The 144,179-nt window shown below is 42.2% G+C and overlaps 3 protein-coding genes and 3 long non-coding RNA genes across 9 annotated transcripts in view; 3 read left to right on the top strand and 3 right to left on the bottom strand.

Annotated features, from left to right (window-relative positions):
* KCNAB1 (potassium voltage-gated channel subfamily A regulatory beta subunit 1) overlaps positions 1 to 5,631 on the top strand; it is a 363,447-nt gene extending 357,816 nt beyond the window's left edge. For 2 of the 4 annotated variants that reach the window (XM_046659146.1, XM_046659147.1), the window contains exon 14: positions 2,807 to 5,631. In XM_046659146.1, the coding sequence (XP_046515102.1) occupies positions 2,807 to 2,896 (90 nt within the window). In that variant the 3' untranslated portion in view covers positions 2,897 to 5,631. The other 2 variants (XM_046659143.1, XM_046659145.1) reach the window with 1 other exon arrangement.
* An 849-nt stretch (positions 5,632 to 6,480) lies between these two features.
* SSR3 (signal sequence receptor subunit 3) lies at positions 6,481 to 20,040 on the bottom strand. Its single transcript, XM_046658691.1, has 5 exons — positions 19,821 to 20,040; positions 18,520 to 18,646; positions 13,885 to 13,983; positions 10,089 to 10,220; positions 6,481 to 9,056 (listed from the first exon to the last, which is right to left on the bottom strand). Exons 1-5 carry the CDS (start codon positions 19,951 to 19,953, stop codon positions 8,990 to 8,992), a joined length of 558 nt encoding a protein of 185 aa, XP_046514647.1. The 5' UTR covers positions 19,954 to 20,040; the 3' UTR covers positions 6,481 to 8,989.
* A 190-nt stretch (positions 20,041 to 20,230) lies between these two features.
* LOC124238109 (uncharacterized) lies at positions 20,231 to 44,341 on the bottom strand. The gene is made up of 4 exons (XR_006888243.1): positions 44,242 to 44,341; positions 31,346 to 31,454; positions 24,993 to 25,100; positions 20,231 to 20,433 (listed from the first exon to the last, which is right to left on the bottom strand). It is a non-coding gene; the product is annotated as an uncharacterized LOC124238109 (long non-coding RNA).
* A 7,175-nt stretch (positions 44,342 to 51,516) lies between these two features.
* On the top strand, positions 51,517 to 53,911 carry LOC124237948 (uncharacterized). Its single transcript, XR_006888192.1, has 3 exons — positions 51,517 to 51,654; positions 51,870 to 52,010; positions 53,606 to 53,911. It is a non-coding gene; the product is annotated as an uncharacterized LOC124237948 (long non-coding RNA).
* A 25,035-nt stretch (positions 53,912 to 78,946) lies between these two features.
* LOC124238116 (uncharacterized) lies at positions 78,947 to 84,551 on the bottom strand. The gene is made up of 3 exons (XR_006888245.1): positions 84,450 to 84,551; positions 81,649 to 81,686; positions 78,947 to 79,053 (listed from the first exon to the last, which is right to left on the bottom strand). It is a non-coding gene; the product is annotated as an uncharacterized LOC124238116 (long non-coding RNA).
* A 27,190-nt stretch (positions 84,552 to 111,741) lies between these two features.
* On the top strand, positions 111,742 to 139,360 carry TIPARP (TCDD inducible poly(ADP-ribose) polymerase). The gene is made up of 6 exons (XM_046658703.1): positions 111,742 to 111,935; positions 114,437 to 115,394; positions 130,700 to 130,868; positions 132,230 to 132,390; positions 137,937 to 138,215; positions 138,909 to 139,360. The coding sequence occupies exons 2-6, from the start codon at positions 114,478 to 114,480 to the stop codon at positions 139,354 to 139,356; spliced, it is 1,974 nt and encodes a 657-aa protein (XP_046514659.1). The 5' UTR covers positions 111,742 to 111,935; positions 114,437 to 114,477; the 3' UTR covers positions 139,357 to 139,360.
* The last annotated feature ends 4,819 nt before the right edge of the window (positions 139,361 to 144,179 follow it).

Genomic DNA, 144,179 nt, shown 5'->3' with positions numbered 1-144,179 from the left:
TTCTAGCAAGTCTCAGGTGGTGGCAGGATGGGGCTTCCATGCTCAAAGGGTAAGGGAAGAGGGATGTGATGCATACAGGGAGGCTGCTACCACAGGGCTTACCATCCCCTCCCCTTTCTACTCCCACCTTGGTCAGCCCAATACCCAAGATTCCGCCCTAGGCAAGCTGGCATTGGGCCCCTGGATATGATGAAAGTAGACTAGGTGGCTGGGGGTTCCCAGTAGCAGTGGGATTGGCTGCAGGACAGAAAGCATGTAGTGCTAGCAGTTGAAGGAAAGGAAATTTCTAATGGGTACAGGAAGGCAGCTGCAACAAGGCGTGGAATGTGCCCAAGGTGCGCACACACTGGAGGAGCATGTATAAATCAAAGCCAAAAGAGATGGGGGACTAGAGAGGAGAAACCACAGCCGCAGGCAGCCCGCCATCGCCGGCACAGGGCCCCGTCCTCTCCACTTCCACCTAAACAGTGGGTAGAACTGCCTCCACCCCACCAGCTGTAAAACCCTCTGAGACTCTCCATCACCTCCTTAGTAAGATCCGGGCCCCTGAGCAGTCAGGCCCTCTACAGCCAGGGCACATCTCCGCTCCCCGCTCCTCCCCCGAATCCTAATCTCCAGCCGCAATGAACTACTCAGATCCCCAGAAGTAATAGTGGTCCTCTGCCTGCAAAGTGTCCCCCACCACAGTCTGACAAAATCCTGCTCCCTCCCCAAGATCCAGCTCAACAGTGACCCAAACCTGGGAGGACTTCCCTAATACCGCCCGCCCCTGCCCTGCTGGCCAGGCCTCCCCTCACCCACCAATTACTCTAGTCAGTATAACACCAAGGTTGCAAAACTGGTGGCCCATGGGATATTTGTGTCATGTCTAGTAGATAAAAATGTTTTAAAACAGTTGACAACATTAAAAAATTGGGCAATTTCACATAAAATTCTGGATGTATGGCTTCTCCTGAAAATTTAGGTCTTCCAACACTCTCCGTGTTTTTCATGTTTTATTCAAGTACTTATATGCTTTCATTTTTTTAATGTTTAAATCTCTTCTGAGATTTATTTTGGTGTAATGAATGAAGACATTTTTTCTTCACACGGCTAACCCACTATGTTTGAGACACAAATCTTCCAACAAATCTAGTTTCTAGCTTTGGGTCTCACTGTTGCAGTCTCACTTGAAATAATACATTAGTTCAGATCCTCTGAGACTCCACAGCTGGTGGGAACTCGAACTCTCCCTTTAGCTTCGGTTAGGAAAATGTTAACCGAAACCAGTTTCCCAGGCTGAGTAGCTCCACAGCTCTGCCAAGCCCTGAGGTTTCTGAGGACAGCACTTGAGTGAGACCAGGTCACCCTGGCCAAGGCGATTGCAGCAGGGGAAGGGGGAGGCAGAAACCGCAAATTGGGCGTCATAAGTGTATTTCACCACAGTCTCCACACAGGGTCAGGCTATTCCTGTGAAAAAGTCTGCATCCGGCCCTCGTCTTATGGTGTAATGTGTGCCCTTGGCCCACTTCTCCCCATAAACGCTAGCCCCTGCGCCGGCCTCCTTTCCCAGGGCTTCGATTAGCATGTCCATGCAAATGACTCGCAAACCCTGGACTCCAGCCCTCCTCCCACGCTCCTCAGCTGCACTTCCAGCGGCCAGGCTGCTTACGAGTCATTTCTACACGAACTCCCAGAGGCACCTTTCACTCAACACACCCTGCTCCAAAGTTTCTCCAAATGACTTCTCCTATGCTTTCCAGTCCTTAGAACCTACATCAATAACCTTCTGGTCACCCAGCCTTGAAATCTTCCTCTTTCAAAGTGCCTCAGATCCACTCCCCTTCTCTACTCCACCGCCCCATCCTAGTTAAGGCCCTTGGTGTCACTGGCTAACATCTGTGTCCCCTTTCAATCTCCTCCAACTCATCCTTCAGACTACCACCAGGTGTCTGATGGGGTCACTCCCCGCTGAGAAGCCCTGACAGTTTCCCCACTGCCTAAGGAATAGTCACAACTCCAAAAAATGGCATTCAAGGCCTTCCACACTTTTTACCCCAACTTCTCTTCCCCCTATTCCTACCACTTCCACACCTCCACCACTCACTCTATACTTATCACTCCATTTCATGGACTGTCCACTTTTTCATGCTATTCCATCTGCCTGGGATGCCTGTCAAGCCCTGGCCATCCTTTACCAGGGTTCTGACACCCAGTGGTAAAGAATCTCTCACCAGTCTCTAGACTTGTGCTGTCCACTACCGTAGCCTCTAGCCACAAGTGGCTACTGAGTGCATGCAAGGTAGCTAAGCCAAAAGGAGATGTGCTGTACGTGTAAAATGTACACTGGACTTGAAAGACTTAGTACTTAAAAAAAAGGTAAGGATCTTAATAATTTTCTAAAGGGACTACAAGTCAAAATATTTTAGATATAATAGAGTAAAACTACATATTAATTTCACCTGTCTCTTTCCACTTTCATAAATGTGGCCACTAGAAAATCTAAAATTACATATGCAGCTTGCATTATATATCCAGCAGCTCTGGATATATTTTTGTGAGCCCTCATTTATACCTTATGCCTTCATTTACTCAGTCAACTAATAATTACGAGCACCAAATATGGGCCAAGCACTTACAGGCACGGGAGGTACAGCGGTGAATGCAACAAGGTCCCTGACCTCACGGAGCCTACAGTCTGGTGGGGAGCGTACATTCTACTTGCAGTTTATAAAGGTATACAAGTCAAGATGACTTTGCTTAATATTGAGCACAAGAAACCAATTTCAAGCACTAACCACATCCTTTGTACTTCTCACGGTCTCAGGTTCTCCCAAAGATGACAACACATGTGGTAAATGAGATTGATAACATACTGCGCAACAAGCCCTACAGCAAAAAGGACTACAGATCGTAAGGCAGTGCAGGAGCCGCAGGAGCCGCATGGTTCCAACAGCGGTCTCCACCAGTACAGAATGGTGTTACTAGCCAGTCTTCTGAATCCCTTAGCAGCCTGCTGCTCAACCTCTAGTGTCCCCGGATCCTGAGGGGTCTGCTGTTGCTACCACTGTGCACCTGAATTATGAGCACATCTGAAATCTCACAACCAAGAAACTCCATTCTATTTTCTTCTTTGGACAGGAGTCGCCAGTCCTTGCGTTGCTCAGTACACCTCATGCTTATGCAGTGGGAAGTGTAGGAGGGGAAGACATGACCTTCAGGCATTTAGTAACTCAGAGAAGGCTGTAGAGATATATTTTTTCAAAGGAACAAAAGCCACAGATGCAATGTGGACTGCATTAGAAAGAATAGCCTTTGTTCACTCAGAAGTCTTGCTTGAGAGAATAAGGAGAAACTTTACTTTTTTTCTATTTTCACATTCATGTTAGCAAGTTTTTTCGTCATTCAAAAAAATGAAAATTCCTAGGTATTTGCTCTCACTACCTTTTAAATATTCACTGTTGCTTGCCCCCAAGAATGACCCCATAGAGCAATTTATCCAAGAAGTCTATTAGGATGCTAACAATGCCATGTCTATTTACATGTAGAGATGGTAAAAGGACGCACACCCCAATCTTTAGAGACATTGCGGTTAACTTATGAAAGGGAGGATTATACTGCTGTGGGAGCTTATCTTTGAATAAAGTATATCTGCAATGAAGTGTTCATTTTTGACATTTTATTAAAATCTGCTTTATACTTTTGACTGCTTGTGGGCACAGCTTCTGCAAGATTAAATATTTGAACTTTAAAAATAAATATACACATGCTCAGTTTTCTAAGTAAACCTGTAAAATACACAGAAAGCCCCATGTTTGCTGTTTAATTAGCACTGGGATTTTTACAATATAACATTTGCTGTTTTTGAGGAGTTATGAACGTAAAAGTGAATCAGGGGCCTTCTGAAAAATGCTATTCCTACTCAGCATATGCTGGGTGAATTGACTTGCCCAATGAAAAGCAAATGTTGAAGAACTTCCTGACTCTATAAACACATTACCTGCACTACACCACATGCATGAAAGCTCTCTGCATGGATGGGGGGGTCAGGGGGAGTCTGGCCTTGCTGCAACCAGAAGCTGAGGTCTAACGAGCCCTGCCTCTATTGGCTCCCTACCCTCATGAATATTCCACTTGAAAAAAACTATGAGAATGCATTGTGTGTACCTGTAACAAGGGAGAAAACACGGGGTTCGGGGGGGGGGGGGGGTCCTATATCTCTATTCGGACATCTGAGCATGTACAAAATTCTAATTTAATTTTCTGACCAGCAGGTCTCCCATACAGAAATCACTTTGAGACTTACAGAAGAAATATACTATCAGCTTTAAATGCTATTTTCTGCCATCATTTCCAGATACGTATTTCATAGTTAAGTTCTAAATCTTAAAATGTTAGTGTGAAATACCAACAAATTTCCTTTTTGATTACTACTATTCTAATAGGGAATTCTAATTCTAATAGGAAAATAGTATTCTAATAGGGAAATAGTTCGGGGTTTTTACCGAAGTGTATCAGATTAATGATGGAAATGGATCACTTTCAGTTGTTCATTGTGTATTCAACCAATCCAGTGAACCACTATATGTATAAATGAGCTAAAGTTGTCTAATTGGAACTGTCATTTAACTTATTAATTTGCTTAGAGTAATAAAAGCATTTGGCACATTTAATCTGTTTTTATCTGATCTTTCATTTAAGGCACTATATATATCCATCTCCATAAACAGGCAGGAAAAATCATTTAAATAAAAACTATGTTGGCAGGTAAGCTGCACTGAAAGATACCTAACAGAAAGCAGTTAGCAAGATTTAAATTGCAATGCAAACTTTTTTTCTTATTAATGGAGAAAATGATTACTACAGATACATTTCTCATTGGCTTTTAGAAATACACTGCACTAAGGTTATAGCTTCTCAAACTCATTTAAAAGAGCCTACAAATTAAAACCAAATACAAACAGTACTGCTTAGCCACGGAAACAGCTAGTTTTTTTAATATATGAATCATCTGCCATGGTAAATATACTAGATAAGAAATACATTTCAGTTACATCTCTAAGAAGAATTTCCATGCACTATCATTTTTTCTTTTCTTTTCTGGGAAGAATTCCTTGGCAGAGAATATACCATTCCTAAAGGTAAGCTGAGCAGCAGCCGTCCACATACTGAAATCTTGGTCAGAGGAAATGCAAACTAGAAAGCCTGTAACTGCCTTCCCACTTCAAGAACTGTCACTTCATCTTCATCAATAAAGTGCCAAAAGTCATCAGATAGATGTCAAAGATTCAAGGGACCTTAGCCACTTTCAAGGCCACCTCTCCTTGGCAAATGAAACCAGGCCTGGAGAGATGAAAGGACTCACTGAAACTCACACTGCTAGTTGATGGCAGAACCAGGTGTAGAACCCAAGTATTCTATGCTCCACTTCAGTGCTCTTTTAAGAATGACTTTCTTCCTTTAGCTTTAAACCTTTATGAAAAAGTAACCATGATGTTTTTACGTTAAAAAAGCTTGGGCATGATCCCAATACTGGGTATCTATCCTAAGAACCTGAAATCAGAAATCTCAAGAGTCCGTTGCACCCCTATGTTCATCGCAGCTTTATTTACAATAGCCAAGACCTGGAACCAACCTACATGCCCAGAAACTGATGATTGGATAAAGAAGATGTGGTATATATACACAATGGAATACTACTCAGCCATAAAAAAAGACAAAATTGGCCCATTCACAACAACGTGGATGGACCTCGAGGGTATTATGTTAAGCGAAATAAGCCAGTCAGAGAAAGACGAACTCTATATGACTCCACTCATAGGTGGAAGTTAGTATATTGATAAGGAGATCTGATCGGTGGTTTCCAGGGAAAAGGGGGGGGTGGGGGGAGGGCACAAAGGGGGAAGTGGTGTACCCACAACATGACTAACAAAAATGTAAAACTGAAATCTCACAAGGTTGTAATCTATCATAACATTAAAAAAAAAAAAAAAAAGCTTGGGCATGAATCCAAATTCAGGATCAGTTAAGAGGGAAAGATCAGAGATGCAATGAAAACTCATTAAGGCTAGTGACATCTCTATGAAAATCTAAACCAACCACTCAAAACGCCCTCCTCATCTTCAACTAACTGCCCTGCTTGGAAGTCCACGGGGGTGAGAGATGACCTCTTACAGCCCAAACACATCTGTCTGCAGACTGGTTCTCGCGGTGGTCTTGTCTGTCTCCCCTCCCTTCATGTCTCCAGAAGCAGCAGCGATGGGCACGACACTGAAAACAGACATGGGTGGGCAGGAGGGCACAGCAGGCACATACCGGCAGAGGCCCGATGGTCTGCTCTGTAGTATAACCACACGACCCCGTCACTGCCACACGGCACATCAGTAACCACAAAATGCACATCCATGTGTGTGGGAAATCAAAATCAGGTTAATGTGAAATAATGTAATAAAGATGATGTACTTATTCACGTGGTTCTTATAAAGAAGTCTAGGGAAAATATAAATTTAAAAAATCAAAGTTTAATGATACTTAATAAGACCTTCCACAAGAATTTTGGGTATGAATCCAACCTCCATCTTTCAGTTAACTTCAAACCTTGTTTCAAATTACTCTTTCCACGATAGAATAATACACCAAATAGGACTACCAGTAAATTTTTACTGGCTAATTTTAATCGGAGATTTTTATTAAGTTTTGTTCAGTTGTAAATGAGGAAACTAAAAATAGGGAAATGTAAATGTTCCAACCCTTTAAGCCTCCACTTATCACAGGAGTGTGAAAAAATAGGAATTTAACCACTTTGCACCTCAATTGTAGCAGAACCCCTTTACCGGACGGTGTTAGATAACAGGGTCTTTTTAGGATAAAAATTCTACCACAGCAGGTTTTTCTTCCCTGAACCAGATTCAGCACATCCTAATTCCACGTGCCACGCTGCCGTTCCGCTCTTCTGCATGTCCTGAGCCTAAGTCCCGGTGCAGTATATCTGTCATCGAGACTGTGGACTGTGAGAATACGCTTTAACACTTAACAGGGCACAGAAAGCCAAAAACCATTATCAGGATTAAAAACAAAAAGTGCTATAGGAAAAATTCAGGACCAAAACCCAATTTTGCTTACTTGCTTTTCTACAAATTATTCAATTTATTAAGTCAAAAGAAATTCTTTGAAGAGTATTAAGCTGATGCCCCATCTCACCACCCCGTCTCAGCTACACTGTATTAGAGAATGGCGGCAATTTCCCCCATCCATACAGGCACTGCCATCTAGCGACAATGTTTTTACCAGCTATTTAAAAAGGTACTTGGCCCAGCTCTGGTAACAAACAGTCCACACTGATGGTTTGTCAGAGTCATTTTGTCAAGTAAGCAAATGCATTTGGTACACAAACCCCATGCCACCATCAAACTACTGACCTCATTATTTATTGACAGGAAAAAAAAGTTAAAATAACTAAAAAGCTCTTACGTGTGAGACTACCCTTCAGCACATCTCTGCTGACTTCCCCGCTCACTCCGTGTCACCTAGTGACGGCAAATGGATAACGCACCAAAGGATGAACCGCAAACTTCTAGGAGCTATGAGAGATAGAACGCTCAACTGGAGACAATCCGGGTCGCTATGCAAATGTACTCCTGCCCCTCCTCTTCCTTCCAAGTTCGTGGATGTGGCCTTACAGAACATGCAACAGCATGCAAGTGGAAGATGAACTCTTGACGAATACCTTTCTATAAACTTTTAAGTAAAACAGCGAATATTATTTGCAACATCCATCTTAAATTTAGAAGGGGAAACCAAAGATTAAAGTTAAGATTAGGCATTAGTAACGTGCTATTTCCTTTGACGTACTGCTTGTAGGAAATTACTAGATGTGGTCAGAAGTTAACAGGAATGTGAAACCGACTGTCACCTGTGATTCCATAACCTTTTAAGTGGATACAGGTTCAAGAAGAGCCTTCCCAACTTTCTTAAATCATGGCACACACAGAAAACGATAGTATCTGCACATACATTCGTTAAAAAATGCAAGAGACCGCTCTTGGCTGGACCCTCAAGGGCTGAAGAGAGTCTCACAATCTATGAGGACCTGTGGACCAAAGGGTCAAATTTACTAAAAGTCCTAATGGAAAAATGCTAACAAGCACTAAAACCACTGTAACTCCTTAAAGTGTTCTTAGAATTCTGGAACAAAATTTACTTCGGTCTTTGACAGGTCGATATTCAGGAAAGTGGTTCTCTCTCTTACTCAACATTCCTCCACTGGTGTGAGACTCTGCTCAGGGAAAACAATGGCTCCAGCCTCTTAACAGGGCAAACCAACACAGCAGGGTCACGCTGACCTCCCTGGCTACCAGGTCAGAGCCCCACCGCTGAACACTGTGTGCTTTAACCCACAGGACAACTCTCGTGTGTGCACGCTATTTTTAGGTTATTACCCTGGCTGCCTTTCTTCTTTAAAAAAAAAGAACTTTTCCACAAGTTTTTCTTCCCCAAGTTGGAGAAACCGTGTTTTTAACTTGGATTCAGTTATTTCAAATCACAGTTCAGAGACTTGTAAACATGAGGCTTCTGTTCAATCCCAAGGGGAAAAAATTCATTCTGATATTTATGGTTCAAAAAAGTTGTAATATTGTGCTTGGAACATACAGAACCAGTTTTTAACTTCTTGCTACTATTATAAATAATAACAGCTCACTCCAGGTTACTGTGACCTCTGACAGATTAAAGAAACAAGTTATTTTCTCCTCTTGTGATTATAGTACATTGAGAGAGAATTTTTGTCTTTTAATAAATGTCCTGGTACTCTGAGTTTCCCTTTCATTTAATTTCAACAATCTGTCAAAATAGAGCCAATAAACAAATACTGAATTACATTTTGTTGGTTTTTCAAACCCTCAACCTCCAGACTATAAAACATCGTGTGTGTCCCCCACGCTGGCCACCTGCTACTTTTCCACGGCCCACAGGCCACCCAGAGACACAACACCGGGGGCAATGCTGACACGGTCTACTTGGAGCCAGTAGACAGGAGGGCGATGAGGCCTGATGAAGCACTTATGGATAAAATGTAGTTCCTGTAAGAATTTAATGTTAAGGAGAAATTAAGAACCCCAAATTCGTTTCTCAACAAAACAAATAGAGCCCATCACTTTGGACTGCAGTGCTTCCCTCCTGACACACTGCAGGACAGTGACGTGCAGTCTCATTGTCTGCAGACACAAGTGACAAGCCAGAAGACTACAAAGAAGGAAGAACATTCACCGGAAATGTGCTCCAATTCAAAAAAACCACTTGAGACAGAAACGTAGAACACATGACGACAAAGCAAACATCTGAACTCTATTTAACCTTCAGGAGTGGAGCTGATCAAAGAACACGGGGAAGAAGAAGAGACTTGTTTTCCCCCCAGGGGCAAAGGAGAACTAAGTCTCCCGCCCGACTGTCTCAGTGTTTTGGCTACAGCTGGCCTGGGGCAGTGGGGAGGGGCCGATAGCCCTCAGCTCCTCTCAGACCGTGGGGCCAACAGCATTCGCAGAAGACACAAGCCAAAGGGTGTCTGATATATAACTACAGCAGAACCTCCAACTGTTAAAAGTTTGCCTCCCATCCCTGGATAACACCTTGAATAAATTACCTTAACAAGAGAAGACTGATTCTTGCCCCAAAGCTCAACTAAGAGCAGCCTGACAGTGAGCACAGACATGACGAAATGTGCCTCTAACTACACCAGCTATCCACCCAACCCCAAAGTGCCAAGCATCAGCAGACACGTGGACTTGCGCCCGCAGCTACACAAGCAGACAAGTCTGCTTTCACTCCTTGCAACTCTTTTTACAGATGCAGGTATATATAATCATGTATGTAAGACTGCTTTGTAATACTTGCTATTTATCATGAAGTCATAATTTATAAACTTAAAAGAACTTTAAATTAAACTAAAAGCCCTTATTTTAAATGTCCAGAAACCTGCCTAAGGGTCACAGTGCTATTTAATCGACTGACTCCCCATGAAGTTTTTCTTTCCACTAAAATACTCAGACGAATCAAAACCAAATGAACTACTGTTTCCAGACTTCTAAAAAAGATACCAATCTTTCAAAGGATACACTGTGGGGTTGAAGTTCTTCAAGATAAAGAAGGAAGCAACAATGACCAAGACCAGGAAGAGGGTGTTGTTATAGAAGATGGAAAAGGTTGTAGCTTCATAATCAGCAACTTCATTCTTCTTCCACAGGATTCTGCAGACACAGAAACAAGTTAATCAGGTTCATAAATATGTAGTAAAAATTTTCAATACCACAATGGCTCTAGCTCATTATAAAATAAGTTTTTCCTTAAGTGCGCTGGGCAGAATGTGTGTGTTTTTTGTTGTTGCTGTTGAGGAAGATTGGCCCTAGGCTAACATCTGTTGCCAATCTTCCACTTTTTCTGCTCAAGGAAGACTCGCCCTGAGCTAACATCTGTGCCAATCCTCCTCTATTTTGTATGTGAGTCGCTGTCACGGCATAGCTGACGAGTGGGGTAGGTCCCCGCCCGGGAAACGAACCCAGGCTGCCGAACTGAAGCACCACACCACGGGGCCGGCCCCACACAATATGTTTTTAATATTCAACTTAATCAGAACGGTCCCCTTTTTCCTGCTGACAATGCTATTTCACTCTTTGATGCTGAGGAAAACAGTTTCTGGGTATGTTCCCTTTTCCCAGGCAGCCAGAGCTTTGGAGGAAGGACTGATTAACTGCAATTGGCTTCGTTTCGTCACCAGCTAAAACAGGCATCTTTCTCTACGTCCTCACCTAAAACAAACTCGATGATCAGCAGCCTGAGAGAGCTTCCCTGGGCTGCTGGCTTGAGACTCTAGAGCCTACAGACCCAGTCCTCAATCCTACACCTTAGACAAGCCCAAGGAGAAAAACCGAGTGTGGTCTCGCAGAAGCAGACCTGGCTGTAACTATCTCTAGCCATCTTAATTCAAACAAAGAATCTGCTTGATCATCAGGAGGATTTTCTAACTTCTGTAAAATCCATTTATTTATTTATCTCATTTATTTTTTTTAAGGAAGCTTAGCCCTGAACTAACTACTGCCAGTCCTCCGCTTTTTGCTGAGGAAGCCTGGCCCTGAGCGAACACCCGTGCCCATCTCCTCTACTTTATACGTGGGACGCCTACCACAGCATGGCGTGCCAAGCTACGCCATGTCCACACTCAGGATCCAAACGGCAAACCCCGGGCCGCCGAGAAGTGGAATGTGTGCACTTAACTGCTTGCTGCACCAACGGGCCGGCCCCAAGACTAGCATTTTTTTTAAGAAATTAAATAGGAAAGTATCAAGTGCATCACACAGTAGGGTAATTACTGTTTTGGGACACATTTGCACGTGTCTTATCTATGAGTATATTTGTTCAAAGGTAAAATTATTTTTTACTACATGTCATTATCAACAAGGCTGAAAGCCACTGCCATAGATGCTTTGTTCCCTCAAAAGGTACACTACTCTGGGGCCAGGTGATACCTTTCACCAATCCTAAAGACAGCACTAATCCTAAAGCTAATGTCATTTGTAAATGCCAGGTTTTATTCAACAAATATTCTAATCCAAAGTCAACAAACTTGGCTATCAAGGAGCTAAATGAAGGGTATCAGGACCTTATCTCCATCATAAGAACTTGTGGTCTTTAATACATATACCATATTTCCTTGATTCTATGGATACCATCAACTTAATCAATCTTCGATTTACTTTAAGTTTTGGAGAAATGAAGGATATTACATTAAATGCAACCAACAACTATAAAACAGCTTCTGATTTCAGAGAAGCTTAAAGGTAAATTTAAAAAACATACATGACTTTGAATCAGAGGAAATACATTATACTATTCCAACACTGGTGTCGATCAAAAGACAACAACAGCTCAGAAATAAGCATAGTCCCAACATAGTTTAATGCTGGAAAACACTCAGAACAATTCCAGAATCTCTGTTTTTAAGACTCTGGCACAAGACCCAGTCAAGACAGGTTCCTTAATAGGCTACTAGCATGCCTTTACTAAGGATGCTTAAATTACCCCACCCCCATCACAGTGCTTCTCCCTAACTCCCTGTCATGCCCTGAATCAGAGCCAACTTCAAAACAGTTTTGACGAAAGAAGCGGCTCAATCCTTTAGGTTACGCCAGCTTCCAATATGACCATGTGTTTGTGTCAGTGTATAAACAATCAAGACTGGCTAACAGCTTTTGGAACTTTTTCTAGTCCACCTATATCCTGGTGCATTTTGAAAACATTTAGGACCCCCAAATGCCCTCATCAGCAATGGTTCCACTGACACAGTACATAGTTGCATATTCTTCGTTGTAGGTCCTTCTGGTTGTGGCATGTGGGATGCCGCCTCAGCGTGGTTTGATGAGCAGTGCCATGTCCGCACACAGGATTCGAACCAACAAAACACTGGGCCGCCTGCAGCGGAGCGCACGAACTTAACCACTCGGCCACGGGGCCAGCACCTCAATATAAAATTTTTTTAAAAGTTTTCTAGATTCTCTAACCTCTATCCCTATGCAAATAGTTGCAATCAGAAAGCTATGCACCCAAACCACATTCTAGCTGTTCCCTGAAGAAGGGCCTTCATTGTCATGATCTTAATATTATGCCTTCAGTTTTATAAAGAATCCATAGGAGAAACCATTTCAAAAATGTTTTGGTGCCTTTCCAAAACCACGGTAGAAGACATTGTTCATTAAGTTACTCAGTGTCCCTTAATTAAGGATGCACGTGGTAAAGTCCTTCCAAGATTCAGTGCCGAGAAAGTTTCTTTTCAGGACTCGCATGTGGCCTCCCATCGGATCAGGAAAGCTGTAAGGCCTCAGACGCTTCCCCCGACACTAGCAGGCTCGAGCTAAGTTCAGTGCCCAACTGCTATAACTAACCCCGAGGTCCTTGTTCACCCACATTTTCTTACTTTTCAAACAGTTTCTGATCTTTTAAAATTGTACTGTTTTGTTTTATGTGCACTTGAATACTACAAGTCCCCACAAAGCCTTTATGGAGCAAAGTGGGGAAAAAATTTCATTTCACAAAGCACCCTGTAGATACTAAAACTTAAGATCCATGAAAACAACCTCGACACATGACTCTACTGAACCATCTGGCAACTCTTAAGCCCAAGCTGACTCCATCACTCAGAGGCTGCTGCTACTCAGACGTTATGCTCTTTATTAAGCCTTCTAAGAGCAGTTGGCAGGAAAAACTGGAGTGGGGACTAACAAATGTGGCACAGAATCAGGCGACAGGAGACAAACCCAGTTTTCTTCTTTTTCCCAACCAATGCAGATAACCAAAAACTGGATGTCCCTGGGGAAGCTCAGCAACAGAAATACCACCATCTAAGAACGCTAACACACAACACTAAACTCTTCAGACCCAGAGAGGTCAGGTGAGACATTCAAGGTCACACAGCTATCGAGCGGCAGAGGCAGCACTGGACGAGGCCCTGCAGGCCTCTCGATTCCAGCAAAGTGGTCACAAGCACAAGCTCTCCACCCGCCCGCCTGCCGGCCCGTTCTCACTGCGGGCTTTCCACCCACTAACCGCCGGCGGAGGGCAAGTCCCTGAGCCCTTGCACCTCAGTTCCCTCAGGTGTAAAACGGAGAACCAAGAGAACCTACCTCACAGAGCTCTTCAGAGGAATGAACGAACTGTGCTCAGCACAGAGAAGAGTATTTGATAGTAAGAAACACTCAAAAAGTCAGTGGTTATTGCTCCCATGACTACATTGTCTACAATTCTAACGTGTACCTCAGACAACTCCAACATCTACGTTCTCTGAGCAGAAATCTAAAGCTTATTTTATACACAGTATCCCCGTTTTTGGTTATCACAAACACTTCAAATAAGGAGTCAAACCTTTCGTCTTTTTCCTTCCGAGACATCTTCCGATTATCGGCTTCAGACAGCTTTCGAGTCACTTCCTTGGAAACAGCATCCTCCCTCTTCTGTGCTACTCTAGAAGGAAAAGAAAAAAGTTTCCACCCGCTCCAGGAGTGAACACCATGCTCTCTCTCTCCGAAACACTCTGTACTCATATTTTGTATTGGCAACTGTACAATACTTTATATTTCAAGAAAATAAGCTGGACAACAAGTTCCAAGTTTTACACTGTACTAGCCAAAAGAGAGGGAGTTCAAGAAACTTCCAAGACGTAGTCGATTAGTTATGTGTTTTGATTTCCAAAGTTTAGGTATTTAAAGTGAAAATAAAAGTCAAATGCTATTAGCACAATTTAGTTATGAATCATTATAACTCCACTGTTTTACCCTATAAATTTATTTATTGAACAGTTAAATTATAGGGTAAATAAATTTGATAAGGCACTAGCAAATGATATGAGTTCAATTCCAGTAAGTAACAGGAGAGAAAATGAGGCTTAAAAAAACAAAGGGAATTAACAGCTGTAACATCTTAAGGTAAAGCTTTTAACTCCACTCCAAAGGACGATTTCACTAAAAAGAAGTAATACCACATAGTCAGGGACTGACCACACCACTTTGGTTAAATGAACCACTGGTATGAGGGTTGCACCAAAAGATAATTACAGAATCAGTCACAAAAGGCTGGATGTGTTATTCAACAGATCAGATCGGAATCCTCAGTGATGAGTCAGATAAGAAAAAAATTAAATGTATACTCATCAAAAAACCTATAAGGTGAATTTTATCAGACGGGGTTATAAAAGTGAAAGAGGATAAAATCTCAACTATGATGAAATTCAGAAAGCCTCCCAAAGATTATGACATTTAAATTCAACATGGTCTATTTTTCATAATATAGGAGAAACTGACTAGCCATAAATACGTAACACATAAATACATAATACATAAATACAGAAGAAAAAGTAATAACTGATCTTCACAAGCAAAATACAACAATTACCTACACAGTCCCACTATGAAAACATTCAACACAAGACTGAGACGTATTAACAGCAACAAGATGTGGACCACAGAGACAGAAACACGTTCACTTGACATTCCATTCATTGATCCCCCATTACTATGCTACATCTACTTCCAGTCAGTGTCCCGAGGACTGTGGAGGAATCAGGAAGGATTCCTGAAAAGAAAGCCGAGGTCATCCAAGGTAACAGTTTTCAACCTTTCTTCAACCATGTGAGCTTCTGGCACACAAATTAAGCACAAACTCTGGCTAGTTTAGCTGTGTCTCCATCTCTCTCTCCCACTCAAGAACCAAGTTAGAATCAACATTGTTAAAAAGAAAACCCTTAGTCAGCTTCAACTAATGTATTTTTCCACAAATTGAAAACCAGAGGGAGTAAAATCAGTCCGTCTAAGAAAAATAGATGAAAGGAAGTAAGTTCTGAAACGTCACAAAAAGGCAGCTGAGGGGCAGACAGACACTCCAGGACACCAGAATGTACTTCTTCCTCCAGAGACCCAACTTCACCAGACTCACTTTACTATGTAAACGTACTGCTCAAGGGCAAGGACTCACCTCTGAACCTCTCTAGCAGACCAGGCACACAGTAAGTGTCTCTCGAACTTCACATGAGACCCCTTTTTTCTAAGAAAGGCCAATTGAAAAGAAACACACATGGTTTACAGCAGAAATCGTCCTAAGCTGAAGAGAGGAAAACACACACGCCGCCTCAACTGTCAGGATGCTGGGACACAGGAATTAACTATTTTCAAGAGTTGGTTATTTCTAAGCATCTTTGGAACAAACAGTTAATCATCTGTCTACGTGACAAATCTTCCTGAAGAGACTGAACCGGGCATCTAGCTAGTTTCTCTTCTAGGTCTAAAATTCTATATTCACCTCACCAGGTGTAACAACTCCACTATAGGTTTACTGCAGCTCAGGAAGCAGCAGCCCTACTGCCCTACCGCACGCCCCCCCCCCCCCCCCCCCGCCGTCTTAGGGCTCTTAGATATCTTAGATAACAAACCTCCCTCAGTGCCGAGTGCTCTAAAACAACACAGGGGTCACCACAGCGGCCCAGCACTCAGCCCTGAGATAACCCACAAAATCAACAGCATCTCTTCTATTATTTTTCACATCAGTATGTCACAATCTTTTCAGAATAAAAAAAAAAAATACTATTTAGTTTCTATTTAATATCTTTAAAAACATCTTTGCAAACATCTTGCAAGTTATGCAACCTTTAAAAAAAGTTCCTGGGGCCGGCTCCGTGGCCGAGTGGTTAAGTTCGCGCCCTCCAGTGTGGCGGCCCAGGGTTTGGATCCTGGGCGTGGACATGGCACCACTCGTCAGGCCACGTTGAGGTGGCGTCCCACCTGCCACAACTAGAAGGACCTGCAACTAAGACATACAACTATGTGGGGGGGGGGGGGGGGGGGCCGGAAGATAAAGCAGGAAAAAAAAAAAGATTGGCAACCGTTGTTAGCTCAGGTGCCAATCTTTAAAAAAAATAAAGTTCCTAAGGGCTCTTGCACTCCTGCCTCTCCAACACTGCTCGAAAGCATTTACTATGTGCCAGACTATGCTTAACAAGCCACACATACTACCATATTTAATCCTCACCACCCATGAGGTACCACTACTAGCCCCAATTTACAGCTCAGGACTCTGAAGTCTAGAGAGGTAAAATGTATGCCCAAGGCTATACACTTGAGAGCATCAGAGCCAGGACTGACACCCAGACTGTCCACTCTAAAGTCATCTTCCTCCACTACCAACACCCACCCAGACTCAGCATCTCCCTGGGTCTTTGAGCCTTAACCATCTTGCAAATCTGGAGGAGTTTCGATGTCAGTGGCAATATTTAATACTAAACCAAAGCTATAACTAAAAAGAATTCCACTCTGAGGGAGTCTCAAGTCAGTAAGTTCATTGAAATTTTACTGAACAAAATGTACCATTAACCGTTGTAAAGAATATAAAACAAAAGACATGACAGTTGCCCTCCAGAAGCCTAAAGTAGAAATGAGAAGGTAAAAAGAACATGATTTTTACTCCAACAAGGTGAATGAAAAATGATATGCAGAACAAGTGAAAAACACCAAGTCGCAAAGGGACTGAGTCCAAGGGGAATGACAGAGGATGGGTCACACAAGATGCCCACTTCTGAGGGCTTCACTACCCGGATGGCCATGCCTCACAAGACAGCCAGCCAAGAACAGCAGAGGTGGATATGGGCTGAATCCTGGAGTGGCAGTTGATGAAGAGGGGCTGCCAAACAGAAAGATGACAAAGACTACTCGATCACTCTGCTGGTCTAGCAGAACCGCAGCCACAAACAACCTAAGCTCCTATGGGTTCAGAATAGCAGGGGAGAAGCTGCTGAGGCCACTGTCAGGTGCTGAGGTCATTTCTGGCCTCCTTACTATAAATCCTTAACTGAGATCATCTCAGTGTGTTTCTATTCCTTGCCAGCAGAAAGAGCCTTAACATAGGGACAGCAAACTTAGGATTTCTCTGGAAAAGATCCCTAAGTCTTAACATAACAGACATGTCAGAATGGGAAAGGAAGGGAGCCGATCCTAAATGAGGGAGGGCACAAGTCAGGTACAAAGGCTGAGTCAGGAGAGCTAAGGCCCAGCTCTGAAGGATGAGGCCAGACTGGGAGGCAGCAGACGACTTGCACTCCAGAACCTTGGGAGAATTTGGCTTTAATACACTTAGAAAAGAAAAGGCCATGGTGAGTTGTGAAGTAAGCATGCTACTTTGAGTCTCAGTAAAATTCCAAGAGCCTTTAAGAACGTACTTCCAAAGAAGTATAGCACCGAGAAGGCTCCAGTGAGGACGGGGAGAAATATCCCGCTCTCCTGACTCAAGTGTGAAAGCAGCCCGGAAGGGCTCCCTCTCTGTGTCCAATTAAGCACCAGCTTACACCTGCTGCCCTCGAGGACCACAGCACTTGCAAATAACAAACGTCACCATCTTTCCCTAAGTCTAGATCATTCCCCCCAACATTTCAACCTTTATGAAACCAGAGCATATCAGTGCTTATAATTAATGTATAAATTTATCATTGTAAGGCTTGGCTTTTCTTCTCCAAAAGCTACCGCTAAAATAATGATATAATTTATAACATGTATGATCTTAAAAGAAATATGGTAATCTTTTACATTTTCATACATTTATAAGAAAAATGTAATTAGCATTAAAAATATCAGAGTTCAATAAAAAATAAAAACAGAACACATCTTTCCCATTCAAAAATGATACACGGCGACCCACAGAACAATTCTCTCCTGAAAGAATTGCATTTGGCTTCTGAAATGTTAGTCTCCTTGGTGGGTTTGTTTTCTGATAAAGCTTAGTGCTTAACCGCTCCAGTCCACCTTCAAAACCTATCTTCACAGCACTGTCAGAAGCACCGTCTCTGCTTCAGTGAGTTCATAATTTTCACAGCATCAATGTGCCTTCTCCCAAAAATACAGATACATCTCTCCCAAATTAATGCTTACTGAAATCAATACACACACAAACGGTCTTTAAGACATTGTACAATATAAAAATGCAACATGTAACATACTTTCACTTGAGAAATATACTTACTTGTGCTTAAGAACAAATTTCACATTTTTGTAGGCAAAGGCTACCAAGTAAGTGCTTACGAGGGTCATCACACTATACAGAACAGCAGACTGAACGAGATCCATGTGCCATATTCGCCAATATAACCCTGAATTAAGATAAAAGGGGCGAGGGGTACAAAAGGAACAAAATGTTACAACCCGGTTACAAAGGCCTGCTGAATTAATCATAGCTAAACCCGGCAAAATACGGCCCGAGCTAGGGAACCCAATGCAATGAATGAGGAGCTCCGCACGTGGGACAGCCAGGGAAGAGTTAGTGTCAGGTCTTCTCAGTAGAGAACCCTTGAAACACATGACCTTCCTATTACTAGTCCAGAAGAGATTTCTGCTTCTTCTAAAATTATAAACTCTGGCTCAACAAAGTCACGATGCAGACCAAATTTTGTGCATCGCGGTACTATCAGGCTCAACACAGGCCGTCCCACCCCGCGCGCAGCGCCGCCCGAGCCACGGGTCACCCGCTGACGTGGCGGCCACCCGACGGCGGGCAGCTCGGGCGGGCGGGCGGGCGGCCACGGGCTCCACGCCGCGGGGATAAGGCCGACGGGGATTAAAGCTGGACTCGGCCGCCCGACGCAGCGCGGGGGGAGACAGGAGACGCAAATTCGGGAACCCCCAGGTCTAAACACAACCTTGGCCAATTCTGCAGTGTTCCCACCCAAGTGAGAATTCGAGAATAACAGGAACATGAAAAGTTGAAAGAAGGGAGATCGCTGGCCCAACCCCTCTCATCAGATTAGGAAAAGGACGCTCAGCAGGGTGAAGCGGTCGCCCGACGCTCCACTCCTCATTCAGTGCGCGCGGCAATGCGAACCTTCTCTCGGCTAATTCGTTAGTTTCTCCGAAACGAGCCACGATAAAGCTCAAAATCTCGGAACTACAGTGGTGCCGACGGAGAGCAGCCTACAGGCTCCTCGCACGGTGCCGGCACGAGCTCTCATCCCGGGGCGTCTGAACCCAGGCTCGGGCCGCCTCCGGGCCCGGGGCTGCGCGCCGTCCAGAGGGCCTCGGGGACCCGCCGGGAGGCCGCGCCCTGCTCCCCAGCGCCCCCGCGCCCCGCCACCCTGCGCGCCCCGCCCCTACTCCCCGGCGCCCCGCCACCGGGCGCCCTGCCCCCCCCGCGCCCGCCACCCTGCGCCCCGCGCCCTGCCCCCCGACGAGAGCACGCAGCCTGCAGCGCCGCGCCGCCGAGCGCGGGGAGAGCGAGAACCGGCCCCGGCCTCAGGCCCTCCGAGGCCCGCCCGCCCGCCCGGCGCTCACAGATGGGGATGGCGGACACGATGAAGGCGTTCCCGAAGAAGAGCGCGGAGGACTTGGCCGAGAGGTTGCGGCTGAAATCCTGCAGGAGCAGGTCCTCCTCGGACTGCTGTTTCGAGCCGCCTTTGGGAGCCATCGTGGGTCGGAGCCCGGGCCAGAGAGGGAGCTGGAGGCCGCAGCGGGCGCGCAGCCGAGAGCAGGCCTCTGTCCCGCCCCACGGCCGCCCTGCCTCTAACGCCGCGTCAGCGTCCGCGCGGAGGCGGGCTCGGCGCCGCGCGGCGCGGGGCAGCTTCCCCGGGATTGGCCGGCCCGGCGCCGCGTCGTAGGCTTCCCGACGTGATTGGCAGAGCGGCCCGACTTCCGGATTCCCGGCAGCGGCTCAACTTGTCCGCTTTCAGAAGGCCGCAGGGATTTGTAGTTTAGAGGGTGTGCTTTTTTTTTTTTTAGTTAAGAAAAGCTTATTGACCATCCACTTTACGGGTGCTGGAGTTATGCGGTCCAATGTTGGAACTTGGAAATAAGTACCAAAATAAGAAGCTCTTTTAGTCCCGCGTCTTGCAGTCGTTCGTTGAACGAGGCCATGGGTCGTTCCCTCTGTATGCACCAGCCCTGGGCACTGGAGCAGGAAGGAGAGGAAGATAGGGTTAGCCAACACGTGTAAAGTCACTTCTTCTTTACGCACCTCCTATTTCATTGAATAGCCTCAGAAATCCTATGACCTGCACGTCATTGCCCCATTTTGCAGGTGAGGAAGCTGAGGGTGGGAGACTGGCAGTGCTGGTCTCCAGGGCGTGGGCTCCTTTCAACGAAATAACGGGCTACCTTTGTACGAAAAAGAAGACACTTTTGCTTTTAAGGAACTAATGACCTCATTGATGAAGATGTATTTAAGATGTGTCTAGTACATTTACAAATTACTGCTATTTTATTACTTTTGTTTCAACTAAATCTTTAGAGTGGTGCGCTCTCCAGAGCCACACTAAATCAAACATAATACTAAGTAAGGACAACATGTGGTCTGGACAGTCCTCTGAAGCTCAGAAAATTGTGTATGTCTATTAAGACAACTAGATACCATATTTAACTCATTAATCACTTTTCAAAAAACACGGCTCCACCGCTTCACACTCAGCAGGCTTCCTTGATCTACGTTACTGACGCCACACAAAACTTCCTCAACCACTAGCTTCCCTGTCAACATATTTGTAGATCCTTCTTCCTTACTTCATCCAGATTGTAGTCGACATCCACAGCTTCCATTCTAATGGAGCTTTCTGTCTTCAGCCTTTTTCAGTATCTTCCCTGTATGGGACCACAGTGAGCTTTCCCGAAATATAAAACTTTCCATTATCGACAGCAGGTATTCCCAAATGCCAGAAGTTTTCAGCAATCACAGCAAAATGAGAAAGAAAAAATAGACTATCTAGTGAATTTTTCAGAAAACTAAAAGTATCCATTTAAAAATATCTGCACTTATGTCTTTTTTTTTAGTGTTAAAATGCTCTCTCTTTTATTATGTGGTGGTGGTGATAGAGAAGAAACTCTTAAATTTTTCTCTTCCATCATATTCCTCTCTCAGTTTTTCCACCTTAGTAAATCACACCCTTTTTCACCCATTTGCTGGGGCTAAAATGCTGGGTTTCAACACTAATTCCTTTCTTTCCCTCTCCATCTGTGACCAATTCATCAGCAAAACTTTATGAATCTGTCTCCATTACTAGATTTCTTGTTTGCTATTTATAAACCAAGGATATAAAAAGAAGATAAAAGATAAAATTAGAAAACTATAATATCAAAGGGACAAAAATTATCAATATATTTAAAAGAAAAAGAGGAAGAAAATAAGACAAGAATGATAAGGTTAAAAAGAATTTTACCTGAGAAAAACATTTAAACAATTAAAACAGGAAAGATAAAAGTTTGAAACAAGTAAACATGTTGAAATGATCAAAAGGAGCTAGCTGAGAAAAATTAACACACTTTGTAAACCAAGAATTAAAACTAAAGATAATATAAACAGAAGAGAATCTAAAATAGTAGGAATTTAACATTTTTATGGGGTAAGCTAAGAAATATGATAAGCAACGATGCTTCTGACAAAGAAGGTGTTCTGGTGCTGGTCACAGCGAAGGTTAGGAAGGCAGCAGCCCTCAAGTGCTGTAGCAGTGTTTTCTTATGCCGAATTCCGTCTAGCTCCTTTTAAAGAACAGCGCGATCTAAGGATCATCTGTATATGGCATATTCCACCACGAAAACCCTGAGCAGCGGGGTTCAGAGAACCTCTGGGTTGGTGCTGGAAGGGGGAGTGCCCAGAGAGGGTGTGGTAGCTCTGTGCCCCTTCCCACATACTTTGCCCCTGTGCATCTTTTCCGCTTGGCTGCTCCTGAGTTGTAGCTTTTGTAATAAACCTGTAATTGTCAGTAAAGGACTTTCCTGAGTTTTGTGAGTTCACAAATTATCAAACCTGAGGAGGGGATCATGGGAACCTTCGATTTATAGCCAGCTGGTCAGAAGCACAGGTGACAACCTGGGGCTTGAGATGGGCTTCTGAAGTGAGTAGCATCTTGAGGGACTGAGGCCTTAACCTGTGGGGTCTGCACGGACTCCGAGGAGTTGGTGTCAGAACTGGGTTAAATTGTGGGACACGCAGCCCGTGTCTGCCAAAAATTAGAGAATAGCTTAGTTAGAGAAAGTTAGAGAAAAGCCTACACGTGTGGTGTCAGAAGTGTTGAGAGTACCGCAGGAGGAAATAGTTTTCTTCCTTTTATAACGGCAATGAGCGAATTGTGCCAGGTGTAGGACACGGGATAGTGCTGGGATCAGCCTAACTGGAAAGCTCATCTTGCCAACAGGCACTCAAACTGAGATCGATTCCGTAGGTAGACAGAATCAGTAGCGAGCATTGAGTAAGGCAAACACAACATGTTTGGGTTTTGTTTGCCCCATAAACGCCCAGATTTCCTAAGATTTAAATGTATACAATATAGAAAAAAACTTAAAAGTATTTGGATGTGTGGGTTTTTTCCACACCACCAAGAAATTAACTCACTTCTCTTCGGACACTGACCAGGTGTCCCATAAATTCTACTCGATTCTGACGCTACCTACCTGGAGCTAGAGTCAGACCCCGCAGGTGAAGTGCTCAGTCCCACCAGACTGTCCCCACTTCAGATGCCAATCTCTAGTCCAGGTTGCTACCCGTACTTCTGTATAAATCAGAGGTCCCCACAACCCCCTCCTCGGCTTAGATTAATTTGCTAGAGCAGCTCACAGAACTCAGGAAACCAGTTGACTTACCAGATTACCAGTTTGTTATAGAGGATATTAAAGGATATGAATGAACAGCCCAGTGAAGGGATACACAGGGCGAGGTCTCAAAGGAAGGAGCTTCTGTGCTCATAGACTTTGGGGCCCAGCACCTGGATGAGTTCTGGTTCATCAACCTGGAAGCTCTCCGAGCCACCTTTGGGTTTTTATGGTGGTTCCACAACATGGGCATGATTGATTAAATCATTCGCTATTGGCTGCTTCAACACCCCCCCCCCCCCCCCCCCCCACCGCCCGCAGAGGTCAGGGAGTGGGACACAAATCAAGATTGGTTCCCCTGGCAGCCAGCCCCCACCCTTAAGTGACCCAGAGGCTTTCCAAAGCTCGCCTCATTAACCTAACAAAAGACACCTTTATTGCTCTCAACACTTAGGAAATTCCAAGCGTTTTAGGAGCTTTGTGCAGGAAAAGTGAACGAAGACCAAATACATATTTCTTATTATAAATCACAATACCACAAGTGTAATGAAGGCTTACCACTCAGAACAGCTTGTGCCCTTTTGTAGAGGATGCTGGGGAGTGTTGGCCTTTAGACTTGGTCAGGCCCTTCTTCGACCAAACACGTACCCTGCCGCTGACGGGAGATGTTTGCCAGCTGGGTTATTTTTTTAATAAAGATAAGGTCTTGAGAATTATAAGTGCATACTTTACTGTGGAATTGATTTTTTTAAACCAAATGAGGCATTAAAATATTTGAGGGGCATGCATTTGTCTTTGAACCTGAAGCTTATACTTTCAAGATAAATGTTTTCTTTTTTAGGAAATAATGATGTGTCCCACAAAAATTGAAGACTGTGTCTGAAGCAGCCAGAAAAGCCTGTTTCTTTTATGCCGAAGAACATTTGTAAAGTCAGTTACTTCTTTAAGAAAATGATACACATCTACAGAAAATATGTTATCTTAATAACCAGTAATAGAGGCCATAATACCTTAACTCTCAGGACTGCCCCTGGAATCTTCTAAATGTGAGACTTATCACACACGCATCGTCCATGCAGCACTGCAGGGCACAATAAAAACTAATATTTGCACTGGAATTCAATTTTCTTTAGTTACACATTTAACCTAAGCACTATGGTAACAGAATATAAGATAAATTAGGTCATAAATTTCAACTGGAATGGCTTAGATGATACAAAAGCTCAGTTGTAATTTCTTGCTCATCTTTTACAAGTCTTTATGTTACTGCACAAAATTGGGGTTCTCTTGCTCAATGCACATTTTAAAAAGCCAACTAGGAGGCCGGCCTGGTGGCACAGCAGTTAAGTGCGCACGTTCTGCTTCAGCGGCCGGGGGTTCGCCAGTTCGGATCCCGGGTGCAGACATGGCACCGGTTGGCAAGCCATGCTGTGGTAGACGTCCCACATATAAAAAGTAGAGGAAGGTGGGCACAGATGTTAGCTCAGGGCCAGTCTTCCTCAGAAAAAAGAGGAGGATTGGCAGCAGTTAGCTCAGGGCTAGTCTTCCTCAAAAAAAAAAAAAAGCCAGTTATTATGGCATCAGCTTTTGGGAAAAGAAATCAGCTTTATTCTGCAAGATCCATCTGCAGGGAGACAGGGGATGGGTGTCCTCAGACCTGCCTCCCTGATTCAGGATTTGGCGCAAAATTTGAGAGATCAGGGAGAACAGACTGGCACTTGGAAATGCTGGCGGGACAGGTTTTGACTGGTGGGCGCCAAGCATTTATGGTAAGGGTCTAAACATTTATGGTAAAGTTCTAAACATTTACAATGAGGTTCCAAACATTTATGGTAAGGAGGGAAAGGAATGTGGACACCAGATCTTCCTGAAGGACAGACCCCTCTGATAAGAGCTTCTGATAAGAGTCCACCTTTAAGTTCCAGTGACCTTTCGCGCCCTTGGTTCCTTGGAGACGAGAAAGTTTGGTTCTGCAGTCATTTCAGGTCAAGATCTCTTCTTCTTCACATGCTCTGGCCATGTGACTTTGCAGATTTTCTGAAAGACAATTTCCGAATCACTCTGTTGATGAGAGATGGGGTCTATTGGAACTGGCTCTAAATGGGCTTCTGTTTCCCACACCCCACCAACGTTATCTAACAGCAACCTAGTAGGTAAAAATCATGAGACCAAATTCTTGAGCGGAATTTATTCAGTCTCAGTGTTTATTTCATTTGATTTGCTAGTTAACTAGTGGCGTCCATCTCCATACTCACAAAGACACAAGGAAGGGAATTCCAGGTAAAACGAATATCATATATGAGCGCACAGTCGTACAAGGGCACAGTAGAGGATTGAGATCATTTCACAAATGATCACAAACCAGACACAATGAGGGAATTAAAAAGAGGAGGATATGCTTCTGTCACTGTAAGCTCAATGGAATCATCAATGTTCTCCTAGCTGGACACCTACGCCAGCTACTTAGGCTACTTTTATCCAGGAAATGAAATGAAATTAAGTTCTAATCCCTTTCACAGCATTTTCTCATTCCATCTTCCTTTGCCTCTGGGCAGATAGGTCCCTCTCTCTATCTGACCCATGTTTTTATTCCAGCTCCGATCACCTCCTCTAGGACCTCTCTGTACCCAGCATCCTTTCCTCTTCCCCCTCCCTCCCATGCATAGTGCTCACGGGCCTTTAGAGTTAGAGATCTGATTAATCTGCCAGAGTGATAGCACTATGATCTGAGGCAAGTTACTCACCTTTTCTGAACCTCACTTTCCTCCTAAGGTTGGTGTGTGCATTAAATGAAACAAACAACATAAGGCCCTCGCCCAGGGCCTGGAACGGAGGAAGCTCTTAATGATGCTGGTTCTTCTTCTTCCCTCTTCGCTTCTCTCTTGATGTGTTGCCTCCTGCTCAATTTATAAACTTGCTCAGCTTTCTCATTTCCTACACACACACACACACACACACACTCACGTGTGTGCACATTTTCCCTCAACTCTGTTACATGCTTACACTTCCCAGCTATCCTTCACTACAAAAGACAGAATTCTGAGTCTGCTGAGACTCACTCACTTCCTCACTTCCCACTCATCATGTGGCAGCCTGAATTCCACTCCTGCCTCCCTCTGAATCTGCTTAAGAAATGGCCTATTAAATTGCCAAATCCAACCTTTTTTCTCAGTTTTTAACCCCTTACCCTGTCTCCAGCATTTAGTACCATCGCACAGCTCATCCTCTCAAGAGTTTCTCTTCTCTACCCGCAGTGTAACTGGGGGAGCCTCTGGCTCTCTGCCCACCTCTCTGACAGCTCCTTGTCTGGCCACGCACTGACCCCACTGCCCCTCCTTGCTTCTTGGAGTAGGTTTGCCCACTTATGTGGATATGAAAGAGTCAAGGGGTAAATCTGTGGTGGCTCCAATCAGAGGTCTCAGAAAGTAGTACCACACTGGCAACAATTTTGGCAAAATGGAGATAACTTTTTCAGCTAAGTCTTAAGCTCAATGTTGCTCCCTAGCCAACAGAAACTAGGGTGATCTTTGAACTGCTTTGTACCCCAGCAACACAGAACAAAGTGAGGGGAAGCTGGAAAATGTACCCAGGGATTTACAGAAAGCACGTTAGAGAATAGCCTTCCTTGTCTTCTCTTCCTACACAGGTCAATGCAATAGCTGGTAGGAGCAGGAACATCAACACTACACACATAACTGCTGAACACTGTGTATTTCAAGTCTGAGCTCTAATCAATTACAGGTAAGTTGAACATCAAGAAATGGTGCACAATCAGATAATGAACAAAGAAAAGGAACTGAAACTTTTCCCTTTCCACCCTTTGCAAAAGTTTCACAGATTCTCAACTAAGATGGCAATAGAGTCATAAAAATCACACGTGCATTACCAGTTTGTCATACATATATTGGTTAACAGCCCTAGAGTAAGATTGCCTTGATTCAAATTCCACTTCTACCACTTATTGGTTGTGTCAAATTGGGGAACTTATTTCATCTCTCTCTAAGACTCTGTTTGGTTTTTTTGAGAAAGATTAGCCCTGAGCTAACTGCTGCCAGTCCTCCTTTTCTTGCTGAGGAAGACTGGCCCTGAGCGAACATCCATCCCCATCTTCCTCTACTTTATATGTGGGATGCCTGCCACAGCATGGCTTGCCAAGCGGTGCCATATCTGCACCCGGGATCGGAACTGGCGAACCCGGGGCCGCCTAGAAGTGGAACGTGCGAACTTAACCGCTGCGCCACCGGGCCAGCCCTGTAAGACTCTGTTTTGCTAATCTATTAATCAGGGGAAATGACGATGCTTTTTTCGTAGGGATTTTGAAAAGATTAAATGAGAAAATGTATGTAAAGTACTTAGCACAGTGCAGGACTTGTGCTTCGCATTCAAAATGTGTCATGTAAATATTTCTTTTTCTTTTGCTATATTTCCAGATTTAGTTCCTCCCTGTCTGAGAAATCCTACTTTAATTATGTGTAAATAAACAAACGTGTGTGTGAGTGTGTGCGTGCATAGTTAAAGCTGGAGATAAAGCAGGGGAAGCTTGGCTGTAAGAAGACAGTCATGCCTGTGTAAGGTTTGCAAGGCCTCAGACTCTGCCCAGGATAGAAACCAACTGCCATCCACTGCATCCTCCAGTAAAGACAGAGGGCACATGGGCCCCCGCCCTGGGAAGGGCACAGAGCATCCTATAGCAGAAGGGCTGAGTGAGGAGGAGTTGCTTTTTCAAACCTCTTCTTCACCAGAGTACCATCTTACTGCTGTATTGTAATTATAAAAGAAGAATTCTGATTCTGAAAGTTGGAAAACATGAACACATATAAAGAAGAAAACCAAAATTAACTGTGATCTCACAACTCAGAGATAACTTCTATGAATATTTTTAAAAACTTTATTTAGTCATTTCCTATGTGTCTATGCATATAGATGCACATCTATAATGAACAATTGAGATCAGCGCTATATATAGTTTTGTCTACCTTCTCAATTGTTCTATGAGCATTTTTCAATGTCACTGAGATATCTTCAAAACATTCTTTTTTTTTCTTTTAAAGATTGGCACCTGAGCTTACAACGGTTGCCAATCTTCTTTTTTTTTTCTGCTTTTTCTCCCCAAATCCCCCCTGTACATAGTTGTATATTTTTTAGTTGTGGGTCGTTCTAGTTGTGGCATGTGGGATGCCGCCTCAGCGTGGTCTGATGAGCGGTCCCATGTGCGTGCCCAGGATCCAAACGGGTGAAACCCTGGGCCGCCAAGGCAGAGTGCGTGAACTTAACCACTCGCACATGGGGCCAGCCCCTGAAAATATTCTTTCTAATGACTACAGAATTGTCCTTTGGATGAATGTACTACAATTTATATATTTATTCAACAACTCATTATTTTCTAATCACAAAATAATTGCATGTCCATTTATAAAATTAGAAAATGTAATATATAAATCACCCATAATCTTATCGCTGATATGACCACTGTTAATATTTTGATATATTTCCTTCTAGTATTTTTCTATAATTAGCTATTACTTGCTTAAAATAATTAAGGTCATATATTACAAATATTTTCCCATGTCATTAAAAACACTTTCAAAACAAATTTTAGTGCCTGTAAAATATTAAATGATGTATGTCTGATCTCACTCTCTTACTGGTAGGAAGAAAAGAAATTTCTAGCCATAAGGACAGCAAATGTCCAGAAAGAGAGGGAAAAAGCCTGTATGAGGCCATGCTCTCTCAGTCAAGAGTATCTTTAGAAAGAGTCAGACTTGCTTGGCAGGCAAAAGTCAAGTGGTGGCTTCCAAGGCCAGGTTGCCAAATCCAAGAGAGGGGAACTGAGTCAGAACTCCTTCAGTTACAGGTGACAGAGCCCTTTCTCAAACAAGCGAGGAAAAAATCAACAGAAAAAAAATTTAAATAGAGATAAGAAGAACAAAAGAGAAAGAGGTAGGGAGGGAGAAAGGGGAGAAATTTATTAACCAAGGTGAGTAAAAAGAAGTTCCCTCATAGCTGAATCAAGAGGCTCCAACAATGTCCTTAGGACTTTCTTATTCGTCATCTCTTGTCTCCATTCATCTATGCTGGCATCGTTCTCTCCAACGTGGACAATATGGATATTTTCCTGAAGGAAAGCTGGTTATATTACTCTCTAGTTTATATCATCTTTATGGCTCTTGATCCCAGAAGAATAGATAGTAATTTTCCTGAGGAAAATTACCAGCAGAGACGCTGGTTGTCTACACTGAACCCACCTCCATGGTTGGGGGGGATCAAGCATCTGATTGGCAAAGCTGATGTCTGGGGACCACATCTAAGGCGTGCAGGAGGGCCAGCTCCACTTTCCTGCGTGGCAAGAGGAGTAGGGATCTCGAGACAAGGAAGAAATGCCTGCCAAGCAGGTAAGAGGTCAATAGTCACACTATCACAGGCGAAAGATCATGAGAGGGCAGAGAGGAGCAGGCTGGTGATTCCAGGCCGGAGTAACCAGGTGCGTTCCTACGCATTCAGGAGCCAAGAGCGGGAGGTGTGGTCCCCAGTGGGGATGGACATATGAAGGCACCCTCATTTGTTTAACCATTCCATACTGTTAACCATTTAGATTGTTCTAATTTCCTTTTTTAGCAGTTACTCTGCTAAGAACTACTTTCTTTTTTCATTTATTTTACAATAATATTTATTCACTTATGATTGTAAAATAAACATATGTCCACAATAAAATTGAAAGATAAATACCTACATTTCTACTACCCAAGGGCAACCAAATTGTATGTGTGTATGTGTGTGTGTGTGCATTGGGTCTATATATACATGCATAAAATTGATATATATTCTTCAAAAAGAATTTTCATTCATGATTGTTAAGACTAAATTAGAAACATTTATATCATTAGTCTTTGATATCAGAATTCTGAAAGACATAGAATATTTCATCATGTAACTTATCAAAAAAATGTCAGCCATTTCTTGATTTGGGGATGTTTAGGTTGTTCCCACTTTTTCGCTATTATAAGTAAATCTGTATTAATTATAAATATTTGTCTACATCTCTGATTATTTCTTTGGCATAGAGTCCTAGAAGTGGAGATACTGGGCCGAAGTGTGTGAACACCCTGTGAGTACAGCCACACAGACTGGCCCAGGGTCAACTAGGCCGAGGTGCAAGTGAGGGGGGGACGACACTCCGTAAGGCAGTCAGAGTGGGAATGGCAGGAAGCCAAGAAGACCTAACTTGAACGTGAAGTCCTAACACTGGCTTCATGGAGAAAAGACAGGATCTGTTTAGGTTGCCATTCAACAAGATCCCATCTTTTTTTTTTTTTTAAAGATTGGCACCTGAGCTAACAACTGTTGTCAATCTTTTTTTTTTTTTTCTGCTTTTTCTCCCCAAATCCCCCTAGTACATAGTTGTATATTTTAGTTGTGAGTCCTTCTAGTTGTGGCAAGATCAAATCTTAACATAGGTGAATTGGGGGTTTCACATTTTAATTGACACAGCTGTCCCTAGTGGACTGGCCCGGAGGGATACAGCCCCCTGCACCCCTCACCTCCACCTCACTTCTACTTTAAGTTGAGCTCCATCTGCCCCCGGCTACCCAAGCTGTCCCAGAGAGAATTGTCTCCACCCGGGAATGTGTGTAGAACAAAGAGGAGAATTTTCTTCACCAGAAATGTTCCACAGTCTTTTTTCACACAGCAGTCAGAGGGAGGGAACAACACTTTCCAGAGGTGTCTGCAGACTCTCTTCCATGAGGAGCAAGAGAAACAGGGGCTGCGGGGGGGAACAGAGTTCTCCAGCATCCTAGAGCGGCCTGGCAGAGCTGGCAGCTGGGGGGAGGCCTGAGAGGCAGCTACAGCTGGGAAAGGAGCGTGGGGGTGAAGAAGGAAGTGAGACGGACCACGGCAAGCACCAGAGTAAGAGTGCAGGAATAAAGAACTTCGGAGAAAAGAACTACGGCCAAGAAGCATAGCTGGGAAGCTTTCTGTGAGGTGCCATGTATCTGGTCCAGCTCTTTAAAAACGCCAGCAGCAAAGATCTGCATGAATTTTCAAGGCTTCCAGAGGCAGATTCCTGTTTGTTTTGAACGTGACTTTGACAGAGACTGCGCCACATGAAACCTGGAGGAAACTTTTCAAAGTAACCAAACTATGAGCCCCCGTATTCTCCTTAGAAAGAGACACTCACTCTGTTTTCCACAGGATCTGTAGAATGCATTCGTGCCACTTTTTTCCTCTCTGGTCCTCCACCCAAATGTTTAATAGCTTTCTGTTCTATGACCGGATGGACTTACTATGGGGTTATGCAAAAGGTATTCTGAAGTAGGTTCTTCTGGTCTTGTCCTGTGTCTGCCATGGCCTTGATCCAGAGCTTGACGCCCAGTGCTGCGGTATGCGTGCTTGCTAAATTATGGCGAAGGCAGAAAAAATAACAGTGACACAAGGAGAAACTTTTCATTATTACAGAAATCTGCTTTGTCTTCATTGATTCATCAAATCAACAAACATAGATTGAGGGTTTAATACAGATAAAGCTCACTTCTTCAGTCTGTTGTACAAACCGCTTTTCTGCTCTCCCTCAAGAATGTGACTTTTCTTTTTTTTTTTGATAATTTTTTTTATTTTAAGATTTTATTTTTCCTTTTTCTCCCCCAAAGCCCCCCATATACATAGTTGTATATTCTTCGTTGTGGGTCCTTCTAGTTGTGGCATGTGGGACGCTGCCTCAGCGTGGTTTGATGAGCAGTGCCATGTCCGTGCCCAGGATTCGAACCAACGAAACACTGGGCCGCCTGCAGCGGAGCGCACGAACCTAACCACTCGGCCATGGGGCCAGCCCCAAGAATGTGACTTTTCATCTGTTGATCATTTTAAAATTGGCTCTAAGAAAAACACATTGTGGAATGAAGAAGAAAGCAGTTTCTGGCTGATAAAGACCTGGCTTCTACTGTCGGAGGGCAGAAGAGGTCAGGCGGTGCTCTTCATTTCTAAACAGCAAAGCGTTCTTTCTGTATTGAGATGTTTAAAATTCTTTGATCAAGAAGTGCTTTGGCCCGATAATTAAGGAATGTACTTGATTTAGTTTATCTTATCTGAGGATGAAAGGAGAAAAGAAGTGTTGTTTGGGAAGGGAGGAGGCCTTCTTAGGACACCAGCCCCAAGAAAAAAGAAGATAGGCCAGAAGAGCCTCATCAGAGGAACGGTGGTGGCGAAGAGAAGCGGACAGAGGTTTTAGGAGTTAACGGAGTGCAGCGGCTCCGCTATGCTACGCTACAGGAAGAAGCCAGACGGGGCAGAGGGAGGAGAACAGGGGAGTCTGTGGGCTTCAAGTAAGTCTTGGTCTCTCCTTCTACCACGCTGGCTTCACGCCTGGAATCTGGTGCGCAGACCCCCTTCTCTGCTAGTCTCTCAGGTCGTCTGAGGGCAGGCGCTTGCCACAGGAAGGGAAGGAGGGGTTGTGGTGGGGGAGAGAGTGGTTGAGTGACCGACCCTCCTGCTTTTCCAGCACTCTCTAGGTTTTAGCACTGACAATCCTGCATTCCAGGAAGTCCCTCCGTTCCCTGCAAAACTAGACAGTTGGTTATCCTATTCACCAGCCTGGAGTGGTCTTAGGGAAAATTCAAGCATTCACGGATTCACTTAGACATACTTTTTCTCACAACTTCAAAATATTCAGATTGTCTACACAAACACCAAGTCACTCGGTTATAAACCAGAGAGGCATGAGTATGGGACTAGACAGAATGCGGGCAGTGGGGAGGGTGTCGGTCCTCGGAGCAGATTTGAAACGTCTCACCGCAAATCCAGGGCAGGGAGATTTTGCAACGTTTTTAGGAAGCAAGCAATGATAAACATACAGAGAATTTACTTTTTACTCATTTAAAATATGTAGAATGCTGTTGATATTCTCTTTATTATTAATGTTTTTATATCAGTACACATTTTTGCTTGTCCATTTGTTTGGGATTTAGAGAATGTAACTGTTTACAAGGGGTTTCACAGGTTAATTTGCAGCCACGCCCCCCCAACCGAGTGCTTCCCATGGTCTCAGCTGTTCAACGTTGAACCCTCCCAACATGGTATGAAGATGGAAACCTCGTGCCTAGGGAGGCACTGTCTCCACATCTCAGTGTTCGGCTGAGAACCATCCCTTTCACATACTGCTGACGCTACAAGTTCAGTGTCTCTAACCTAAACCAGTCGCTAGACATTTCAACATTGCCGAGTCCTCTCCACTCTCCTTGCCCTCCTCTCCTTGCACCCTCTCTTTCCTCTTACTGATGCACAGAGAACTCAGGCCGCTTTAGAAGGCTGCCTCCTTGCCATCCTGCCAGCAGAATCTCAGCCCTGACTCCAGCCACGCCCCTGACGTGCTACTTCTTATTTCTAAGTCATGTCCTCTGCCTTGCTGACTCCGTCCTCACCTCCATCCTCCGAGCCCCACGTCATCCACCATCACCTCTGCCTCCATGTATCTTCAGCTGCTCCTTCTCTGTGGCTCGGTTCTTCAGCATTTATACACGCTTAACTCACTCCCATCTGTAAAAGAAATTCTTCTTCTATGCCAGTTGTTCTCAGCTCTGGCTACTCATTAGAATCACCTGGGCAGTTTTAAAAATTGATGGTACCCAGGCTGTACCTCACGACCGTCAAGTCAGAATTGCCAGGGTGGGGCCTAGGCGTCAGAATTTTTTTTTAAGCTCTCCCGTTGACTCCAGTGTGCAGCCAGGATTAAGAAACATTGATCTAACCTATCTATCTCTCCAGCCACCCCATCTGTCCTCACTGTCAAACTTGACCTGCTGCCCCCTTCTCTGACCCCTCATTCTTGCCTCCACCAGCGTCCTCTGGCTCCTGCACCCTCCACTCCCTCTCTGCCCTCCAGCGCATCAAGGTCACAGAGAACCTCCCATTGTGAGGTCCCACTCTGCAGGCCTTACCTCGCTTGACTGGGCAGCGTGCCAGGCTGACCGGCCCTCCTTGCAGCGTCCCCTTCTCCGGTCCCTCACGCTGCCCTCTCCTGGCTGTCTCCTCACGCTGTGCCTTCCCCCTTTTCCCAGGCTTCATCCCCTCAGGTTCTGTCCTTGTCCTTCTCTGCCCACTCGTGTTTGGCAATCTCATCCACTCTCTTGGCTTTTATTGCCATCCAAACGCTGACTCTCAAAGAGCCTAACAGCTTCCCTGGACGCCCTGAAATCCCGCCGCCTCCTGCACAGCTCCACTCGGGCCTCTCAGAGCACCCTCAAATTCCGTGCCAAGACTGAACTCTATCTCACCGCACACCCCCAAACACGTCCTTGCTTCATTGTTTCCTATTTCAGTTGACATCCAGTTGCCCGAGTAACATGGGCATTTCCTTCTCATCCAGTCAACCAAGTCCAGTTGGTCCTATCTCCGACGTAATTTTAATTTGGTTTTCTTTTTAAGTATTACTCCTCTGGGAGGCTGTCTCTGATCCTAGGCTAGGTTTGGCCCCTGCTCTGTGCTTTGAGAGCGCGCAGTCCTTGCCCTAGCACAGCACTCATCAGAACCCATAGTAACTGCTCACCGTCTGACTCTCGAGGACAGCACGGAAGGTGTCAGGGACTCCAGAAGCACAGTCTCCACCCACCAGCCTCTCAGAGTCTAGCGAAGAGCACTGATCGTTGGAATAGACGCAGAAAATGCGTGTGTGAGGCTCTCATATTCTGTGGAAGGATTGCGTGAGTTGTGGCTGTGCACACTGGCTTGAGGGGACAGGGGAAGCACTCTTGTGGCTTCTCCCTGCTTCAGTCGAGAGCCTCACAACAAGTAGGTCTGCTGAGTTGATTCCAAATGAATTCTTTCGGGGAGAACAGAAAAAATTGCATGTATCTTCCTTTAGAAATCCTGACCCTAATAGTTAACAATACTGTATCGTGTATTTGAAAGTGGCTAAGTAGATCTTAAAAGTTCTCATCACAAGAAAAAAATCGTAACTATGTGTGGTGGTGGATGCTAACTAAACTTCTTGCGGAAATCATTTCACAATATATACATATATCAAATCATTATGTTGTACACCCAAAACTAATACAATGTTATATGTCAATTATATCTCAATTTAAAAAAAAAGAAAGGGGAGAAAAAGGAAAAAGAAATGCTGACCTTAATTCTGAAAGCCCTTAAACCTAAATATGGTCTGAAAATCTAAGCATTTTAATTCTATAAACTAGTCTGAAATAATGTTAATAAAAAGTCTTGGTATGCCTGTTGCAAGATCTATTGTGTATTTATAAATACCGTGTGCATATTAAATATTCGAACATGTATTATAATTTACTGTATAGTGCTTACTCCCAATTTTCTCTTCCTGAAAAGGATCATGCAGCTGTTAATTAAGTTAAGAAAGTCTGTTCCTCAGTTCTCTTCCACTATATTAGCTAAAACGATGTGGTCCATATACGGTGGGAGCCATGGAGAAAAGATCAAATCTGGTGATCGTGCTACTGGTTGAAATTCTGCGACCTTTCACATGTTTGTTTTCAAAGGGAACAATGAAAAAAAAGTTCTAAAAGCTGTTTCTTTACACTTTTATTAAAGTACAGTTTCTGAAATAAGTTCAAATTACCAGTTCCAACAAAGGCTGTTTTTCCTTAGCGCTCACACGTGGCTTTCAGGAGTTCCCGGCTTAATAATTTGTTGTAGCGCCAAACCCCTGGCTTCATTTCCTTTGCCCATCTGCACATTTTGCATGCATACGGGCTGTTGGTGTGCATATGTATCCAAGCCTTTGCATATGGAATGAGTATGGTTTCAAAAGCAGGCCCATAAAAGTTCCAAAGGAGGTGGTGAGTGCTTGGAGGGCGTCCAGCCGCCCGCTGCAGATGGCGCTGCTGGGATGGGGGCGTGGAGGGAGGGCGTTCCCAGCTCTGATCAGTCCGCCTTTGCTTGGCAGGAACCTGCGTGCTCTTGAATGGATGGCGCTGGCTCTGTGTGTTTACTAGTTATGAGGCGCTTTTACATGGCGCTAACTGTGAAATTCACGGAGGAAAACGCAAGGCTCTTTTTAATGAACGCAGAATAATGTCTGCTTTCTTTTGCAACTTGGTGCAAACAAAAAAAGGTCTGAAGGCTAAAATCAGCGTCAATATTTGATACTGATGAAGAATAATAATGAGCATCAAACTCTCTAACTTGCTGTGAAAGAGGAAACAAAGAACAATGGGTTAGTTATGATCTTAGGGGTGTCTCAATCTTTTTCACTTAGCGCCACAGAAAGCCAATTGTCTAGTGAAAGTAAAGGTTTATAGGGATTTCAGTCATTTTACCGCCCGAGGAGGCTGCTCAGTAGGAAAGGGGAGTGGAGGCAATATTTGATCTAAGGAAGAATTAGGTTGGGATGGGGGGACCTATGGAAGGTCTAATTTTGGAGTGTCTAAGTTTGAATTCAGCGATTTTTACACTCTATACTGATAAATTAAATTTGCAATATAGTTCTCGATAAAGGACAAAATAACCAATAACTGATTGGTTTAGACCCTGGGCTCCACCAACAAAGCAATTGTATTTGGGGATAGTGGCTGACAGCTCAGGTCAGACCTGAAAGCTAGAGAAAGGGGACAAAATTGTGATTTACTTTTGAAAATCCTTGTTCCATTTATCTTGCATTCCACAGTGTGTAGCGCAGCTCCTCGTACATAGTTGGCACTCAAAAATATTTGCTGAGATGAAATGACTGGCTACCAACTGGACAAGTACAATAAGGGCAGAGGGACGTGGCCATACGAACTGAGCTTGTGCTGTTGAGAGAGAATTGCCTCAAAGAGTTGAGTGACCTCTGAGGGAGGGAAAGGGGGAGGAGAAGTGGCTGATGTGCATTGTAACAAATCTCTTGATGAAATGAAAACACAAATGATCCCCAAACAAGGTGAAGCAATGAGAATCAAACATGATCTACATCATGTATAAGGGAAGGCGCAGTTTGCGTAGGAAGGACAACTTGAGGGTTATTATGTTATCCACGTATACACAAATTCATTCCAGTAGTGGATATCCTACTTAGTAGGTGTCACTCTGGTCCCTCACTGAGGCGTGGCCAGCTGGCAAGCCATGGAGTGGCCAGCTGTATCCCCTGGTACCTTCTTCAACATGTGGGTTTCTCAGATGAACTTTTTTTTTATTGGGTTCATAATAATTTGCATCAATGTGAGATTTCAGTTGTACATTATTTCTTGACTGTCACCACATAAGTGCTCCCCTTTACCCACTGTGCCCTCCCACCCCCTTCCCCTGGTAACCACTGAACTGTTTTCTTTGTCCATGTGTTTGTTCACATTCCACATATGAGTGAAATCATCTGGTGTTTGTCTTTCTCAGACTGGCTTATTTCGCTTAGCATAATTCCCTCTAGGTCCTTCCATGTTATTGCAAATGGGATGAATTTGTCTTTTTTTATGGTTGAGAAGCATTCATTGTTTGTATATACCACATCTTCTTTATCCAATCATTGGTCGATGGGCACTTGGGTTGCTTCCATGTCTTGGCTATTGTGAATAGAGCTGCGATGAACATAGGGGTGCATATGTTACTTTGGCTTGTTGATTTCAAGTTGTTTGAGTAGATACCCAGTAGTGGGAGAGCTGGGTCATATAGTAGTTCCATTTTTAGTTTTTTGAGGAATTTCCATACTGTTTTCCATAGTGGCTGCACCAGTTTGCATTCACACCAGCAGTGTGTGAGGGTTCCCTTCTCTCCACACCCTTTCCAACATTTGTTATTTTTAGTCTTAGTGATTATAGCCATTTTAACAGGCATGAGGTGGTATCTTAGTGTAGTTTTGATTTGCATTTCCCTGATGATTAGTGATGTTGAACATCTCTTCATGTGTTTATTGGCCATCTGTATATCTTCTTTGGAAAAATGTCTGTTCATCTCCTCTGCCCATTTTTTGATCGGGTTGTTTGCTTTTTTATTGTTCAGTTGTGTGAGTTCCTTATATATTATGGAGAGTAACCCCTTGTCAGATATATGATCTGCAAATATTTTCTCTCAATTGGTGGGTTGTCTCTTTGTTTTGATTCTAGTTTCTTTTGCCTTGCAGAAGCTCTTTAGTCTGATGAATTCCCACTTGTTTATTTTTTCTTTTGTTTCCCTTGTCTGAGAGGACATGGTATTTGAAAAGATCCTTTTTAGTTCGATGTCAAAGAGTGTACTACCAATATTATCTTCCCAGAGTTTTATAGTTTCAGGACCTATCTTCAAGTCTGATCCATTTTGAGTTTGTTTTTGTGTATGATGTGAGATAATGGTCTACCTACATTCTTTTACATGTGGCTGTCCAGTTTTCTCAACACCATTTATTGAAGAGACTATCTTTTCTCTATTGTATGTTCTTGGCACCTTTGTTGAAGATTAGCTGTCCATAGATGTGTGGTTTTATTTCTGGGCTTTCAGTTCTATTCCACTGATCTGTGTGCCTGTTTTTGTACCAGTACCATCCTGTTTTGGTCACTTTGGCTTTGTAGGACATTTCGAAGTCAGGGATTGTGATACCTCCAGCTTTGTTCTTTTTTCTCAGGATTGCCTCAGCAATTCGGGGTCTTTGATTGTCTCATACAACTTTTAAGATTCTTTATTCTATTTCCACAAGGAATAATGTCATTGGGATTCTGATAGGGATTGCATTGAATCTGTAGATTGCTTTGGATAGTGTGACATTTTAACTATGCTTATTCTTCCGATCCATGAGCAAGGAATCTCTTTCCATCTCTTTAAGTCATTACCAATTTCAGATGAACTTTTTGAAGGACTACATTGACTTGAAAATTACTAAGACTGTGGTGAAATAACTTTAGAGGAAGCACATTGAAAGCAAGAGACAATCCATTCATCCTAACACAAACCTCAGCAGTCAGGCGGGTTGGTGGGAAGGTAATCGAAGGATAACACATTGGTCTATGCTCTTGTTCCTGGATAACCATTTCTGAGAGTTATCTGTTCTTCAAAAATGAAGGCTAGTGAAAACTCTTTTCTTTTTTTTTAAAGATTGGCAGGGCTAACAACTGATGCCAATCATTTTTTTTTTTCTTCTGCTTTATCTTCCCAAACCCCCCTTGTACACAGTTGTATATCTTAGTTGCAGGTCCTTCTAGTTGTGGGATGTGGGACGCTTCCTCAACATAGCCTGACGAGCGGTGCCATGTCCGCGCCCAGGATCTGAACCCTGGGCCGCCACAGTGGAGAGCGCGCACTTAACCACTCGGCCGCGGAGCCAGCCCCTAGTGAAAACTTTTATATTGAACCTATTTCTAAGTTATTAGGTACCAGCTTTTAGGGGCTGTTGGAGGATGACTACTCTAGAGAAGGTAGCAGGAGCTAATCAAGTAGATGCGGTTGCCCAGGCCAGGGTGTAGAGAAGAGCAGAGGGCCTGGGACAGACAAGGTGAGTGTGTATATTTTGGAGAAGTGCGAAGTGGAGATCCTCAACGGGCACAGAAGGAACAACCTGAGACGACCAGAGAGAAACCAGGAGAGGTCACTGGGTGAGAGAGGCACCAAGAGAAGAGAGCGTTTCCAAAAAGAAGGAGGGAGTTTTAATAAATTATAATAGTGAGCTTTGCAGATTTACTCCATGATACTATTTTCTTTTGCTATTTAACTCCTTCAAGCTTCAGAGAGTTCTATACCTACCTGGGTGTTTCTGGGGTTAGTGATCCAGAAACACATGTAACATACCCAGATGCTTCATAAGTATGTAAGTTTTGAATAAGTCTAGCATGACAAGCTTCGTGAACCAAATATTAATCACATGAGGCCCAAAATAGAACTGTTCCAGAGGGGCCAATGTGATCAGGATTCGGGCCTTTCCCCTTGTGAAGACACGGCCCTGCTCCACCTCTCAGGACGAGCAGGTGTCTGAAGCACTTCCAGGTATCACATCCACACACAATCGTAAAACTAGAGCTGAATTTTCTTCTGCTCTGCCATTGGGAAAGAACTGTCTAATATAAAAAACGGTGGAAAAATAATGCATAAAAAGAGCAATACACTCAAATTCACAGACACTGTTAATTTCTTTAGGATATTGATTACCTTAGGTATTACTTGTTTGTTTTTGCAGTTCTCGGGGCAAATTAAAATCACAGTGAAATACCACTACACATCTACTAAAATGGCTAAAATACCCAAAAAATCGAAAACCAAAAAAACCCCCAAAACTTGGCAATACCAAGGGCCAGTGAAGATATGGAGCAACTGATGAAATTTTCACATATTCCTAGTAGGAATACAAAATGGTAGAATGAGAAAGGCAAGAAAGCTGTCTGTCTATAAGAGTGAAAAGTTAGTTCCCAAAAGTCCCCTAAATGATTTCTCCCTCTCATCTTATTAGCCAGAATTTGGCATGTGTCCAAACCTAACCCCTGGCAAGAGAAATGGGGCCTTCAGAAACTGAGACCATGCAGGACCCATCTTCTGGTTCTGAGGCAGGGACCAGGCTCCTCTGAGTACTCAGCGTTAAGGGGTGGGGAGCGGCTACCTGAAGGCAATCAAGGTGTGATTATGAACCTGGCTGGGTGGGGCTGGGAGGAAACAGATGTCTGATCGGCAAAAACAGCACGTGGCCCATTCGCAAGAGCAACTAGGCCAGACCCTTCCCACCTCCAACCCTCAGTTTCTTCCTGGACCAACTGGGGATGTCCCCGTAACTGAACGGTTCAAGGTATCCGGCACAGACCTGACCTGGGCTAGGTGCTCAGAAATTGTATCTCTGCTGCTTTCAGTTTATCTGCATGAGCATTTTATATAATAATATGTTATCTTTCATATTGATGCAAAAATTTTTCTAAGTGTATTGAGGATATATTAATTGGGAGAGTAAGACACCTATAGAAATTTGTACTGATTGTGTGGTCAATCTTTTCTTTTTTTAAATTTCTTTTAACACTTTTGAACTTAGAAAGTACTCCCAAACCCCTTTGCACTTCTCTTGACTGGTATCTAATACGAAGTTGTATTTTTCCTTCTAGTCTTTTTGAACGTGACTTGCTGCATTCTGCTCTCTTTAATCCATATTGGATTTGGAAGGGTATTAGCTGTAAAATGAAGATCTGCGTTGAGTTCTTTCCTAACCAATTGTTTCACTATCACTTTAATAAGTGATATTAAGTTATTTAATAATAACACTTTCCCACATTGATTATGATGCCTTTGTTACAACAGATTATATTCTTATAAAATTTGGAGCAAGAGACCGGGAAAATCTCTCCTCATGTAAACCACCCACCCCCTGCACACACTGCAACCACGTCTGTAAATTTAAGAACTGACAGCTGCATAAAATTCAGTCTTTCCACCGGGTCAACTGCCCTTCCCCTCCCATCTTCATTTAGTACCTTTGGCTGACTTTCTGTAGTTTCCCTCGTATCGAGTCCCCACAGTGCTGATTCAGATCATTGTAGGTACAGTAATTCTTCCTGACTCTTGTGATTTGTCACTGTTAGAACAGCATGCTGGAGTTTCCATGTGGCTGCCTTGTGATTTTCTTAGTGTCAACTTCCTTATTCTTTTTTTGGCGAGAAATCTAGCACAAATTTGTGCACCTCTTTTCATTTTAATCTACCCTCCAATTAGTACACTACTGGGCGGAGACTATTTTTACAGTTTTTATAGTTCCCATATTCTTCAGCTTTAGCCAAACTGGATAGTTAATCCTTCAACATGCTGTGTACTTTCTCACTTCCGTGCCTTTCTCATGCTATTCCCTGGAGCTGGCAAGCACATGCCACCACCTCCCTGCTCGTTTTGTCCTGTCCAAATGCTAAGCATCAATGTTTGACATGTTGGACAAACCTAACAGGTAAATAAACAAAGATATATAGATTCAATGGAATATTATGCAATAACCAAAAATGAACAAAAGCGAAGAAGAGGAAGAGGTGGAGGAGGAGGAAAACATTTACTAAAATAGGTATAAACAAGTTGTACAGACACCTCCTTTGTAAGTAGGTGTGTCGGTCAGTGCAGATTAGCATAACAGAAGGGCAGCAAGAATGAGGGCAGCCGGGGAGAGGTCAGAACCGGATCCTAAGATTTGTCTTTGCCAGAGAGAACTCTCTGTCTCTGTCTCTCTGTCTGTCTCTGTCTCTCCCTGTCTATCTTTCTTTCTCTCTCTCTCCCCTTTCATCTCTCATTGTTATTTTTTCTATTTGGCTTAATTCTCCTCCACCACAGAGAGCCTTTCTCCTTGGGGCAGGGGCGGGGGCAGATGGTGACCACCAGATTCTACAATTCTGTAAGCCAGTTCTGAAGTTTAAAAAGCGCTGGGAAGGACTCTGACAGGTATGGATTGACTGGCAATTGCTGTGATCATAGGAATGGCTACCTTGAGGGTCAGACCTGGAACAAGACTCCCCCTGTCATCAGAGAGAAGGGCTGGTGTGATTGGCAGTCTTGTCAAAACCACTTGATTGGAGTGGAGAAGAGGTAGCTCCCCAAAGGAGATGTGTGTTGATTGGGGTGGGAAGGAGGGGAAGATCTCAGGAGAAGCAGCCAAGGTGCTGAGTAGACAGAAAACCCACAATTGCAGACTACAAATTGGCATGCAAGGCCATTTATGATCACCCCTGACATGGCTCCAGCCTGCTTTCATCACTCTGTCCTTCTCGTAGTGTATTAGGAACAGTGAATTAGTTAGAGCTCTGCATCTCCTGAGCTCCACCTTTGCACGTGCTGTTCTTTCTTTATCTAAGCCCTCCTACTCCTCCTGCCTCCACCTGCTTAATTCCAACTCATTCTTCAATTCATATTGCAGCTGTCGCCTGTTCTAGGATGCCTGCAAGCATTCCACACTTCTCCCCAATCTGAGTTAGAATCCTGTAAGTGCTTATAGTACTTGGGGCTCACCTCTAGCACAGCACATATCACATCATATGGTGATGAGGTCCAGCTAGTCTAAGCAGAAGGAGACTTATTACAGGATACAAGGTAGCTTACAGAATTTCAGGGAAGCTAGGCAGCCCAGCCTGGATATTACCCAGCCTGTGAGCAATACAGCCAGGAGAAATGTCCAACTCCTGCAGAAGCCCCGCAGCCAGCCACTGCCTGCTGCTTGGCCCCTCCAACTCTAGAACCAGGATTCCAGAACCCCCACAACAACTGTCATTGAAGAACAAAGCACCTCCCCCATCCTTCCTGCCTGAAGGACCTGTGGCCACCACATTACGATGTTTGCCTTCACCTGCTAAACCTCTCCTCTACAGAAGCCTGTCACATAGAGAATCTAGCTGCAAGGGAAGCGAGAAGTGTCGTCTTTACTGCAATGGACAGAGGGTTGCAGGCATATTAAGTGAGCCAGTTTCTAGTGTCTTCCACAAAAGCTGTGTTAAGGGCATACAAATTTATGCTTTTCATACTGTATTGGTAAATAGTTTCACAGTCTGTATGAAATCTTTGTTCCCAGAAATATTTTTAATTTACCATCCATTTTATCTGACATTAGTGTTGCTAAGCCAGTTTTCTTTTGGATACTCATTTTCTGGTGTATCTTTTCCCCATGCATTTATTTGTAATCTGTCTATGTTATTTTGTTTGAGGTATCTAACTTGTAAGCGGTATGGATAACTGGAGTTTTGAGAAAACAATATAAGAGTCTTGTCTTTTAGTAGGTGAGTTTAAATATTTACTTTTCACTGTGATTAGGAATCTAACAACTTATCGCTGATAGTTTATAATTTCTAATTTATTAAGGTTGTTCTTTTTTCCCTCCTTTTCTCTCTTCTTTTGGATTATTAGGTTTTTCTAATTCCTTGTCTTTTTCTTCAATAATTTTGGTAGTTCCACATTCTATTTCTAATCATTTAGTGGTTCTAACAGACAAGTTTATATTTTCCTAACCAAGTGAATAGTTAAGTCATATCTCTAGCCTCCTCCTGGACAAGATATTTAGAACAACATTACCTCCCTCCTGACTCACCACTTTCCCCAAATGCCCATGTTATTATTACCTAGATTTTGGCCCAAAATGTTTTTATCTGTGCTTGGAAAAAAAAAGAAGTTTGTCTGTGTGCCTACTCTGGCATCTTGATCTAGAGGTTATGACAGCCGTTGATCTCTTCCTTTCTCAAATTCCTCCTGGCTGCATGGCCTTTCATCTCCATTCTCGACTCCCCATGCTGTGACCATTTCATGCACGTCTTATGAAGACCCGCGGCTCCCTCGCCCCTTGCCTTACCTGACACCGCCCTGCAGACCTTCAGCCTAGAGAGGAAGGGGACGCTCCCAGGCTGAAGAGCATGTGCCCCGGGCCCGGAGAACGTGAAAGCACTGCAGCTTCCGAGCTCCCTCGCCTCCTCCTGCCCTTCTCTTTTTCAGCACATGACCTCGCCTCCTGCTTCAGAGGAAATAGAAGCCATCAAGTAAGAGCTCTGAAAATTTTCCACTTCCTCACCAATAAATTCATGTCCCCACCCATATTTCCCTCTCAGACTCACGTGAAGCAGTGACTGTCTTCCACTCCCAGGCCAGCTTTAGGACATAGCTCCTGGATTCCTCCTCCTGTCTCCTGTCTTTCTAATTCTCCCTCTCTAATCCCTCATTGGCCACCAGACAATACTAGCTAAACAACTTGGCTTGTAGTGAACACTTAATAAATACTTATAAAGGATACAAATGGATACATGTATCATATAGCATGCTTATAAAATGGCCATAATAGCTGTCTTTCACCTGAGATTTTGCTAAGAATATCAAGATATTGTAAATACTCAGTTTAATAAATAAATAATAAATTCATGTTGTGAATTCATAGAAGAAATATCTGAGTCCTACAGTTGCCATGTTGTAGGCACTGGGGAGAGAGAGTGAACATAATAGACAAGAACTCCACCCTCAAGTTGCTGACATTCTAGAGGAGGAAAGCAGGACATAAATAAATCATCAAGTAAAATAATTTCTAGGGGCAGCAGGGGCTGGCTATAAAGAAAATTAAATGGAGTAATGGGTAGGAAGCGGCGTGTTTGAGGGAAAGTGAGAAGGCCGGTGTGGCAAAAGCAACAAGAACACAGGGAGTGAAGTACAAGGCAAGGCAAGGAGGGCAGGAGCCAGAGCATATTGTGTGTTGATTCTGCTGTAAGTGCATTTTGTGCCATTTACTTTTTAAAATATACATTGTAGGGGTTCGCCGGTTCAGATCCCGGGTGCAGACATGGCACCACTTGGCAAAAGCCATGCTGTGGTAGGCATCCCACATATAAAGTAGAGGAAGATAGGCATGATGTTAGCTCAGGGCTAGTCTTCCTCAGCAAAAGAGGAGGATTGGCAGCAGTTAGCTCAGGGCTAATCCTCTTCCTCCTCCTCCTCAAAAAAAAAATATATATATACATTGTAAAGCTGCACAGAAAGTGTACAGCTTGATGACAACCCACACATACCACACTCACACATGCACACAAACACACAACTCATGAAACAACCACCCAGTAAAAGGTAAGGAACATTTCCAAAGCCCAGAAGCTTCCCTTGTGAGACCAATCTACCCATCCTCGACCCCAGTCCCAGCAAAGATAAAGTGCCAGGAACCACTAGCTGGTTTTCTGTCACTGCAGATTGGTTTTCCCTGTTCTTGAACCTATAAACAGAATCATATGATACAAATTTTTGTCTACAATTGCTTAATCTGAGAGAGTCATCTATGTTGTTGTGTATGCCAGTAGTTCACTCTTTTTTTGTTACTTGTATTTTGTTATATAAACACAACATCATTTATCTCTTGTAGTATTTATGGACATTTAGATTGCTGCCAGCTTTTGTCTGTTACAGAGAAGGCTGGTATCAACAGTCTGGAGCATCTCTTAGTGGGCATGGGCGCTCAGTTATCCAGGGTCCGTACCTTGGAGGAGAATTGCTAGGTCACAGCGTCAGCCTATGTTTAGCTTCGTTAGATGTTGCCTAACGATTTTCCAAATTCATTAAATATTCCCTTCCACCAGCAGCATGAGAGTTCCAGTTCCTCTCCATCCTCAGCAATCCTTGGCATTATCAGTCTTTTTAGTTTTTAAAATTCTCCCCAGTCTGGCAGGTGTGCAGCGGGGTCCTTGTTGCTGTAACTTTAGTTTCCCTGCTGATTAATGATGTTGAACACCTGTTCATATTCCAACTGTATCTCTGGATTTTGACTTTGATGGGCTGTCAACAGGAGACTGGCCTGATTAGTGTTTTTAAAAGCTCTCACTGGTTGCTCCGTGGAGGACCGACTGTAGGGAGCGTGTAGGAGGCAGAGGGAGCATTTAGACGGTTATCATGGTAGTCTGGGCAGGAGAGGAAGATAGCTTAGATTAATAGAGGCAAAGGAGTCAGAGAGAAGAGAAAAGTTTCAAGATATATTTTGGAGGAAGCCTACAGAATGTACCCACAGATTGGACATGGGAGAGGAAAGGGGGAATCAAGGATGATCTGAACAACTGAAAGGATGGTGGTACGTTTCCCACAGCGTGGAAATCTAGGGGAGGAGCTGGTTCCTTGAGGGTTAGAAGTTATAGGACATGAAAGAAGAGACTGAACCACACCGTGGCAAGCTGTTCCATCCCCAAAATAAAAATAAATAAGTAAATTCTGGTCACAAATTGTGCTCAAAGAAACATTCCGGGCACTGAGAGGACTGTGGTGGACTCTGCTCTGCTTCCCTGACTTGCAAATGAGCTCTGTAGCACAGTGCAGTGTGGGTTTGCCAGCAAAACTTACATAACTTCATTTATCGCTAATGTTGTTGGGGCTTTTTCCTTCCAAGAATAAGTGTGTCTTTACAAGATGAAATAAAAATCCAGAAATTTAAAATTAGATTAGTTTGAAAATTACTGGCATCCTTCTTCTGTAAGGTCACCCTGCCCTTGCAGGCCAGTGCTGGGGAAGTCACACATTTCTTTCTCCGTCCCACACTTCTGCTTATTTTCATGCAATAAAAGCAAGTCCTTAACATTTCAAAAGCTTAGCGCATGTGGCAAATATTTTTATCCTCATTTAAACATTTAATTTTAAGTTATGTAAATGGTAGAATGCCAGACCACTAGTTTACCAGGCCCTTTCTATGTGGAAAACAAAATTCTGTACTTGCAGAAATAATAAGCTGACTCTTCAAGTCTCCACAGCGTTAGGCTGCCTGCTGATTCAATTTGTGTGTGCTTTTTAGTTCTTAAACCAGTGACAATGCTACATAAAGGAAGGACCTTGCCATCAGTAACAGCTTACTACAGATGGTCCCCATGCCGAATACAGGTCCTACAAGGCACGCCTTATTATTATCTCCAGTTAACACGAGAAAACTAACTGACTTCAGAACTTGCCCGGGATCACTTGGCGGGTAAGTGACAGGGCCAAGATCAGAAGCCAGGTTTATCTGAGTCTAAAACTGAAGCTTTTGGGGCTGGCCCCGTGGCCGAGTGGTTAAGTTCGTGTGCTCCGCTGCAGGCGGCCCAGTGTTTCTTTGGTTCCAATCCTGGGCGCGGACGTGGCACTGCTCATCAAACCACCACACTGAGACGGCGTCCCACATGCCACTACTAGGAGGCCCCACAACGAAGAATATACGAGTATGTACTGGGGGGCTTTGGGGAGAAAAAGGAAAAAATAAAATCTTTAAAAATAAAAACAAAACTGAAGCTTTTAATGGTCCCCAAGACAGGATGGTATAGAGTGGAAGTTAAGTGTGTACATGCCAGAGCCAGCCTCCCTGGGTTCACGTCACAGCCCTACCACTTACTGGCTGTGTGGCCCTGGGCAGTCTCCTCTGGGGACTGACATGGTGCCACTCTCATTGGGTACTGTAAGTATTAAAATAGTTTACACATATACAATGCTGAGAACTGTGCCTATGTTATGCTGTGAGAGTGTTAGTTACTACTTTAAAAAATAATAGCTTTATTAAGATATAATTCACATACCACACAATTCAAATATTTGAAGTGTACAATTCAATAGTTTTTACAACATTCAGAGAGTTGTACAACCATCACCACAATTTTAGAACATTTCATCACCCCTAAAAGAAACCCAGTACTCGTTAGCAATCACTTGCCACCCCACCTCCAGCCCTAGGCAACCACTAGTCTACTTTTGTCCTTATAAATTTATAGATTTATAGTTTCTGGCTTCTTTCACCTAGCATAATGTTTCAAAGTCCATGCATACTGTAGCATGTGTCAATACTTCGTTTCTTTTTATTGACAAATAATATTGCATTGTATAGATATACCACATTTTATTTATCCATTTATCGGTGGATGGACATTTGGGTTGTTTCTACTTTGGGACTATTATGAATGATGCTATGAATACTTGTGCACAAATTTTTGTGTGGACATGTTTTCATTTCTCTTGGATATATAATAGGAGTGGAAATGTAGCTATTACTTGGCCCTGCGTCTCTCTCTGTCTATCTCTGAATATGCAGACACGTAATTCTCCCAGATAAGCACATACCTTAGTGTTTTTGTTCTATGTGAGCTAATGAGGCAAGTATCCCTCCTATTTCACATCACAAATGACGAAGCTGAGACTCTGGGAGATTGCCTTACTGTTTCTTGCTCTGCAGCTTTGCCCACAATATATCCCCTTTTTAGTATGCCTTCCCCTTGGCCCCTTGCCAATCCTCTGGGTTTGAGCAAAGACTCCACTTCTGGCCAGGAAGCCTTGCTATCCCATGGCTAGGCCAGGTGCGCTGCTCTGTGCTTCCATGGTGTCCTGGGCACTGCTTTGCCATCACCCTTGTCACATTCTACTACACTTATCACAACCTAGGAAAGAGGACTGTCTTCCTTCATTTTGTCTCCCATGCCAAACGCAAGGCCTGGCACATGGTGGTTGCTGAACAGATGTTGATGGAAGTTAGGAAAGAAAGGAGGAAGGAATCTGGCCAGATACATGCTAGAAAGTAGTCTATCAGACTGGTAAAATCTTTTCTCATCATGAAGCCTCAGTTTGAATTGACAAAATAGAAAAACCAGAGAGTATTTACCCAGATTGGAAAAAGAGACTTCACTTCATTTATTTCTTTTTAAAAGAAAAGCTTTGTTTTTCCCCTCTTCAAAGCCCCAGTACATATTTGTGTATCCCAGTTGTAAGTCTGTCTAGTTTTTCTATGTGAGCCACCACCACAGCGTGGCTACTGACAGGTGAGTGGTGTGGTTCTGTGCCAGGGAACTGAACCCAAGCTGCCAAAGCAAAGTGCACCAAATTTTAACCACTAGGCCATCAGGGCCGACTGAGGAGTCTTCACTTTATTAAATCATTTGGTACAACCTTCTTTAAATGGTGAGTCCCCCCGGGAAAATGTTGCCCGAAAGATGATGTGTGGGCCCTGGGGCACCAGGATGCCTTCAGTGGCACATGGAGGACCTTTTTAACTTAATAGTTAACTATTTATTTCAAAATATATTAGAAATAAATGTAGCTGGGATATCAAACCCATTAATAGCTGTTTAGCAGGAGACTAAAGTCTTTTTTTTAAATTAAGACTATTCAAAATATGTGTTAAGTAAATAATGACACACATGGAACACAGATATAGCAAATATAGATGGTACAAAAGAATTCAACTTTCTGAATACCATTTAAGAACGCTTAAAATATGAAGACTTCTGGGGCTGGCCCCGTGGCTGAGTGGTTAAGTTCGCGCGCTCTGCTGCAGGCGGCCCAGTGTTTCGTTGGTTCGAATCCTGGGCGCGGACATGGCACTGCTCATCAGACCACGCTGAGGCAGCGTCCCACATGCCACAACTAGAAGAACCCACAACGAAGAATACACAGCTATGTACCGGGGGGCTTTGGGGAGAAAAAGGAAAAAAAAAAATATGAAGACTTCTAAGTACAGAGTTCCCTTTATAAAGCTGTGCTTTCTCCAGCTTGACTGGGCACACCAATCACCTGGGCGCTTGCTAAAATGCAGGTTTTGATTCAGATAGGTATTATATACTAAAAGTTTGCATCCCCTAAAACTCATATGTTGAACTCTAATCCCCAAAGTGATGGTATTTGGAGGGGAGGCCGTGGGGAAGCAATTAGGTCAGGAGAGTGGAGCCCTCATGAATGGGATTAGTTCCCTTGTAAGAAGAGGCCAGAGAGCTTGTTTGCTGTCTTTCTGCCCTGTGAGGACACAGCAAGAAGACAGCCCCCTATAAACCAGGAAGAGGGCCTCGACAAGAACCCCACCATGCCAGCACCCTGATCTTGGACTTCCAGCCTCCAGAACAGTGAGAAACAGATATTTGTTGTTTAAGCCCCCCTGTCTGTGGTAATTTGTTATAGCAGCCCCATGGGCGAGGCAGGTAGGTCTGGGGGGAGGTCTGACATCCTGCGTTCCCAACAAGCAGCCCGAGGGGGCTGGCACTGCCGATCCCAGACCACCCTTGGAGCAGCAGGGTTAGGAAGCGTACGTGAAGGTACGAAGTAACAGCAATAGCACTACCTACTACCTCTCCAGTTCTACCATGCACTGGGGACTCTGCTGGGTACTTCCTGATGTTAGACATCAACGCTCACAAAAATCCTACAAGGTAGTCGTTAATCTCTCCACTTTACAAACGAAAACTTAAAAATCAGAATTGGCTTGAATTTTAGTCACAATGTTTTTTCCCCACAAAGTAAGACACACAGGCAGAATGGAAGTGATAATATCATTGTCTTTATTTTCCTTATTACTACAAAATAAAGAAATGAAGCCAGAGGGGCCTAGCCCGTTGCTTGGCTTTGGCCCATGCAGGGTCTCAGCATTTGTCCTAGTCACGTGGCCTCTCTGTGGCCTCATTGTGAGTCAGAAAGCAATCTGGTCCAGGCATCAAAGCCTGAAAAGTTTTCCCATTTCCTTCCCCACATTCAAAACAAAACAGCTCTGGGCAAGGATGCATTTCCATCCCATGGTTATTTGACAGAAAAAGAAAAACCCAGTTTGGAATAAAAAAGCATTCTTAAAACAAATATCAATTACCTGTGGTAAAAAAAAAATACACACACACGTATGCCTGCTAATGTGCACTACAGTTCCAGCTGCCTGCAGAACGGTTATGTTGTCTTTAGTTAATATTACTGATTCATTTCCACATGAGTACTTTGTGAGTTAAATACATTTATGTGGTTCTTTTTTTGTAAAGATTCCAAACTGCGTCATTAAGAATAAACCAAGGAAAAAAATAAAACCCCGTTTCTTTTCAGGGGGTCCCAGGTCCCTGTGTAGCCGGGAGGGGATCCCTGCGTGGGCGGCTGTAGCCGAGCAGCGGCTGCCCCACGGCCCAGCGAGTTTCGCTCCTGTCCAGGGCCGGCCTGACCCCGTGGGCTGCTGAGTTTGGAAGCCCTGGTTAATAAGCAGGGTTTACAAACAGCCAGCATTGGCTCATCATCCTCCCGGCGAAAATCTGGCCGAGTACATTGGAACACTGAAAAACGGTTTCCTTTCAACAAAGTGAAAGCAGCTGCTTCACACAAGAAGCATTCACGGCGTTTGTGGAAGTCATCGTGCCCTCATTCGAACGCTGTAATGCTCAGATGTGCGAGCGACAGATGGCCCCTCCTCCCTGTCACGCAGCAGGCGGTCTGGCGGGAGACCCTTGGCGCCTCCGAGGAGGCCGGCGTGTGCTGGAAGGCGTCGAGGGGCAGCCCAGTAAGTTTCCCCTCTGGCTTGCTGGTGAACAGGAGAACTTCCTGAGGGTCACAAGGGTCAACAGGATGAATGGAAAGTTTCATGCGCGGTAGGGAGAGATGATACCCAGAGAACTGAATGACTCTTTTTTAAAAAGCAAATACGTTCTCATGCTCAATTTAGAGGGTGGAGAATATTACAGGGACCTTTTATTCATTCAATAAATCTTTATTAAGCCCCAGCTTTGTGCCAGACACGTGCTGAGGACACGATGAATGAGACTGCATGCCCTGCCCTGGAGAAGCTCAGCCTGGAAGGAGTTAGCCAAATATTCATACCCCGAGAGCTGCCTGAGAAGTGACTGCTGCGTCTTACAGGTGGGGCAAAAAATCCTGTCCATTAGGATCCCCAAAGAGAGCCCACAATACTCCCATCTGTTTGCCTTCAAACAGACACAGATATATTTTGCCTTGAAAAAGGTTTTCCAAAGGCCCTACAGTTCCTCCCCACTAAGACACCTCCACCAACATAAGTATCCTTGGCCAGGGTGAAACTTCAAAACCCTCCCGCCCAGCAATAACAGACGGGGGGCAGACGAACCGGGCTGCGCCAAACTGCCTCAGGAGCGGCCCCTCCCAGGCCCTGCCCACTGTGGGTAGGCGGCCCGCCTGCCCGGCCATCAGGACGCTTGTGAGAGAAGCCAGAAACTGGGGTTTTTAAAAAGATTAATTTCTTTTTTGAGAGTTAGGGTTCAAAAACATTTTTAACCCAGTGTAGATCACCAAAAATGGGTTTGCAGGCAGATTTCAGCTAAGGGGTTCCCAGACTGTGATCTCCAATTTCAGGAGACCCAATGCCCACCCCCTCAATGTCTTTAGGAATCTTACCAAGAACTGGCAACCCGGAATTTGCCTTCTCCGTGAAGTCCCACTGGGCCTCTTACGTTTTTGAAAATCCAACACATGGATATATTCAGACTTCCTGCATCTCTCTCTCTCTCTCACTAGCTATCCAAAAATAATTATTTTCATTAAGAGTGGAACTTGAACACATTCATCAAGTTATGTTTTAAGAGGAACCTTTGAAAGGTATAAATGATTATGACTTAATTTGGTTCTTCTGACACTAATCCTCAACTTCTCATACTCACATCATTCTGGCTTGAAATCATAATCTCTCCTGGGCACTTGTCCTTCACTTCTGGACTGGTCAGAGCTCAAAATCCTGCGGGGCTTGTCTTTCAATGCCTGCAAAGACTTCGCTCTCCACCGCTCACCCGTCTTCTGTGTGCCCTGTGTGGACTGTATATGCTAATTACATGAAAGATTCCGTTTTGATTTTCTCTCTGCTGTCAGTGCTGTTTTCTTTGTATCCAACTGCAGCTGAGGAGAAACAAGATGGAATTGAGGGTGGAAGGCTCCCTGGATTTGTTTTTATGCAGAGAAGCTATTTTCATTCTTTAACTATTTTCTCACCTTATTAGGACCTAATTTATGCACAATAAGTAGAAGTAATTTTAATTAGCAGCCCGAGATTGTGAACTTTCCTTAGCAACATCCCAGAAGAGGCCTCAGTTCTAGTAACACTTCACCGCTGCTTTTCCAGAACACTGTATGTGTATGTGACAGTGTCCCTAACACAATATATTTATTTAAATCAGTTTAATCACTTTGGGATGTTTATTTGTGACATTTTTTTTTTCCTTTTTCTCCCCAAAGCCCCCTGATACATAGTTGTATATTCTTCGTTGTGGGTCCCTCCAGTTGTGGCATGTGGGACGCTGCCCCAGCGTGGCTCAACGAGCAGTGCCATGTCCGCGCCCAGGATTCGAACCAACGAAACACTGGGCCGTCTGCAGCGGAGCGCGCGAACTCAACCACTCGGCCACGGGGCCAGCCCCTATTTGTGACATTTTAATCACCCTGGCATGCTTTGACTAATGTTTGGTCTTTTTCTCCTAATCTCCTTATAGTTGCCATCAGAAGAATGTGTGTCGAGTGTCGCCAGCACTGACACTTCCCTGGAAATACCCATCCCTCAGGAATTTAAAACTGATTGTTTCGTCACCATGACTTCAAGCTGAGGCCTTCGTGATTAGTAATGCCTAAATGTGATCTAACTTTCTGAGAATGAGGAAAGTGATGACAATGAAAGCTGCAATTTTTTTTGACAAAGGATAAATTTTTTTAATTGAGGTCATGATGGTTTATAACATTGTGAAATTTCAATTGTACATTGTTATTTGTCCATCACCACATGAGTGCGCCCCTTCAGCCCCTGTGCCCACCTCCCAGCCCCCTCCCCCGGGTAACCACTGAACTGTTCTCTTTGTCCATGTGTTTGTTTGTCTTCCACACACGAGTGATTCATATGGTGTTTGTCTTTCTCCGTCTGGCTTATTTCGCTTAACATAATACCCTCAAGGTCCATCCATGTTGTTGCAAATGGGACAATTTTGTAAAAGCTGCAATTCTCAACCTTTTTTAGCGGTTGCCATGCCAGCATTGTTCTAACCGCCCTGCCTCTGTCAGCTCACTGAACTCCTGTCACCGTGCCATTCTTCCAGGTGGCAGCACTGAGGCAGGGAGAGGCAGTGCAACTTGCCCACGCACAGAGGTGGGAGCAGAGCACGTATTCCAACCGTGCCCTCTGGCCTGGGGGCCTGTAGCGTTAGCCACTTGGCTGTCCTGCCTCCTAGGCTTGAGGAAAAGCAAAGCAGAGATATGACTAAAGCCGATTGTTTTCCTTACATGCTGCCTTGGGTAGCGTTAGTTCTTCCTCTTGTACCAAATTCTTCATTTGTAAATTCCAACAGCCTATTTACCAGGATGTTGTGGCAACTCATTATTTGAATGTATTCATAGTTCCTTGGAAGAAATGCTACATAAACATTACACAACCATTTAAACAATGTATGAAATGTCTTCACCTGAATCTATGACCCCCATACCTCGCTCATAAATGGATGGGTGCTGGCTGTCTCCCTGCGTCCTGAGGACACAGTGCTCTGGGTCCCTGCGTAGGCTCACAGTGCAGGCTGGCGAGGCTGTGGGCCTCAGGTCAGCCTCTACAGCAGCAGCGAGTCTCCCTGCGCCTCAGAAAACCGCCTCCCAGGCAGGCCTCGGCCTCCTCGTGCCTTCCAAACCTTCTATTGTGCTAAGTGCCATAAGAGAAATATGACAAGGAATCAAGAGAATAAATAGTGATATATTCATACGGTGGAATACTACTCAGCAAAAAAAAATGAACAAAATATATGTACAACATGGATGAAATTCACAAGCAGTTACATTGAAAGAATACAGACATATTGAGGCTGGCCCCATGGCTGAGTGGTTAAGTTCGGGCTTTCCGCTTTGGTGGCCCAGGGTTTCGCCGGTTCAGATCCTGGGCATGGACATAGCACCGCTCATCAAGCCATGCTGAGGCGGCATCCCACATAGCACAACTAGAGGCACTCACAACTAGAATGTACAGCTATGTACTGGGGGGCTTTTGGGAAAAGAAGGAAAAAAAAAGAATACAGACATATAATACATATTGTATAGTTTTATTCATATACAGTTTAAGAACAGGCAAAGCCTGGGGTGGTGGGTGGGGTGTGTATAGACTGGGAAGGGACACAAGGGAAACTTCTGGAGTGGAGAAAGGTCTTAGGTACTGATCTGGGTGTTGATCATGTATTCATGTATGCAGCTATAAACGTGTAAAAATCATGAAGTTGTACACTTGAGATGAGTGCACTTTATGCCTATTTTGCCTCAATAGAAATAAAATGAAATAACAAGCATGTAGGTAGAAGACTGTCAGGCTGTGATATGCCTGGCAGGATCTGGACCAGAGCCGAATGCAGGGAGCAGCTCACAATGGGGCTTGTGTGTCAAGCTCAGGGGTTTCCCCTTTATTCAGGGAGCCCCAGGCCTTGGGATCCGATCCGAGTGTCGAAAGCTCACTCAGGATCATTCTGCCTAAACTGGAGCTGAGGCCCAAGGGAAAGCCGGGAGGCGAGATTGCCTTAAACTGTCCTCGTCTGAGAAAAATCGAATTATACTCTATCGACTTGGTGAGGACACACTTTCTGTAAATACAAAATGCTGACCCATGGAGCTGGGGGCGGAGGCGGCAGCTCCGTGTCCCCACCCTGCCACGCGGGGATGCCGACACTATAAGGGTGGCTGCCGACCACGAGGCTTCAGAGATCCCTGGGCTGGCAGGGCAGGCCTCCTGGTTCACGGCCCTCCCCTCTTCTTCCGCTTCCCGCCCCCGGGAGCCTGCCACAGTGGCGGTTTTCTTCTTTTCTTCACAGTATTTGCATAGAGGAGGAAGAGGTGGATAGTGCTGGCCACACTGACCTAAATGAAATGCAGGGGTCACAGGTCATTTCTGTGCAGATTGTGTATCATGTCAAACAAAGTGAACTCACAAGTGCTCTTGTTCATGTAATTGCTCTTTCACAAAGCTGCCTTCGATTCCAGAAGGTTAACTTTTGGGAGAGAGAAGACAGAAATCACAGTGCCTCCTGGCCTGGGTGGAGCCGCCGAGGCACAGGGACCTCCCTGATCACAGGAGCCATCAAAAGCAGTGAAGCAGCAGCCCTATGAGGGTCCGGCCGACACGGGTGTGTTAGCAATTCCCACGTTACTCCAGCGTCTGGGATCCTCTAGGCTCACGTTTGCATCTGCCCACGCTTCATGTGAGAGCCCTTTTGGTCGGTTTTAAGCTCGTGCATAGTTGAAAAGCAGCTCGGCTCCAAAGAAAACCAGAGTGCGGAGATGCAGTCAGAATTCTTCAGGCTGTGAGCGGTGATTTGTCTCGGTCTTACAATACTTCTCCGCTTGTTTCCCAAATAATCTCCAGGCTGTGAGAACCCATCTGAAATGTCACACACCTGAAGAATGTGTGCCGCAGGAACTCCCTGTTCCAGGACACTGTCCGCTTTAGTGAGTGTTTAACAGACTTTGGATGTTTTGTTTTCCTACTGAGGTGTCAGCTGAAGTCATACCCGCGTTGGGGGTCAGCATGGCCTCCTCCTAACTCACCCAGCACATCCTGAGAGACATCCTCACGTCCAGCTCTGAGAACGTTGTCACCGGTGGGGCCACGGTGAACACGGTCACAGTTGTCTTTAAAATCTGCCAACAGTTCTTAGAATGGCTGATGTGATGTCTGCGCACATCTCCTCCCCCAGGACCAGTCTATCACTTGGCTGTGCTGGGGCTCTCTGGGCTCATTTGTACAGACACTTATTCCGGGACAAGTTCATTTCTTGCCCTCAGAGTTTTCGTCATTTTCTATTTTAGCTTTTGGACGTTTTTGCTGCCATGTGGGATAATTGTATCCATGAAAGCTTGTTTTCTTCTCTCTGTCTCTTTTTTTTTTAAGCTTTTGTTGTTGTCATTGTCAGTTCCTGAAGATATGATGAGGTTTCTTTCTCTTTGTATCTCACCAGCTAAACTATTTGGCGTATCACAAATAAATAATACATAGCACATAGTCATTCACTAAGGAAGAGAGAGTTAAGTCATAATGAATTTCCTGGAGCCAGAAAGCACCCCTTAATCTCTCCTCTCAGAGGGCATTTGGGGTATGAAGCTGGAACAGCCCGAGGACACGTTGGTGTGCATCTGCATGCGATGCCTGCCAAGTACAAGAGGTAAAATAAGTCTCCCATAGATATCTCAGTGGGTACACACTCATGCTGGACAACCCGAAAATGACTGCCTTGTTCTGGAAGGAACATAGTGCTCCTTCAGTAAGTCAGAGGCTTCTTTTTCTGTTTGTGGCTGCCTGTACACGCCGGGTAGTTCAGTTGGCTGGAGCGTTAAGCACCACAGGCAAGAACAAGCCCAGCGTGCTCCCAGGCTGCTGAGACGGCTTGAAGGGGAGGGAGTCTGAGGTGAGCCCTGAAGAGCCAACCAGGTTCTGGGGGGTGGGACCACCAGGAGCAGCCTGGCCAGCGGGACCCCCCTGAAGTGGAGGTACACCAGGGCTACACCATTCTGTTAAGGGTCCTTGTATATTAAAAAATAAATGCTGAAAAAGATTAAAATTGGAGTATATTTTAAGTGTTTACAACAATTAAAACTACAAATTGAGTATCTTTACCTGTTGGTGTATTTCTGTCTTACCTCATTGGAGATTATGTCCAAAGTCCACATTGGAGGCCCTCGGTGAGTGGCAGGCCTGGCCCATGCCTGTCTGGGATGCCACTGCCCCAGAGTTCACCCCAACTTGGACCGGGCAACCTGACAGACAAGGCCCACACTGTCCTTAGAGGTTCTTTTTCACCCTGTTCCCTGGACAGCCTGTGCCCTGAACAGGCCCTCAGTAAGTGTATCTTGAATAAATGAATTGAGTAATCTTTAAACATAAGCAAGACTTCCTCACTTCACTCCTCTTCTGAAATGCTCCCCCTGCTTGGCTCCTCCTAACCATGCGTCCTACCCACCTTTGAAGTTCTAGCCAAGTACCATATTTTTTGTGAAGTCTGTCTGTCTCAGTTACTGTACCCAGTTTCCTCTACGTGCTCGGAAGTCCTCCTGTGCTTACAGTCAGAACCATTTATAATAGTTATAATAGTTCGACGATCCCGTGACCCAGCCCCCTCTCTCGCCCCAGCCTGGAGCATTCAAGCTCTTTGCAGTCAGGAACCATGTCTTACTCTTCTTTTGTATCTATAGTGTAAGGCCTAAAATTTCATGTGCTGCCTGGACATCTTTGAGTCTCGTGTGACCCCAGAGGGCTAACCATGAGCTCTCCTGCTTTCAGCAGATATGTTCCCCCCAACTCCACCACCCCGTGAGAAAGGCTCCCCACTAGGCTACTTCCCCTGTTAGCTGGACCAGCTACACTCCGCCTGCCCCTCGACCTGATGGAGTACTACTTCCCTACCAGCCTATGAAATTACTCACCTAAGCCAGTCACATCCTCCCCTGGGAACCAGAGGTCACCCTGTCCTCTTGTTACTGCCTCTTGTGTAGCAGGCAGCCCCTGTTCACTCGACTCCCAAGTGCCCCCCCTGTGTGACCCTACATGGTATGTGTTGTCCTCCCACAGGGGGTGAGTGTCTGTAACCAATAAACTGCTGTCAGTCTCATCCGTCCAGCGTCAGGTGTGGTATGTTTGGCCATCTTGTACTATTTAGGGTGGTAAATCCCCCCTTCAATAATGGGGTGAATAGGAGGCCATCAGAACGGTATCACACAGAGAGTTGTCACTCAATAAATTTGTGTCCATTGCATGATCTTCATTCTTTGTGATAGCCCTAGGGTAGGAGACTGGAAATTAAATAATTTGCTGTAGATGATGACAGATTTATTTCCCTAGAAAGAATCTATTTGAATCATATAGCAATGGCTTCCGTTCACATAATTATATTTCAAGCAATCTTTACTTTGACCGATAAAAGCAAAGTTGCCTTAGGGCAAATCTGCTCTTAATTTCTATACTACTGATCTGGCATTTGCATTGTAATTCTTAATTGCTAACAGAAATAAATTATAACATTGTCCACTTACAAAAACAAGATGCTAGTATCAATCAATATAATCAGAAGATTAAAGTAACTGAAAGCATATGAGAACTCAGACTTTTCTCACGCAATTTACTTAATCGGTTTCATTGCCTCCATTTATCTCACTTCCTTGTAAGCAGAAAATGGCAACACAGAAGACATTAAAATCACATAGAATCTTCTTGGTACCTGTAATTAGCATTAAACTTAGTGCTTCAGAGAGAGTTTCGTTGGTGTTACTCTATTTTATCACTTGGTTTCCCAAGGTCCAAGAAAAAAAAATAGCCACATGTTTTTACTTCTGCCGAGTCCTGCTTATCCTAAAGCCGCAGACAAAAAAATGTGCAAGAGCCAGCAGCTCCCCTGTCCAGTTTCCAAATCACGCTCATCCTCACACGGCCCCCTCTCCCCACAGTGCCCTCCACTTTTGTCTTCCGGTCAGTGCGGTGCCGGAGGGACCAAGGCTCGGAGGCGGAAGGCCGATCAGGGTGCTGAGGGAACCTCAGATCCACTCCAGCGCCGCTCCTCCACCACGCTGGCGGCGTGATGGCCCGCTTTCTAGCCTCAGCTCTCCAAGAGGAAGATTCCAGGAGACAGGAGATAGCGGGAAAAGGTCCTCACACAATTCCAGCAGCTTGAAACCAGAGGTCAAGTGCCCTGCTCTGAACCCCTGGCTGGCACCTGAAATTAGGCTGCACCTAGCCCCTCTGCTGTCCTTTTTCCGGAATGGATGGTGTGTGTGAAATACTCGACACACCGGGATGTGCTGATCACGTGGTAACCAGAAGGCCGTTGCCAGAAGCAAGGGTAGGTGCTCAGGGTGGGGAGCAGGCAAGGAAAAGAGATTTTTCCAAAGAACTCAAACGGCTTGCTACCGGGTCCCCACCGTTTGCCCGGGCCGTGGAGGGCAAGCCGGCGGGCCGCCTGCGGGGCTGGGCGCGGGGTCCCCGGGCACCCTGCTCCCGCTGAAGCTCCGCGCCGGGCCGCCTGTCCCGCAGCTCCTGGCCCTGCCTTCAACGCGGGCAGCTGGAGCGCTGGAAGAAGTACAAAATAGAAGAACTTTCCCGATACAGTGCCAAAGGGAGGGGCGGGCAGGGTGCCAGGCCCCTAAAGACAGGCAGGGCCGCCGCCTCCTAAACCGAGAAGTCCGCGCGGAATGCATGGAGGGCCCGGGCAGCAGCTCGTTCGCAAGTTTGGCGCCCAGAGTGTGCCCACTTCGCTGCTGATTGCTGCTGGCTTGATCAGGGAGTAACAGTCCCCACATCTGACCCAAATATGGAGACTTTTCTCAGTATTCAACACACAAACTTCCCAGATTTGTTTAAAATTTCTTAGGAAAAAATATTTCCCACAATCCAAGTATCCAGCACTAATAGCTTTATGTGCATACTGCCAGTTATTACATAGCACATAGATGTGTGTTTTTGTTTTGTTTTTGAGGAAAATTGGCCCTGAGCTAACATCTGTGCTCATCTTCCTCTATTTTCTATGTGGGACTCTGCCACGGCATGGCTTGATGAGCAGTGCTGTAGGTCCCCTCCCAGATCCAAACCTGCAAACCTGGGCTATGGAAGCAAAGCACCAGGACGTAACTGTTATGCCACCAGGCTGGCCCCGGACGTATGTTTTTAAACCAGAACATACCGTATAGTTGTGTAATCAATTTAAAAATTTTATCATGCTTACCTTTTCAAGGTAAGAAATATATATCTACTTCATAATTTTTAAGGCTCATAGTATTCCAAGTGGATGGATATACCATGATTTACCCAAATAATCCTCTGTTATTGCATAGTGTGAGTACGTTCCATTTTTCTGGATCATACAATGAAAATGCCCTCTCTATATAATTGGCATCTAGAGTCAACAGCTCAGACAGGCTTTCTGGCACTTCCACATTCCTTCCAGTTTTCTGCTGCTAAACCTCCACCCCCACCCCTTTCCTTCTAAATGCCACCTTGATTCCTTCTAAACATTTGCATCATAATCCCTACAGATATTACACAGAAATTCAACATTCCCTTCATCGGGGTAAGCAAGCACAACTAGGAGTCAGGAAATGTGGGTCCTGCTCTGACCTCTAGCCTTGTGGTAGGAAAGCAGAGAGCAACTGTTATGGACTAAATTGGGTCCCCTTCTCTCCCTGAAAGTTCCTGTATGGAAGCCCTAAGCCCAGAGCCTCCGAGTGCGACTGTATTGGAGAGAGGGGCTGTGAAGAGGCGACTGCATTAAAATGAGGATGTTAGGATGCACCCCGATCCAACCTGACTGGTGTCCTTACAAAAGGAGGGAATTTGGACACAGAGACAGCAGAGGTGCTCGTGCACAGAGGGAAGACCATGTGAGGACGCAGCAAGGAGGTGGCTATCTGCAAGCCAGGGAGAGAGGCCTCAGGAGAAACCAATCCTGCTGACCCTTGATCCTGGACTTCCAGCCTCCAGGACTTCGAGAAGATAAGTTCCTGTTGTTTGAGGCCCCCAGTCTGTGGTGTTTTGTTACGGCAGCCCTCACAAACGAATACAGCAAACTTTGAGTAAATTAGTTAAATACACAGTCTCAGTGTCCTTCAGATACACCAGGGGTGAGATTATGAGAGCTGCATGAGTGTCAGCCCTTCGCTGTGTCCTCTATCTTTAATGAGGTGGGCCCTGCAGGGCACGCTGAGATTCACGAGCACACAACTGGAAGTCCAGAGGACGGCCAGCCTTCAGAGTTGCCGATTCCGGGCGGTTACCATGTTTTCAGGGGCCTAGATCATTTTGTGTCTCTTTGCCCTGCATACCGCAGTGTGGGCTCTGTCCTCAGCCTGGATCTCTTTCTGGTTGCGAGATGGATGCTGCCAGCAGGCGAAATCCTTCCTCATTCACAACTAGAAGGGGTGGGGAGACAAGGCCAGTACACTCCTCTTCACATTTCCCTGGCTTGACTGGCTTAGACTCTCCATTTCCAACTCACTCGCTCACTAGAATCACAGGTGCTGTGGAAGGCCGGGAGCGCCAACCTGACTGGAAACGGTGTGCGGAGGCGACTGCAACGTGCACTGAAGCTGGGAGGAAATTATTTAATTTCTGATTGGCTACGATTTCTGTATAATTATTATGCACACTCAGGAAAGTGAAATCATAATCTGCAAGTATATTGCAAACATAATATTTTTGTGAATACTAAATGTAACAATTAATGTATTGAGCATAACTATATACTTCATTGACAATTAACTAAATTGATGATTTTTGATATCACTGTTTTCTTTGTGGCTTTAGCAGCCAATACAATTTCCCGGGGCCCTGAGAAGCTCTGAGACTCTACGCCTTGTGCACAAGGAATGAACAGGCCCCAGGGGTAGACTGGCGTGTGACGGTAATTAAGAAAACCCACAATGTGATAAATGATTGTGCTCTTTGCCTGAAGAAAAACTATGTTTATGGAAGAAACACAATACCCCTCGAGGCCAGGAAGGGAGAAGCAAAAATAGTAAAAACGTTTAGTGTGTCTCCAGTACCATCCAGGGAAATAAGTTGGGACCATTAAAATCAAAGACGTGGGCAAGCACTATTAGAATCCCCTTTTCTTTACTAATATATTTTGCAGCAATGTGTCCAGCAAAAAGTCAAAACCAGGGCCAATAACAAGGGTGACAACAACAGCAAAAACAAAAAAAACCTATATTTTCCTCTCTCTCACAAACTGGAGTCTCTGTTTGATACAGTACAGGCCAATGAGAAACAAGCGAAAGTCCGCTGAAAATTTCTGTAAAAGTTTGCTCTCCTATTTATAGATGTCTCCCTTCCTCCTTGTTTCTTTCTCCTCTCCCTACCTGGAATGCAGATTTATGGCTGGAGGTGGAGCAGCCATCTTGTGACTATAAAGTGGCCATGAATAGAAAAACCCTACACCAAGGATGGTGAAACTGAAAGGCAGGAAGACCTTGGAGGCTGACGACCCCCGGGAGCTGCTGCACCGGTCCTGAACTGCCCACCTCTGAATACATGACAAAGAAAAACATTTCTTTGATTGAAACACCTAACTGGTTTTTATTGCATGCAGCTGAATAGTGTCCCTAACTAATGCAGAAAACTTCATTGATATGGCAGCATTTCAATCGGGCCTAAGGACAAATAGGATTTAAGCCGGAATTAAGGTGGAGAAAGGCCCTGCAGCCTGAGGAAACAGCAGCTGAAAGTGCAGGACGAATAGCATTCTGTCTTCCGCCCGGGATGAAGGAGGAGTCTATGTTGGTTATTCATGTGCAAACACGAGGGAGGAAAGGAGGCTCGAAGGCTGGATGCAGAACGGATTTTAAAGCAGCTCTGCCCAACAGAAATATAATGCAAGCCATAGAGGTAACTTAGAGTGTTCTAGGAAACGCAGTGAAAAAGTAAGAAACAGGCAAAATTAATCTTAATAATACATTTTATTTAACCTCCATATACAACATGTTATTTCAACCTGTAGCAATATAAAAAGTTATTAACAAAATATTTTATATTCTTTTTTTCATTCGAAGTCTTCAAAATCCACCGTGTGTTTCACACTTGCAGCAGCCCTCAGTGGGAACCGGCTGGAGTTCAAGTGCGCAGCAGTCACATGTGGCTAGTGGCCGCTGTCCTGGACAGGGAGTTTTAGAGAGTCTTGAATCTCATATTTAAAAGTTTGAACTTTAACTACAGAAGTATAAACAGAGCCATACATTAATTTCTAAGAAAATCTCTACTATATTCCAAACATTACTGTATTCTATTTTTTTTCAAAATGTTATGGCTTATGGTTTTTGGAGACAAAACCCACAAATATAGTAGATTTTCAAGATGGAATGCGTCTGTGGAACGGTAACACCAGTGGTCTGGAACCCGAGGTCAGGGCTGTCTGCTGAGTGCCCTTAACCTCAGAATGCCTCTTTCACAATAACATTTTTGGGGTATTTTTTAGAAGAAACAGAAGCCAATAAGAAAGAAAAGAAAATCAGCTACCACCGATGCTATGAGCAACATGTTAGCAAATTATCTTCCTGCACTTTTTTACATATGAATACTTCTACACAGCTGAGATTATACTTTTTATGCTATTCTGTATTCTTAACGTTATTTCATAAGCACATTTTCTGTCATTAAAAATTCTTCAAAAACATTATTCTCAATGGCTACCTTATACTATTTCTTCATATGAATAAACCACAATTTTTTTGACCATTACCTTAATGTAGACACTCAGGTTGTTGCAAACTTTTTACCATGGTAAATAATTTGTGCCAACCATCTTTATGCATAAAACTATTCTTGCAACTCGGTTTATTTCCTTAGGATAAATTCTCAGAGGTAAAATTACTGTAACAAAAAGCATGAACACTTTTTAATCTCTCAATATAGATTTGCCAGGGACCGGCCAAGCGGCACAGCAGTTAAGTTTGCATGTTTCACTTTGGAGGCCCCAGGTTCGCCAGTTCAGATCCCGGGTGCGGATGTGGCACTGCTTGGCAAAAAGCCATGCTGTGGTAGATGTCCCACGTATAAAGTAGAGGAAGATGGGCATGGATGTTAGCTCAGGGCCGGTCTTCCTCTGCAAAAAGAGGGAGATTGGCAGTAGTTAGCTCAGGGCTAATCCTCCTCAAAAAAAAAAAGATTTGCCAGACTGTTTCCCAGGGAGATTTGAACCAGCTGACACTCTCATCAAAACTGTGTGAGTATAGGCATCCCTCCACACTTGACCAGCATTCTGTGTTAACCTTTTAAAAAAGGCGATGGAAGAAGAGAATGAACATAGGAAATGGTATCTCAATGTGCTTTAATCTCTATTAGTTGATTACCAGTTAGAATGAACAATTTTTTCCTTTGTTAGTGACTAGTGTTTCTCTGATCAACTTTATGTACTGTTTATGTATTAATATAAATACGTTGTTTTTTAAAAACATTTTCTAGTTTGCTCACCTTTTAATTTTACCCTCTTTTTAAAAGTCAGGTTTATTGTGCTATATTTTACATATAGTAAGATTCACCCTTTTTAGTGTAAAGTTCTGTGAATTTCCACATATGGTCAGGTAGCCAGTATCACATTCAAAATATAGAATATTTCCATCACCTCCAAAAAATTTCCCCCTGCCCTTTTGTAGTCAACCCTCTCTCCTTCCAGCCCCTTGCAACCTCCCACCTGTTTTCCATCCCTATAGTTTTGCCTTTTCCAGAATGTCATATAAATGGAATCATACAGAATATAGCCTTTTGAGTGTGGCTTCCTTCAATTAGCATAAGGAGTTTGAGACATTCATCCATGTTTTTGTGTAAGTCAGTACTATGTTCTTTTTTTATTGCTGAGCAGTATTCTACTGTATGAAATCCCTCATTTTGTTTATCCATATACCAGTTAAAGGGCATTTGGGTTACTTCCAGTTTTTGTCAACAATAAATAGAGCCACTATAAACACTCACATATAAGTGCTTGAACATAAATTTTCATTTCTCTTGGGTAAATACCTCAAAGTGGATCACCGGGCTGTATGGTGAGTATATATTTAACTTCATAAGAAACTGCCAAAGTGCCAAAATGGCTGTGCTGTTTTTCATTCCTACCAGGACTGTAAGAACATTTTGGTTGCTCCACATCTCACTGGCCCTTGGTATTGCCAGTTTTGTTTTCAGGGGGTTTTTAGCCATCATAATAGATGTGTGGTGGTTTCACCGTGATTTCATTGTGATTTTAATTTTAACTTCCCTGAGAAATGCAAAACAAACAAACAATACCTAATGCAATAAATAGTCTAAAGAAGTTAACAGTTTATGAATTCAAATGTACTGATCTTTTTATTTAGTATTTTTGCACAGTGCAGAAAGTTCTTTCTCAATGAGAAATCAGAAGAAAATTTGGCTATATTTTTATGGGTTTTTAAAAATGATTTTCTCTAAACCATCCACATTTTTAATCCATCTGGACACATATTTACTTACTTAGTTGTATGATGGTGGTGAGTATATTGACTTCAAAAAACAGGCTAGCCAGCTTTTTCTATGACTTTTATTGACTAAGCCCTTCATCCCATTTATTGGTGAAGACTCCCTGATTACACAATAGGGTCTATTCCTAGGCAATCAAATCTGTTCCTTTGTCCTTCTGTCCATCTGGTCAACAATTTCCATTAAGCACCTGCTGTGTGCCAGGCACTATCCAGATTCCGGGACTACAACAGTGAACTAAAAAGCGAGCCCCTAAACTCTTGGAGCTCACATTCTAGTCACGGGAGATGGATAATCATTAAAGAAATTAATCACTGTATAATCTTTGAGGTGGTGATGAATGCTAAGAAGGAAAGTAAAGCCAGGTGAAGGGCACGCAGTGACGAGCAGGCGCCATCTTGGGGCAGGTTGGTAAGATCAACCTGTGAGCAAGAGATATTTGAGACCTGGAAGTACGAAGGCTGTGAGACAAGGAGATATCTAGAGAAGAAGCCTTCAAGGCAGAGTGACTGGGATGAGAAGGAGCTTAACAGGCCGGGGAAACAGCAAGGAGGCCATTGTGGGTGAAGCTCAGTGATGGCGATGGCGCGTGCAGGAGATGAGGGGAGGAGGATGCTTAGAGGGTGCAATCGCACAGTCCTTCTAGACGATTTCTATCCTAATTCAGATGGAAGCTACTGGAAGATTCTGAGCAGATGGGTGATGTGATCTGACTGACATTTAAAAATATCACTGGCTACAATCTGGATAATAGTTTAATACATTTAATTTAAATAAATATAAATCTATGGAAAGATAAATAAGTGAATAATAGCAGAAGTGGTACTTGGATATAGGAAAAATGATGAAGGTGGTATTTTAATGCCCAAAGTGTGGGAAACATCAGCTTAACTGGTATTGCTGGTCTCCAGGCAACTGCACATTCCTGCGAAATTCTCTCATGGCCAGCCATTTCCCTGAACTTTCTTGATAATTCTAAGTGTTCTCCCACTGAATCTTCAACAGGGATTTCTCTGCTCCCTGGTATTCAAGCCTGGTTACAGGGTTACCTACTTTTCAAAGTTATTGCACATCTATTATTAGAACAGAGCTTGGAGGAACTCACCTAAGAAAGGTCAGAAATCCTGAAGCAAATCAGAGCCATGCCAGCCTTCGCCAGTGATGCAGCTGTGTGCAGAGAACTGGCTACCAAGGAGAGAAGGACGAATAACCAGATAGTTGGTCTCAAAGGCACACCCATGACGCCCTCCATTGCAGCACCTGTGGTTCTGGATTAGCATTATCCATGAGCAGTTCAGACAGCTGTTGTGTGATTCCAGATGTGCTGAGAGAATCTCCACGAGTGATTTACAATTCCTACGACCCAAGGAACAGAGTCTGAAAGATGCTTTCCCACCCAACTGAATGAACTGGGCAAAATTACCTATTTGATTTTGAAAAAGTAATATGCACACATGGTAAAAAGAAAAATTCAGAGAATATACAGTGAAAAGCTTAAACAGGGGAAGTATGTACACATGGCTACAAATGTGTTAGCATATGCACAGAATATTTCTGGAAAGATGCACAAGAAATTATTTACAGTGGTTGCCTCTGCAGAGGGGAATTTCAGGGGTCTGAAGCAAGGAAAATCAGAGCAACTTACTTTTAATGACACTTTTGTACCATCTGAATTTTTATTGGATTTTTTATTATGTGCACTATTAATTTTTCAGTCAAAATGCATTAATTAAAAACAATACAAATGTGGCACATGTTCCTATTCTTGATGTGAGGGGGCCCGGAAGCTCTCACTGCAGAGGCATCAGCCAGGGTATGACGATTCCAGCCAGAGCAGGAGACAGCTCTCTCACTGCTGCTGAGCCAGGAGGGCCCGGGGCCGCCTCCTGAGAATGGAGCTGTGGCTTTACCTGAGAGAGGGTGAGAAAGCGCAGTTCAAGTCTCATCTGGGGGACCCACTGTGGGACCCAGGGGGAATGACTCAACTATTCTGAGTCTTACTTTCATCTGTGAAATGTGGGAAATAATACCTGTTGTTGGTTTTTTAATGACTGAGAGGACTTTTGTGTGTGAAAAGCAGCACTCCCAATTACTTGGATTTTCTTTTCTTTTCTATTTTTTTAAAGATTGGCACCTGAGCTAACATCTGTTGCCAATCTTTTTTTTCTTCTTCTTCTTCTTCTCCCCAAAGCCCCCTGGTACACAGTTGTATATTCCAGTTGTAGGTCCTTCTGGTTGTGCTATGTGGGACACTGCCTCAGCATGGCTTGACAAGTGGTGTCATGTCCGGGCCCGGGATCCGAACCGGTGCAACCCTTGGCCACTGAAGCAGAGCGTGCTAACTTAACCACTTGGCCCTGGGGCTGACTCCTACTTGGATTTTTAAAATATCCATTATATTAAAGGTCTTCATTTTTAAACCTGCTGTTTTTTTAAGCCATTAAGCACAATACACAGAAATTATTTTTATATTATATTTTTATGCCATTATATATTAGATCATATATTTTTATAAATCAAATGGAATATCTTTCACTCATTCTTTAATGTTAAGTTCATTCATAGATTTAATGAATGAGAATTTCCTAAATGATCAATACCTCCTACATAATTAATCAGATTCCTTTAGACATTTCAAACTATAATTATGTGTTTACCATAGTTTATTCTCTCAAACCCTTCAAACATTTAACAATGTAGACTTATAAATCTCACAAACAAAATCTTTCTGAATTTAAACAATTCTTTATCTAATAGATCAGACTTAAGAATTCAATCATCACATTCTCTTAAGCATATCAAATATCTTTTTAAAAATCATATGTATAAAAAACATCACAATGATTTTAAAAACTTACTACTAAACAATATACACAAAGGTATCACTACCTCAAAGTAAAAAACACTTTTAAATACTGTTCTAGGGTTTTACTTACCTCCCATCATAGGTCAGCTGAGATTACTCAGTTGAAACTGAATCAGGTGTTGAACCCACGTTTTGAGTTGTTGTTGTACCCCCCTTTGTTTCATAATTTTGGACATCTATTGACTCCCATCCTGTGGCATTTTGTTGACTATATGAGGATTAAATATGATAATGTATGTGAATAGACCTTCTTCCTAGTATTTAGAACAGCAGAGGTATTCAGTTATCCAGCACAGTTTAGAGTTATAAAGGGAGTGGAGGCAGACTGCGAACAGTCTTTTGATATTGGTTCTTCCCTTTCTTATAATAAAACCTGATATTTCTCTGGGCACAATACACCCAGCTAGTAGACTACACTTCCTAGCCTCCTTTGCAGCTGGGTGTGGCCATATGACTAAGTTCTGGCCAATCAGATATAAGAAAAGATGCAATTGTAGAAATTATAGGAAGTCACCTTAAAAGGAAGGGGCACACCCTTCAACTTCCCTTTTATCTTCTAGCTGCTTCAAATAGGGAGCTCCAGCAGCTATCAAGTGCCACAGCCCAAGGGTGGCAGACACAGCAAGCTGGAAGGAGTTCTAGTAGCTGATGACCATGGAGCACCATGCTACTCCTAGACTGACTACCTATAGATTTCTTTTAAATGAAAGGAAAATAAAGTTCTGTCTTGTTTAATCCACTATTTTCCAAGGCTCTGTTATTCAGAGCCGTGCTTAATCTCGCCACGTCTTATGTCTTACGGTCTCTCCTTCCTCAATATCAGAACACTGCATTATGAGGTAGAAAACCAAGAATGTCACATATATTAGATACATGGACACAGTCTTTATAAAATACATATTTTCAGTTGTTGCCACATTAGGGTCATAGGTTTACAGGTATTTACATTTTTCTTTTATAATATTCTACAGATGCAAATTCATCTTTCGTAAGATTAAATTGTTTATTTAAAGAATATCCAAAAGGTGCCCAGGTAACATTAAGAAAAAAATAAAATAACATGAATTAATGCTGCCTGCCCCACGCCAGGTCTGTGTAAGAGGTGGGCCCCTCAGGGGTGCCTGAGGCAAGCCCTGGGCCCTCCACAAGTTAACTGGAGCCTCATGGGTCCCAGCCTGTCACTCCTCACCCACGGGTCCTCCTCGCCTTTGGCTCAACCTCCCCCACACCTAACCCTGCCAGATTGGCTTTCCTCATCTATTATTCCCAAAGAAGCTTGGCAGAAATATAACAAGTTGGAGTTTTTCTTTCATTTAGCATTTCAAATATTTGAAATTGTGTGGGATGACTCAATTCCAGGAAACTTCAGGTATCCTGTGACATTTGTTCAGTGAAGTGTTGAAAAAAAGACCTACTCCACAGTCTTACAGAAAGATGTGAGCAAGGCAACTTGTGGGAGGCAAGGACACAATGTAACCTCAGAGGAGTGTCTCTCATTCCCTTGTGGTTTGCAACATTGCTCTCCTCTGCCCCACCAGTACATTGTTCTCTTGAGCCCAGCCTCCGTGTGCTTGGCCCCAGAGAAGCCCTGCCCCCCACTTCCCCCTAGCAACCGGCTAGCACCCTCCTCTGAACTCTAGTTATGAACATGTGTTTAATTATACGCTCTTTCAGATCCTTTGAAGGGAATATTTATTAAATGCCTTTTAAAGCCTTGATATTAAACACTATCTCCTTTACTTCTTTTATCCATTCTTCAAACTATGAGGCCCATTTTACAGATGAGAAAACTGAAACTCAGAGGTTAAAAATCTTGCCCAGGGTACCAAAGCAAGCACATACTGTAGCTGTGCATCAATCTCAAATTCATGCAGTTTTTTCTGCTGCTCCCTCAGCCGTGCCAGAAAGAAACTGCAGTATTAATGTCACTTGCTACCAGCAAAATGGGAAGATCACAGGTTTTAGAAAAAGACAGACCTACATTTAACTCCATCGATTATTTCTGAGCTACGTGACCATGGGCAATATGTTTAAACTCGGTTCTCTCATCTGTAAAATGGGAATAATAATAACACCTAACTAAAGGGACTGTAAAAAAGAATGTGAAAAAGAATTCAGCACATGCTAGATACTGGATGAATAGTAGCGAGGATGGCTTTTTAAAATTAAGGCAATCTTCAGATGATGGCTATCTGAACATCTCGCACATGCCAGGCCTAGGAGTTCTAACTGCTTTAAAAATCTCATTGAAGAAACAGAAATGTCTTCCTTCTACAGATGTTTCTTGAACACCTCCTCTGTGCCAAGACTTTTCTAGGGACTGGGATCTTGGAGCTTACATTCCAGTGAGGTGGCGGAGGAGAAGCAGTAAATATAAGAAGTAAGTTAATTATATAGTATGTCAAAAGATAAGTTAAAAGATAAAAAGATAATAATTAAAAGGTAATAAATGGGGAGAAAAAGTAGAGAAGTGGACAAGTCGCAGTACTATGGAGAGAGGTCATGGTTCCTCAAGAGAAGGTAAGATTGGAATGAAGCTCTGAAGGAGGGGAGGGAGTCGCTCAAGCAGACATTTGAGAGAAGAAAAGAAGTGGATTTACTGTGAAGCTTAAATTTCAAGATCCCTAACTTGCAGGGACCCCTTCAAGGACTTATATCTAATTTTGTATTTGGGATTTCTTAACGAAGGTCCACAAACTTGCACACATTTCAGGATTTACCCCTGAAAAGTATTCCAGTGGAACCAGTTAGAGCAAAGGCTCTGAGGTGAGCACACTTGCCTTGCTCAAGGAATAGCAAGGAGACTCCCACGGCAGGAGCAGAACAAGCATAGGGGGTCAGAGGAGCGGGTAGATCATGTAGGGCCTCGGAGGCCTCTGTAAGGACTTTGGCCTTAATAGGAAGCCATTGGAAGTTTTGAGCAGAGTTGTGACAAGATCTGACTTACATTTCAAAGCACTGTTTTGCCTGGTATATTGAGCAGAAACAAGGGAGTGGCTGGAAGGCCACAGCAGTAATCCGGGGGCGAAAGATGGTGTTGGCTTGGACCAGTATGGCAGCAATGAAAGCGGAGAAGTGGCTGGATTCTGAATATATTTTGAAGGTCAAGCCAACAGGGTTTCCTGGTGGATCGGATGTGGGTTATGAGGAAGACAGACGAGAACTTAAAGTAGTGAGATCATCCTGTAGTATGCAGATCTTGAAGAGGGAGACAGCATGAGACCAACAAACAGAGCCGAGAGAAGGGAAGAAACTATGTTTCTCAACAAGAGAGGCAGGAGGCATACCAAGTTCTCAACAAGAGTTTGGAAACACTGGCCTTATGTTTGATTGAAGTAATTCTTTCAGATAAAGGCTGAGATTTAATTCCTTCAACATTCCCTTGTAATTTAATTGTACTGATTATTTAATTAAATTAAATGAAACTAAGGTGTGTATCTTAGGCTTAATCTTCCATCTCCCACTCTGTGAAATTCAACTGAGAAGATGCATTATATTAGGTCAAAGAAAATGGCATCTGAATTGGAGTTTACAGTAAGGGTTCTGGTCCAATTGTGCAGATAATGGGACCATGAACAAGTCATTTAACCCAGTCATTGATTTCTGCATCTGTGAGAGGAGAGGATTGGAATAAGTGTCCCTTCCCCTTCCATATTTATATTATTCTTTTTGAGCTAAGTCTGTAATTGCATAGATTTCTTCTTTTGTTTTATTCTTGATATAGTATAAGGAAGATAATTGTGAGCAGAGATGACTTGAAGAGTGCCTTATTTCCCTCACATTGCTCTTGGTCTGCAAGGGAAGGACAGAGACTGCGCCAAATGCTTCCATCGAAACTGAGTTAGAACATGATCCCCTTTCTCTTTGTAGGATTCCTCTGGAAATATACTACACAGTTCCTGCTGAGGAAGGGATGTTTCATGGGCTGCAACTTGGGGATCTCCAGCAGGTGTTTCACCAGATTTTCGCTAGTAAGGAGAGCACAGGGCTGAGCAGCTCTTGCGTGTGTTGGATCACGAAGCCCCTTGAGGATGTGACGCAACAGCTGCTCTATCGGGCCAACAGGAGAGACATGCTTGACACCAAACATTAGAAATGGAGTCCTCGTGCTTTAATAAATGATCAGACTGGAGGTGGAAGACAAGAGACTTGCCCTTGGCCTTGCTATCAGTAAGTAGTGACTGCAGGCCTAGAATGTAGGTCTTGGCTCTTGGCTAATGTTCTTTCCATTATATGATGTTGCCATGGTAAATTTTATATCTCCCCTATTTTCCTACAAAGCTAGTTTGGGTTTTTTTGTGTTTTTTGCGGGAGGGGGGCATCGTGTTTTGTTTTTAACAGCATTATTGAGATATAATTCACATAATATTCAGCCATTTAAAGTGAACAATTCAATGGTCTTTAGTACATTCACAGAGCTGTGCAACCATCACTACTGTGTAATTTTGGAACATTGTATCACTCCAAAAGGAAATCCCACAACTGTTAGCAGTCATTCCCATTCCCCCTACCCCCAGCCCTAGGTAGCCACTAACCTACCTTTTATCTCTATGAATTTGTCTTTTCTGAATATTTCATACAACTGGAATTATACAGTTTGTGGGTTTTTTGTGACTGGCTTCTTTTACTTAGAATAATGTTCTCAAGATCTATCCATGTTGTAGCATGTATCAATACTTCCTTTCCACTGCCAAATAATATTCCATTGTTTACTCATTCATCAGGGGATGGACATTTGGGTTTTTTCCACTAACTGCTATGAATACTTGTGCACAAGTTTTTGTGTGGACATATGTTTTCATTTCTCTTGCTGTATACCTAGGAGAACTGCTGGGTCATGTGATGACTCCATGTTTAACATTTTGAGAAACTGCCAAACTGTTTTCCAAAGTGGTTACATCATTTTACATTCCTACTAGCAATGTATACTGGTTCCAATTTCTCCACATTCTAGCCAACACTTGTTACTATCTTTCTTTAACTATAGTCATTCTAGTCAGTGTGAAGTGGTGGTGACATATGTGGTTAACAGCTACCATGATGGACAGAGTAGAACTAAAGTCGGGGATTAAAATGTAATTCAAAGCCAGATCATAAATTCTACCCTCTTTTTTTTTCAAGCCAACACTTAATTGAGCCTTTACCGTGTGGCAGTTACTATATTAAGCATCGTCTTAGATTATCTCATTTAATTCTCACGATAACACCAGTAATAAGTACTGTTACTGGCCCATTTTATAAGCGAGGAAACTGGCTTAGAAACGTTGAGTTACTAGTGTCTGGTGAGTGGCAAGTCCAGGATTGGAGTCTAGGTCTGTTTGTCTCCGAAACTGCAGTCTTTAACCACTACACCATGCTGCTAAATATTGTATTCAGCAGATTTCCTTTTCCAAAATGGGTCTGATCAATCATTCCTTTTCAAAGGTTTACCTTCACCATGCATCCTCTTTAGCTCCCAGGGATATAGTTGTTCTCAAACTTAGGTATCAGAACTACCTACTTCAATATGCTTCATTAGCTTTGTAGGTATTTCTGATATTTACCAAAATGTGAGAATCACTGAGTCTCTTAGAATTAAGTTCAGCTGTAATTAACAGAAACAGTGCCATAGACAAGATAGAAGTTCGTTTTTCTTGCCCATTAAGAAGCCCAGAGATAGTCAGTCTAGGGCTGGTGTCAAGCTCTGTGGTGTTGAGAACCAGGGTCCTTCTACCTTGTTTCTTTGCCTTCTGTGGCTTCCATTTTCCCAAAGTCATCTCATTGTCCAGTTGACTTTTGGAGCTTCATCTCTTCTGTTTGTATTCCAGTGAGCAAGAAGGTGAAAGGGGAAACGAACATACACCTTCCCTTTAAGGATTGTCCAGGAATATGCACACACCTCTTCCACTTAATCCCATTGGCCAGAATTGAGACAGAAGGCCAGCCTCTGCTGCAAGGAAAGCTGGGAAAAGTAGTCTTTATTCTGAGTGGCCAAGCAGTGAGCTTTTAGAGGTTCTCTTACTATGGAGGAATTGGGAGATGTAAATATTTGGGACATACTGAGCAAGGAGAAAAATTTACCTAATTCCTACCTCCACTTTTGACATGAGACCTAAGAGAAATTCTTTCTATAAGAGATTTTAGATCCCATAATGAAGGTGACTAAGGTAGAGTTTCTCAAAGTTTGCTATCCATTGGAATCACCTGAGAATCTTAAAAACTTCTAATGCCTGGCTTCCACACGCATGGCTTCCCATCATGATTCTAATGTGCAGCAAATTTGGGGAAAAACACTCCTAAATCTTTGAAATCTTCAACCCAAGACCCACTGAGCATGGACTTGCTTCATCAGTGGCTTCCTATTTTTTCCTCTGAATTGAAAGCCCAGGAGTTGGACTGGGGCATGTTACTGATAATAAGGTTTAATATGATTAGGGTAAATCCATTACCAGCCCTGTGAAAGACAATTCCGAGGGCATGTCCTCCTGACAATAGCCAGTGACATTTTCATATACAGCAGAGAACACATTTTAATTGTAGCTATATTTAAACACATGTATTATTTCTGTGTGGCATGAAAATAGCTATTCTGGTTGTGTGTGTGTGTGTGTGTGTGTGTGTGTGTACCAGGGCTCAGAAACGATGGTGTATCATCCTTGAGCACAACATTTACATTTCAAACACAAGAACCTATTCAAATCAAATTCAGATGGTCCTCTCTATTTGGCAGTATGCTTGTCATTGACACACTCGAAATATCCTTTCAGAGATCCAAATAGTTTGAGCTAGTGGCATCTCAAACTATTACCAGCCGTTAGGTATTTTACCCATTCAAGCAAATAGGAAGGCAAAGGTTATGTTTTCTTTGAATTGTTAATACAGAGGTCTGTCTTTTAAGTTGAAATGCGAAATAAGGAGAAGAGGAATAAAACAGAAAATTTTCAAAGAATAAATCTAGACAGGTCATTTCATCTACCTCTTCACCTTCAGAAAGAATGACATTAAAATATTGTAAACAGATGAGAATCTATACTATTTTTACAGTTCTTAAATGACAGGATTGCACAACCCCATTCTCACTGCACCACATTTCCTTCTAACAATTTGCAGCTAGGAAATTTATCTTTGCATGGAACCCAAGGCCTCTGACCAGGTTAATCCCATTTCCTCCTTGCTAGTCTTCAGTTCAGATGGACAAAAGCATTCTTTGTGACATTTTCTCAGACACCTGGAAACCATAATTAAAGAAATCTTCAGATTTCTCTTTTCCAAATAACCTCCCTTCATACCTTCCTCTTACACTGTTTTCAAATACAATCATCTTCGTGGCAATCTTCTCTTAACTGTGGGGCTCCCAAACTTGTCTGCTCATTGGAATCACCTGGGGAGCTTCAAAAACTACTGATGCCTGTGTCCCACCCCCAGACATTGTGATTTAACTGTCTGGGGTATGTCCTGAACATCGGAATTTTTAAAAGATTCCCAAGTGATTCAAATTTCAGATGAGTTTGGGAACCACCATCTGAACCTACTGCAGGCCTATTTTCCTCCCCTCCTGCCTCCTTGCCAATAGAACCTCCATAACAACCACACATAAGGGATTATGATTGGCCTAAAATGGTGGTTCCCTTCTCTGGCTACCATCAGAATCATCTGTATAGCATTGACAACAGAAATGCCTGGACCCCACCAACAAATTAAATCAGAACGTCTAGGGGTGGGACCCAGGCGACCTATATCTCTAAAAATGCTCTCCAGGTGTTTTTAAAGCACCATCAGAGTTGGGAGCCATTGGCTGGAAGTCAGTGCTTCTCAAAGTGTTTTCCTGAGACCAGCAGCATCGGCATCAAGTGGGAACTGCAGGTAACACAAATCTTCCGGTCCTAACTCAGGCCTATTGAATCAGAAGCTCGGGGTGGAGCCCACAGCAATCCACTGTGCCAAGCCATCCAGGTGATTCTACTGTCTGCTAGGATTTGCGAGCGCTAGTCTAAGGCCATCAGGATGAGCCTGGTACCTGATTTCCCAGCCTCCTTTTCAACAACAGGTGGTCATGTGACCCAGTTCTGGCCAATGAGACCTGGCAGAGGTCTGGGAAGAGGTGGCTTCTGGGAAGGCACTTACTTTCTTGAGACCAGGGAACAGACGAGGCTGGCAGTGCACTTCTGCTTCTTCCCTCGGCACCCTGAAGGTAGGCAGTGCTGGAACTACAGCTGCCCTTTGGGGGCCATGAGGCAAAAAACCCGAGGAAAGCCCAAGAGAATCACAAGATCCTGACCCTGATGTTAGCATGCTGCTGACCAACCCTGGCAGTAACCTACCTCCAGGCTTCTAGTTATGGGAAAAGTAAAGCCCTCCTTGTTTAAGCCACTGTTAGCAGGATTTCACGTTGGTTGCAGCAGAACACAATCCTAACTGACAGTGAATCAGATCTCCAAGTACTTTTTAAGTGGAGAAAACTCAGGATTGAAGCCAGTAACCTTACTGGGAGCTAATCATGCTGAATTTAGGGAATGTCATCTTCTCGTTGTGGTAGTCTAAATACTGCATTAGTGGACTCCCAACCTGGCTCTATCAGGATTATCTGAGGGAGCTTATTTAAAGTGGTTACTGAATCGCACCCCAGATGTACTGAACTGGAATTGACCTGGTTTGGACTGGGAGATGGTAACTTATAACTATCCTGCCCTCACAAGGCCTCCCCTACCTCAGCAAGGCTGAGACCAGGTTAGGCAAGTGAAGAGCCAAGGTGCAAAATTTAAGGAGGCGCTCACTCTCAGGGCTGTGCAACTCTAGGGTTGACAGTTCCATGACCCTGAGAGTGAGCGCCTCCTTAAATTTTGTGCTCTAGGCACTTCAGGTGGCCTCACCCTAGTCTCCAATCTGATTCAGATTAGGTAAATTTAACAGGCGGTGCCTGTCATTTACAGGAAACCCCCGTCAAATAATCTTTTATACAAAACAGTTAAATCAACTTAACTATTTAATTTTTCAGTGGTGGTTCCAGCATCATAAAGACACACACACTTATCTATAAATGATGCCACATACAGTTTAATTTCAATTTGGGGTATGCATCTTGGTGTCAGATGACATCAATTCCCTTATGAGTTGAAAAATAACTACAGCCCTGATTGTCTCAGTCCCTGTTCACCCACATGAAAACAAGAATGTGATCCTGTGAGAGAAGAACTTAATTAGGTGAGTCAGTGGGTGTCAGATAGTGTGGTGGTGGCAGAATCCAGGACTGAGGTCCTCACGTAGCTACTGAGTAGTCAAGTAGTGTATCAGTTACTCAAATTAAAAGTGGAAACTAGTAGGTGTTTGTAAAAATATGTGTCGAGCTTGGCTATTCCTGTTTCCTGAAAGCATTTTAGGACACATATGTGCTGCAGTCTCCCAGAAATAGAAGTGTGGGTAACTTAACCCAAAGTTGTGGTTCCCATGTCCAGCCTGTGCTGGATGATGCGTCAGCAGAATGAATAGTGAAGAATCTCGGTGGACTAACATTCTGGAGCTTCCTAAGAATACCTCGTCAGGGTCCAGGGATGTTGGGCGGCGGCCAGCAGACTAAGGGAGGTTCGCACACGGCTTTGGGTGAGGCAGTGCTCGGGCCAGAACTAAAGCTGCAGGTGGACATGCTTCGCTCCACCTGTCATGGCTCCGGCTTGGACTGTATAGGCATAGTACCGATGGCAACAGCTGGTGGCTTGTACAGGACGACAGCCTCAACCAAGTGGACTATAGAAGAGCCCTCTTGTCACACTCCTCCTGCTGCAGAGGTGTTGTCAGAGCACCTCTCATCTTAGTGTGGCTGGTGTGCACGCCAGCATCGATCAGGGAAGTATTTAACAAGTAGTTGCTAAAAATAATGATCACTCTTTCCTGCCTGATGTGTGCTAGAGATTCCACCGGGCTCCTCCTCACTCTGTGACTGTCTCAGATTTACAGGGGCAGGACTTTATGTCCTCTCTCTCATTGTGGGGAGGGGATCAGTTACACTCCTACCTGCGAACTGAGAATTGAGTAGCTGTTGTCTGGAGGCTGTTTCCCTGTTTCCTTTTCTGACAGTCTGTAAGCAGGAAAGGCAGCACTCAGCAGCAACCGGCAAACCGAGCCTGGAGTAAATCAACACCCAAATGTGTCAGAGGGCTTGGAGGGAGCCCAAAATGTGTTTGCCAGCCAGGATGATTGAGAACCCACACCTGGTGCCCGGGTGGGACACAGACTTGCCAGCGCCCCGGCAGCTCTGCTGTGCTCTCTGGAGTCTGTGCTCCTGTACCCAGAGGTCCTAGGTGGCTCTGCTTGCAAGTCACACCCCTCCAAACACAGAGCTCAAGTGTTTTGATGAGATGCCTCTTCAAGTGCGAAGGGGAAAGATGGCATGATGTCTGGGATTTCCTTTAAAAATATTTAAATTTGAGAATTCCATCAAAGAATAAAGAAGAAAAATAATACAAGGGGCTAGATAGAGCAAATGTGGCAAAAATTGTGATCATTGTTGAATATGGATTTTGAGTAAAAACGGATTTTTAATTTTATTCTTTCTAATTTTGTATACTTGAACAGTTTCATAATTAAAAATCTGTTGAAAAGGTTAAATTGACCATTACAAAGCTTGTAAACCTTGCAGTAAGTCGATGTATGCCTTTGCATACTACTCATTTCTTTTAGGTGACAGCAAGAAAGAAGGGGCCAGACTGTATGGAATTTGACTTAAACGTCCTTCCTACCCAGCACTATTCACCACCTGCTTGGTCTCAGGACTCATTGTTCAGTGAAAAGATGGCAGGACCGGGGCTCAAGAAATCTGGGTGCAAGTTTGGTCTGTTTGTTGACAGTGAGACCTTAAGTCACTTGCCTGTCCCACAGCTGCTCTCCTTCCTCTTAAACTGGGGATGATCCTGTAATAACAGCAGCCTCGTGGTTTATTGGGGTGACACCTGAAATAAGGTACCTACCGTGAGAAATGTTAAGGAAGTGCTGTTATTCCCAAGAGCAACATGACCTTGGGCCAGGTGGCCAAGGGCTTGGCCTCAGGGTCCTCATTTATAAGATGAGGGGAGAGATTACATCAGCATTCCCAAGGCTGGGTGAAAACCAGCTGGCTGATGTGTTAAAATTCAGATTCCAGGCCCCACCATGACCTACTGAATTGCGATTTCCAAGGGTGGGGCCCAGGAAAGCCGTGCAGCTGATTCAGCGTTGTAGCCTAGTTGGGGGCCAACTGAATTAAGTAACGGTAGAGGTTCTTTCATGCTCCAACAGCAGAAATGGCTATTTGGGGAATTAGTTGTCTATGGTACCAAGTTATTTTGATGGTTAGGCACAGGTCACAGATTTGGGGTAATTTCATGTTGGTAAACAGAGAACCAGAATAAATGAAGAGGAGAGAGTCTGAACTGGTCTGATGAATGGAAGCTTTATAGCCAGGACAGACACACAAATTAAGAGAGAGGAGGAGGTCAGCTGTTCTGTTCATGCAGCCATCACGTAAAAATGACCAGTGAGAGGACCTCCCCAAGCCTCCTGGAAGAGCCTGTAGCAGGAGAGCAAACTGTCTCAAGTGTGGCACCCTAACTTCTGCAGTCTAGGGTACCCTTGGGCTGGTTGTTCCAGACAGCAGGGCCACATGTGGGAGGGTGACCTTGCAGCCCTGGCTCCAGGCCTGTGCCTCCCTCATTGCCAGGCCCATGTGATTGGCTGCGGACCACGCCTGTGTCCATCTCATTGGCCGCCCCTCTGCTTTTCCTTGCAGCACATTCCAACATTTGTGCATACTTGCTTAGAAGTTGCTCTTCCCACATTCTGATTTCTTTCAGAATCCTTGTTTGTCTCGTCTGAAAAGCAATCCAACTCAGTATTTGTTGACTGCCTGTTATGTTCAAGGCCTTGTGCTACTGACCTCAGATGATACAAACAAGAGGAAAAGGGAGCTTCTGCCCTTGAAGCACCAGTCTAATGGGGGAGGAGAGACTAAGAGAGGCACACGGATAACCCAACATGGAAAGAGTCCGGCAGATGCCACAAAAATAGCATGAATGGTGAAAGGATTTTAAGGAGGGTGGTCACATTCAAAAGCCTTGATGGAGAAAGTAGTGTTAGAGATGGGTCTTGAGTGGTAAGTAGGTTTTCTAGAGGCAGAGAAGGATGAGGAGGGTATTGGGAGAAGAGCAGGAGCGAAAGCATGGAGGCAGAAAGGTAAAGCACCTTCGGAGAGAGCAAGCAGAGGATTTTGGCTGGATCCCGGACGAGTAGGAGACCAGTAGGACACAGAAGCACGCTGGGGCCATTCTGAAGAGGCACTTCCTTCAACTTGGTAAGAAGGAACCCTGAAGGTTTTTGAGAAAAGGCTAAAAGGATGTGATCCAAGCAGTACTCTGAGAACATTGACTTAGTGCCGGTGTGCAGACTGGAGAGCCGGGTGGACCACGCTACCTAGTGTGGAGAGGATGAGAGTGGTAGCCCTCAGGAGAGGCTGCAGGGGACCACCACATGTTGGTCCCCAGAGTTCAGGAAACCCTGGAGTCAGGCTAAGGAGGGGACGTCACGAGGTGTTATTCTTAAAACTCTAGTTAGCCTGAGGTCAGAAGCCCTCTGTTCTAGACCTATACTTGAGGTCTGGAGTGGTCAACATTTTCTTGTCATACCCAAGAAACACAAAATCACAATTTCCCCACAAGTGAGTCCTCTTTTAGCATTGGCGAATTTACCTGCCTGTAATGACAACCGTCATTCCACAGGGATCCATCTGCAAGAAAAAACAAAAGTGGTTGAAATGGAGGCCAGAACACCTGCCTTCTTTGTGCCTCAGAACTTCTGAAGAGCCTGGGTGTGGATGGTTTTATTCTCTCATGTAACAGCTTCCCTCCTCCTCCCCTGTGTTCTCAGCTCTGTTCCTCCCCCACCTCACAGCACCTGCCAGGTCTCCCTCTCTGCTGGCTCCCTCCATCCCTCTACTGCTCCCACATTCCTCCTGCTCCAGTAGAATGTGAGCTCCGTGAGGACAAAGTCTCCGTTTTGCCCATGTCAGTTTGTTGAAAGCCTGGATGAGGGCCAGGTTCTCAATAAATATTTGTCGAGGGAATGAATGTGGAGATCTTCCCTAGAGAACACTCTCCTTTGTCTCTGCTTCTGTTTCTCGGTCCTCTTTTGCTTTGATCTTTGAAGGTTTTGACTTAACTCAGCACCATGGCCTTGCCCCTTGACAGCACGGAGCTCAGTGTTTTTCCATCTCAGACCACTCCTGATACTTTCATGGACTCCCCAAATACAGATATGCCCCAGGATTCACTCCTCACTCTCCTCTCCTCCCTCTGTCCTCGCTCCATCTTCATCTCTCACCTCTGTGCAGATGATACCCTAACATCTACTTTCAGCCTAGACCTTACCGAACTCCAGTCCTTCCAATGCCTACTGGGCATCGTGACGGCACTTTGATACTTCAGATATTTAGAAATTTCCTCCTCCTCTTCACTTCTCTGTATGTGTTAATAGCACCACTATTTTCTGGTCTTAGAGTCATTTTTTCATCCCTCCTTCAAACCCCCTTTCCTATTAGTCACCAATCCTAGCGAACCTTTCTTCCAAACAGCTCTGACCTCTCTCTGGCTTTTCCATTCCCATAGCCACCACCCTGGTATGGCCTTTGCCTGCCTGGCCAGAACCAGCTTGACCTCTTTCATGGTTCCCTTCCTGTTTGTAGCCTTCTATTTAAGACCCCCTCCCCTTGTCTCTGCTTCAAGGAGTTTCTAGGCTCCGAGCCAGCTAGCCTCGCCTCACTGATGACCATGCAGGTCCTGTCCAGGTTTGGCTCCTGCTTGCCCCTGCACTGCCCCAGGCTCCCAGCCCTGCTCTTAACTGAGTGTCCAGAAGCCACATAGGCCAGGCTCACTCATTTCACAGCCTAAGCCCAGCTCCCAGCTCCCATTTCCCCAGGCAATGAGGTTTGACGTCCCCTCTTCACCAGCCCTCTGCCTCCAGTCTCTTCCCCTCATTCCCAGCTTCAAATAAAAGTCACAATCATTTTTGAAAGAGTTGCTTTAAGCCTTGGCTACCCTACGAAAAAATTATTAATGGCTCTCTATTTCCTCTGGAATGAAGACTGAATTCCTCAGTTTGGAACTCAGGTTTGACTGTGATCTACTGTTCTAACCATAGAATTCCTAAAATAGGCCCAAGACTCAAATGCTCAGAGGGGCTTTGAAGGTAATGGAAGTGAATAATATGGGTCCTGTATGACACAGTAAGGAGTGGTGGAGACTGTGGCAAACTGGAGAGCATGTGTCCTTTTAAAGGGGACAACCAGCTGCTGTCATGAAGAAATTTGGGCCTAGGGTTGCCAGATATTCTGGTTATTCAACAGAAGCTAGAAATCTGGATTTCTAGGCAAAATTTCCTGAGTTTTTAAATGCTGGCTAAAAAAAAATACGGTACAGCACAAATCATATCTGCAGGCTGGATCTGGCCACAGAGCCACCAGTTTGAACATTGCCCTCTTTATGAACCAAACCAGCCAAAAGCTCTGAGCCTGCAACTGTTAAACAGTAGTAGTAGTAATAATAATAATAGCAATAAGCAAATATTAGAATCGTGTTAAAGCTCTGTTAGTTCCAAACTAAGACCTCCTCTGGTATGATCAGAGGAAGAGAAGTAAAGCAATACTACCTTTCTCGCTATGTGAGTTGATGGCGTTCGCTATCCTGTCAAGGGCACCCTACACCAGCCCGGAGCCCGAGCAGCAAGGGCCCAGGTGATGAAAGCACAGACAGTGTTCCCCCCACCCAGCATGAGGCACACAAGAGACGCTTGTTGTAGTAAATAGGTGGCATTTCCAGGGGCTATGAGACAACAGTCTTTAAAGAGTCTGTGTTCCAAATGTTTGTTTTGCTTTTTTCCACACGGAGCACACTTTCCCCAGAAACAATGATATAAATAGGACCACAGAAACAACACCACAGATGGATTACTTTACATTTGCAATGAAAAAGAGTAGCCAAGAGGGCTGTTGCAAATGTGTGGTGTGGCGTTTCAACCACACCAACTTCCCCTCCCGGATGGCTCCTGGGCAGAAATAGCCCCCTGGTAGGCAGCCTTTGAGGAGGAGCTCGGACAGAGGGTGGGGTAGGGTGGAAGAGGAGAGGGACAGAGCCCTGAGGTTCCTGGAGGGAAAGGCCTTCCAACCACACTCCTGGACTTGTCATTAGCACTGTCGGAGGAACAGCCCTTCTTTGAGGCTGGGGGTTTGGGGTTTGGGGTTTGGGGTTTGGCCGGAAGAAAGGAAAGTAAGAGCACCAGTTTGGGGAGCAGCCTTCTGGGCGTCCTAGGGCTGGAGGGGCCACAGGACAGCACAGTCTTCCTTCCTGACAGGGCGCAAGTGCGGTGAGAGGAGAGAATGGAAGGGAACCACATCTAGAAATTGCTCCAGCGTATTCAGGTCAGGGGTCCCTCACCTCCCCACTCCTCCTCCCAGTCCTGCCTCTCCCTAGGTGCTGGATGGAGGCATTTCCTTTACCTAGTATTTTGGCCTTTCTCCAGAGGTTCATCGAGTGGAGCTGACAGCACCCCAGGGGACTCCTACCATCTACTCAGTCTCCAGGGAGATGCCTCCTGAATGAAAGGATCTAAAAAGAGAGACACACACATTCACGCACATGCCTTCCTGTTCTCTCTGTACCAGAATAGCTGCTGCTCTGCGCTCCCACACTCAACAGCCTCATTATCTTCTCTGAGATTTTTCTCTCCTTCCTCACACCACTGCCTCTGCTCCCACCCCCAGTCTATACGCACAGGCACGTGCTTTCCACGCCATCATCTCTGAGAGCTAGGAGAGCCACTGAAAAGAGAGGAGCATCTCCAGAGCTTCATCCACCTCGCAACTTGGCCTCAACTCAGCGTGTGAATACTAAGAAAGCTGTTCACAGAAGGGTTGGAGGGCACTTTGCTCTTTTTCCCCCACCCCTGTTCACTCCCCCCAGTCTCATCCCCATAGATCAGTGAGCCCAGAACTCATTTCTAGGCTTCCGTTCAAACCTAACTTTCCTCAGTCAAGATGCCACAAAAACTTCCAGCTCCTCCCCCTCCTGTCCCCTCTCCTCCTCCCCCTCTGCCCTCTTCTCCCCCGTCCCTTCCTCCTCACCTCCTTCCCCCGCCTCCCTTTCCCCCCTCTCCTCTCCCTCCTCCCCCCTTTCTTCTCCTTCCCCTCCCCCTCCTCCTCTCTTGCTCTACTCTCCATTCCCTCAGTTTAGGAGACTGTGTCTGGCTTTTCTGTTTTGGCCATTGAGGAGGTTCAATGCTAAGGGTAAGACACCACAGAGTGTTCAGAAAGTCAGATAAATTTGTTTGGAAACAATATTTTAGTTACATTTCCAAATATGCCAAATGTTTTTCTTCAACATCCAAACCCCTGTAAATGTAATGCAGTGGGTCCAACTGTTAATCTGAAAGGTGCAATAGAAATACTACAAGAGTATTCAAAAATCTGGAAACACATGAAATTGTGTATTTATTGTACTTCTTTCAGATTAACAATTAAGTCCACTGTTTTAAATAGAGAGATTCCTCACCTGAAATGTAGTTGAAAACAAAAACGTGTTGAGCATTTTTAAAAATGTAAATACCATGCTTTCAAAATGCAAGTTTCTCCCATGCTTTCTGACTTTACACACACCCTGCATAATGCCATGTAATTGAATGAACTTAGCAAGTAGACAGTATGATTAGTGTACATTCCCCCTAGACAGTTCTCCAAGCTAACTGGATTAATATAAGAGCTATTTATCTACATAGAAACCCTCCCATGGGGAGGACCAATTCATATTCAGAGTAAGCTTATAATATATTTAGCAAAATATACCAAAAATGAGGATGATTTTGAGTTTTGCATTTTAACGAAATCCTGGAGCTACCAACGAGAACCAGAGTAGAAGAGAGTCATAGTGTCCTATTTCTCCTTTTCTCTAAAAATAGGATTCTTATTACATAAATATTCTATCTGTATTACACAATAAATGTAAATAAGAGAATTTTTGCTCACAGTCTTGTCACCTCAGCAGAGGTACTTTCCAGTGGACCCTGCTCCCTTCTAGCCCTTGGGAGAATTGCAGTGAGTGCATTTTCCCATTTCCAATTAAAACCATCTCAGAAGTATGTTCCATGTTGCTATGTAGTCTTTGTAATTTAAATTTTAATAACTATGCCATATTTTTAATTATTCTCCTGCTGTCAGGCATTTATATTGTAATGTTTTCTATAATAATGCTGCAGTTGATCTTTGTTTGTTTAGCTTTTTTTCCTTATGGCTTATTTCTTCGGAATACATTCAAGAGGTAGTATAAAAGGTCAAAAGCAGGTCTGTGAGGTTTTACTTCCGCCTTGGGCCAAGGGGCTCTGAGCACTCTGCCGGTGGCCCCCCTCTTCCATCAGAGGCTCATCTCATGACTGCCGTCCTCTCACTAGAACGCTGGGACAAGCTCAGAGTCCACTTCAGGGAAGTACAGGCTTAAATATTACAACCTTTAACCCATATGAGCTTGTTATATGTTGTTACCACATGGTTCTGAACAAGGAGTAGCACCAGCACTTGAAGATTGTAACAATTTCACAGGAAAAAACCCAGGACCAAGTAGTGAAATTTAAAGAGTTGTATGCCCCTTTAATTAGCGTAAATGTCCTCATTGTTGTTTTAATTTGCATTTCTTTTACATTAGGGAGATTGAACGCCTTTCCATGTATTTGTTTATTAGTTATTTCCTCTTGAATGAAGGAAATATTTCCTTCAATTCTTCCCCCAGTTCATTTACTTATAAGGATCCAAAATTTTGTATGAGCATTTTATATAGTATGGATTTTAAGCCTTTTTAATATATGCTAATATTTTTCATTTTATTTTTTCTTTTTAATGTGATTCTAAGGTTGTGTTAAGGAGATATATGCACTCTAGGTGTCAAAGAATTGCTTCAGAAAGCTTTGAATCTTGCTTTTGGTTCAAGGGGCCGGCCCGGTAGCTCAGCGGTTAAGTGCGCATGTTCCGCTTTGGCGGCCCGGGGTTCGCCGGTTCGGATCCTGGGTGCGGACATGGCACTGCTTGGCAAGCCATGCTGTGGTAGGCGTCCCACATATAAAGTGGAGGAAGAAGGGCACGGATGTTAGCTCAGGGCCAGTCTTCCTCAGCAAAAAGAGGAGGATTGGCAGCAGATGTTAGCTCGTGGCTAATCTTCCTCAAAAAGAAAGAAAAAAATAAAAAAATTAAAAAAAAATATTGGTCTTGGTTCAAAGGGTAGACACAAATCACTAACATACCTGTCTCTAGAGACAACAGTACAAAATTGTCAAGTACTGAGATATGTACAACATGCCAGGCATAAGTGATGGACATATCTTTGGTCAATGCTAAATTTGTATGGTAACTCATATTTTTTTCACCATATAAACAGGATAATCAATTAAATGCACTGGGACTTTGGGGAACCTTGTTGTAGATAAGGGGGTTAGGGCCTTTGGAATGCGGAGAGGCAGGAGCCGGGCTTTCGTGAGATAAGGGTGTGTGGTATAAGACGGACAGATGAGGGATGGACAGATGGACCAGGAAGAACTGCGGTAAGAGGAGTTTCTCCTTTCTCTGGCCTTCCCCATTCTCTTCTCCTTATCCCTTTCTGATCACTAGATCAGAGCTCCATAGGAAGTAGTTTACAATTACTTTTCATGTCTCCCTTCATTTCCTTTCTCTCTGCTACACTCCTTCCCAAACCCCCTCACTCCTTCCTTTTCCTCTTCTCTTCTTATGTCAGTATAGCACCATTACACTGGGGTCAGACAAGCTGCGTCCAGACCCTGCCATTTGATTATTATTTGACTTTTGCCAGGTTACTCTCAGAGCCTCAATTTCCTCATCGGTAAAATGGAGACAATAACAGTACTTATTTCTAGAAGGCTGTTATGAAGATTAAAGGAGAAGGTGCTCTTGAATGCTTAGCAGAGCGTGGTAGACTATTTCATGGTTCACCAATATTTGGTGCTCCTTCCTAGGGGAAGACTAGACTTCCAAATCCTACTGATGTCAGCCTTGGCCGTAAGACTTGATTTAGCCGATGAAATAGGAATGGAGGTGACATAGACACTTTGAGGCAGAAGATTTAAGAGGCAGTACATTGTTTGCCATGTTTTCTTTTCCCTCTGCCATAATGACCAGCTGTGCTCCAGACGGTAACTGCTCCATCACTCTGAATCTCAAAGTAAAGAAGATGCAGAACAGATAGAGTCACAGCCAACATGCAGTGGACATGCAGCATAAGCAAGAAAGAAAACTTCACTGTTATAATTATAAGCCACTGAGCTTTGGGGGTTGCTTTTTATCACAGCATAACCTAGCCTATACTGATTAGTAAACACAGTATCTGGCATATTGTAAGAGCTTATACAATAACTGGGGAGCTCCAGGCCAATTTCCAGCACTCACAGAGGCCTGGAAGTCATTTGAGTTCTGACCAGCCAGAGTGGAATGTCCTTGATGACACCTAATAACAGCACCTCAAAATACAAGAAGTGAAAACTAACAGAACTGCAAGGAATAATAGACAAATCCAGAATTATAGACAGAGATTTCAATACTTATATCTCCATGATCGGTTGAACAAGTAAACAGAAAACCAGTAAGGACGTAGAATACTTGAACAACAACCAATTTGATCTAATTGACACTTATTCCACCCAATAAGAGCAGAATATGCATTCTTTTCAAGTGCACACAGAACAGTCATCAAGATAGACCATATTCTGGGCCATTAAATAAGGCTCAATTGAAATCATTCAGAGGATATTCTCTGACTACAGGGGAAATTAATTAGAAACCAACAACAAAGATATATAGAAAATACCTAAATATTTGGAAATTATACTACACACTTCTAAACCTATGCATCAAAGAAGAAACACAGGGACATTAGAAAACATCTTCAACAGCATGAAAATGAAAGCACAACATATCAAAATCTGTGGGATACAGAAAAGCAGTGCTTAGAGGGAGATTTATACCTTTAAAGGCTTATGTTAGAAAAGAAGAAAGAGGTACAAAATCAACAACCAATGCTTTCAATTTAAGAAGCTATAGAAAGACTTTAAATCAAACTTAGCTGAAGGAAAGAAATAATAAGGAAAAGAGCAGAAGTCAATAAAATAGTACACAGACAAAAGAGAAAATCAGCGAAACCAAAAGCTGGTTCTTGGAAAATATCAATAAAATCAATAGACAAGAAGAAAGACACCAATATTAGAAACAAAAGAGGCGACAGCGCTACAGATTCCACAAATATTAAAAGCATAATAAAGGGGGCCGGCCCCATGGCATAGTGGTTATATTCAGCATGCTCTGCTTTGGCAGCCCAGGTTCACAAGTTTGGATCCTGGGCGCAAAGCTACACCACTCAGCCATGCTGTGGTGGTGACTCACGTACAAAATAAAGCAAGATTGGCACAGATGTTAGCTCAGGGTGACTCTTCCTCAAGCAAAAAAAAAAAAAAGCATAATAAAGTAATACGAACACCATTGTCAACAAATTTGACAACTTGAATAAATTCTTTAAAAGACATAAATAGTCAACATTGATTCAAGAAGAAATAGAAAACCTGCTTGGCCTCATATCTATCAAAGAAAATTGAACTCTTAATATCTACTTAAAAAATTGATTTGGGCCTAACTCTAGACCAAGATAGCTTTACTGGTGAATTTCATCAAACATTTAAGGAAAAATAATATCAATTCTACATCATTTATTACCTGTTAAAGACATTATAGGAAAAGAAAACCACTGACATTTATCCCTCATGAATGTAGATGCAAAGATCCTTAGCAAAATATTAGCAAATTGAATGCAGCATTACTTAAAGGGACACTATATCATGACCCAATTAGGTTTATCTCAAGAAAATAAGATTGATTTGAAATTCAAAAAGTAATTAATTCACCATATTAACAGAATAAAGGAAAATACAATATGATCACCTCAATAGATACAGAAAAAGCATTTGACAAATATTTCATTTATGACAAAAATCAGTAAATCAGGAGTAGAAAGGAACTTCTCCAAACTGGGTAAGGTCATTACAAAAGCCTGTAACTTAATTATAAAAGGCTGGATGAGGAAACATGGGAGAAAATCTTTGTGACCTTGGGATAGGCAAAGATTTCTTAAAAATAATGGCGAATTATTAATAAATGATAAATTGAACTTCATCAAAATGAAAAACATCTACTCTTAGGAAAACAAAATCAAAGAAACAGACAAGTCACCAACTGGAAGAAAATATTGCAAAATACACATTTGACAAAAGACTGGTGTCCAGAATATATAAAGAACTCCTACAACTCAATAATGAGATAATCCAATAAAACAAGAGGCAAATGATTTGAACAGACACTTCACAGAAGATATATGAACGGCCAGTTAACACATGAAAATATGCTCCATATCATTAGTCTTCAAGGGAGTACAAAGTAAAACCCAGCAAGTCACCACTACATATCCATTAGAAAGGCTAAAATCCAAAAGACTGAAACACCAACTGTTGGCAAGGATGTGGGGCAACTAGAGCTGTCGTATATTGCTGGTGGGAACATAAAATGCTACAACTGCTTTGAAAAATAATTGGGCAGTTTCTTAAAAAGTTAAACATACACTTCCATATAACCCACCAACTCCATTCATAGTTGTTTACACAAGACAAATGAAAATGTGTAACAGTATATATCTGTACATGAATGTTTGCAGCAGCTTTATTCATAGTAGGCAAAGTGCAAACAACCCAAATGTTCATCAACAGATGAACTGATAAATTAAGGAATGTCCAACAACGGCATATTACTCAGCTATTAAAAGGAATACTACTGCATGCAACAATATCAATGATCTCAAACAATACACTGAGCAAAAGAAACTAAATGTAAAAGAGTACATTGTGTATAATTCCATTTATGTGAAATTCTAGAAAGGAAAGCTAATCCATAGTTACAGAAAGTGTGCTTGTTGTTGCCTAAGACTCGGTTGTGGGTCAGGGAGCATGGGCTGCAAAAGGTTACAAGGGAACGTTTTAGGGTGATGAAAACATGCCATTTCTTGACTGGTTGTACCATGGTTGTACTCATTTGTTAAAACTTGTTAAATCATAAATTGAGTGCATTTTATTTTATGGAAATTATACCTCAATAAAATTTATTTTTTAAAAAACGTTACAGATAATGCTTTAAGGGCACATACTCTGAACCTATCAGCCCGGGTTGGAAACCCAGCTCCAACTCTTGTAGTCGTGTGACCTTGGACAAGTTACTTAATCTCCCTTTGCCTCAGTTTCATCACCTGTAGCATCAGGATAATAATAATAGTTAGGTTCTACCTATCTAACCTCATAGGGTTGTTGTCGGGAGTAAATGAATTAACATTCATAAAGCTCTTAGGTCAGAGGGCAAATATTAATATTATTACTGATATTTTCATCAGTCACTTGGACATTCACAGAAAGGCACAAATATTTGAAAAGTGGCCACTCTCTGCATTGTTCACTTGTGTTCATCATACGTTGTTCACATTGTTCATCTCCAGTACTGAGTGCAGGATGACACACATGGAAGGTACTTCATAAGTATTTTTTTAGTGGATGAACTACTTACTTAATGAATAAACAGTCATTCAACATGTTACATAAAATATACCTAGTGATACAGAGTTTGGGGTGATGGAAAAGTTTTGGAAATAAATAGTGGTAATGGTTGCACAACATTGTCAACGAAGTTAATGAGACTGAATTATATGGTTAAAATGGCATCTTTTATGTTATGTATATTTTACCATAATAAAAGAAAAAATTTGTATATACCTAATGAAAAAGAACCTACAGCTTCAGATTCCAGCTTGGCAGAGGCTATATATAACTTCACAGAGTCACTGCAGCTGTTTTGTCTGTGCCTAAAATGGGAAGAAAAATGTCCATTTGTGAAGTCCTTTAAAGTCTTAAGATGGGGATGTTTGTGAACATCTTGACGGGAAAAAATGTGAAAATTTGGATCCATCGTGGGGTGCATTAAGAACCCAAAATCCTGATCTATCAAGCATTTGTCTAGTAAGATGAAATTTCCACCAACTAAGCGGCAGCTTGCTTCCCACACAAAAGCTATAAAAATATAAAAGATTCAGCACCTGTTAGCAAAATTATGAATTGAAATATCTTGAGTTCCGGTGTTAAGTTGCTTAATAACTATATGATTAACATTCCTCTTCTTTAGAACTTATGTAACATGATTTGCTTGCATATCTTGGATACCTCTATAGAAACACTGATTTTGTTGATAATGGTCAGTTTTTAGGAAATGTTCTCAAAGCGAGAGCTTGAAAAGCATCATTAATTTATTTCAGACACTTTTAAAGCATATGAATGAGTGTTCATTTTATGGATATTTTTCCCCAGCAGCACTGGAGAAAAGAGGAGGCGTGTTAGATCTGCGGTGGCGCCTGCCATGATGGGGAGCGATGCTCTGCTGTCAGTTGTACGGTTTGGCTCCGCTCGACTATCCAACCCCCAATTACCTTACTATCAAAACACCACACGGATGAAAGAGTCTCCCCCAAAGAATCCACCTTATAGTTGCTAATCAGCAAAGAGCCAATGGAGAATTTCATGAAGAAAAAAGAGAAATAAACCGTGTGTATTATTTTCTTTACAAAATACAGAGGCTAAAGCTTTGAAAGGAATACCAGGCTGAAATTTGCTAGATATTTTGAGTATTTCAAAAAGTGCAGTGAAAATTCTATTGATACTAAAACAAAGCTACCTGGCCCTACTTTTGGCTTGCATTTTTCATAGCATGTTGATAAAATGCCCCAATTAGGAGTTATATATGTCTAATTAGAGATTACATATGATTAAAAATGGAAAAGTAAATTATTGCATGATAAATGTAGTTTATTTAGTATACAGACTTTTTTGAAAATATGAGGTCCCTGTGGGAAAAGCATAATGAAACAAATCCTTGGTGATGAAAATGTTGGGAACCATGAACCTATACTAATCATTTGGCAATTATCTCTCTACACTGCTGCTGCCTAAAAGAGTAGTTATTATTTGTGATTTATTCTCTACCTTTTTCTGAAAGCAGTTAAATTGTCTCATGCTAGCTAAATATTCTTCTTTCAATATTTTGGTTATTATCTTTCCAATGAGATTGTAGAATCATTAAGAGAAAGGAGCACCAGTGTTAGCTATCAGTTGAACTTCAGTCTGTTTTTCTAAGAGGTATTTTCTGGCACAGAGTGAAGGGTTTCCCCTTGCCCTCCTCACTGGCTAACAGGTTGCTGGTAGAATTTTCTGGTCAGATCCATCTGTTGCCCTCATTCAGCAATTACTTACTGAGAGCCGACTAGGTGTCAGTCACTCTACCTAATGTCAAGTGCAGTTAGGCAAAAAGCATAGATACACACAAAAGGAGTAGGCAGAGCGTTCAAGGAAAAGGGAACCGTTTATGCAAAAGCCCTGAGGCGGGGAAAGAGCTGGGCTGGTCCCAGGAACTGAAAGGACAGCAGGTTTAAACTGTGGGCAAAGGAGAGAATGGAATGAGATGAGTTTGGAGAGACTAGCAAAAGCCAAATCATTCATGATCTTATAGGCCAAAGGAAGGAGTTCTTAAAAGTTTACTCTCTGACTGCTGTGGGAGAAGAGATTGGGGTTGGGGTAAGGGTGGCAGGAGGTGTATCAGAGAAATCAGTTTGGAGGTTTAGACTAAAATTGTGGAAGGGGAATAAAGAGAAATACATTTGAGATTTATGGTGAAGTTAGAAACCATAGGGTCTACAGATGGATTAGATGTGGGAAGTGAAGAAAAGGGAGAGGTTTCTGGCTTGAGCAACTGTATACAATGGAATACCATTTTCTGAGTTGGGAAGACTGGCGAAGAACAGGTTGGACTGGGAGCTTTGAAGGAGTATCAAGAGTATGGTTGGGGTTATGTTATGCCTGAGAGACACTGAGAGAGACATCAAGTTAGTCATTACATTTACAAGTCCGGAGCCTACTGGATATATGGTTTATCAGCACATATGGATGGTATTTAAAGATATGTCAGAGGAACTCCACATTTTAGAGATAGAAGATGAGAATGTGAGGAGATAGAGAAGGAACAGGGAAAGGAATTAGAAAGGAAACCAGGCTGTGTAACCAGAGCCAAGAGAGGAGAATGGTGAGCTAAGAAGTGTGCAGCTTGAATGCTGCTGGAGGGGATTAGAGTGACTATTAGATTGGACACCACCAGGGTTACTGGAGGCCTTAACCAGGCGGTTTCAGGAATGTGAAGGATACTGAAGACAGATTGGAGGGCCTGAGGGAGCTGAGAAATTTGAGAGTGCACAAGCAGAAAACTTTTGGGGGGAGTTTGGGAGAGCGTATAAAAAGGAAATTCAGGAGGAGGAGACAGATTTGGGGAAGGAAGATGGGCCTGAGATAAACTAACTTTTTAGGTAGGGTGAGCTTCAGAGCATCAAAGTGAAAATCTCTTACAGAAGGCTGGATTATGACTTGAGAGAGAGCTTTGGAACCATGTGTGTGCAGCCAAAGCTGGAACAAGAATCTCTGGCCTAGATGCCCCTTTAAGGTACTCTATCTCCCCTTCCTCAAGGAGGAGTCGTCCATGTTCAAGGCTCTGACATAAAAGAGGAGATTTAGCCCATAACCCCTCTTCCAGACTGAAGTCTTGGACTACTCAGCTCAGCTAGTAACCACGGACTCCGTCCTCTCTCTGTAATGTACACGGCATCTTAATCCTTTACCTGGTCCTTTGGGTTTTTTCTGTAAGTAATTTTCTAGAAGTAGCATTTCTAGGCCACAAGGTATGTCTTGATCTGACATGTCAAAGGCAGCTGTGCACCCTTGTAGGGCCTACAGGAGGTTGGAGAAAGCTGAATAAGATATGCTGTGTCTCTGTTACTGCTCTGAGTAGCATCTTCTGGTTGGTTTCTGTAGCCTTTGCTAAACAAATCAGGACCTTAATCTTTCCTGGGGTCATTAGTGTGGTCTCGAGACTTTCTTTCAATATTGGGAAGAAGAGAATACTATGAAAATCAGAGAAGATGGGAGGACTTTTGGAAGTGGAACACATTATGTATGACTGCCAAGAAGTTTCCTCAGCACTTTGATGAAGACTTTTCAGATTCCTCATGGGAATGCTTTCTTGTGAGAGTAGCATGCAGGTATACTTTACAGGCTTCTTTTCCTTTTTTCAAAATAACTTTAACATACACCTACTGAAAGAAGCTACCAGTCTTGTATGAACTGACTCATTCGTCAATAATAAGTGCAAAAGCCAATATGGGAGCTGACTACTTCATCAAGAACGCATGAAGTGTATTGTGTTTCAGCTTAAGCATGTCGAGAAGCAGTGAACTTTTTCTTGATGTTCTAATGGCATCCATTGACTTAAACATGGTTTTTCTGAGTCCTGAGAGAGGCTATAAATTCAGTGGAGAGGGGGCAGAGACACAACATGGGCAGAATGTAGGAGAGATGATTTACAGTACGCCAGAAAAGGAGGGTGTCATTGTATCGGTTATCTCATTGTATTCATTTCCTAGAGCTGCCATAACAAAGTACCACAAACTGAGCGGCTTAAAACAACATAAATGTATCGTCTCCCAGTTCTGGAGGTTGGAAGCCCAAAATTAGTGTGTCAGCAGGGCCATGCTTCTTCTGAAACCCATAGGGGAATCCTTCTTTGCCTCCTTCTAGCTTCTGGTGGTTCGCGGGCAACCTTTGGCACATTCCTTGGTTCACAGCTGCATTAACTCTCACCTCTGACTTCATCATCATATGGCCTTCCCTGTGTCTGCAAGTGGCCATTTTCTTTTAAGGACACCAATTGTATTGGATTAGAGACCCACCCTACTCCAGTATGACCTCGTTTTAACTAATTACATCTACTTCCAAATTTTTGTGACCCTATTTCCAGATAAGTTACATTCTAAGGTACTAGGGACTAGGTCCACAGCATATCTTTTTTGGAGCAGATACAATTCAACCCATAATATTCATTCTCACAAGAAGGAAGGAAGGAAGGAAGGTAGGAAAAGTAGTAGTTATGGATAATGGGTTAGGAGGCTAGTTGTCCCCATTACTGTTTTTAGACTATTTCCCTACCCCCACATAACAAAAAATTGCTTCCTAGGGGCCCCTGCTCTTTGGCAAAACTACTTTCTCTTTCTTTCTTCTAGTAGATATTGTTTTGTACTGACCAGTCATTTCTTTCTCTCCACCATATAATAGGCAGTGGTTCTCAAACTTTTTTGTACATCCCAGATCACCTGGGAACTTGGTAAAAATAAACAGAAGCCCAGGTGCTATCCTACTTCAACCAGCCTGTCTCTGTAGCTTCTCCTGGCCTCTAGGTTGATTCTGATACACTCTACAGTTTGAGAGCCACTGGCCTTGGGCACATGGCTTGCAGTCTTTCTACCCCAACCTTTGCCAGCATCGTGGAAGACTTCATCTTCCATAAAGACGACTCGGCCAACACCAGACCTCTCTTTTCTTGACCTCTTCACCCTCTATGACCTTCTACTCCACTCCATCAGAACCAGCCACTCCCAAAGCCACACTCTGAACCTGGTCATCATTATCTCGCTAACCTGGAGTAACCACGATTACAGTGAATGAGCTGCACTCTATAGGGCAGAATTATACAGCGAGTTCTTTTTTTCTGCCAATTACCCTTTTCAAATCCCTTTCTAAGCTAGTTTTTGTTTTGTTTTGTTTCCTTGTCTCTAGGGCAAACTACTAACTGTTCTGGCTACTTTTAGGTCATAAAAAGTCTCCTGGGAACTCTTAGTCACAATAATAGTCTCAGTTCAATAATTAAAATGTTCAATAAAATTTGAACCACTTTCAAAGCTAAAGCTCCTGTCCTCCCCAATCTTGTTACTGTTTCTGGCTGGAAAGCCTGTGGAGAGGGAGAGGAGTGCAGATGGCAGCTTCTCTCTTTCCCACCCCCCAACCCCAGTTCGGCTACCTCTGTATTCTTGAGGACTGAATCAGGAAGAGAGAGGAGGTTGTCAAGGTTTTACTTGATTGGCCCAGACACAATCCACCACGGCAGCCTCTGGAACAGTGGAATCCCATTGCTCATTCTTTCTTTCACTGGGTGTTTTTGTGAATTTTGAGGAGATATTCTCCCCTTGGAACTCCAGTAAGTCCCCATGATGGAGGCAATGTCTCGTGGCTCCTACTGGCTTTCTACAATTCCTTCTCAGCCTCTGGCAATCTCGTGGCCACTCCCTCCAGCCAGTCATGGAATTTGAGATAGTTCCAGACTGGTTCCTCCCACAGGCCCACATCTGGCCCAGGAGAAATACTGTTGCCTCACTGCTGGTGGATATACAGCTTGCTCCCCACCCTCCACCCCCTAACCTGGTTTGATTAGAGCTTCTCTTACCAGTTCTCATACTCTTCAAACTCAAGAAGGCGCATGTGAAGCTCTTCAAGTAGTTTCCTTAAAGTACCTCTCTCACTTGGTGTAAGCAGCGGGGAGCACCACTCCCTTCTTCCCTTAGGAGAGAGGGGAAGAAAAAAGGCAAAGCACTCCAACAATTCTTTCTCAATTTTTCAACCCCAATGCTTGTACACACTCCAGGTAGGTGATGGATCAAGAGTCACAAAACCAGTTTGATCCTCTTTTTGCAAGTCCTGCATAGGTGATATAGCCCTTCATTATAGCTCCTATTGTCATCTTCTCAGTGTTTAGGGCCTCAGCCAAAACTAGAACAGAAAGAGCCCCAATTGAACATCCTGTTTACACAGGACACTGCTCCCTAATTTAGGAAATGGCTAGTTTCCTTGTTAAACAATTCTTACTAGGACCATTACTTGACCTCAGGGGACCCTTCTCCCATTTGTGGCCCCCTATACTTTCTCTCATCAGTAGCTTTCTCCGGCCCCCTCCCTCCCAGGTTAGACTTCATGGTCCATACTCTCAGTAATCCTCTTGCGAATACCATAAATTCCCTTGTCTCTTTCTTTTCCTTAGATCAATCTGGAAAAACCTCGATCCTGGATGAACTCAACATCCTCTATGCCTGTACCCAGGCAGCTGCACACCACAACTGAGAAACACAAAGGGGCAAGCTGGTAAGACTATAGTTTTAAGGTCACTAGCTCGGCTCTCAACACTGCTGACCATCTTGTTATATTTCTTTGGCCAATTGGCCCTCTTGTTTTCTGCAAGGTTCATTTCAAGTCTTCCCCACTCTCTTCAATCTCTAATCTCCTGCCTTGCTGCTCACTCTCAGAAGATACCTCACCTTTTGTTTCTTGGAGAATACAGAAATCATTATACTATAACACCTTCTCCCTAGCAAATTCACCACCCAACCTACACCTGCACCCATGCTATTCTCTTTCCCTCCTGTTAAAATAGAGATGCTCCTCCTTTAGTCCAAGACCAGTGCCTCTGTTTCTTCTTTGGATCCCATCCCCTCCTACCTTCTTAGGAACTATAACCATCAATTATCCCTTCTTCTAACTTCAACCTCTCTCTTCTGGATTCTTATCAGTATCTAAACAGATTAATGTCTCCCCTATCTTAATAAACCCATAACAGTTTGCAGTTATAAAGTAATTGCTATGTACCACTAATGATGTAAGTACTTCATATATGCAACTTCTTTAATCATCGTTACCCTATGAAGTAGGTAGTATTTTTATCTCCATTTTTTAAAAGGAAACAGATTCAGAGAGGTTATATAACTTGCCCAAGATCACACAGCTGATGAATAAAGTGGGATTCAAACCCAGACAGTCGGGTTCCATAGCCTTTTCTATTCTCTGGATTCCCTGTTGCTCTGTTTTTATTGTCTGTTGTTTCTCTAGGTTTGCTATTGCATTGTCTTGTCTCCTCATGACCTGCTTCTCTCCCCTCCTCCAACTTCCATTATGATAAATTTGAAATTTACAGAAAAGCTGCAAGAAAAGTGCAATGTGGGGCCAGCCCCATGGCTGAGTGGTTAAGTTCACGCACTCCTCTTCAGTGGCTCAGGGTTTCACTGGTTTGGATCCTGGGCAAGGACATGGCACCACTTGTCAGGCCACGCTGTGGTGGCATCCCACATACCACAACTAGAAGGACCCACAACTAAAATATACAACTATGTACTGGGGGGATTTGGGGAGAAAAAGCAGGAAAAAAAAAGAAGATTGGCAACAGTTGTTAGCTCAGGTGTCAATCTTTAAAAAAAACAACTCAGAAAAGTACAATGGGCACCTATATACCCTTTATCTAGATGCACACACATATCTAGGTTTACATGCACGCGCGCGCACACACACACCCACACACCCACACACACAGTTACACATGACATGATTCAAATTTCAGGTACCATGGTAGACTAACTGTAACTGCACAGAGCGCAAACTTCCCTGCCAGAGCTTCAGTCTTCAAATCACTACATAATTAGCATATGCCCATCATGATCAGTGACAGTGACCAAACACAACACTTTCAAAATCCGTCAGTGATTGGTCACTGTACATCTGTTATTCAGTTCATGAACAGACATCAAAGCAAGCAATTGTGTTGCCTCCTTGACTCTCAGTGATAAACTCATGTGACATTTTACAAAAATGGATATTTGGAAGAGGAAATTAGCCAAAAAAGGTGAAAGTGCAGGAAAGAAATTTAAAGTGATAACACTGAAAGTGCAATTTGAATGAAACATAAATGGAGTTATAGAAGAGATAACTGGGAATATAGACTCTGCTACCATTAGAAACACTCTAGATATTCAGCCAGAGGAACTCAGTCAGGACAAACTTATTGAGATTCATAAGGAAAGTGGTTGTGATGAAAAGGATGAAAATGTACCGGAGGAAGAGACATTGGCAAAAACTTCCCACTAAACGAACTTTTGGTGATATTTCATGACATTGTGTAAGTGCAAATGATAAAATGCTGCAAGCTGACCCAAACTTAGAAAGGAGTGTGACAATTTGCAAAGGCATAGAGAATATGCTCGATCCATATAGTTAGTTATACGATTAGAACTGTTCAAGCTACCCTAAGTCTTTTACGAAGAAATAAAATACTTTAATCTTCAATGTTTCTAATGTTTTAAACTACAGTATGCTAAATAAAAAATAAGTTTCACTAGAGTTCATAATATTTTGACAAAAATGCTTAAAGATCATGAAGCAATGATAATTTATCTCACTGATTATTAAAATCATTTTACAGTTTCACATTACATGGTCATATTTGAGTCCTGCACTTTCATTCAAAATTAGGCCTGCATATATGTATACATATATATTGTTTCTTGAACCATTTGAAAGTGCTCTATAGATATCATGATGCTTCACCTCCTAAATATGGCAACATGTATCTCTAGCTCTGAAGAACAGGGACGTTCTCCTACGTCATCACAATACCTCTCTTATCACTCTCAAGAAATTAAACACTGATATCATAATATATGTAATATTCAGTACACATTCAAATTTCCCCAACTGTCTGAATAATACCCTTGACACCATCTTTAAATATCCGGTATCTACAAAAAGATCAAGCATAGTCTTTAGTTTCCTTTAATCTAGTCCCACTGTTTTTTTTCTTTTCCTCTCAAGCCGTTGATATTTTTTAGAGTTCTGTAGAACGTCCCACTATTTGGATTTGTCTGATTGTGCTCTCCTGCGTAGATTTAGATTAAATATTTATGTTCTACAACTTGTTTCCTCCACGTGCCCAACTCCCACTCCCAAACCAGGGCCTAGCTAGCTATAGCTAGAAATTTCTGTATGTTCTTCTCTTCCTTTTTACTCCTTTCTCTCTCTCCTTAACCATCCAACCAAGTAACCAACCAATCTTCTCTCCAAAAAACAAAACCAAACAACTCCACAACTAACTCCCTCAACCCTCCCACACATTCTCAAGAATGACTGAGATTCCATCACCCATTTTCTTCATTCAGTGCTTTCAAGGGAGTCCCTCTTTTTACCCCTTGGATGCTCAAATGCCCTCTCATTCTCTATCCCAATCAAAATCTACTCTCAAAAGATTGAAAACCCTTACACTGAAATTGAAATGACTATCAGCAGTTTAAAAAGACACATCTCACAGGGGAGGATTTACCTTTTAGCAAAGTTCTGTGAAGACATATGCCCAGTGCCCATCCAGTTCCCAGGGCATGATAGACTTTCCGAATTTTTACTGAATTGAACTGATGACAAGCTCAGTGGGCAAGATTAAAGATTTCCAGATCAAACTGTCTTCATGAAAGCACTGCTTTCAGAGTGATACGTGTTTCTATTGATAACACTTTATATGGGAGAGTACTAGACTCTTGGGGATGACCCAATAGGCATTTGAAAAGAAATCTGTGATTGAAATATTGTTGTTTTAGTCGTGGCAAGCAAAATAACTCTTATAATTTTCAGGGATGGCTTGTCTCATCAACTAGTTTATAAACTAGTTATGATATCTTAAGGTCTTATTCTCCACAGCTCCTAACACATACTTTACCTGTAATGCTTGCTGAGTTGAAAAAAAAATGTATATTTTTTATAAGAATACTACATAGATGATGGTTTGTTCTCCTCTGTTCATCATATCAGAAGGAATATAATGTTCGCTGGCGGTCATTTTAAGTCTGAGCGTTGGTTAAGGTGGTATGTGTCACATTTCTGTATTGTCAGGTTACCTCTTTCCTTCTGCTCTTAATGAGTTATACATAAGGAGATACTGGGCAACTATATGAATATCCTATTTTACAACCTTTCACCCAGTTGTGTTAACATCCATTGATAATCCTTTCCTTATCAATCATTATTTTGGTGGTTATAAAATGATGATTTCCTAATTCTATCAGTTTGTCTATATTTATTAGCTGGCATTCTTCTGTAAAGAAGAGCTTTCCTTCCTCTCTTGCACCCTGTCCCTTTTATAAGTGTTTTTATAGACTCACGGATTCTTTTTCATTCAGCATGTTATAATGAATTGCCATCATTGTTTTTATCGTTCAAATGTTCTGTTTTGGCCAGTAGGAGGATCGTTAATCTGGCTTCTGTGTCCTTTGACACGTCCCATCAGTTTGTGAATGCTTATCTGGTTATTTTTAATTGAATGCCAAATATTGCATTTGGATAATTATAAAAATAGTTTGAGGCCTAGAATAATATTAATAATAATAATATCCTTCTCCAAGGAGGATTTACATCTGCTTCTGGCAAGAGGTTAAGGCAACTAGCAATCCTAGATCACTTTAATTTAATTGGGAGACCTGAGAGGATTTGAAGTGGGGCGAGCTGGTCTATTTCCGGTTTACCCTTACTCCCAATGCAGTCCTTTGGGTCCCAACCCAAAGCCTGGCATCACTCCCTTTGACCTTCCTCAGACTTTAGTTTTTCTACCCCTATCCCTATAAATCCATCAGAAGTTCTGTCCAGCTTCTCAGCCACCTCTTTGGTAAAAGTGGCTCTAAATGTTCTGCTCACCTCTCTGGATTTCCTTCTCTCAGATCCTGTTGCCTTAATTCTTCATGTTAGCTCTCGGAGTGATTTTAAAAATATTTTGTCCAACTTTTGTGGGTTTTTTTCCATAAAAGGTTTAGCCTGAATCACCTAATCCATTACTGGAAGTGAAAGTTCCTCTTACCCCAGCGTTGACTTCTAAAAATAAAAATACAATCATGTCATTTTCCTAATTAAAATACTTTAATGACTGTTATTTTTCTTCAGAATCCTTAATTAGGCCTGAAGGTCTATATCCCCAAACCATCTCCAGCCATTCTCCCTCTCAGTTTTCCAGACCCACTCACTGTCTTTGACATGCCACACCTTCACAGTTTTGGCTTTGCACTTGTGGTTCCATCTCTGACTGCTGTTAACTGCTCCCACCTATCTTCCTCTGATCTAGTTAATGCTTACTTAATCATCAGAGCTCAGCCCAACGTTTCTTCACCAGGGCAGCCTTTCCTGGCTCCCCCAGCCTAGATCAGGTCTTAGTCATGGCACCCTGCTCTTCTTCAAAGCATTTACTAAAGTTGGTAATTATATGTTGACTTGAGCGATTATTTGAACAATGTCTGTCTTCTTCCACATGCTGTATGAAGGCAGGGATCATGTCAGCTTTGCTCACCATTGCATGCCCAGCAATTACTTGTAGCAGGCATTCAGTACAATAGAGGAATGAACAAAAATGAATGTCAATCAACAAGGCCTTTTCTGGGTCACTTATCTTTGCAATGAGCACATTTATTTCCACCTATAGATCTGCACCTAGGGTTTTGTTGATGAAGCCAAAATTTCCTGGCTTTTAACTGTGAAGTATGATAAAAAACAGTTTCAGTTTCCATTTCTCTTATGGTCTTCTTGATTTCATGTCAACAGAGTGTTATTTTTAACCAAAGAAACACAGTTTTTTGGCAACTTTGCAAAATTTGAAATGAAGAGGTTACCTTGGTTTCAGTGTAAACACACTGATCATTGAGAAAAAGCCATTCCCATCCTTGATTTCCAATTTAGCTAACGCCTCGCCTCAGAAAGTGAAAAATAAAAGCCAGAGTCTCAGGCAGGTGATGAAGTCAAAATAATACAGCAAATAATGTTGCAAATATTTTCTTTTGCTTAATATAGATTTCCCTGGTAGAGTAAATTTCCATCTGTTTTGCATTTGAAAATAAAAGACAGCTGCTTCTTTAAAGTTTGTAGGCAAGAAGTCAATAAATAATGGGAACTCTGATATTATAGGTTTTTGTTTTAAAACCAGATTTAAGCTTACTTTATTGGAAACTTGTATGAGCCTGTACCAATTTTTTATTTTCATATTTTAACATGCTTGATTTGGAGTTGGCTATTTTTTGTTCTCTAAACCCACAGAACATACAAATGTCAACTGTTTCACTTCTTTAGCCTCAAAGTAATTTCTTATTCAGTCAGCTTCCCCGACTGGGGACTTCATTGACAAAGTTGAGCAATGGGAATTGTAAATTAGCTTAGGTTTATAGAGATTATGGTTTGCCTCTGCTGGAAAAATATGAAATGAGTGGACACACCATTGGGCAACACCTCATTTCCAGGCTTTGTGAAAATAAATCTCTCTGCTTTGCAAATGCAGAATATAGCCTTTTTTTAAAAGCCTCTTTTTAAAAGAGACACATTTAAGCCCTCCTAATTAACCTTCATGTCAAATGGAGGGATCAATGTGTTCACTGTGTAGGTTTAGAAATGGGGATATTCTTAGATATGGTAGTAAGCAGTTCCAACTTATCCCCTAAACTCTAGTCTTCATCATCCAACTGCCTACTAACCATCTCCACTTGGACATCTAATAGATGTCAACCTTACATGTCCAAAACTATACTCGTTACCCCTTCCTCCCAAAACCTGCTTCCCACAATCTTCGCTATCTCAATAAATGACAACTCCATAAGCTAAAAACTGAGGGGTCATCCCTGGCTCTTCAGTTTCCCTCATACCCTATATCCAATTCAACAGCAAATGCTCTCAGCTCTACCCTCAGCACGTGTCCATAACCTAAGCCCATCTCACCACTGCTCCAGTCCCCACACTGGTCACACCACCGTAATCTCTTGTCTTGACTATTAACTGAGCTTCCTGCTTTCATTCTTGCTATCACACAAGGCTCTTTTACAGACAGCAGCCAGTTATCCTTTTAAAATGTAAACTATATCGATTTTTGTCTCAAGGTAGAATCCAAAGTCTTTGCTATAGGCCTAAAAAATATGAAATCTGGCCTCTGGCCACTCTCTTAATCTCTGCGGCAGAACTCCCTTTTGTTCATTCCATTTCAATCTTACTGGCTTCTGTGATTTTCCTCTAACATGCCAACTTGCCCCTTCCTCAGAGCCTTTGCAGATACTGTTCCATCTACCTGGAATGCTCTTCCCCTAATGTCCTCATGGCTAGCCGCTTTATCTTCCTCAGGCTTCTGCTTAAATGTTTCCATTTAGGAAATGCCTTTCCTGACAGCACATCATTTTTCATTCCCTCACCCACAGTACTCTTTACTATCTTACCTAGGGTAACATTTACCCAGGACAGTCCTGGTTTCATCTGTATTGTCTTGACATAATTATAAATAATCACTCTCAAAGTGTCCTTGTTTGATAAATTATGTGGTTGTCCACCCTTACCATGTTTATTTTTATACCTTTCATCACCACCTGATACCCTGTCTCTCCCCATTAGAATGTTGATAAGAGGTGACCATTTGCTTTATTCTCTGCTGTATCTCCAGCACTAAGAAACATCTAGAACACAAATAATAAATATATGTTGAATGAATGAATGAATGGAGTTATTAACTACCTGATAATGTCAACTGCTTTCCTGGGAACTAGGGAGGAAAAGATAAATAAGATACAGTTCCTATTCAACGCCCAAGCCCCACCTGAGAGATTCTGCTTTGATTGGTCTTGTGTAGAGACTGGAAATGGCTATGTATATATTTTTAAATGGCTTAAGTGATTCTCATGTACAGGCCAGGTGAAAACCTATGGTCTAGAAGCTATCTGCCTGGTGGAGGAGTCGACGATGAAAAGCAGGTGGGCATCAGAACCTCTCTCCTCAGTGAATGGCTAGGATGTCCAGTCTACCAAAATCACCATATTGAGTTTGGACATCAACATGAAAACTTATGCTATGCCAGGGCTACTGATGAAGTTAAATTCTTAAACTCTGTTTTTGTCACTGGAAAACGTCTTTACTATAAAGGTAGAGTATTGGCTTTGCAGAGCCTGAACAGCAAAAATGGGAAGTATTTATGGCCCAGAATGTCTCATGACAGTATGAGAAGTAGGGACAGGGTGGTTGTCCCACAGAGAACTGAGTCTGGGACTTAACGAAAAAGAGCACGTGGACATAATTTATTTGTTGTAGGGAAGAGCTTTGTAGCTAAACTTGTGCCTATAACCCTAATTACATCCTTAGGATAAATTCACACAAGTTGAAATATTGTATAACTCACATGACCTCTGCACATGACTTTCAAGACCATCTTTAATTTGTGAGAATTCACTTTTTTAAAAAGTAAACTTTTTTTTCCCTATTAAATTTAGGTGTACTCCAACTAGAAACAACTGAGTTTCTTAAAATTCTAAGGAATAATAATTCTGGATACTTCAAGAAATCTGGTACTTCTCTCCTCTGACAACATGTAGTTAGGCTCAGTTCCACCTCTCTCTATCTTCTTGACACCTTGCAGGTTTATTCCCCTATTACAGCATTTACCACACTATAGTGTGTTCATTTATTTTTTACTTGGCCACAGGCCACACCCTCCAAGTCTCCTTCCCTTGCCAGCACCATGCCCCGCAAGTGTTTTAAAAGACTGAGCTAGTAAAGCAGCAGTACTGAAGGAACTTCTTCAAAGCACAAAATCCCCTGCCCTGCGAGATTTCGATTCAGGAGGCCTAGGGTGGGGCTGGGGACTCCGCAGCAGACTTGCCCAGGTGATCTGCATGGTGAGTTCACAGATTCACTATAAGAAATTGACAGGGTAGGGACTATCTTAGTCACCTTGCATAACTAGTGTCTGGCACATAACACACCCGATAAATATGCACTGAATCAACTGACAGCATGCTCGAGAAAACATCTGGGGACTTCTCTGAGGGAATCATTTCATATAGACCCAAAACCAGTTAGTCAGCACTTTGATGACATGCTGTGGGAATTACTTACCAGGTCCAAACTGAAGGGGATTAAAGACCACACCTGGCTGTCATGGATCCTGTGAAGATAAGAACAGTCCCAGGATGATTATCAGTTTCTAAATGCAAATCTTAGGTAAACAGAATTGTTGGTGATCTGGCATAAGCATTTTAGAGCCTCTCCTGTTTATGTTTTATCTGTTTCATTTTCCACTAGGCCTGTACCCTCATCTTCCTAGACAGAGGCACCTTGTGGCCTCATCACAGGCGGACAAAAGAAGTGAGTGTCAAGAAAGAGGAGATTATAACTGAGAAATATTTTTAAAACTTGGAAATGGTCTGCAAAGTGAACATTCTATCACTTTGTGAAAATATAAATCTTAAGATTACATTTATCAAAGCATGTTCGTGTTGGGCTCTAAATCAACCTACCTCTGAGCATTGTTAATTCTCCCTTAATTCATGCTGATTAAAGTCCCTACCTTTAGTTGCTCTGACATATCCTCTAGTAGCATTTTCCAATCTTCTCTCAACAAAACCATATTAAAACCCACTTGCGGTTAATAAAGTTCAGCCAACAATCTTTCCTTGTTCTAGAGTCCCAAGAGTGCAGAACTCCCTCTCAGGGAAATAGGAACTCTGCCTTTACATAAGTTCCAGGAGTTGGCTCATTAGTAACAGCATCAAGACAGAATTTTCAAGAATGGATTTATGTTTAAAAATAGTAATTCAGTTGCCTAGATAATAGCAGTTTCACTTTCCTTTCACCTTGAATATATCAGATATGTGCACATATGAACTTCTACTGAGTTAAATGAGTTGCCCTTATTTACACAGTCAGAAAACATTATAGCTTGGACTTAGCACTCCTAGATAAGGAACCGTCAGTCTGCCATTTATGCGAGTTGGCTGTGTTCTCCATGTAGTCTCAGGATAGCATTGCTAAGAGCCAAGGCCTCTGTTTCCAAATCTCAGGTCTTTCACTGTGCTCTCTGAGTCACGTTATTCAGTTTCCTTCTTGGTGTGGTAACCAGAAATGATTGTCTTTTCACCAGAAGGATGTTGGGGAATTAACTATTAGTAGTAATTGCAAAAGCAGAAAGCAGCAGATACTGATACTTCATAGCACGTACTCTGTTGATGAAAACGGGAGGTCTTGAGTCACTTGAAATTTCAAGCAAGTAGTCTTGGCTTTTACATTAATAAGTTGTGCATTAGAAGTACTGTACTGAACTGATTAGTCAGGCTAAGGCAAATCTGGCAGACAAAGATCACAGAAATTAGCAATAAAAAGAATATGTGGAAAGGAAATTAGCATACTTCAACCTATAAGCATATTTAAGAAGAATTAAATGGCCTAGGGCCAGAAAGTGTACACAGGCATAAGCCATATATGTTGCATTTATATGTCTGTGTCTTTTGTAGTTTTGAAGAGCATTCAAAGAGAAGCCACTTATTCACGTGGCTTCATGTGAATTCACGTATAGGCACTTACAATATTTAATCCAGTGACTTGAATGTAGTAGATACTCAGTGAATCAACAATTTAAAAAAAAGTGAATTGACAAGTTCAATGACAAGAAACCAGGTAAGTAAAATTTGTTACAGTTACTTGGAACATTAAACAGCTATTTGTTTAAAAGACAGTGTTAACATGGAAAGCTGTTTGTGATATAGTGTTAGGTAAAATATGAATATACAGTAATGCTATAACAATAGAAAAAACATTTGAATAACATAAGACAGAACATATCTATAGCAAAATGTTAAAATGGGACTTCAGGAGGTTCAACTATGGGTATTCTTACGTCTCTTTAATTTTTCTTTATCAACATATGTTTCTTAATACTACAATTTGGTATATCTGTGGAATTGGCAGGAAATGCTATAGAGGTTGATGAATTGCTTTGTGATAGCTCATATATGTCTGACATACTAAGTCATGTTGCTATCTAACTGGTAGAGCCTGCAAACAAGAAGACCATTTAGAAGATAACTTATGATAGTTTCTATATTAGCCAACATCATGTTTAGCTACACATAACAGAAAACACTTTAACCAAATTGGGGTTTTTCAGACATAACAAGACGTCCAGGGGTAGCCAGTCTAGGACTGCTGCAGCAGCTTCCAGATGATACGAATGACCCAGACTCCTTCTATCTTTCTGCTTCAGCATCCCTAGCTTATGGATTCCATCTTCATATTTTCCACATCACGTTCACCTTTATTCTCATCATGAGGCTCCATTTTCATCCTCATGTTAGTATTCTAGGGAGAAGAAAAAAAAGGAAGAAATGGAAAGGGTGACTAAATTAGGAAGAGCTATGTTTTCCTAGAAATCTTCACTATATAGGTAGAACTATATCCCACGGCCACTCATCGCTGTATGGGATCTAGGAAAATGAGGTTTTTGCTGGGTACTCTGCCAGCCCTCCTCCTCCAAGAAAACAAAACAAAAAACGTATCAGGGTATTTCTAATGAGAAAGGGGCAACAAGCAGTATCTGCCCCTTCTTCTCATATAAGGAATTCATTCATCCCCTCACTGAGAGAAACTGTCCCAAAGTCTCACCCAGTTACTGCAATGAGCTCAGAGTCTAGGAGCCAGAAGTCCTGATGATGTGAGGTATTCCCCCTCAAGAGTGTGGATCTTCATGCTCTGGGAACCAATTTTTAAGGAAAAGTTATTTGCCTCAATACTCTTAATAAGTAATGGTGGATAGACAAGGTACAAGATGTTGGTAAAACTCCTATTCAGAAAAGGGGAAAACGGGAAACACAGTGGTCAATGGTCCATAGAACATCTCAAATCCTGTAGGATTATTATAGCAAGGAATCCGTGCCCTTGATCAGTTAATTTGTCAGCTCTTGGTTCTGTTCTGCAGGAGGATATGCCTATTCCATTATCTTCCAGGGGTCACATCTGAGGTGGACATTGTGGAGAAACCTTTTCCGGAGCGGTAACACGTTAGCAGTCTGAGGAGCCTAGATCCAAAAGTGGTGAGTCAAGAATCTGGTGCCACTCTTCCCTTTGAGGCAACTGCCATTCTGAAAGCAGTACTGGAAAGGTTGAGAACTAGCTAAAGTTTTCAACTGCCTCGAGGGGAGGGTGAAAAATTTGAGTTCAGGACCCAAGGAGGAAAGATTTTAAGTTGGAATTCCAAAGCGTTACACACTGGAAGTAATTTTTAGTTATTAATCCCTTATCGGATTAAGGTGATCTGCCCTTAATTTGGCCCCCAATGAACCATATCACCCAATATTCATGGCCTCGTGCCATGGACGCTGAGCTTGGTCGTGTGACTTGCTTTGCTTTGGCGAACTGCACATTAGTCAGCACGATACAAGCAGAGGCTTGAACACTGAGGCTTGTCTTCTTGGAACCCTGAGATTACCATGCCATGAGGAAGCCCAAGCTAGCCACGTGGAGAAAAACCAGAGAACTCAGCCAACAGCCAGAACAGAGGTCCAAGATATACGGTTCTAGCTGAGCCAGGCCCCAGCCACCTGAACCACCCCAACTGAGGCCCCAGACATCATGGAGCAGAGATGAGCCCACATGCACTATGCCCTGACTGCATCCCTGAGCCAGAGAATCTAGAATCATGAGCAAATAAGTGTTGTTATTTTAAGTCATTAAGTTTTGGGGTGGTTTGTACGTAGCAATGAATAACTGAAACACTACTAAAAGAATAAAGAATGTATAAACCTAATTGTTGGGAGAGAACAGAATGAAAAATACTTAATCCAAAAGAAAGTAAGAAAGGAAAGAACAGAACATGAAACGGATGAGACAAATAGAAAGCGAACAGCAAAATGGTAGATTTAAACTAGATACTTACTTCTAGGATTCCATGTATGAGTAGGCACCAGACCAAGATCTTCTCTCAAAAGGGTTTTTAAGCCTGAAAATTCTTGTCTTTCACCTATTAGCCTCTGAATTCTGTCCATATCATTCCCACCTTAGTTTAACGGCCCTGCCTTGATGCAATCTGAAATAAATCTGCTGCGGAGGTGCTACCTTAATCTGTTTTTGCTGATGGGTCACCCAGTCTGCTTTAGAAGAGTTTAAGAAAGGCTTAGAACCATAGTATCTATGACTACCACCTCTTAGCTGCTATTTTTACAGGCTTCCATGTCTGTTAAGGTCATAGTTAGCACTTCAACCCATAAAGGCTCCAAATTATGGAATTAAGTCAGTTTAGATTTCAGGCCACAGGCAGAGGCCATCTCTTTGCAAGCTGTGTTCCCTTCTCTCTCTGCCAGCTGTTACTAACTTTCTTTGATTTTGACCAGGACCTTTCCCCGCATATATGGTGATTATATGACTTTAAGGTAGTTTCTTCCTCCACCACTGAAAAGCTATTCGATATATGGACTTAGCATACAAAGCATTTTACAGTCCAGAAAATACGGCAAATTCACATGCGGTGTGTTTTTTAGAGGTGAGTAGCGGTGCCCTGCACGCTCCCCGAGGACAGGTGCGGTGTCGGCGCTGATCAGGGCTGTCGTCTAAGCCTGGCACAGCCTGGCACGCCACAGCGCTCCACAGTATTTGCCGAATGAATCAAGAAGTCGCTACGCTGTCTGTGGGCTTTAACACACACGTACACGCGCTTTTATCGTCCAAAGCCCAGAGCGAGGAGTCCCTTCCGCCACGCCCCGCACGTTTCCCGTGAAACAGGATCGCCGGCGACCCCGTCGGGCAGGGGGCCCGGCCGGTGCGGGGCGGGCGACCCCGTCTGGCCGCAGCGGCGGGAGCAGCCGTTCGCCGCCTCTTGGGTGCGGCGGCGTCAGGGGCAGGAGTCGTCTGTGAGGAGGCAAACAAGGCAAGTCGCCGGCTCAGAAGCGGGTCTTCCCGTTTCACATCCTCCCTCTGTCGGCAGGCAGGTGGAGCCCGCCCCCCGCGGCGCGCACCGCCCTGCCTCTCCGCGCGCTCCGGAACGCGGCCTCCGCACCCTCCCCGCCGCTCCCCGCGAGCGAGCCAGCGCGCACGCGCACGGGGCGGGCCCGCTTCCCGCGCTCGCCCCACCCCCGCGCCCAGGCTCCGCCCCCGCGACGGGCTGCCGAGAGGAGGCGACCGGAAGCCACTTTAAAGCAGAGCTCGGGGTGACAGGCGAGCGAGCTGGGTTGGGACTGCAGCCGCGGCTTTCTGCGCTCGCGGTGGCGGGATGGCCCAGGCGCTGCTCGCCGCGTCCCCGGCCTGCGACCCCTAGACGCCGAGTTACCTCAGCACCGGCCCCGCGAACGCCGCCGCGAGCCGACCGTGCGCGACCGCTCCCGGGGTCCGTCCCCTCGGGCTGCCCGCTCAGGTAGGGGCTCGGGGGGCCGACGGGGGCCGGGTGGGAAGGTGGCGCGGAGGGGCGGCCTGGCCGCCGGCTCTCCGCGTCGGGGGCTGAGGCGCCGAGTCGGCGCGGCCGCGTCCGGGCCGGGGGAACTGCTCCGCCTCAGCCCTCAGCGCCCGGGGCCTCCGGCAGGTGTAGCGCTCGGAGCGCCGCACTAGGGTGCAGGCGCGCCGCCCGCGGCTCCCCTCCGCGCCGCCGGACCCCGCGCCCGAAGTTTGCGGGCTGCCGTCAGGGAACTTCGGCGGGCGCGTCTTCCCCTCCCGCCGCCGCCGCCGCGGCCCCGCGCGCCCGGCCGGCTGGGCGGGCCACCCCCGGGAAGGTCGGGGCGGAGGTCAGCGGGAGACGCGGGGGGCGGCGGGCCGGCTGTGCGAGGGGGCGGGCGAGGGTCTGCGGCGGGGGGCGCCGGGGCGCGCAGGGCCGGCAGGGGGTGTCGCTCGGACCCGGGCTCGGCGCCGGGGCGGCCGGCGGCGGAGCCCCCGTTTGGGGCGGGCGGTGTCCGGCCGGGGCCGGGGCCGGAGCCCGAGTGCTGAGGAGCAGGGCCTCGCGGGGTGCGCGGCGGCCGCCCCAGCCGGGCCGGAGGAAGCGTCCTTGCAGTCTTTATTTTTGTGTTATGCAAACGAATTGGGGAACTGGGTTCCAGTGACTTCCCCTCAGCCACTCCCCCGTGCTCTGCCTCTTCCTCAGCTTTATTTCCGAGTGTGGCAGAGGGCAGTGCGGGAGAGTCGTAGTGTGTGTGCACACGTACGAATGGAATTGGTTCGTGTGTTTCGCCTTGATTGGGTGTGACAGGAATGGGTAGTGTGCGTGCGTGTGCGTGCGTGAGGGAAGGCACAGGCCGGTTCGGTGTGGGGAGGGAATACCACAGTCTGTGCCAATTGTGCCTTGAGGCGAGAGCGCCGAATGATGCATAATAACGCCTGGCTTGGCTGCTTTCCAGTTGATTTATGTCTTATGTCAAGTTCCTCCTTCTTCGCGGAGCTTTCCCTAACGCTGCCAGCGCACGCTGAACTCTCCTTTTCCTGCCTCTTCCTTTTGTGTTTACCGTGCACACCAGCGCTTCGTTCTGTACTGCTTTTTATTTTATTTTTCTGAGCTCGATCCTTATGCATCTTTTACACACGTACATAAACGAATCTCTCCAATTGGATCTTTAATACTTTTCTGGGGACTCAATTTTATCATTTTGTTGTTACTGTTGACCCACAACGGCTAACATCCAGGCATTTAATAGGTGCCGTTTCTTCAATAATTCAGCCAAACATTATCCTGGAGCACCCACTGTGTGCATTGTGCTAGGCACTGTGCTCGCACTTGGGATGCATGCTTGATGAAGTCATGAGCTCTTGCATCAAAGATTTCTTTCCGTCTGTTGGACAAGAAAGAAGAGGATTAATTGCTCATCATCACCCCTTTTCTACCTGGCACCATGCTCAGTAAATATTTTCAGAATTAGTTAATGAATGCTAGATTGTGGAGGAGACACCATTTGTCATTTTACACACTTTGCTTTTTACTTTGTTTCAGTTTTTTTCAAGAGGCCTGATTCTTTGAAAAAACCACTTTTTTAGTCTCTTTCAGTAGTTCATTAGGAATGTGAAGTTTGGTGTGTGTTTTATATTCATGTTATTTTTCTATAATATGCCTCCATTTGCCTTTTTAAAAAAGTGTATGTAACTATTCTGAAGACAGGGACAAGGAGGCCCTTTCTGTATTATGAAGGTGTGTGTGGTTTCTAAAACAGTGTTCAGCGGTTGTTGCTGATGGAGCTTCTGTCGATAAATAAGCCCTTGTGTTCCTCCTCCAGTAATGGTAATGTTGGAGATTGCAGAAGTAGACCCTTAACATCCTTGGGGAATATGCTGGAACTTGCTGAATATAGAAATGCTTCAACAGGCTGCTGACTTTGTCCCATATAACTTGAGAGCCCCTGCTTCCTGAGTATATCCTCACACTCCAAATTTGCTCACTGTTTAACTTTGAAGTTTATCCTTCATTTGATGAACTTTTTTTTTTTTTACAAAAAAAGTTTTTGTCACTTCATGAGGTAGATGATGCATAAACAACTATGAAGAGAACCACAAAGCAGTGGAGATGTGGTTTCCCTGCTGTCATCAGTTAGATGCACTTATTTCTGCCTCACGCCCCCTACCCACACTAGGCTTACAGTAAAAAGTCTTACCCCAGCAGAATTACAAATCATTGTACATTATAATAGTCCACAAGTAAATATCAAGAGCTTATTGGAAGATACTATTTCTCTTTTATCCTTACCTGCTGTGGGCTTTTGAAGAGCCTTGGCTGCTTTGAAGCCTTGATTTCTCAATAAAATTTAAAATTGACCCATGAAGATATGTAAGAGGAGTGATTTCAGAGACTTAGTCACAGACTAGAACAAAACATTTTGATGAGTGAATGGGATCTGGTTGTTGTCAGCTTGTAAATGATCATCTTCTTTCCTTTCCTGGTAGGATTTTTAGACTCTGAGGAGCAATTGGAGCTAATCCACATCATGGAAATGGAAACCACCGAACCTGAGCCAGACTGTGTAGTGCAGCCTCCCTCTCCTCCTGATGACTTTTCATGCCAAGTGAGACTCTCTGAGAAGATCACTCCGTTGAAGACTTGTTTTAAGAAAAAAGATCAGAAGAGATTGGGAACTGGAACCCTGAGATCTTTGAGGCCAATATTAAACACTTTGCTAGAATCTGGCTCACTTGATGGGGTTTTTAGATCTAGAAACCAGAGTGCAGATGAGAGCAGCTTACATGAACCTATGGTGAAAAAAGCCCTGGAAATCAATCCATCGTGTCCACCAGCAGAAAACAATATGTCTGTCCTGATTCCTGATAGGACAAGTGTTGGGGGCCAAATACCAGAAGCCCATCCTTCCACTGATGCTCCAGAACAAGTGGTTCCAATTCAAGATCACAGCTTTCCCCCAGAAACCATCAGTAGGACTGTGGCAGATACTACAGCAGGGCACTTCCAGACTGACCTTTTGCACCCAGTTTCAAGTGATGTTCCTGCTAGTCCTGACTGCATAGACAAAGTCATGGATTACGTTCCAGGGGTTTTCCAAGACAACAGTTTTACAATCCAGTACATTTTGGACACCAGTGATAAGTTGAGTACCGAGCTCTTTCAGGACAAAAGTGAGGAGGCTTCCCTTGACCTTGTGTTTGAGCTGGTGAACCAGCTACAGTACCATACTCACCAAGAGAATGGAGTTGAAATTTGCATGGAGTTTTTGCAAGGCACTTGTATTTATGGCAGAGATTGTTTGAAGCACCACACAGTCTTGCCATATCATTGGCAGATCAAGAGGACAACTACTCAGAAGTGGCAGAGTGTTTCCAATGATTCCCAGGAGCACTTGGAGAGATTTTACTGTAACCCAGAGAACGATAGAATGAGACTGAAGTACGGGTATGTATTTATAACTACTTTAAAGCTGTTGTTAAATCCTGTGGAGAGGGTAAAGAGGCTAAAAGCTTCGTAGGGTGGTTTCTTTCAGTAGTAACCTAACTGGTTTATTCTTTTTTTCACTGTTATTCTTTTGGCTGTATGCTATCCTAATTTTTCATGGTGGTTGAATGCAGGCTATTTACCTAACCAGACAATGAAGGTTTTATGATTTGAACAATTCACATGTCACTCTGTGCAATATTTGTGTGACTGAGAAGTTGCATATACATTGAATGTTGTGAATCAGATACTATTTTAATCATACAAGAGAGCTTTTCAAAGAAAATCCATGGTGAATCTTATAAATAATGAATATCAAATGTATCTTAAGTTTATAAAGTTTTGCATTTTGAGTAGCTGCTGTTTTTCAGGGAAAATAGTATTGTTTAGAGATTTTTGTGGCCCTCTTTTCATTTTGAATGCTACAGTTTTTCTGTGAATGATTCAGAAGTTCCTCCCAAACTTCTGAATCCTGCCCAAACATGTTAAATCTTTTTTAAAGATTTTTAAAAATTTTTTTAAATTTCTTTTTTTTTAATTTTTTACCATTCAGTTTATTATTCTATTTATCTTACAGGTAAAATAAATTGTTCCGCAATTTAAGGTATTTCTTTAAACTTGAAAGAGTCTTTTAACAATGAGTGAAGGGAAGATTTATGTTAATGAGTATGTTTATGATTTATGTAAAAAACAGTTATCGTGTTTTTATATGCAAGACATATAAGTCACTTCTTTTAGTATGGATGTCCAAGCAGTATTCACTGATAGAGAACTGAAATTTCCACTTCTCATTGGTTAATTGAACTTAAAAATGAAGAACAAAATGATAGTTGCCACGTGAAGTTGCTAGTGCAAAAATGGCTGTATAATAAGCATTAATCTTTATATTTATAAGTTGTTTGTCCTGTAGTATAGAGGGGGTTAAAATGTGTGATGTTAATAATTGTTTATGTATGACCAAGAGTAAGGATTAAAATTCTATGAGGGTAGAAGAGCACGTTTATTCATGCTACCTGATTTGGGAGACCATGAGGGCAACCTGACAGCTTCACAGATCCTGATGTAGTACTGAGAAGCCTGACCCATAGGGAGGAAAAACACTCAGGGTATCCTAACCCAGAAGTCGAGGAGAAAAACTTTCTTGAGAGTCATCTTTGTTCACAGATAAGTTGGGTTATACTACCCAAGTGTCTGGAGAGTCAGCAAGCAAATGCTCGCAATAAACCATTTCCAAGTTGTCTAATTCTGTTAGTCTTGATGTTAACTCTTGTGTTTTAGCATAGTGCCAGAGCATTGTTGCCATTGCAGAAACCTGGGCGTTTTTTTTTTTAAACTTCTCTTGCTCCCATTTAGTATTAGGTAAGTGGTTTTCTTTTAATATTTCAATATTTCAGTTATATAGTACACAGCTCTGTGTGTCTTTAGCAACCTAACAGTCATACAGACTAGACCTTTGCATCTTGTGTTTCAAAAGAAACATATGGAACAAGATGAGAAACAACATAAGGCTCAAATTTAATGGCGTTTTTGTATAGAAGACCTTTTGGCATAAAAATAAGATTATATCAAGAATGTAGTTTTCCTGATCATAAATGTACTATCTTGATAATATAATGCATTCAAGATTCTGTCTTGCTTGGGTAGCAAAATTCTTAGATCCTGTAATAAAGCTACTTTTAACTTTTTTTTTTTAAGCCAGCATTGGAAGAGAAAAAAATATTTTCTATTTTATCTTAAAAATCTTTTTAATAAGGTATTGTCCAAAATCCTTATTGTCCATGAGCTAGCAATTCTAATTGGTGTGTCAAGGATAATTAATTTTATATACTCTTAAAGGCACTGTAATCCTTCCATCTCCAGATTGCAAAACTGTGCAGAACAGTGGCCTCCCCCTTCGCTCTTAGGAAGCAAATTTGTAGTCGGCTGAGTATTTCAGCATCTTGGTACATTAAATTTCTCTGTTTGAATTGTTAGGAAGAAAGTAGCAGGGTTACTGTCCAACACATTACATTCTGTTACCATGAGCAAGGCAAGACAGGTATTTTGGTCTTAGAGAATCCAGGCACTCTTAGGTCAGCAGCATATTGGGTATTTTGCCCTTTGGTAAAATTGCTTTGCTGAAGAACACATAGATAATAAGCCCATGAGCAAGTATTGTCGAATCAGTTATAAAGTAGTTGCAGTGAGTGCTTGATTTTCAAATCAGTTTTAGTGAAGTAAACTAATGTTTGACACTTGAGAGGAAAAGTATGAGTGAATTATTATAATTACTTTGCTGCTGCTACATTGTTAATGGTAGTAAGTGGTCCTGCCCTGAAAAAAATAGCAAAAAGTACTCACTGTTAATTGCTAGTAAAGTGAAGTTCTCCATGGAAAACAGTAAGAAATGTTGTAAGATTGTAGATAGCTAAGCATCAAAAATTAGGCTTTTGGGAAGTCGACCTGTGGTCATTGCAACCTGGTTTTCCTTGTATTCCAAAGCGATGTTGTGTTTCCTGGCAACAAGATGCAGATAACGGCATGTTGAGCCTTGCTGAGAGATTCACAAACAAGCTGGAGCAGCCCAGGTTCACATGGTTACCACATTATTTGGCTAAAGCTATTAATCTCTGTGGTCAGGCTTGTAAAGCTGGTCTATCTGTGCAGATTGCACATAACCAGGAAGTGTGTGTTCAGTTGTGTATATGTCCAAGTGGGACCCAGTAGTCTTTAGATTTCAGGAAAAATGAATGGCAGTTGTTTATTCTACTTGTTTTCAGCAGTTTTTATGACTTAGTAAATCATTATTATGTACTGTATCCATAATACTTCATTGTATGGAACTTAAGGAAAGTTCATAGTTCTGGGTCTCTAGCAGAGACAAAAGTTCATAGTTTCAAACTCTGCAGATAAAATTCTTTGTTTTGCAAGTATATTGGATATAACATTTAAGTTAATCCAAATTAGATGTGCAGTGTTCGATTTATTCTCAAGAATGAACTTGGAAAGGAAGTTGAGCTAGATAAGTTCACTGATCCCTTCCAACTCTCCAGTCAGGATGCTAAGATATTGGAAAAACATTTATAAAAGAGGATTTCAAGAATAATAAGTGCTTATTTGGTTCATTTTATAGTGAAATCATTTTAATTTTTCTTTTCTAGTTTTGCCTTCACCCCAAATTATGATATATTCCCACTTTGCTTTCTCACTCTGCTTTTGTACATCTGCAGATGTTTATTGCCAGCATCAGCTGGAAACCAGTTGTATGTCTGAGCTTCCCATATTTAGATGCCAAGGCTTCTTTTGCACACGGGATGGGCTTGGAGAATTTCCAAATTCCAAATACGCAGTTAAGAAAACAACATCGAATGTTGTGTTTTCGATTGAGAAAACACAGTCTCTGACAGTTTAGGCACTCTTCCTTTGTAGAAAATGACACTAAATGGCAGGACTAAGCAGTTTTAAAAGAGCCTCACTAACTGTGTGGAATCCTGTTTTGGATAATTGGGATTGTGGAGGATGTGCAAATCTCCCTTTAGCAACTAAGATCATCATTGGTTTTCACATTACATTCATTTTAAAGTGTGCCAGAGTAGTCTTCTAGTTATCACCCATAAAGAGGAGGCACTCTGCAAACTTTATTTTGGAGGTAATCTGTAAGTGAAAATATGACCAGTGATTATTTCTAATTCTGAATTTCCTGAAAGGAGGAAGGTGAAGAAGAAAGTTGCAAACCCTGACTTGATGTTTAATTGTGTTCTTTTTCTCTTCTTTTGGAATTAAAGCATATTGATGAAAGAGCGTGTTTTACTTGCTTATGGTTTAAGCCTAGAGCATTGTCATAGTCTTAGTTTCGAGTGATTTGGCTGCTAATTGCTCTCAGAAGTTTCTTTTTGTTTTTTTGTTTTCATTTTAAAATGTCCAAGGGACAGTACCATTAGAAGACTTCACAGGACCTCTCTGAAGGAAGACAAGGAGAATTGCGTATTAATGATAATAAAGAGCATATGCTACCATTTTCTATATGACTTGCAGGGTGGATTATCTAAAGCAGAGCAAGCTCCTGAAGGACTCTACTGGAAGAGTTGGATTAGCCAAGTTAGCTCTGGCCTGCACAGCTGTGATGATGTATGAACTAACTCATTATGTGTTATTGATAACACTGGAGAGAGGAGAACAGCTGAAACTTACTATGCCTTGTGACTTTTTGGTATTTCTTGAATATACACAGCTGGATGAGTTTGAATTTATTTTAAAAATTCCTGCTTAAGAGAAAGAGATCCATAAGCAAGAACTGTGTTTGAAGTGACTTTCAAAATGTGTGTCTTGTACTTTAGGATAAAGCAATCCAGTAAATTATTTTTTGTACCTCTTTATGCTGCTATTTACATGTGAAATAAAACTAATTGGCTTCTGTCTGTACTAATCCAGAGAAGTTGCTGGGTCTGTGTAGAGCTATCATGGGAATCAATAGCAATCATTTATTCCCTTTCTGGTTTTTTGTCAATAAGCAGATTAGACTTTTTGAAGCAGCTGGCACCTGGCTTCAGGTTGGGGTCAGTCTGTTCCTGATGCATTTATGGTAATGAAAATAAACCTTGCAAAAAGCAAAGATGAATAACTTAGACAGTTGGAAGAAATAGCTTATAAGTTTATCTGGCCATCCCTAAAATTAATTGCATGATGTATTCATTTTCTCATTGAGTTGACTCTAAAGCTTTTACTTTTTATTGTGAATAAGTAGGAAAAAAGTAAATAGTAACTCCATTAATCATGTAAAACTTCATTCTGTGTATGTGGACTTGCAAAAAATGCAACTTTTAACTGATTAATTCTGCTGTGTCCCTGTAAATCAATTTTGTTAAGCTGGAGTTTCTAGATTTGCGTTCTACCATAAAGGGAAAAGTAAATTCATAAATTCTGTCTGTGCATCTCTGATCTTAGTCGGTGATCCTTAGTTTTATATTGGGTTTGGGGCTGTTTCTAAAGGGTAAAGCAATATGTTGCCCATAAAAACCTTGACACTGCTCAAGGAATGCCACTAAAATCTACCCATTTGAGAGTGTGACTATTTTCCTATGGCCTCTTTTCTTATTCCCTGATTTGAGACCACCATCAGACAAAGGATTTTGCACCCTTTGTCTGATGGTAGTAATTTTGATCACATTTAAATTAGGGCCTGAGATCCTCTTAACCTAGGTTAGCAGCCTTTAATAATTACCTCTGTCCTGTTTGTGAGTTACATTTGCCTTTTTGTGGAAGGAAAACTTAAGTACATGTGTATGTCATTTTCGCAAAGGAAAAAAATATATTTTGAGTTACAAGATGATTCTTGATTATTCTGGCACAACTTCCTATATGACTGGTTCAGATTGGACACTGGTAAGTTTTGCAAGAAACTCTCTTTGTAAAAGCAGTAGTTTCTCTTTTAAAATAGATCTTGGAGTCTTAAGCTAAAGTCAAGTGAAGATGAGTGATTTTGTATCTTTGGAAGAAACCAGAGTGCTGAGGGTTGAACCATTTTCTGTTTCATTCTGGGTTTGAAATTGTTAGGTAATAGCTTAAGATCTTGGGTTGAACTGTACTTTGCAACACTATAAACACAAACTGTACAAAGGAATAAAATACTTCTGGAGTTCACCATTTCTAGGAGCAAACAAACCACATTTTAGATATGAAGGAACTTCTTTAACAAAACCAAATACTTTTATATTTATAGATTATTTATGGCAGTGCTTTCTAGGGTCCAGGAATTATACTGCACAGACTCACCTCTATTTAAAATCCCTGTGTTAAAACTAATCCAGCTCAACCTCTGACACATTAACTGAAAGCCTCAAATTTCTAATATAGATTTCTTGTTAATAGGGGAATTTGAAATTACAAGGGGTAGATTCTAAAATACATTTTGAAATCTGTGAAAATCAGGGATTTTATGTAAACTGTATTCCACTTATTCAGCTTCGTAGTTTGTTAAGATTTATATTTCATATGTGCAAAAGACAGTATTGCAGTCTTGTGCTAAATATAATCATTTCTGTGATCAGGAACTCAAATTTTAGAAGTTGATGATATTAACAAACTTATGATTGTGAAACTTCCAATTTTCTTTGCTGGTCTAGCCAGTTACTGTTGCTAAGATAAGCACAGAAGGGCGTTAACTAGTTAAGCATTCGTATTTGCCGTGTCCACACAACAAAATGTGTCTGTCTCTTCGATCTTTTTCTGCTATGTGCTGTTTACTTACTGGGAACACCCACTTGACCAGTAAATAACCTTTGCATGGTCATCACAATGAAAGGGTAAGCTCATATGAGAGTGAGAATGCTAGAGTGACTGTTCCTGTTCACATTGTACAGAAACCAGTGATTTGAGAGTGTGTGTACCACAAAATGTTGTGTGAGGAGTGTATTAGAATCCCCTGTGACTAAGTTGTCTGAGAAAGAGTTCATGAAATTTGTATTGTTTATGCAAATGGATGTCCTTTGTTTTGGTGCTATTGCTTCTGAGCATAAGGAATGATTTGTGAATAGTCTTATGTTGAAATACAGCAGTTCTCATGATGATTGGAAAATGTTTAGACCACACTTACAAGAATTTCTCTTTATTACAGTCATGCACCACATAATGACGTTTCAGTCAGTGACAGACTGCACATATGACTGTGGTGTCATAAGATTAGTACCATAGAGCCTAGGTGTGCAATAGGCGATTCCATCTAGGTTTGTGTAAGCACACACTATGATGTTGCACAACGAAGCAGGACGACGAAATCGCCTAAAACATTTCTCAGAATGTAGCCCTGTTGTTAAGTGACACATGACTGTACGTTAATCTTTTTTTTCTTTTTGGATTAAGAGATTTCTTAAACTGTCCTTTCTCATTTAACATATAGCCATAGAATTTGAGTGATCTTCTTTGCTCTAAAGTTTTACCAGCACTGAATGGTCAGTGAAGAAGGGCAGGGGCAGGACCCACAGGTGGTTGTGCTTGCAGGAGTGCCTGTGCTTTCTGAATCTGGCCTGCACCCTGTGATGTTCACAGTTCCTGCAGCTGATCAGGGTGAGAGAGGGCAAATGGCACAGAATACTCTAAATAATTTCCTGCTGCGGTTGGCCTTTGGTTTCTGACTGTCACCTGGCTTCGTTCTTTCGTTTCCAGGCATTGAGAGAATAAAAATAAGCAGAGGAGAAATACTAGGTTTGCCTTCCAAGGTAGTAAAAGAAATCGTTGCGTGGGGCTAGAATGTGGGTAACAGAAGGAACTGTGCTTACTTGCTTTCTGATGTTTGGATTGTCCAAGATGCTGCACACATCAGAAGCATTGTGGAAATAATTACAATTAATGCTTAATTAATACAATTAATTTGTTACTAAAAAATAATTTAGACTGTCTTAATTGATAAAATTGAATCTATTGGAGAAACTTGGCTTTGTAGAATCCCTCTCCCTAGGAGAAGTTACTGACTTAAGACCCTGTTGAGAGTTTTGGGAGTCATAGTTTACAAAACCTAGACAATAAAAAAACTCTCCTAATATGTTTTCTGTAGGAAGTCTTTTTTTTCTTTTCTTCAGAAATTTGCATAAACTCTCAGGGAGTGATGAATTGTCCATATAGTTAGTTTGTAGACATTCAAATCTCTAGTGCTGAGCTTCTTAATCACCTCTGGGTTCTCATAATAAGACACTAGTGAGTATATTTTTAATTTGTTCATTATCTGTTTGTACTAATTCGGGAAAAAGACAAGGCTAAATTGAGAAAATTCTGAACAAAAACCTTTTAAAGGACTTGTTTGTAATTTTATAAGTGGATCCAGAAATACATTAAGCCAATAGATTGTATCTTCCTGCGAGTTATTAGAGGATATATTTTATGATAATTATCTATAATTAGTATTTCATTTGTGTGAATGAGTTCTGAATTGTTTGAGGTTGAAGACAATTGTTTTTAAGCACTTTAGTATTTACATACAACTGATTTTATAATCATGTAGAAAAGTTTTATAAATAAATATATTTCGGCCCTCTTTAAATGCTGTCAAATTCTATATCCACAGAATTGAATTAATCAGTATTTGTGCCTTGAGTACATGGCAGACATTTTTTGTTGTCTACTCTAAGTTAAAATAGAAACCTCAGTTTTAAAATATTTCACTTAACAAAGGGGATATTTACTCATCTTCATAAAAAAGTAGTAACTGCGTAATTTAACATAGTGTGAGGCATGATACGCATTTTTTAATCTGTTGTGGACTTTCTGTCCCAGCTGTTCTTGTGGAAATTGTTTCACTTCCTCTTCAGGCCTTGTTGAGAAGTATGTCTCACTTACATTACCTGCTAGGAGCCTCAGGACATGTGACTGAACTTGAATAAAACTTAAGCCTGTATGACATTTCTGATGTCTTCTGGTAGCTTTGTAATAAAAACATAAGAAAAGCCCCACATAACAGTATTTTAGATTTTTTTCCTCAAGTGGATATTGCAGTTTGCTTTTAGTGCTTGCATGGGGTAGGGGACTTCAATCTGTGATATTATTTTTTAGGAGTTTAGGAAACATTTAGAGGTATTCAAATGGCCATATCTTAGTACACAGTTTTTTGAGAATAAACTGTGTTATGTACTTGTTTAGTTCCCCACATGCTTTTGGAGAATATAGAATTACAAAAGCTTAAAAACAGGGTATCCTTTCACTTAGGAAACCTACCTACTTTCCTTTATTCTCCTATCTCTTAGCCTCTTATTTTCATTTCACTATATTCACTTCTAGACCTCTGGACTTTAAGACCATAGATTAGATGTCTTTTTGTTTGTTTGTTTTTTGATGAGGAGAGACTGGCCCTGAGTTAACATCTGTTGCCAATCTTCCTCTTTTTTTTTCTCCCCCCAAAGCCCCAGTAGATAGTGGTATATCCTAGTTACAAGTCGTTCCAGTTCCTCTCTGTGGGATGTCGCCTCAGCATAGCTTAACGAGTGGTGCATACATAGGTTGCACCCAGGACCTGAACCAGCGAACCCCGGGCCGCCAAAGCGCAGCGCATGAACTTAAGCACTCGGTCACCAGGACAGCCTCAAGATTAGATGTCTTAACAATTTGTAAATCAGACATGGTGTTTAGCACACAGATAAATCTGATTCCAGACAGCATCTACTCACTAACTCCCTACCTTCTCATTCACCTGTTTCCAAGATGTCTCAGGAGGGACCAAGGGAGTGGCACACACGGTCAGAATTTTGCCTTATGATGATCATTTTTGTAAGAGTTGGTCCCCAGAAACTCATTGTATCCTAAAGTGGGGAATATTTTTACGTTCCCAAAAATCTTTTGAGGTATTTAGAACCATAAGATAAATCCATGATCTGTTTGATGTTAATTATAGAATGATCTAAGCCTCAGCAGCCCTGCCTTGATTAGGTCAGGGTCTCCTCAGAGGGGGGCAGATTTAATTGAGAGTCAGCATTTGATTGTTAGCCTGCCCTAACTACTGAGGGCCATATGCATAATAATGTAAACTCCAAATTTTGATTTGTAGGTTTGTCTGTGTCTGCAGCTACTTCTGGATACAAAGGGTGAAAATCCTGTTGTTACCAAGACCCAATGGCATACTGTAGAAGTATAGAATTTTAACCTCTGGTAAATATTGAAAGATGTTGCTTTGTCTGTGAGCATTTATAGATAATTTTTATTGCCCCAATAGCTCTGTGCCATTTGAGTCAATGTTAGCAAAAATCTTAATTAGTAGCAGAATAAATGACAGTTACTATGCTTCTCAAACAGAAAGTTAGAGTACATAGTCCTCTGAAGTCTAATAACTACACTGCTTTCACAAAATATGTTGGTGTTGTATATGCCATGGCTTTGATTCTCATCACCTTGTAACATATTTGAAGCAGTGTATAAGCTGCCAGATATTCCAGCATTGCTAAATGAGTTCTGGAAACATCAAAGCCAGGTATCAAAAGCCAGCTATATTTTGTGCGCCTGTGAAATTTCTTTAGCAGCAGCAAACACACCCCATCTGTCATGCCTGTCTCAAGTCTGTAGCAGAAGAGCCTAAATACTCTTCGTACTGCATTTGATCTTTATCCTTCTATCGTTATGACCCTCCGTTTAGGAGACATTTTCACTTTACATCATAGTAATAAAATAAGAGGACCTATTAAGTGTCTAGTTAGTCCATCTGATTAGGGTTTGTGTTAATTAGTTTGAGGTCACAGGTTTATCCTTGTAGAAACCAGTTAACTCTTACAGGCAGGAAGCCAAGGTTCCGAAGTCTAACCCATCTGGTTAAGACTATACAGATTAGGGTCCAGAAAACTTTATACTTAATTGACTTTCGCTGAGTCCGAGTTCTGTATTTTATTTGCATCATCTTCCCACTTAAATGTGTTCCATCTCCTGCAACTCCTGTCTCATTTAATGGGTTACTATTAGTCCGGTCACCCAGATCAGAAACATGGGACACATCCTATACTCTTCCACTCCCTTCAGCCCCACATGTAATCATCCTCCTTGCAGTTAGATACTAACTCTTAAATACCTTTCAGATCATCCTACTGTTGCCTCCTTAGTTCTCTATCATCATTTGTTTTGTGCAGTTCTAATAGCTGTAGATCGCTAAGCATAGAATAAGAAATGTTAATAATAAATAAACATGCTAATAAATATTTAGCAAATAAGTGCCTGTCTCTCCCCTTCCCTTCCCCCACCTTCCCCTACCAAAAATAAACAAATCAGTGCATACCACTACTATTGCAGTGACTTTTAGAAGAGGCAAGTCTCACCCTTGTTGAAAATCCACCAGTGATTCCTACTGCCCACAGAATCAAATCTTAACCTCTTAACCCAGTATACAAAGCTCTTCATTATCTAGCCCCAGCCAGCCTATCCAGTCCAGTCTTATCTCTTATCATCCCCCTCACACACACTTATACTCTGACCTCCCACATGAACTGCATGTGCTACACGCTCTTGGATCTCTCGTGCCTTGCTTAGTTAGCTTCTACTCATGTCAGTCACTCTGCGTGTAGTGTCCTGACCCTCACTGTCTGCCTGGCCAGACTTAGTTCTCATTTCATCCACTCTGGGACACTTCCCTTGACCACCTTTCCTGACCCCTTTCCCAGCAGAGGTAGGCCCTTTGCCTCTGAATTGTTCCCAGACCACCTTTGTGCCACATCTCACACTGTACCACAGGGTTTGCTGGTCTTTCTCTCCCCACTGACTCTCACATTTTATCTTTTTCATCTTCTTATCCCCAACACATAGCCAGTGCCTAATCAATGTGTTGACTTAAGATTTTTGTTTTAATTGTCATTTCTTTCTTGGTTTCAAACAATTTATAAATAGATTACCTGAAATGGTTACACTCTTTACTGAGCTCCCAAATGCATAATCCCAAGAACCATTTATTTAACAAAGAGATAATGTTCTAATTTCTGTTTTTCAGCAACTATTTCTTTAATGGTTTTGGTTTTCGTTACAGCTCTATCATTTACATCATAGGCCCTTTTTACTTTCTTTTTAGTATCTGAAATATAATAGAAGAAATGATGGTATGCGGTGCATACTTTCTGACTTAGTGTGGGTGTTGGTGTTCTATGCATTGATAATATATGTTGGAAAATGTTGGCTTTATTGGTATGGCAAGATATTTGTTGAGTAGGAAGAGAACAATTGTTATAAAGCATCTAAATTATGAGACTGGGTGTCCTTTTCAGAATTTTAAATTAGTTTTGTATCTAGATTCTTTTATTGGTATGTGTGGTGCTGTGCTTGTTGGTGAAGCATGTGAAACAGAATTGTGAATATTTCATCAGTTCATGTTCATTCTTCCCTTTATAGCAAAAATCAGTAATCTGTTTACAAAATTTTTTCTCCTGATTCATCATGATAGGGTTATTTATTGAGTAATTCAATACTGATTGATTTAGCAATGTGATACATTTAGCCAAATCTAAATCCTACTGCACAGTGGCTATGTCTTACACTCTTACTTTTCTGGCCATCCCTCGGTAGGGATGCCCTTGGGCCAGGTAGGGTCCTCATCTACCAGGATCGTTGCGCCCTGCTTTTACAAAGCCCTCCCCCCGAGTCTCTAGCACTGTCTCTATTGCTCAGTTTTCACATAGCCTGTATTTACTACTTTGACCCTTTATCACCATCTGTTCAATACTCTAAATTCCTACCCTTAGTTAAGGCTCTGAGACCCTGGGCTTACCTCCTCAGCTCATGGCCTGACATCTCTCACATTGCCTGTTATACCCTGGTTCACATTTCCTTGTCTCTTACGTTGTACCCCTCTTTAGAAGGTTTCCTTTTCCAACTATCTGCTCTGCTCCTGTTCCTCCATGTCCCCACCCTTCTTCCAAGAAGCAAAGTGCTTGAAGAACTCTTTTTTTCTTGTTCTTCCACACAGCCCTTTACTTGTAATATTTCTTATTATTTAAACTGCTCCTAAAATTCTTTCTCTTACAGAAAGCTCTCTTGGATTGATAGAGGAAAGCCACTTACTTTTCCTGACCTTTGTCCATTCCTGGATGTCAGTAACCACCTCCTCTCCCATAATGCTGCATGACTCTTCTTTGTCCTCTCATTCCCTAAATGTGCGTGCCACTGATGAGTTTAGGTTGGCAGATGTACTGCTTCTTTGGTCTTATGTTTTGTTAGTTACTTCTCTCTCGAAGCCCCTGGAAGCCAGGGACTACATCTGTTTAATTCTTGGTGTACTGCCTAATACAGCCCACCATCACCATTGTCACACATACATGGCTTGTAACTGCTTTCTGATAGTAGGAAACAATGGTTTGATAAAGAAGAGTGGTGGGTGTTGAACATTTGGCATCATATTGCATGCATTTTATACTGATGCAGATTGAGGAGAAAAAAACCTTGGCCTTGGATTTTTTAAGCATTCCCTGTTTAAGGAAGAGCAGGTGGTAAAATTAATCTTATAAAAAGATAATTTAATGTTTTTCACATTTGTTGTTTTGTCTCTGTCAAGTCTAGAAAAGCATATTGAAAATCAAATAGAGCTAAAACAGTACTTTGATACATCAATCCAAAGAACAGTTGATTGTAGTAAATTAAGATTTGTTACAGAAATTTCATAATGCCCAAAGGACTGAAATGCGTGGAGAATGTGGCAAAGGCTGCAGTTTTAGATGTCTTTCTCATGCAAATCATTATCTATAAAGTTTTAATAATCAGGCTTAAACAGAAATTGCTAGAGTGATGTCCAGAATAAAATCTGATATTTTAACAGCAAAAAACATTGGCTGTTTATATTATAATGCTTGTTAACATAATGACTGCTGTTCTGAGGACTCCTTAAAATACTGAGGATTTGTTAACTCATTTGGAAACAGCTACTGGGAAATAAAGGGGGAAAATCTGTTTAGAAATTGAAAATGATCTTAAGGGGGAAAAAGAGGTTAGTATCTCTCTGGTCAATGATAACATCAGATTTTCCTAAAATTAAGTGAAAATTGTTTAAAGCAACTTGATGTGGAGTTTAATTTAGGTATAGGAGTTCCAGTTTTCAGTGTTTTCTTTTTTTCTTTAAGAATTTCTCAGAAACATTTTTTTCCTTTTGGGTTAAATAATACTATTTATCATAAATTATTTTAAAGCAGTGTCCAAATGTGGTTTTTGAGCTACATTTTATTGTCTTATTCCCATTTCGCACTTAATTAAAATTGTATATTCCTTTTAAGACCACATCCTATTAGTTAGTACTCTTTCTAAGCAAGAAATTAAAGTTTTTGGAAGCTCTGTAGGAATTTCTGAAGGAACATACTGCTTTTTACAAGTTATGTGCTTCGTGGCACTGTCAGTTGGGTATTTGACTTGAATTTTTTCAGATGGAACCTGATTCGCAAATTATGAACTTTGGGCTGGAGGGTGAGAGATAGATTTTCTTTCCCTGACATTTGCCAGGGGTGTTTATTGAGAGATGTTAATACGTATTCATGGGGAAAAAGGAGAGCACTGTCAGAGATTTGGAAGGATACTTTATAGCCCTGATCATGGTATTTAAATATCTACCTTAGCATATTAAAAGGACTAAGGAGTGGCTGCCATAAGTAAATTGTTTAACTTTATGTAACCAAGTTTTTTCAAACATTTGACCACAGAATGCTTTTTTGCATAGAATACCTATTAATAGTCTTTGAAACAAGTGTTCCAAGAGCAGAGTTTGTAAAGTGTTGCACTAACCAATAAAACCCATAAGCCAAAGTAATATCCTTTTCAAAATCCTAATTTACAGGAAGGCAATAAGTTAATTATTTGAAATATTTGTCCAAACACCTGAATTTCACGTCAACCAGTCGTTCTAAGTGCCTCTGGATCTGGAGTATCCTGTGTGTTATGGACATCCATATAGAAGTCTGTAGTGGAAAGTATGAAGGAATATATTTGGAAACCTAGTCACTCTGCTGATATCTATGATATTGTTTTGATATATTTTATTTGTTATATTTTCTTAGGGAAATTTTGAAACATACAGAAAAAGAGGGAAGAGTACAATAAAAATTTTGTCAGTTACTTAAAATAATGTTTGAAATGTTTCAAACACTAGATGAAGTTCCATTAAAAAAGAAATACAAATATTTCAATTGGACTACCCTTTATAAATTAATTTCTTAAATGATTCTGATTCATGTAGTGGGATTTTTCCCCCAATAACTGAGATGTTTGTAAAGTGCTGATTCAGCAGCAGCAGACTAGAGGACAAAATGACACAAATATTCTAGCTAAACTTGATAATAATCCAAACTATTTTTCTCTTCATGTTTTGCCAAATTTTTCCACCCACAGGATAAAAGATAATATTGATGTTGGGTAGATTAGCAGTACTGGCCTCATCTAGGTTCATTTTATTTTTCCCTTGTTTTCTTTTTTTCCTGTCTTTGATCAGCAAATACTGTGTATTCCTGTATTGGCTTAGGTAAACTGATGGCTCTGAAAAAAAGACAAGCTTAAAGAGAAGTTTCCTTTCTCTGTCTGCTTTCTATATCACCTTCATCATCCTAAGACTGACTCACCAGTGTTTAGCTCATCCCACTGTGGTGGGGAGGGTGGAATTGTGTTGATTGGTTTAGGCCAGTGATGCCATGGGATAGAATCAATCCTAACATAACTCCAGGGCCTGGAAATTTTGGTCATGTTAAGAAAAGTCATGTAGGAAATGCGGAAACAACCAGTAATGTCCTTTTCTTCAAATCAGACACATTTTAAAAATTGAATGTGTTAATATTAACAGTTTGTTTTTTCTTGGGTCTTTTTAGAGGACAAGAATTTTGGGCAGATTTGAATGCCATGAACTTATATGAAACAACTGAATTTGACCAACTACGAAGGCTGTCCACACCACCCTCTAGCAATGTCAACTCTGTTTACCACACAGCCTGGAAATTCTTCTGTAGGGATCACTTTGGATGGAGAGAGTATCCTGAGGTATTTACACAGGTTCTTTTTCCAAAAAGTACCTTTAAATTTTTTTATCTTTCACTGTTATTTTATTCTCCCTTTCCAACAATGACTAGACAGAACCACAAATCAAGGAGCTTATGGATATAAAATTGAGTCTCGTTGATATAAATAACACCTTTCTTGATTTTTCTGAAAATATATTTCTTTACATTAATCTCCTGGAATCCATAAATAGAATACCACTATTATCAGAGAGATAAAGTGCTTTCCCCAGTATCTTATACTAAAGAGACCAAGTATTTATAGGGGTCAGTACTCAGACTCAGTGCCTCCTTGAGTAATTTTAATGAGGTAAGCACTGGTGTAACTTTTGACTGTATCTAGCTCCTGGACTTATGTTGGTTGGATCACGTGTTACACTTAGCATTTCAGAAGTCTAGTGGGAAACAGTCGCTCTTAAGCCCCTGGAAGAATACTTGAAAATGTTTCTTGAGCTGTGGTGAGGCACATCAGTCATTTAAAATTCTGTCATATGTGCACATGCATCCTTACTCGAGATGGTAAGAATAAGCCCATCAATCAAAAAGTAAGGTTTTAAAATGATGATGGTTTATTTTGCCTCTGAATGAGAATTCTGAGTCAAGTTTAAACACCCTGAAATGGACTTTAGCGATTGATTTCACATTTCCAAAGATCTGACTTCTTCAATTTGATTAAATTAATTTCCATCGTTACAAAAAGGGAAAACTGACTTATCTACCTTAGGTTTTCTTTTAAGGCAATAGCAAAAGAAAATGACCTAATAATGTTAATTGCTATAAAACACAATATTGAATTAAAATTTCTGACTTTTTAAAGTAATCACTAGTGTCTGATACCTTCCAAAGAGAATAAGAGGCTGTTTAAAATGTATTCTCAGGATACTTGGACTGTCCCAATGTTTTTCCTCTGAGAGGTTTCTTAGGTTTGGTACTTAATTGGTTTATTTGAACTGTATACACTACCATCTCTAATCCTCTTTTGAAAACCCCCTTCAATATAAACAGAAAAATCTCTAGGACATTGTTAAGGCCTCAAAATAGGATAGAGTAGTTCCCTGGGCCTCACATGTTTCATGAGGTAGAAATCTGTGCTCTTCTGAACAGGGAGCATCTTTCTAGTCTGTATCTTTGCCCCCCCCCCGCAAAAAAAAATTTTATGTATAAAGGGAATTAATTTGACTCACTGTACTTTATTGGAACTCTTCTGAAGTTAACAGCAAGGTTAATTATTTTTGCTTTTAGTTACATTAACATTTTGCGTATTTAATAGTGATTGTTTCTTGACTTGTTTTTTTTTAACTTGCTTTTTTTTCCCCCCTCTATCTTCTATTTTCTACTGCATAGTCTGTTATTCGATTGATTGAAGAAGCCAACTCTCGGGGTCTGAAAGAGGTCCGATTTATGATGTGGAACAACCACTACATCCTCCACAATTCATTCTTCAGGAGAGAAATAAAAAGGAGACCCCTCTTCCGCTCCTGTTTTATACTGCTTCCATATTTACAGTAAGTGTTCAGTGGAAAGTCTCACCTTTACTCTCATTTTATGTAAATGTACAACTGAATGCCAAAGAGAAAACGATTTTAGTTTAAGAGACTAACTTGGTTATTACCTCTACAGTGTGAAATTCTGAGTTATTCTGTGGGTTTAATTCTTCAAGACTTGGAAACAACTTAAGTGCCCATCATTGGATGAGTGGATAAAGAAGATGTGTATAATACAGTGGAATACTACTCTGTCATCAAAAAAGATGACATCTTGCCATTTGCAACAACATGGATGGACCTTGAGGGCATTATGCTAAGCAAAACAAGTCAGACGGAGAAAGGCATATACTGTATGATTTCGCTCAAAACAGACACAAACGTAGGTGTGGAGAACAGATTGGTGATTATCAGAGGGGGTGGGAGGAGGGCGAAAGAGATAAAGGGGCACATGTGCACAGTGACAAATGGAAACTAGATTATTGGTGGGGAACACAATGTAGTCTATACAGAAGTCAAATATAATAATAGACACCTGAAATTTATATAATGCTATCAACCACTGTTGCCTCAAAAAAAAAATCAATTAAAAAAAATAGAGTTCAGATAAGATACAATTAACCCAACACTAAGAATGAGTATCCTATTGGATTTTTTGAACTGAAAAGCAGAATTAACATTTTCCCACAGCTGAAAGTAATTATATCTGGAATGAGGCAGAGTTTGCTTTTGCCTCTTTGTGGAAGATTGATTTTTCTGGTGATAACCCTTCTACGTTATGGGACTACTTCCCAGCCCAGGTGAACTGCCAGGACAAGTAGGGAGAGTCCTTCAAGGTTGTGTTCTCCATTCTTTTCCCTTGAGTGAATCTATATGGGAAGAATTCACCTTTTCAAATAATTTGCATTCTCATTTACTAAGTAAGGCCCATCTTCCTGAAACACTCACTAAAATTACCTGTCATACTTTTAGGTTGAGACTGAACTCATCCTTCTCAATTGTCAATGAGCTCTTCTTCCATTTTGCCAAGTGCCACTTCTTCTTTCCTTCTAGATAGCACACTGGCACATCTCCATAGACGCCAAAAGGTAGGGCAGTTACCGTTAGCTTGGCCATCTTTGGAAGTTAGTATCTCTAAGGAAATCATTCTATACTCTAATCAGATTTACCATATTTAGCCTGATTTTTAAAGTGATACTGGGTTTACCTGGTTTTATGAACTTGGGAGGTCTAGAGTAAATATTGGTTAGTCTCTTCTGCTGATCTTTGAGGTAAAGATTTTTAAAGTGATACTGGGTTTACCTGGTTTTATGAACTTGGGAGGTCTAGAGTAAATATTGGTTGGTCTCTTCTGCTGATCTTTGAGGTAAAGATGCTCCTTTTATACTCTTATGAGTAGTTTTTTGTTTCAAGCCCAAACTGTATTTTTCCCAGATCATTATGACAAAATCTTAATGATTCTAATTCTGAGATTACAAAGAGAACATTAAAAACAAAATACAAACAAATAAAAATTTGTGAAATGCTCAGTATCCAAAAGCAGTTTGTAATAAGGCTGATTTTAGAAATATATATTGGCTTGGGGTAAATGTGTGCTTTCTTCCTAGTCTAAGTGTGAAAATTGTTACCTTGTAGGGTTTTTTTAAATTAGAAACTAATAAAAATGCCATTTCTGTGATTTCAGTAGCACAGCTGGAGAGTGTGTTGGCCTCCAGTAGTTAGGAACATACTGTCCTCCCAGTGAGATGGCAGAACTCATTAGTGAGACCGGCACTTTGGCATGCTGAGCCAGTCAAGCGAGATGTCGCTTCTGTGTGACAGTAAGGATGCTCATCATTCAAGTGCTGCATTGTTGGGGGAGTTTACAAGAAGGGTGAAAATTGATTTGTTTCCATCCTAAGACAAGTAATTATGGAATTAGCCCCCCCTTCTTTTTTAAACTTAGGCTTGTTTTGTAAAAGTGTGAACTATAAAAATAGTATAAGCAGTAGTAGAATTAATGACACAAGTATGGCCTTACTATTTATAACATAAGCTTACAAGAGAACAAAGAAAGTCAATGGAAGAAGAGCTCTATTCTCTCCTCCTTTTTCTTTTTAAAATTTCCTATTTTGGTCGTCTTGTCTGGAACACAGTGATAATCAGGTGTAAAGTAAGAGCTTAGCAAATCAAAGAGTTATGCAGACACTCGAATGAGAAAAGAGCAGAGAAGCAGCAGGTTCTCCAGTGTGGAATGGGTGAATGCAGCCCTTCGGTTCCTGTCAGCCCTGGAGTCTGGGGCAAAGGGGCACTGGGACTGGCCACTGGGGAGAAAGGGGAGGGGGCTTCATTCCAAAAAGCAGATTTCAGAGAGACCATGATCTTAGCCAGGAAGAAAGTTTTGTTTTGAAGTGTTAGTAAATGCAAAGAGTCAAAGAAAAACATAGATGTCAAAAAGACCACAATTATCAGGGAATCAGAGATGTCTAAGAATTGGGAATGCTAGAATAGGGTGGGTGGGGTGAGAGGGCTGACTTAATTCATGAATTTCCTGTAAATCTGGCTCTTTTTAAATGAAAGCTTCCCTGCTGCCTTTTTTTTCTTCCAGTTTTATTGACACATGATTGACGTACAGCACTGTCTAAGTTAAGGTGTACAGCATAATGACTTGACATACGAGTATATTGCAAAATGATCACCACAGTACGTTTAGTTAACATCCATCTCCTCAGAGTTACAAAAAAATTTTTTCCTTGTGCTTGCTGCTTTTTAATGGAGCTGATAAAAAAGAGCTTATTCTTTAATATTCTTAGAATACTTGAGCTGAGGCTGCACAAGCAAACAAATCTCAGATTTAGAGGTTTGGGAGTTCATTTCAGCTGAAAGGACATCTGTCCCATGCAGTTCCTTGTGGTCATGAGAAGGCCTGATAGAATTTCTTTGACTCCTCCCCAAAAAGGATAAAATAAAATTAATTTTTACTTCATTATTGAAGTTGAATTAGGAAATGTCTTTCAAAATGACAAGGGGAGGGAAGGAGAGTGGTAAAAGGTGACCTTAGATTCTGAAAATCCATCCTTCAGAGGTCCTTGGGTACAAGCTCCACATCCTCTGCTTTGCCTGTCTTAAAGAAGGCTGCTCCAGCACTGGGAAGCATGCAGCATCATTGGAATACCCATGAGCCGAATACAAACTGAGCAGTAACAAAACTCTCAGAAAATAACTGTGCTTGGAATATGTATTTTTAACTCATGGCAACTAGAGTGTAGAAGTCCATCAGACAGATGTCTATATGCATTTTTATGTTTTAGCCCAATTAGGATGTTGGCTTATTAAAAGTAAGTATCTATGGATAGGATTGGATGCTAACCACATATGTAAAATCTAATTTAATATCTCAGGAGGGGTAGGATTTATTTACACGGGCTCATCCTTCAAGCATCTATGAGTAAATAATAGAAAAAGGAAAGGATACATTTGAAGCTTTCATTTTATGGAACTAGTTTTTAGGCAGGGGTGATACCAGGAAGAAAAGGAGCAGAGTCTCTTCGGTTGTCAGTGTCGGGTTTTCAGTACAGCTGCGACAGCCTAAAACCGGTTTTGGGCGGAGTGCTTGTGAGAATCTCACCTTCTCCCTCAACCTGGAAACCTCTGTTGGTAACTTCAACCACTGATAATCCTGGAAAACCTGGTGGGCTGGGACTGACCCTCTTTGCAGAGCAAGGATAGAGGGAACAGCTAAAAATAAGGAGCTTATATTCTGTGTTTCCTGCCGTTCCTCCAGAATAGTGATGGCTTTAAAGAGTTACAGACCTTTTAGAATCTGATTAAAGCAGCTGGGTACATTTCTCTTCAGAAAGATGTGCCAGTGAACGGAGGCTCTGGAGAGTCTGTCTGGGCTTTGTGAAAATGCTCCAGAGGACGGGAGCTGTTGTGCCTTCTGTTGTGAAGGTTGGAGAAACCAGCACCCCCTTTAAATTGGCCCTTGAACTGAAAGCACCCGGTGGATTCTGTAAGTCCTGGATCCACCCAGAACTCCAGCTCTGTCTCACAAAGGGACTTTGAAGCCGGATAAATCATAGGCACAGCTACTTGAAGGGGGCACGGGTTAGAGAAGGCAGTTGTGCCTCTGTAGCTTTTAGCTTCTTATCAAGCCATCTTAAAGGTCAAAAGACTGTGTGAGGTGATGGCGGTGTTAGTGGTGATGATAGCGGGAGTCAGGCAAACCTGAGTTGCAATCCTGGTATCCTATCACTTTCAAGCCTTGTGGGGAGGAAAAAAGATATACACACACACATATATACACATATATACACACACACGCCCACACACATGAATTGTGAAGTACATGGAAATGGAAAGAGTATGCGCTTAGAGACTATCTAGATAGGCCTGGATTCATATCCTATCTCTGTTCTTTGCTAGCTATGCTAGCAGTTTCTTTATTTGAAAAGTGGGGATAACCAAGCCATCCCTGTTTGTAAAATACCTGGTCTGTAGTATGTGCTTAGTATCAAGTGGCTGTGATTATGAGGAGGGTGATGGTAAGATATGCTCTTGAACATTAGAGACATGTTCACCCACAGTTGTACCTCTGTGTCACAAAGCTCTGTGGAAAATTTCAGTTTCCTAATCCATTTGGCAGACTTTCTGCTTCCTTGTGACCACCGTATGCTGTGAGTGTTACAGTACCCTGGCCCTGAATCTGGGTCTCAGGGTCGGGCTTTCCTTTCTCTCTCTTCTTTCCTTTTTCTCTGTTTTGAAAGTGGCCAAGAAATATGATTTAAATTTAAGCATTTAACTGAGCAGGAATAAGTAACTGATCAAAGCTGCTGCTTATCTAAACTCATCCTTCAAAGTAACAGATTTGAATTTAAAGATCCAAGGATATGCATTCTGGTGTCCGGAGCTTAAAGTAATTAGGTCCATCTTAAGCACACCTAAAACTATGAAATTGGAATTGTGTTGTGGTTTTGTTGTTGCATGTGATACTAAAAAAGAAGCAAATGCCAATTGTTAGCTTTCAATACCTACTCCATGATTTTTGTTTTTATACAAAAATTAAAGCATAAGCTTTTTTATTTTTAATATTTTATATCTCCACCCTATAAGCTCCCTCTTTCCCACCTACCTCACTTTGTCTCCCCTCACTCTGCACCCCCTACCCCAAATAGCTTTTAGTAATGACATGTTTTCTGCTTAGTACAGCAGAGTTTGAAGAACGCGTATAAATTATTGTTGCTCCCTTGAAACAGTTTCTTTAACCCTATAGGCAAAAGAGGAGTCCAGGATTCAAAAAGTGAAGTTATTTATAAATTGGCTCTTGCTTGCTTGCCTTACAGCAGTACATTCCAGAGTTTTCTCCACAAGGAGAAGGCCAGGAGGAAGCTAATGATAGGTTATCCAGGTATAGGCCATATTTGCTCTAGGATTTTTTTTCTTTAACAGATAGTATTTTCTATATTGTTTTTTAAACCAGCATTTAAACTATACAAGTTATAATATTAGATACTGCTCTAGAGCAATATAATGTGAAATGTACTTACTTCTGAATGTCTTACATTGACGTTCCTTCCTGTCTTTTCTAGGACACTTGGTGGTGTTCCCACACAGGCTCCTCCACCTCTTGAAGCAACCTCATCATCACAAATCATCTGCCCAGATGGGGTCACCTCAGCAAACTTTTACCCTGAAACTTGGGTTTATATGCATCCCTCTCAGGACTTCATCCAAGTGCCTGTTTCTGCAGAGGACAAAAGTTATCGAATCATTTATAATCTTTTTCATAAGACTGTGCCTGAGTTTAAGTATAGAATTTTGCAAATATTGAGAGTCCAAAACCAGTTTCTCTGGGAGAAATATAAAAGGTGAGTCAGCAGTATGAATAAAGTTCAAGAGAGCCTTTTCTTAATGTACCTAATGACAAACGCAGAACATAATGGTAAAGACTTGTGTGGAACTTAGTAGGTTTGTATTTTTTGTCATGTAACTTACATATCCTCATAACAGACCTATAAGTAGGATTATTACAGTCTCCATTTTACAGAGAGGAAACTAAGTCACAGGAAAGTTTGGTAATGTAGCACAGGTCATACAGCTAATAAGCTAATGGTGCTGGAATTTGGACCCAGGCAGTCCTGCACCAGAGGTATGCTCTTAATCACTTTACTATGCTGCCTCTCAAGTCAGCAAACTCACTAACGTAGTGCAAAAGGAATATATGTGGGTTTGAGGAATCTCAGACTCGAGACACTCAGGTTGGTGGGATTAGACAAGGAAGGCATCCTGAGAAGGTAAGATGTGAGAACTAGATTTGAAATGAAAGAGAAAGCAAGTGAGCAGTTGGTAGAGGAGAAAAGGAAAAAGGGGCTTTTCTTGTCTGCAGAGGAAAAGATAGGTTTAAACTTTTAGTATGATCTTTGATGGCATTTTGCCCATGATAGTTGCTTTAACATTTCCTCCCCACTGAAACCATAAAGAGAAGTTTATGACTACCTCCTCCCTGTTAAATTGATCTATACCTTCCCTCTTCTAAATTCCCTGTCCACTCTTTGCCTTAGGAAAAAGGAATATATGAACAGGAAAATGTTTGGCCGTGACAGAATAATAAATGAGAGACATTTATTTCATGGAACATCCCAGGATGTGGTAGATGGAATCTGCAAGCACAACTTTGACCCCCGAGTCTGTGGAAAGCATGCTACAATGTTTGGACAAGGCAGTTATTTTGCAAAGAAGGCAAGCTATTCTCACAACTTTTCTAAGAAGTCCTCCAAAGGAGTCCATTTCATGTTTCTGGCCAAAGTGCTAACTGGCAGGTACACGATGGGCAGTCATGGCATGAGGAGGCCCCCTCCAGTAAATCCCGGCAGTGTCACCAGTGACCTGTATGACTCGTGTGTGGATAATTTCTTTGAGCCTCAGATTTTTGTCATTTTTAACGATGACCAGAGTTACCCTTATTTTGTTATCCAATATGAAGAAGTCAGTAACACTGTTTCTATTTGAAAAATCTTGGTACTGCTAAATTATTTGATATGAACTCAATCCAGCATTTGTAGCAGGTTTTGGATGGGTGGGACAGAGTGGGGAACAGCATTGGACATTAATAGAGCACTTTTAAGGCCCATTTTTTTAAGTGCTAGAAAATGAAATTTTTTTTTTAAGAAATACACAAGTTTTAAAATGACCACTTATTCTTTAATTGTTTACTAATTGTTGTTAGTGTACTCAGTGTGGAAAAGACTACAGATTGCTTACTCTTTTCATTCACACATGTACATATGGGCAGCAATGTTATTAGAAGCATTTTAAAAAAAATAAACTGAACAGCCTAACTAATTAAATGTGACTTAGGCCTGGTAGAAGTTTGGCCCAAATGAAATGGAGGCTGTGAGCAAAGGGAGGATTCCATTGATTACAGTGATAAAACTGACTGGAACTGGTACCACTGTACTTATGCCCTGTTCAAAGCACCGCTGCTGTGGTGGAGGATAAGTCCATGAAATTCTGGTGGGTGGAAAGATATTTTTCTGTTTTTGTTTGTTTGTTTGTTTTTTTGAGGAAGATCAGCCCTGAGCTAACTACTGCCAATCTTCCTCTTTTTGCTGAGGAAGACTGGCCCAGAGCTAACATCCATGCCCATCTTCCTCTATTTTATACGTGGGATGCCTACCACAGCATGGTGTTTGCCAAGCGGTGCCATGTCCGCACCCGGGATCCGAACTGGCGAACCCTGGGCCACTGGAGAAGTGGAACGTGCGAACTTAACCGCTGCGCCACCAGGCCGGCCCCAGATATTTTTATTTCTATCAGCAGGACTGAAATGTATCACCCACCCAGAAAGCATCCATGGCTTTGTTCTGCAGAATTTGAGAATTCAGAGTTCTGTTTAGAGGAAGTAAAAAACAAAAAGAACCATTTGTCACCAGCAAAATTTTTCACTAACTACTTACATGAAATGTGATTCTCGTGTTGTTAAACTTCAGCCTTGGGAAACTCAGTCTCTTGCATTATCATTACTTTATTTTAGGGTTCCAGAGCTAGGTCCTGAGTGAAGGTTTTAGAGAAGGGAAGTACATCTGTAACCGAATTTATAAGGTTTATTACCGTACTTTGCACAAGTAGACTCTCAAAAGTATTTGTTGACTTGGACATATTGTTAAAAGCGGTAATCCCATTCCTATACCTGCTTTGGCAGATGCAGCTGGGTTCCCTGGCTGGCTCTGTATTTTACACTACTTACTTAACAGAAACACAAACTTGGAAATTGTGCCACTGGCGCAGCTGGAGCAGTGTTAGGTGAACATGCTGATACCTTTGTTCAGACAGGTAGCAGCTAGGTATACTTCGCCTTAAGCAAAGCAGATACCTGGATTTACAAAAGCGGAAGTGGTTGTTCACAAAAGAGTTCACCACAGAATTCCCTCAGATGCCAAGCCCTCCTAGTATGTTTGTGGTTATTTCATTTACACAAACTTTTCAGGAACTTCTGCGTTGTTTGAAGCAAGATCTATCTATCCTGACGTCTCAGTGAATCAGTGTGTTCAAGCACTCACCAGGGCTTCCACACGTTATTTATTTTGCCCTAGTCGATCTTGTTTGCTGCCATTGGCATGAGATGGCCAACTGTGGCCGTTACCATTGTTCTTTCCTCAATTATAACTTGTAAACCAGTGAATCCCAATCTTTTTCAAGTTAAGACACCTTACCATTGCTTATTTGATTTTATGAAACTTGGTCTTTTTTTCTCCCTAAAGGAAAAAAAAGCTTTATGACATATTTATTTTTTTAATAAAACTAAGCAAAAATAAAAGTTCTAGTAATTCTTTAAAACTTTTTGTTGTTGTTTTGGTTTCATTTAAGATAACAATTCAACACATAGTGGATGCTCTGTAAAGGTTGGTTGGTTGGTTGAATGAATGTGAGTGAATGACGAGTGAACAGCCCTAACGAGAACCTGCTTAAATTTTTGTGCTCCTGGAATCATCAAGAAAGTACATTATCTAGCGGTTGACTGTAAGTCATAAGAAAAGAGTGGATATTTTGCAGGTAAGTATTTGGAGGAAAGGGACAAGTTTTATATCAGCAAACAGCTATAGTGAAAAATATGAGCAGGTTGTCCCCTTCAACAGATGCTGGAGGAAATATAAAAAGGAATCGTAGAAATCTTGTCAGCTCTCAAGCACCTTAGCTTTCAGCAACTTAAAGTCATATGAATGTTAAACATGAGCATCTGACAGTACTTTCCCCCCAGTGTAATAATTTTTAAGTTTCCACATAGTATTGTATGTTATTTTAACTAAGCAAGAACTATGGAGTCAGTCTAAATTTTGTAATGGTTCCCTGGATTTAAAGCATACTGAAAAGCATTCAGTAAATCCTCCTCCCTCCCGGCACAGCTGTAATTTACACCATTTGAGAAAACTGGAGCTTACTCTTAAACTTTGGTTAAGATTTCCAGGGAGAATCTGCAAACTCCCCAAGATACTCTATTGTCATACAATCCTGTAGACAGAAAGGGGTTTTTTAATGTGTACAATTTTATAAATATTGGAAACCTTTGTAATTATAAGTTCTAAAACCCAACTCTGTGCCTTTTGCTACAAACCTGTTTATTTTAGTAACTGATTACTTAGATATAACAATAATCATTAGGGCCTGAAATGCTGATCGTTAGAAAGGAATTTTTATTATACTAGGTCTGAAAATGACTAAAAAAGAGAATGTATTCAACACTCAAACCAGTACCATGCAGTCAGTTTAAATTAGAGGGGTTTTTTCCTCCTCCATCTAAGGAAGGGAGGATAACCGCAAAATGTTTCTGGTTTTCCTTAATTGGGATCAGTCAAAATCCATTTAGAAAATTTTGTATAGCGCTGTTCTAAAGTCTAATCCACATCACTTGTTGCTGTTGCGATTTTTTAAAATAACTTAAGCTCTTCTATTTCTATAATCTTGGACAAATGATTTAACCTTTCATGTGGTTAGTTTTCTCATGTTTGAAATGGAGGGTTTTTTTTAAAAATGCTATAAATAAGGCTGTTCCAACTTTGAGACCCTACAATGCAAAAATTTTTGTAAAGTGTTGTACAAACTGATTGTATTTATTTACAAATTAAAACCAGGTAGATTTTCCTTAGAAAAGATAGTGTCGAGTTTTAAAAACAGACCTATCTTGTTTATTGATTTAGTTAGTCTTTCTGCAGGCAAGTTAAAAAATGCAATGAAACAGTACTTTTTACCTTCTTTACCTTGCTAACCTTACTCATAAGCTAGCATCATAGAAAGAGAAAGATGCTATCGAAAGCTTTCATCAGCATTATTAGTTAGCCTTATTTTATTGCTCAACTCACTCAGCATATCTTTTGGGAGACTAACTTCTGAATAGAACTGTCAGGTGGCAACTCTTAAAGTTTTTATCTTAGATGAAAGAAGTGTTTTTGTGATAGAAATGTTTCATGAACACTTTGCTAAGTTTTCCAAGCTAAAGCAGAGATGCCCAACCACAGTTGAGGATGTCAGAATTTCACAGCCTTAATTGTATTTAAGTACCTAATGATTGGCAAAATGACCAAAGCTGCTACGAATTCAGTGATCCTTTTAAATAAGTTTGTATTACTCATCACAACAATATCTACATTTGATGTGTAGGACATACTTAGTCTACAGACAACATTTGGTGCTCGGATCACTGAGCTCTTAGAGTAACTCCCATATGCTGCTAGAGTTTATAGCCAGCAGGCTGGAAACCACTCGGCTAGATTGTTTCTATATTCAAGTTTTTATAACTATGTATATCTCCTTAATTATATCCAATCTTAAAATAGCCTTAATCAAATCAGACAGCTAAGAGGCTCAGCCCAGTGTTCAAGAGCCTCTAACGTAATACTTAGCAAGTCTTAGGTGCCACATTTTACTTGGTGGGCCTTCTGTTCAGATACGTCAGCGGCACTTCAGTGTCCCCAGGACATTAAGGGCTGCATCTCACAGGTTTGAGTGGCAAGAGTAAACAGATGTGACTCAACTATATGATAATGCTGGACTGTTCAATGCTAATATGAAATTCTTGTGCAATCATCAGTTTATAAATTAGTTTTTGAATAGCAGTGGTGGATTTGGGGCATTAACCCACACTTTTCTCACAAAGGCCCTACTTGAAGTTTTGCATTTCATAGTATCTTGGTCAAGGGTTTAAGTCCTAATTTCTAAACTCCTTGCAGTGAACTGTTCCACTTAGGCGTAGCACCTGTAACTCTAATTAGCCTTGGTCTCAATGATCTAAGCTAACTGAACCAGTGACTACAAGCCTTAGTTCCAGCCACTCTCACATGTAGCTAAATTTCTCCTAAATGCAAATTTCTATCCATATGGCTACATTTTTCAAAAATAAAATTTGTAGTCTTATTTATTATTAACGTGTAGGCCTATAAAAGTCAGTGCTAGATAGAAGCAGGAATGCAGATTCTGTGAATTATCATTACTTGATTTTGTGATGGATTATTATAATTTATCAGAAAGCAATGGCTTAGTCAAAAGCCTATCTGAGAAAGTTACTTTGCAGCTTGTGGACTAACTGAGATAAAGAATGTAAAGCGGTTAGCACAGTGCCTGGCTCATGGTATACAATAGAATTTTAGCCAGTGGTAGTAATAATAGAAGTAGTAGTGTGGTAGACTGAATAATGGCCCCAAAGATATCCAAGGCCTAATCCCAGGAACCTGTGAATATGTTACATGGCAAAAGAGGCCTTGCAGATGTGATTAAATTAAGGGTCTTGAGATGGGGAGATTATGCTGGATTATCCTAGGGGGCCCAGTGTAATCACAAAG

Source organism: Equus quagga, chromosome 4 (assembly GCF_021613505.1).
Source record: "Equus quagga isolate Etosha38 chromosome 4, UCLA_HA_Equagga_1.0, whole genome shotgun sequence".
NCBI classification, from domain to species: domain Eukaryota; kingdom Metazoa; phylum Chordata; class Mammalia; order Perissodactyla; family Equidae; genus Equus; species Equus quagga.
Note: the sequence above shows the minus strand (reverse complement) of the source record. Positions and strands in the feature narration are given on the sequence as shown.

Coding starts and splice junctions, on each gene's coding strand:
- SSR3 (XM_046658691.1), bottom strand. CDS start 19,953: ATGGCTCCCAAAGGCGGCTCGAAACAGCAGTCCGAGGAGGACCTGCTC. Junction 10,221..13,884: donor CGGAAGGAAAAAGACGAAAG/GTTTGACTCCTT, acceptor CTGTGTCTGCAG/AATCCTGTGGAAGAAGAATG. Junction 9,057..10,088: donor AAGAACTTCAACCCCACAGT/GTATCCTTTGAA, acceptor AAATTCTTACAG/GAACTACATTTTATCCATAA.
- TIPARP (XM_046658703.1), top strand. CDS start 114,478: ATGGAAATGGAAACCACCGAACCTGAGCCAGACTGTGTAGTGCAGCCT. Junction 115,395..130,699: donor AGAATGAGACTGAAGTACGG/GTATGTATTTAT, acceptor GGGTCTTTTTAG/AGGACAAGAATTTTGGGCAG. Junction 132,391..137,936: donor ATACTGCTTCCATATTTACA/GTAAGTGTTCAG, acceptor TGTCTTTTCTAG/GACACTTGGTGGTGTTCCCA.